Raw genomic sequence first — 138,227 nt, forward strand, 5'->3', positions numbered from 1 at the left:
CACACGCTGGTTACCATGGTACCTTATCAGTACCAACACACCAGGAATGTACCAGGACAGCTGGCCAATATTTGTTACAAACTTATTGTTTTGCCATTGCTGGTAGCGCTATTGGTTCTTCTAGGCTAGGGTTTCTTCAAGATAGTCCTTTTCTTCAAGGGAGGATTGCGTGTGTCAGCATCATTTCAGTTTCATTGCACAAGTGGTAAAGCAGCAGTAGAACATTTTATACAAAAATCTTTCACTACACAAAGCCTAGTTAGAGGCAGGACCATCTTCGAATCCCTGGCCAAACGCATGATAATAACTTTTACCAGTATATTGGGACCACAGCTCATGACTGAAGAATCTCTTTAATGCTGCGTCCGAAACAACATGTGATAAATCAGCCAGAAATGTATAATTAACATTAAGTGTATTCCTTTTCACACAAGGCAAAGGGCCATGCAAGGATAAGAGTCAACTTGCTCTCAGTATTTTCAGACATCTAGACACTGCAACATTAATCACAATTGCTGAAACCATGTGGATACTGAATTTTTATGAAAAGGACAATATAGTTATGCTGTGAATACTTGTTCTGGGAATACGTTCACACAAGTGGTTGAGGGATAGTGTTTCCTCTAACTGTTTTTCCATTCTCTAACAAGGCTGAAGCTCTCCAGTCCTAGCAGAGCAGGCAGTGGTTTGGTCTCCCAATCTGCAGACAGGTTGGTAGATTAAAAATATATAAACAAAATTATAATGGATGCAATTCCCAAAGTGGCGCAGTCGGGCTCCCTTACCCTAAGGATATATACCCTTACAAAAGTTTACTGTGTACATTGTAAAAGCATAGTAATGCATAATAAAGATAGCAGACCACGGAAAATCACACATACAAGTATGCATGATGAAGAACTTAAAAACAGCACAGTAAATATGTGGTAAAAGTAAGGGAAAAGCCAAATGGTATACTTTATAAGGGTAAACATTTTTAATTGCCATAGTAAACTTTATGGGCTGGTTTCACAGACCCAGCCAGAACTTATCTTGGACTACATAATGTTAATTTAGGTAAGGTAGTCCAAGGCTAGTGATATTCGGAGTTTGTGAAACCAGTCGTTGAAGTGTACAGATTATCCAGTGGACATCTGTGTTGAGGAGCTGCTCCTCTCCCTCTTCTCTCGGTCTCTTGTTCCTGTGTTGAGGAGCTGCTCCTCTCCCTCTTCTCTCGGTCTCTTGTTCCTGTGTTGAGGAGCTGCTCCTCTCCCTCTTCTCTCGGTCTCTTGTTCCTGTGTTGAGGAGCTGCTCCTCTCCCCTTCTCTCTGTCTCTTGTTCCTGTGTTGAGGAGCTGCTCCTCTCCCTCTTCTCTCGGTCTCTTGTTCCTGTGTTGAGGAGCTGCTCCTCTCCCTCTTCTCTCGGTCTCTTGTTCCTGTGTTGAGGAGCTGCTCCTCTCCCCCTTCTCTCTCTCTTGTTCCAGTGTTGAGGAGCTGCTCCTCTCCCCCTTCTCTCGGTCTCTTGTTCCTGTGTTGAGGAGCTGCTCCTCTCTCCTTCTCTCTGTCTCTTGTTCCTGTGTTGAGGAGCTGCTCCTCTCACCCTTCTCTCTGTCTCTTGTTCCTGTGCTGTCTTTATTACTGCTTTGACAAAATTTGCTTGCTTTAACCCACAGCAGTCAACTCATTTATCTATCAGGCAATGACTCAGCCAGTGTGGTATGAAAAATAAACCATTTATAAAAGCATCAATTTTCCTTCAACAGCACAGACAGCCTTTCCGCAGAATTTCATCAAGCTTAATTTCTGTCAGAGAGCACGCACCACAGCCATTATGCAATCTCAGTGTCAACTTTCCTCCAGTCATTCAGCTAATATTACATAAATTGTATATTGTATGCTAAAGCATAACAGCAGTAGAAACTGCAAAAAGAACTGTCTGCACATCCTACTACGTCCTACTACATAAGATAACTTGCAACCTCTTTCTACCTCCCTCTGCACAACATTACAGGAATCATGTCTTCCAGTTACTGTATATTTCAAACTCCTCTGTACTGGAGCCTTTGTCATCCTGTTATTTTAACATGGTGTGGACCTTATTCTCATCCTACATGAGAATGGATGAGTTGATCTTGCAGCACACTACCATGCTTTACCATGCTTCTCTGTGCTTTATCGTGATAGGGACATGCAAGGAAATTAGATTCTGCCTCTTAGGGGATCTATCCTTTAAATAATTATTTAAAAATAAGAATAATAAACTGTCACACATGTAGTTTCCAGACTTCATTTCTTTGGAACTTGATGCAGTGGTAGCTGTTTTTCAATAAAAATGTAATACTACAGACTGAATGCAGATGGCTTATCAATTTAAAGAACAGGATGCAGTATACAATTACTGTATGTATAGCAAAGTCTCTAAGCTGAGACTAAGTAAATGTGAAATAACAGTTTCAGTGGGAGCATATGGAATAGCAATACCACCCCCTTAGATTACCAGCACTGGGCTGACACTCCGAACCGTATACAATATTAACATGGGAGGAAGCCCTTCATTTAAACAATGGAGAGACCCACTATTAGCTGTCTCATGCATTTAGTCAAACAGAATGAAAGTGAAGGGGCATTCGCTACAGCTAATAACAATCCAAGGATGAGATATTAACAACATGCACCAGCACTTTGGTCTGAAGTTCCCTGAAGGCAGTGGTGGAAGATGTTAACAAGACTCTGAGGGAGGGATGTTGAAGTTAGTCCTGAAACACTGTAACTCTCTTTTGAAGGTGGCCTTTAACCATCTCTCCTGGCCTTTAAACATGCTTACTCTCTGCAAAATCAACTCGTTCATTTTTAATGAAGTGTTTGCTTTGAGATCATCTTTCTGATCCCTTTTTAGCACTCTCACTGAACCCAGTGAACTTTCTGGTGCTTTGCAATGCCATTGCTGTCCACACAGTACAGCGTGCGCCAGCTTCTTTCACTCCAGGCTACCAGTCTGTGTTAATCCAGCTTTTGTTTTCTATCAGGGCCTTTATTACCATGTGTAAAAACACTGTGAGCAGAGGTCTGCATGTAATAAAGCATGTTGTTGCTTTGTAACGACACAACCATATTTGTAATACTGTTTTCTTAGCTAGTTAGAGACACTCAATGTAAAGTGTAACTGCTTTGTTGTCCTCACTTTTCTCACTAAGACTGTTTTTATGTAACAATCCAGATTCAACGGTCTACCGCTTAAAAGAAAATATTTTAATGACCCAGACAACAAACGGTTTTAGATTTTGATCAACTGTCATTAAGAACTCAGTTATTTAAAAAATGACACATTTTTAGCCTTTCTCTCCCTTTAATTATTTGCTATTAAACAAGAAGGATGTGTTTAATTGTGCACTTGGTCTGAAAGTGCGCTGCTTTTTTAAAACGGCTGCCTGAGTTCTCAACTGCTCAAGGAAGGGAAGGCTCTGGTTGCAGTGTGTGTGTGCTCCTTACTGTACAGAGGGTCCCTACAGTACCTCCGCTCACTCCTGCACAGTGATTAAATGTGCAACTTGAACTGGAACTAAAACACCTAGCACATTTGCTCCAAATCATTTTGTGTGAAAGAGATGAAAGCTTGCATTCCTTCTGACTATGAAACTAAGGACTTCCTTCATGGAGTCCTGCTTTTTCATGAACAAAGGAAGCTTTCTGACCCCATCTGACGAATATACAGCAACTCAAAATGTTAAAATGTTATTTAGATGCCAGGATAACTGACCCTTTTAATATTTTTGTTTATTTTTGGGATGCGAATCGTTGTGACAATCCTGAGGCTTGTGGGAAAGTAATCTCAAGACTCTGGGCTCATTTAATGAAGTGATCCAATCAGCATAATAACAGCTGGTATTTCCAGCAGAGCACATGTGCCCAGGGAATCATCACACTACTTTGAATAACTAGATAACAGCCACATGTATTCTGAAAGCACAACGCGGGCAAAAGCACTTCTACCTCTGGGGGTCTGGATTTCAATCTGGCCAAGTTCAAGTGTGGTGGTTTCATCTTGAAGAGTCTACAAAGTAAATAATAACATTTACATATGCGGTGAGGCTATCCCGCACACCCGTACTTGTCCTTGTAGATGGTGGATCTCAAAACTTTTGGTTTGGGTCTTTACGGGTCCCAGTGATTTACCGCAGCATCAACAATATGGCTGGGTAACCCTCGCCTCTCCCTGGATAAAGCAGTCTCTCCTCACCTCTGTCCTAACTCTGCATCTCCAACTGTGTACTCTGGTCCTGGTTTCTTAGCTCCTCTTACAAGCATTGGCCTGGGTTAACTTTGTCGGCTGCTTTTAAGATATTCAAGATCTCAAGCCGGTCCCCCGTTCTTCTTTGTTCTAAACAGATTCAGTTCCCTCAATCTCTGTTCATAGCTACAGTATGCAGACACTCTGCAGGAGCTAATCCAGCAGTGGTGCTGTCTCCAATTTCTCATCAGACTGATATGCTGGTCTCACAACAGCAGCTTGTGTTTGTCTCCTAAACATAAAAGCAGTTTATGGGTGTATGCTTATTAACAACACGCTTAGTAAAAGCGCTAGACTTCTAAAGCGCTGACCTGTATTCAATCTGCAGTTCGGTGTCATGGCTGCTTCTTCTCAAGTCTTGTTTACACTTCAGGGAGGATCACAACACGGGGCTATTACATTTTCCAGCAGACAAGAACAAAGAAACCCATTTCACAGGTATGTCAGGAATCCAACCACAATTTATCAGCATGCAGAGCAATCACGATAAGTCTCCATAATAATTACAGAAATTCCCAAACTGTGCCGTTTTAAATCCGGAGGCCCTGCTGGAAAGGCTCTTCTGTTCATCAATGTGAGGCGGTGGAGCAGTTCTTGTTATTTCCAAGAGGCAAAGAAAGGCTTAAGAAGATTGCAGGCTGGTGATGCAAAGATTTATTCACTCTCGAATCAATGAGGCTCGTGCTGACGTCTATTAAGGAATCACGTGACATAGCTGATGATCAGTCTTGTTTTAAAAATGTTATTTAGTTTATTTTTTCCTATGGGTTTTATAAAGGCTATAGTTTCTTTGGAATTTGACTCACCGATTTGTACAAAAAGAAAATGCTTGACTTTGCATTCTATGTAAATAGTGAATAGGATGCTGTCTGTTTAAGCTATTGATATCAGTTAAAAGTCTGATGTTTCTTAATCCAAATTCAAGGCATTTAGTTCCTTTTTTAAAAGAGAAACACACCCTTTAATGTTAAAATAATCAATTGACCAATACATAAAAGCCCTTGAATTAATTGCCTGGCTGTTCAATTAAAGGTCTGGAACATCAATGGGTGTTTTTCCCCTTCTAGGATTTTTTTTTTTTTAATTTCCCCAAAAGATTCAAGTGAACGGTTATTTAAAGATGTTGCCAACAGTTTGTTTGTACTACAACCATTCTCAAATGCAATGCTTACATTGTTTTTAAAGGTAATTAGAACAATAAAAAAGATAATAAACTGGCTGATTTCAAACCACTAAATGCCAGGATTCCCCGATGCAATGTTGCCATTAGGTTTATATCCTCAAAGTCTAATTTATCAGCGTGCCTGGCATGTAATCAAGCATTCTCAACTACAATTACTGTTCTACTTCCTGGAACTGACAAAAACAAACTTTTAAATGGCTAGCAAAGTTTGTTATTTTAGGGGAGAAAAATAAAAAAACAACCATCTCTCAACTACTTCTTTGAAAGATACATTACATTTTTCTGTAGATGGGTTTAGCGCAACAGGCATTAGGACCCCACCTGAAACATGAACTTCCCTTTGCTGCACACTAATTAGTGGTGTTAGGTGGGATCCTAATACCTTTTGTTAGTATTGCCCCTTTAAGAGCATATTTAACTCCAGTAATTCAACGCCACATCAAGCATCCTTATTATTGCAATTCCTTTTTTTTTTAGTTTATGGTAGTTTTTTAGTTTTTCTAAAATTGTTAAACAAGTTAACATAACAATGGGCTTCTAAAAAAATGAAAAATAAAGAAACCCACTCTAGGACCATGATGACTCATGACGAGTTTTCCAGATTTCTGGATGGAGTTCCAATCAGAATCCGGGCCAAACCTGGAAGAATGGAAAGCACTTGTCAGAAACAGGAGCCACATTTTAACTTGGATTCGGGAATGATTACCATAACTTTAGCAATGCACTGTACGAGTGAAATAGAACCCTCACTTCAAGCTCCGAGTTTCGGGAATTGTGTTTTCTAAAGGTGTACAACAAGCTGCCAGCAATTTGTTTTATAACTGCAGTGCGTTCAATGAGCAGGCAAGCAGGCATAACACAGTACCATTATCTGTCTATTTATGGAATATAAATAATAAAAACAAAGCTATTGAACAAAACTGGATTTCCTAGAAAAACACCCTTTGAAGCATTGGGGTCCTATTCACAAAATTAATTTTATGAATAAAATACAGTTTGATATTCATGAAACTGTTTTAGGCTGAATGCTTCTTTCACAGCAGCCTCATAGCAATTCCGTGGCTAAAGGCTTTACTTGCAGACCTGGGACCCAGCTTGTAAGCAAGTGCAGTTTAAAGCACATCTCATCATTTTCCAGTCGCTCAAGGTACACTTGAGAGCAGACCAGGCCCTCCGTCTGTCCTGAACTCAGGAGCAGAGATGCCAGTCTGATCTCAGTGTGCTAGCGGGGTAAACATGCCAGTCTGATCTCAGTGTGCTAGCGGGGTAAACATGCCAGTCTGATCTCAGTGTGCTAGCGGGGTCTGGAATGAGTCTAATCCGCTGTGTGATTTGTAAGGATTGCTTTGCAGTGTGTAGAAAAGAAACTCGTGTGGCAGGAAAACCTCATATGCTGTTTTCATTGCAGTGCCAAACGATGAACTTTCTCAATGCTCTTGACTCCAAATTGTCATTAGCAGTTTTTTCAAAAAAAAATACACACCCAATAAAGTTTCCGAAGTACAAGTAAAAGACCCAGGTGTAGGTGCTTGTAAATTGCCTTATAGTGCTTTTCTTATTTGCTTAAGAATTGTGTTTATTGCGGTTGTTCCTCTTAAGAAAAAAATGCTGTAACGACACTTTGGAGTAAATAGCTTTTGAGAATCTGGCCCATATGTGAGTTGATGCAGGTGGATCACGGCCATTGTCAGGCCACTGAAATCACAAAGTCAACTTTTACCACCAATGCTCTTTAAGAATCCCTCATGTCAAGCTGAGGTATTTGATTATTTGTTTGTCTTGTGTGATACAACATCTGGTTTTCAAGAAGGTCACAGAGGCAGCATGGTAATACTAATATACAATAGAGTGAGGGCACTACAAGTCTATCTCAAACTAGTCATAAAACCTTTGCAGGATGTTTCATAAGAGGCTTTGATCTTATTTTTCAAAACACTCTCTAACCTTACACTTCCCTTACAGTCCTATTCAGAAATCTTTAACTCACAGAGTTTAAGAACGCGAATGTTATCAGTCTAGTACAGTTTCGTGACTAGCTTTGAATCCCACAAAACTTTAAACAGCTCAAGAGTTTAAGATTTAAGAACACGATCGACCGTCTTATAAACAATGTTCGATTAAATAAATAATAAAAAACTGGAAAAGTAACCAAAGAATAACATCATTACCTTGCCCCTCGGTGGTAGAACGACTTGCCCACGGATATCAGGACTGCTTAGTCCCTGACCACCTTCTGGCGCCTCCTCAAGACACCCCTGTTCAGACAGCGTCTGTAAACAACTCTCAACTATACTGGACTATATGGCACCTAATTGTACCAGTTCTTGCAAAAGCTTACACCGCACTGAACTGCTCCATACCTTGCCAGATTCAACTACTGCTCCTAACTATAACTGTATCTTGTGTCTGATTTTACTTTTATAGGTAACTATACTCATGTTTTTTTGCATTTCCACTTATTTTAAATAACTCTCATCCATTTATCATACTTACTACACATTATTACTGGACTACTCATATAAGCAAATATTTACTACAAGTTATAACTGCTCCGAGTTATTTTGCTCTTACTTAAATGTAATCTGATTGTGCTTTCAGAACTGCTCTTATCTGTATTATGATATTCTGTAATGTGATATTTTCTAATGCAATACTTTGATATTTTGTAACAATTGTAAGTCACCCTGGATAAGGGTGTCTGCTAAGAAATAAATAAATTAATAAATACATAAATAGTAACTGGCTGATTTAGGGCTTATTTATGCCACACAGCTGCTTGCTGACAAGGTGTAATTCAACGTAAATACATATTATTACTACTACTGCAGATGCTGAAGTGTGATTTACTGTTTGCATCGCATTCCAGACCCGGTTCATGCAATCATGTTTCCTGTGGGTGCAATACCCATCTAAACCGAGCGAGGCTTGCTGGGTAATCCAAGAAGCATTTCTAACGGCTTGGAGAGTTTTGTAACTGTAATGAATCCATCCTCTTACTCTTTCATAATAAAAACGCTTGTAAAAGCCTTTCAAATCCTTCAATGATCCTTCCACTCCTATGAAACCGTTTTCTTTGAAGTCTTACGAGAAAGTGAAAAACATGTGAAATATTCTTAATTCCCCCCTTTGGGATTGCGCACAGGGTTATGAGCACAGTTCATTAAGAAACTCAATTAGCGCGGAGTCTATTTTGCTAAACAGAACACTGCTGTTTTCCAGGCTGTACTGCTGTGCTTGGCGAGCGTGAGGCAGTGTGGTCTCAGGGAGAGTCTGCTGGCAGGGAGTCACGCAGCAGCCCCAGCAGACACCAGGCTGCAGGTCACACATGTCTGCCTGGCTCCATCATCCCATCCCAGCCATGTGTGGGCCCCATCGGCTGCTGTAAAACTGCAACCGCTGGAAAATCTTACCTGTGCTTGTGGGAGTCCCAGGGAGGGATTCTTGGCCTCCTAAGCACCCTTGTCAGAATTTTGCCTCCAGTTTGTACACTCCTATTCCTTTTAAACTTTCCTTTTTACAGCATACCTATTTATTTTGATAACAGTATGGCAGACAACAGTTTGTTCATACAGTAGATATACATTTCTATCTAGTGAAGTTAAAGATGAATGACTGGTAAAAAGTACAGCAATATGTGAACCTCTCATATAGAGGAGAGAGAGCGAGATAGCAATGATCATCTTAAAATTCTGTCTCAGGTAGCTTTTGCTTTAGGCCACTGATAATACCTATTTTCTTACATTAATGGAGTAGTTTTATCATTACTATAAAGGTAACAGAATGCATCAGTACATACCAATAGTAGGAAACCACAAGGGATGTGTGAAATAACAAACTCGCCTGAAATCCGTCCAGATGAACATGGCACAGGGAGACATGCATCACAAACACACACAGACCTTTAAGAAGCCTCTCCATTGAGGGATTATGCTCACACATGTTTCCAATGCTTTAAGTTTTTGTTTTTTTAAGCCTTAGACTATGCTTTTTGAAACAGTCTTTCTTTAGTAAATACAATGTGAGATGGCACTGAAAGCCAGTAAGTGCCAAACACTGGGACTCGCTTCGGAAGAGATGTTGCCTCAAGAACAGAAAGTTGAAGATTCTAAGTGAGCTCCGTAGCTGCTTTCCCCCCCTGAGAAGCTTTAGGGATGACAGACAGTCTGACAGCCTCCCTCCCTAACAGTACGGCAAGCCAGAGAGGTAGACTATCAGAACCAGAATACTGATGAGCCACAATGTGGTGGCAGGAAGACTGATTATACTGTACCTCCTTCATAGCTGAAGCATGAAGACAGTGGGGCAGATTTCCTCCAGAAGAAAAACCTAATGCAGGTGTGTTTCATTTCAGGACTTTTGGAGAATAAATATATATATCCATTCCATAATTTTAAAAAGTGTCACTTTTTTAAATAACTTTTGAAGCTAATTAAAAACATTCCTAGTTATGACTTTTACATGAACGCTTCCATCAAATAATGACAAGAAATCCTTGTCTGTGCCTCGAATGTCTAGGTCTATGACAGCCTCCATGACCGTTTTCCTCCCTCGGACCTCAGCGAGTTAAAACTAAAAAGACACACAATATATGGACATGTACATAGTAATACCTTTTCATTGAAGATGTATTTCCTGAAAGGAGGAAACGTCTGCAAATATTACCAAAACAATTAGTATGTTTATTTCTGTATTTATTAAACAGATAGAAATAAGACAGTGTGTGTGTGTGTGTGTCTATATATATATATATATATATATATATATATATATATATATATATATAGACACACACACACACACAATATATTCAATGTAACACACTAAACCTAACATGAGCAGTTCCATGTGGAATACATTTAAAATTCCAAATTCCCAAAAAAAAACCTGACACGAAGTTGACAGATTTGGCTCTGAAAAACAGGAAAGTATGGAAGGCAATGTTTATGCTTAAGATTTTGGCAGCCTGCGACTAGAGAAGCAGGGGTATGGTGTTGCTCTGCGGTTACTGGGTATTAAGCAAACTAGTCGTGCAAAGTTTCGCAAAATAAATAAAACTGTCAAAGAAATGTTTCAATCCCTGTTTGGCCCTTTTTAAATATATTGAAGCATGTGTAGCGTGTATTGTCAGTGTTTAAATCTTCACTTGAAAGCTACTGCATTCTATCATCAGGGTAAACTGATTCTATTAAAAGGGTTATACTTTGATCCTAGTTTTATCGTAAAATATTTAAAAAGCGACAATTAAGGACACAAAATGCGACAGCTATCTGACAGCTGAATTCTTTCCCTGATGCAAGCACTGTTGCTTCTCTGTGTTCTTGGTTTGGCGAAATGAGAGTCACACTGCTGCATACAGTTCCATATTCCTAATGTACTTTCCAGTCGTCAGGGGCTTTTGTGTGGTTTGGATGTGTGTGTGTGTTTGAAAATACCACAGCCGCTTCAGCTGTTGTGAGACACGCTGGGCCTCACACTAGCGGATCGGTTTTCTTGCAATGTGAAATACAAAATAAGAACTCCGGACTCGATTTCCTCAGGTTTCAGATGTATATAACATTCCCCACTCAACCAGTCACTTTCAATTTGAAATGTAAGCCATCCCCTCTATTAAAATTCCACTGTAGCTGCGATTTCTAGGGCAGATTCTGTGGGGCGTGAGACAGCAGAACGGGCTGAGGTCTGTTTTTCTGAAATTCCAGTTCAAACACAAAGGCAAATGATTTCAGGTTACCAAGAAGACAGAGCAGGAAGAGCAGAAGCAGGGTTTCAGCTCAATTGACCTTTGTGAGGATGACATAGAACTTTCCAATATGAAATATAAACCGTGGCTTAACAAAGGCTTAGCATAATATCTGTTTCTCTTCTCTTCTTCATAAAACAATGTTGCTTTATAACAAACACATGGCCGTGGATCACGTAACCACGAAGCTGTGTGTTCACTTGCATCGCAACACAAGCTCTCTATTAAAATCCTTTACAGCTATAGCCAAACGTTCTGCATCACCCTATAGATGGAACTAATCTTGCTTCATAAAGTCGAATGAAACCTGCTGAATAATGTTACTGTCACATATTGAGTTACATAGTTTTCCGTATACTTAAGAAAAACTGACAAAACTGAAAAATTGTGGCATTTCAAAATCATGAAATACTGTGCTACTATTAAGGCTTCCGGTAGACTTTTGCGATATCGTTTTGTAGTGTCTTTGATTATATGATGTTAAATAAAAGATCACAATTATGTTCATATCGTTTTAAAAATAATAATAATAATAAAATAAACGCATCAGACCACAGTGCTGGGAATTCTGCTTCAGACAGCAAAGCAATAACATTTCATCACTAACAGCATGAACGTCAGGGAAAATTAAACAGAGAAGTGGCGGTATAGAGATAGCTAAACACACACTGTGTTCTGGTGCTTGTGGGAGGCTAGCGCAGATAATATGCACACTGATTTAAATTGTAACCTGCACTGCCACCGAGTGGTCAAAATGATTGCTACCAAATGATTTCACTGAACCTCGTTGAAAGAAAGGTTGTACTGGTTGATAAAACATTAAAAGCACAACAGGGTGTTCAAATGTGGTTCAATATCCGCACGCCTGGGGCTGCTGTCCGACAAGAGGCAAAGCCGAGTTACACAGCACCGCCAACCGTAGATAGCACTTTCCAAAGTGAACTGGTTGTAGTTATAATAATAATATTGCATTGTTACTTTTAGAAATATCTGAGACAATCACAATTTTCCAGTCATATGAACCACAAAAATAAATAAATAAATAAACACTGTAGAGTACCAATGCTTTCTGTCTGAGCTAAGCACTCCTGGTTTATGCAGAAACAGATGCTGCCACAACAGGGCGGTCTGATGTTGGTTTTTCTAAATGTATTTTTCTAGATTTACCAAGGTTGCCAGCATTTACTATACACTTTTTTGGGGGTTGATGTAAGGATACCTGCAAAGTGAATTGCGGCTGCAGACCACCCATATTGCGACCAAATACGTGTTTTAATACGAGCTTGATCAGCCACAGTGTGTAGGTAACAAGCTCAGGTGTGTCTTATTAAACTCTTAGTAAAACCAGGAATGGATCAAATTGCTATGAAATGGGAGCCTTATTTTCATCCCTGGAATTTGACTGCAGCCACAGCAGAGAAAGGGTGACGAAAGATGAGCTAGAGGACAGTACCGGTCACCTCAGAGATACTTGCGGGCCATGGTATTTATTTTCGGATTAGAAACAATGACTGCCACTGTCATTGACACCGAGACAGACTCACCCAAGGCGCAGGCTCTGGAGAGAGGCCGAGGCAGCAGGAGGAGCAGTGAGCGGCTCGGAAAGCTCCGGCTGACGGGAGCAACAAACACCCAGCTGGTGCAGCGGGAGGACAGATGGTGAGACACGGTCGGAAAGCAGATCGGACATCGCCTCGCCACATGCACTGCTATATAATCCCGAGGCCTAAAGCCGTAAAACACCAGAACAGATTTGTGATTAAAATTAAACTGCCACTATAAATTACTAATGATCAATTAGTACTTGGCACAATAATTATATCCAACGTTTTTTTCTTCTTGAAACTAGCATGCCGTTTTGCTTTTAGCCGCATGCAGTACACTTTGAAGACCCCTGGATGGGGCTGTTGCCCACGATTCAATGTCTAATAACTGTATTATTCTAGATCGGAGCGCCAGCTTTCCTCACAGCGAACGTCAATTCCAAACCCACCGTTACGTCGCTGTGAAGATCTGCTGCTTCCTAATATAAAACTCTCACGTGGACAGGTGTGTGCACATGATTGCATAGTATTGTCTGAAAAGTGACTGGAGCCGAGGAAAAGTGGCAGGCAAGTGCCTGGAGGCTGGGGATCAGAGAATACCCAGCTGAGAATATTCATGGCACAGTTTCTGGAGAATATTCATGGCACAGCTTCTGGAGAATATTCATGGCACAGCTTCTGGCTCGTGCTTGCACCTGTTCTGTATTTATCGCAAGCTAGAACAGCATTGCAGAAATATTCTTTTACTTTCAAAGCCGGCAACTTGGGCAGATGTCTTGAAAGATTTTGTGTCTCTGAACTGATTACTCAGTTTTATCATCCAACCACTCCTCCTGGTATATCAGACAAGACGATTCTGCAGCAACAACAGCAAGCCCTTATCCTCAGAGCACAGAACCATGGCCGGTGTCTCCCTCTGTGCCTGCTAGTCCAAGCAGACAGGCATGGGTTAAACCTCTAGTGTCAAGGACAGGACCACTGTCATATTCCAGCTACTGGAATATCACTGATTGTTCACAAGAGTTTTGGGGGGGTACTTTTTTTTTTAGAGCTACCTAGTTTTTTTTAAAGCAAACCCAGTTCTCAAGTCAATGTGTTGATATTTCTAATTCTGTGCATTTAAGTATCATTAGCAATAATATGACTTTTTTTAAGAGAAATATATTGTCTATTTTATGTAATGTCTATCATTGCCTATTAAAAATGGCTAAATGCATTTTCACTTTGAAAGCCAAACTAAGAGAATTGTCTCCCTGGTATAGTATGGAAGCTACAATTCCATGTTTAGACTATTTGAAATTCGAAATTCAGTGGGTGAAGTGTCCTGCTCTAAAGGGTGCATTCAAACGGTCTGTCTGTTTCCTCTGGGGGTGCTGTATGGAGGAATTTAACATTTAGCTTTAAAATCCTTGATGCAGTTACTACGTTTGACCACCGGCTGCACTGTGTACCAAGGAAAGGTAAAATCTCAGTCAAAGACACTGCAGTTACATCATTAACACTAGTGGCACTGTGTGCTATTAAAGCAAAAAGGAAGTCGAAAAGTTAACTTTAATGGCAGTACCAGACTCTGTAAGAAGAACGGAGGGTGGTGCTAGATGCTTTGTGTATTGGTGTGAGATTCAGTGGTGTATAGGCTTTAAAACTCCCGCGCTACTGAACAAGATTGCATTCTTTTAAATACAAGTCTACTTTAAAAATGACTTAAGTAAAACATACTGGGCTAGATTTTCTCTAAGAATTTGCTCCAGTACAAAAACAAAACAGTGCAAAAAAAAAAAAAAAAAAAAAAAAAAAATCAAAGGGCATAGAACAATTGAAAAAATCCTGGATGTGTAAAATCTACAAGCAGAATAAAATAAAACAGCATCTGCTGCAGCAGCACACGTTTTTCCGGGCCAAAGAGAACGTAAGAGATACCAGAGTCATGAGCCAAAATAGCCTTATGAAACAAAGAGGGCCATTGTCCGAAGAACAGGAACGAAAAGTCCCGACTGTGAGCAGAGGTATTATTGTAGAAGAGCAGCCGAGGAGAAGACTGCTCATTTCAACACTCTTCTGCCCTGGTCTGTGTAGAAACTCTCAGTTATACTGGAGGACATATCTCTGCGCAGCCCATCTGTATGGGTTTCTTTGTTCACTGGTATAGTATTGGTTGAGGGAAATCATTCTGCCCAGGTGTTGGCAAGTTCCATGAATAACAGGTGAACCAGCACTAAACTGTTGAATTGAGATTGAATCCACATACAGGACCTGTTCATGAATGTGTCTGCTTCTGTTCACAGCTGCGTTTAAAACAAAGACGCACATGGAAGAGATCCCAAGGATCAGAACATCCAAATGAGTGAGATGAGTGGCATACTGCAATAAAATGCATGCTCCTTTCTTTTCTGTTATAATGATTGACTCGACTTGATAAGAGGCCTCCTGTAATGAATAGTATAGTTTGATATTCATGGTAATGTTCTATATAAATAACAAAAGGTGAGCTGTAAATGTTTACATGAATTGTGTGACTTGCACTGCACTTGCATGGAAGTGCCTTTTAGAAAAACTAGTGGGTTTACATTAGAATACTGTCCTGAGTTCAGACCTTGCTAATTGTTTACGTTTCCCCCAAATAAAACAATGTTCAGGTTTCCAAGTGAAAATAATTCCCTTTGAGAAAGAAACAGGATTAGCGCTGAGTCTTAAGTTTCTCATTTTGATTGCACAGGGATACGGCTTCTTCAGGGACTGGAGCTCTCTGAGGAGGTTCACTGACTGTGTTGTGTGGCATAATGGGTTGTGCAGTGCTTTCCATGGTACGCACGGTTTAAAACACCACAGCCTTTTTTTTTCCATTATTCATTTCTTTCTTTCTTCCTTTCTTTCTTCTGGACAAGAAGGTGAGGGCAGGCCACCCTTCTGAACCCTGCCTCATTTTCCAATTGTAATGAGCTGGCATCTCAGCCCATTGGATTGAATAGAAAGGCAGGGGCTGGGCATGAACTACAAACCTTCAGGCTCAAAGAGGAACGTCTTACCACTCAATTCAAAACCTGCGCAGTTGAGTGGTAAGTACATGTCTTGTACTGATATCAGATTTATATGATGACCAAAAACTTATCTGGGGTGGGGAGTGGTTGTATAATAAAGTATACCAATGAATAACTATAAATGTATAACTGTGACCCTGGAATCTATTTTGTTGTGTACAGGATGCAATACTGGAGGATGCAGGAGGATGTTCGCCACATCGTTTTTTTATTTTTACATTTTCTCATCAGTTTTATCCCTGACTTTCTACCCAATCAGAAATGCCTAATGCAAATGCCGTCACACACACTTACCAGTCAGGAGGACAGAAAATGAACAGGCTGCCTCAGTTCCTGCTCATTTTACCCGTCAAACCTTAGAGCGGATGTACCAAACTGTTGAACCCTGGACTCAGGCAAGGACCCAGCCTGGGAAATCTCTGCCTGGACTCACTGTGACCAGCAGGGGTCACTGAAGAGAGATGAGGTGAACTATCTCAGAATAAATGGCAATTTAGGGTCCCCAGCCAAGAACGGCAAGTTTGAACCACGCTTGTATGGACCCACGCCATTCACCGCATGCAATGTCATGGGTATTCTTTTACATCTTGTAAGGATGTAAGGAGACTGTTTTTTAAAAAGGAGCTAGACTGACAATCCCCACAGCACAGTGTGAATCTGTTTTATAACATTCTGCACCGTTGTGTCTCATCAAAGCAGCCTGAGAGCTGCTATATCTGTGCCTGGGGGGGACCCAAAAAATTCACATGTGGCTTACACTAGCACACTTGAAAAAATCTTCAATATGAGTTTAGTTTCTTTTAGTTTTGCACACCGAATTCCTCAACTTCTCTACTTACCGATTCAGAGGAAAAGTTCTGTCCTGTAAAAGTAAATAGTTTAGACCTTTAAATTGCTGCAGAAGTGTTAGATTAACATTCCAGCCAAGCTTCCTGTTATCTTCCAGACAGTTGCCTCAATGCTGGTGGGCACACGCTGTAATTATGAATGCTTTAATTACTATGAACTGAGTGTGAGACTTGGAGGAATCACAGTCAGGCCACTGAAATGTGCAAATCTTAATCTGCCCCATCAGGACAGCACTAAGCATATAGAAATATAGAGGGAACGGGTGAGCAAGATGAAAACACAAGAGAAAAGGATGGGCTGTTCTTGTAACCCGCTGCAGTGTGCATACTTCGCAAGGTCTTTCTGGCATGCTTTCCTATACTGTTCAAGAACTGGAGTCAAGCAAGTGTACACACACACCTCGATGTGCCCGCCCACTGTGTGCAGATGGAAACACACACGCATACAGATGTACACTGATAAACACACACGCATACACACACACACAGATGTACACACATACACACACTTCCCACTCATACACACTTGATAAACAAAGGAACAGACAGAAATAGAAACACATGCAGCGACCACACAAAAAACCACAGGCAGGACAGCTCACCACTTTCTTCTACTTGACTGGTCAGCTTTGGAAATAAGCCGTTGGACCCCCCCCCCCCCCCTTCATTCTTCCTTTTCTTCTGTCTCTCTCTCCCCTCTTCCTGCCTTCTCCTACCAGAGCCTGCTTTCCTCAGTCCAGGCTTCATCTATTATACATGCATGCTGACATCACTATTTCTGCCATCAGTAAGCTACATTAAGACCAGCGTAATCTGATTGGGAGGGGAGGAGTGTGTGTTTCTGTGTGTGTGTGTGTGGGGGGGGGGGGGGGTGCCCTGGCTTTGGCTCTCTCTCTTCCCGCTGTAGTAACATTGATGCTGATTATTTCACTGCAGCAACTCCTGCAGCAGCAGCCACCCAGCCCAGGCGCTTACTCCTTTGGTTCAGAGGCCCTCGCAAGCCTGCTATAATCGCCTCCGCAACTCGAGTGCTCTGCCCCTGGGAACGCCGGCCTCATCACAGTGTCTCTGCATGACTGTCACAAAGGTAAGCAGCGGCGGCTTCTTGCTTGTTGTTTTTGAATTGTCGGCACTGCATTAGACAGGAAGGATGGGGGGGTGGGGGGGTGGAGTGGTGCATGAGGCAGAGTTGGAGGCAGCTTACAGGTTGTGTTAGGTGTGGTGCTTGCTGCTGGTGATACAGTAGCAAAAGTAGCTTTTGTATTTGTGTGGTGTTTTGATCCTGCTGCAGCTGTTATCTTAACATCTTCTCTGATGCTGCTGGCTCTCTTGCTTTAGAAGGCATGCTATTTCTATGACTCACAAACTTTTATTCCCTGTCATAGAGGGTTTTGCACAGTAGAACTGTGTTATTAGATGCTGGTCAATCTGGGTACCTGTTTTGCGTCAGTGAGAAAATTATTTGATACTGTTTAGCTCATTACAATAATGTTAGCGTGACTTTTTGCGAAAAAAAATGACTTCCTATATTATGCTGTTTTATATTAAAACAATCACTTCCTATATTATGCTGTACTGTAGATTTCCAGCACTAATCAAGCTGTAAACAGTGGACAGTGGGGGTAGTCACTGCAGATCACAAACCCCGGAAGGGGGTCATGTGTTAAGTTTGTCTTTTTAATTAAAAAGGGGAGGGGTCTGGGATTTGAAAAACAAGCTCTTTGTCGAAAACAAAAGTGAATTGCATTAGCATTCAATAGCAGTAATGTAGTTCCATTGCAAAGTGAAGTAGCCACTTAGGCAGGGAGGAATAATGAAGGTTAGAACAGTCAGTGTGCAAACAAGAACAAACCCAATGATCCCCATGATTCCTATCAGATATCAAAACACTGTGTACAGAAACAGAAAATCCTAGAGGCCAGACCCAGGATGTGCCAGCAAGGACTAGGCAAATGCAGACTCTTAACTGTCTTCTGCATTTCAGGCTTTTGTTTTGTCGCGTTCCTCCAGGCCTGTGGTCCTGATTGCTTGGAAGGCATGCAGGTTGGTTCGTGTTTGACCTGCAATTGTCCGGGCAGGTGTTTGAATGCACTTGAAGGCTGCTGGTTTGTGTCCGTCGAGCACAGTCCGGGATTAATAAGAACCATGTGTGTCAGCATGCACTGCCCTGGGCTGGGGCTTCTGTTCCCTGTGAGAGGGAGCTAGCATGCTAATGTGACAGAGATCACAGTGTCACAGACCTTTAGAACCATCCTCACCTCCCGTACAGCCCTGCGCTCCTTTTCATCTGCTGTTTCAAAGTCTCTTATGAAGTGACGTCCTGTGCAGAACAATCAAGTCCATTCCACTGAATATAAAAACCTTACTTGCTAACTGTTGAAACTTAATTTTGTGTGGTTTCACAGGGTTAAGTCAGGATAGAGTTTGTATTTCTTTATGGAAGCGTCATCATCACCATTCTAACAGCAAACACTATTAAAGTCCAGGGAACACAATGGCAGGGCGACAGCACTCATTCTCAGACAAATCACAACACATATGCTTTTCATCTAGAAAACCACAACTGCAATTATATCTGAAGAGTGGGTCTTGTTTTCTTAAGCATTCCATTTCTTTTTATTTTCTTTAGAATGGCAGGTTCTAATCAGTGTCTGTCTGACTTAAAACATTCAGAAAATATACTATATACTGTATACTAATATATGGAACACACATATCTTATATGCAGACACTGTAGCAAGTGTACTGCATATCAAGTGCAGTGTCTGTTTCATATTGAAGATGGGTTAGCTATTGAGGTTGGGCTGAGCTGTGTGGTAATTTGCAGAGTTCTTTTTTAAATAGTTTATATTATTCACATAGCACTAGATTCATGAAGCTATTTATACCACATTGTCATAACTGCATTTTTAAAACAAACAAACTTAAAACTACTTTGCACTGTGTTTTATTTCTGATTTGTATATTTTATTATGCATGTTCTAAAGCGCTAATTATGACATGGAGTAAATAGCTTTGAGAATCTCGCCTATACAGTAAACAGAAGTCATTGTTCAAATATCAGAAATGTGCTCTCCCTATATCTGTTGTATCCAATTAGAATACAGTACTGGGTATCACTTGATAATTAGCAATGAAGGGGTCACGCCTGGACCCTGTAGGTCCAGGACTGGTCCAGCTCTAGTATCCCACAGCAAGAACCAAAGCTGCAGGCAACACACCTCACTAAATCCAAGTGCCTCGTAATTGTTTTAAATGGGATTTGATTTGTGCTCCATGTTTGAGGTGCCATCTGTTTACTATCTCTGTGTGTCCCCCGAGACTCGTTGAAAAAAAAGATGCTTTAATTTCAAAGGAGTTCTCCGGGTGAAATTAGTTCAGAAAATCAATGAATAAAATCTTTGTATTCCTACCTACAATCTGTTTCCCTGTTTAAAAATGACAGTTTTTTTTTTTTAATTATTATAAATTTAAAATGCAAACAGTGTAAAGCCAAACCTGGAGCATTTAAAGCAATGTGACATCTGGCAACACATGTAATTTAGCTTCAAAAACATTTTGAGACCTTCTGGTGCGGTAACGCAATGCAGTTAACTCATGGAAGGAGGGAAGCCAACTCATGCTTTATCAGATAAATGTAATGACAGTCAGAGGCGTCAAGGTCATCCTCATTCACCTTCTAGGCCTGGGGTCAGAGTTCATGTGGATCTTGAAATCGGGTCACACCCATTTAATTCAGAGCTGCTTCGTTACCATGACAATGTTCCATTCAGTCTTTCAATTTGTACTAGTGTTGTTTAGATGCATTTTAAGTGCTTGTTTTTAAAGCTAATTGTAATTCTTTAAGTAAATTTACAGACAGAAAATAAATAAAGTGCGAGCTGCGCTTTTGTGAATAGGATCCGCTGTATACAAAGACAGGCACTGCAGGGCACATAAATACATTGAAATTAACGCATTGGAAATAATAACTGAATTTAATACAAGAGCCGTGCAAGCTGCAGCTTTTACAGGTAAACTCAGACCTCCAGGTGAGCTATACAGTGCATCCTATAGAAAATGGAACATGTCAGTAATTTCTTACTCTACAGGTTCCCGGTTCAAATCCCAGCATGTAAGTGACTCTGCTGCTGATGGATAGTTCACACACCCTAGTCTCGTATCTTGTAAAGCGCTTTGTGATGGTGGTCCACTAAATACAAAAACTTTGGGAGTGTGCATTATAAATATAAATCTCCTGCATACAATACTGCATTAAAACAAGTTTAACATCGGAGAAAAAACGGCGCAGCTTTTCTAGAAATTGTAAGAGTTATAGAAACCCTGCCTTTAAAACAGACGCTGCAGCTTTAAATGATAATGTACCATTCAACGGCTGAAGAACAGTGATTTATTGTTCGCTGAGATTCCAGGGCTATGTATGTAACTGATTTGAAATTCACCCTGTCGAGCAGGCTGGGGCTGGACACTGAGAGAGGGCTGCTGCTTCTTGCGCTGCTGTGTTAAAGTTGCGAGACCTGGCAGCAAGCATGCTCGCTACGTGACCGAGCCAGCTGCCGCAGAGATCACCGCCAGCAACAGCCTGCGAATCAGAGGGATCAGAGGAGCGCTTGGCTCCACGAAGCCTTTATTCTTCTCTTGAAGAGAGCGTCCTTTAACCCCTAACCTCCTTCCATTTACCCTGAGCAGCAACGACGACACAATTCTAAGAATCTGCAAAATTTACGAGTTATGCGGAAGTTAACGACAGCGTGCATCACTTAGTGAGATTTTGAAAGGGAGAAGTGTGTGCTGTATAGAAACAGAGCGTTCCTGAGACAGGTCAACGGGACACACACCACAGGAATTGGAAAGAGACACTTCCAGAGGCTAAAGGGTTAACAGTCCTTCCTTTTAATAAAAAAAAAAAAAAAAAAAAAACATGTTTCAGGCATAGTTTGGAGATTGGTTTATATCCTTATTAATGAGCCTTTCTGTGAAGCAGGAACTTTAAACACAGATCTGAAAAGCTTCAGCACAGTGTTCAAACCCAGCTGGAAAATGCAGAAATATTTCATAGGGTGCCAAGGAAGCTGGTTTTGATGCCATGCTAGTCTTTTATATGATATATGTTGTTCAGCTCCACAATAAAACGGACTGCGATATTTCAGCGGAGAAGCGGGAACTTCATATAGATGTTTTGTGGAAGGTTTGCCTAAATCTGCAATCTTCCCTTAGGCTAGATTTCGGTTGGGAGAAGATACAATACAAGCAGTTTTAAAATGAGAAATAGGGTCCTGTTCACAGAATAGTTAACAGAGCTGTTAATAGACATGTTTTCTTAAGGGGCGTTTTTAAAATTCATTTTGGTTAATTAAGTCAAGCTTTCAAGTTTACAGACCTTTTTGATTGCTTAAGAGATGGTTACAAATGTATTATCAGGTTTCAAAAGAACCTTAAAATAAGTCTTTAAAAAATCTTGTCTTAAAAGAGTCCTTACCATTTTATGCTATTATTTGCACCGTGTATTTTAATGTGAGTGTGTAACTGCGATAATGTTTTAGTGATTAGGTTTGCTCTTAAAGATCAGTGGTTTGATGTCTCGTTTTAAGCTTCGGTATGACAGATCAATATCAACTTACATACTGCCATTGGGAATTGGGAAGGTGGCTTTGACAGCATCATAACCACTTTCAGTCTGAGGTCTATTCCAAGCACTCTCAGTGTCTTTATCCATTAATGCATGTTACATTGTGCCGGATACTGCACATTTAAGGCTATGTTTGCCAAGCTCCTTTGCATTGAGGAAGGCTCGTTTTAGTCCTCTGCTGTGCCACCGTTGCACATCCCAAACCAGTGACCCCTGCTGCCCTGTCCAGAAACAAAGGACCTTAAGCACTTATCATTTGAACCGCTCTCCCTGGAGACCAGGCTGACATGCATCTCTCATACACACTTCTGTTGTCATTGCACACACTGTTCCAGCTAGTCTCTGTAGCAATATCCCAAGAGAATAGAATCTGGAGCTTAACCCAGCGGGCATGTTAAAGACACACAAAGACAGACAAAGAGGGGTCACCTTCCACAAAGATGGGCAGAAGGGTCACTAGCAAGGGGGGCAGGACTGGGGGGGTGGGGGCTCTTGGGAGTGACAGCAGAAGATACGTCACAACTGGCTGCAGCTGTAGATGTGCTTCAGCTTTATTCCAGGCAGTGGGGTCCATTCACTTGGTCCGATGATCTAAACCCTGGCGTCATTTGAATCATTAAAACAGGACCCTGCCTGGGGTATTAGTTGCAGTATTTTTACACAGATAAAATGACACAATTACACATCCAGCAAGTTCTAACCCAGTGTCCTCAGGCCCCTCTGGCATGTCTTTTACATCCTGTCTTGATTGCAGGAAGTGTCCAGCGGTAGACTGGACGGGGTTCTTTTGTACACTCCTCCCTTGTTAAGGCTGGACTGTGTGGTGCTATTCATGAGCGTCATATCTCATGACTGCAAGCACGTTGTAGCCAGGCACAATTAAACCACTAGTATACTGTGCCGTATACAATCTGTTCTTGTGTCCGAGACAGACGCTGGAACAATAGTTGCCTTTGCTTTTGTTTGAAGAAAGAGAAAACAACTCAATTTTAATTTACATTTAGGATATTCTTGTATACAGTACCTGAGTTCCATGCTTCATTGCTGTGCAATACAAGTGAAGGTGTGTCTCCCCTCTCCCGCCGCTTAAAACCTTTGGTTTGTAATTGTGTCTTATGGTAAATGCAAATTATAAGCAGGCAAAAAATATTGATATGCAAAATCGGCATGCAAATTGAACATGGTAAGCTTACAGAAGGGTCAAATTAAATAAGGTGCTGAATATGTTCATGTGTCATTACACACTTAATCATGGTATCTCTAACATGAATTATTCTACATTACCACTGACAACCTGAATACACGTGGGATCTCTCTCTCTCTCTCTCTCTCTCTCTCTCTCTCTCTCTCTCTCTCTCTCTCTCTCTCTCTCTCTCTCTCTCTCTCTATCCCAGATGTCAACTGCTTTTAAAAATGCAAATCCTTATTGATTTTTTGGGCATTTTGGCTACTGTGTGCTACACACTGGGTGAAGGTTGTATTAAGTGTTTTTTTGGGAAGGAAAAAGGAAGTTATCCATTCTGTAGATGAGACGTTTGAAGGCTGTGATGACCTCACACTGTTCCTCCAGCAGAGGGGCCATTGTACTGCAGGGACAGACTGGAACTGAAGCAGATAAAGAGAAGCGCTGTGAGGCACAGATTGTACCCAGAGGCATTACAACACAGATAATGCTGGTACCTCTTTGCAGCCCACACGCTTACAAATCCATTGTGTGCACTATACTCCTCTCCACAATATGAAATACAAATACAAGAGTGTAGAACAGCAGTTTTAGTTTTTTAATTCTCTCCTACAATTTCTATAGCAGCGACTATAAAAAAAAAACTTCGTCTCCAAAGAGGGTTGTTGAAAATATCCAGCCAGAGGTTTGTATTGTTTTTCAGTTTACACTCTCTGTCTGGTCCCCTGCTTGGTTTGTGTGTGAGGTGTTAGAGGTGCGTGTTTCACAACCAGATTGAATTCTATCACCCAGTGTTCATTAGCTCTGATGGACACAAACCTCTCGGCAGCAGCTCATAACATTAATGTCCTGCTTGAGGATAAGTTATTTTATAAACCAAAAATGGGGGGGGGGGGAGTGGGCCAGTTATAAATATCCTCCCAGTAAAAAAAGGGAAAAGAAATCTGTCCCAGTTATCGTTCTTTCACTATTCTTTCCCTGACTTTTCATTCTGTTAGTTAAAATGCTTTTCCTGTTTATGAGGCATGTGCTTTGAATGAATCCAATGAAGTGTGCTGTCTTTCCAGCTGCCTGTGCCATTAACCATGTGTAGGAACGTCCCTCATCAGAGGTCCTTCTGACACTTTATACTGCTTAGTGCTGCTAGGTGCTCTTATTCAGCAAAGTTAGAGAATCAAGGCAAAGGCAAACTTTCACAAGAGGAATACAATTATTGTAAATAACGGCGCTAACAACTAGCGAGAACTGCTTCCTGCAGCTTAGTTTCTTGCTAGTTTCAGATATTCGTCTTTGCCTTAGCACTTGCTCGAATGCCACTTATTTAGTTTTTCATTCCATCTTGTGTTTTTACATCTCTTTGTTCTGAAGAGAAAGCTTCCCATTGATTGTTAGTTTATGTGTTATTAATTCACAGAAAACACATGTCCTCTGAAAATGTAAGTTAGTGTAAGAGTATGTTTTCCCCTCAAACTACACTGGCATCACTTACAAATATTAAGCAGAATGCTCTGAGGACATTTGTAGGAACAGATTAAGACCTTTGAGTGTAGTTCTGCAAAAGTCATTTATGTTATCTATTAAAAGCCATTTGAGAAGGAGATATTTGTTGAAGCAGATGTTTTTGAGAACACATGCCGTCTCCTGACACTTCCGTTTCATACATTATAATGTCCAACGGTCAAAGGTTGCAGTGCAGGAAATATTCCATTAAAACTATATCAACAGTGTCATTCATATTATAGAAAATCAACTTGAACGAGAACATCTGCACCCTGCAGTGCATTCTTAGCTCCCAGGTTGCTCGAAGACATTTCATTTACAGTATGTGTTGCATCTGAGAGTCTTCCTTTCACAAATACTGTAAATTCCAGTGTGGAGGGTGGATTTTGCAGAGGATTTTCACAGTAATAGTTATCTTTTGCACGTCACAACCCTAGCATGTCTACAGCACTAAACATCCAGTTGTGTGCAATGGTTAGAGTCAGAGTTGGTGTCAGAGTTGGGGTTAGGCTTGTGCAATCAGGAGGGATATGCAAAAGATCTGAAAGAGTTACATGTACCATGGTAAAGAGAACAGTAACACAAGCACAGACAGGATGAAGAGCAAGCTGATCATTTACAGCTGAGCGGTGCAAGAGCAGAGAGAGGACGCTCTGGGCCAATCTGATTGCAGCAGCTTGCAGTGAACAGCATAGGATCCTATGAAAAGATAATAGCCATTTCCGCACACAGAGATCTTCTGCGAAAGGTTGTGACTGGATTCTAAACCAGATCAATGTAAAGGTTGTTGCAGCGTGATGCTAACAGCCTGAGGATCCTAACGCTCGGTAAGGGTTCAGCACTGCTGGAAATGCACAGCTTGAATTGTCTGGGTTGTTCTGTGCTAGCAGGGACACCCACTCACACCATTTCTTTCTTTTGTTATTTGAGCCTGATTGCCTCCTTATTGAACACGCCCGCTCTAATAACCCTGCTGATGTGTTTGGTGGGAGTGACAGAGGGAGTGGACTCCCATATGGAGGGGAGCATGGACACTGCTGTGCTTTTGTGCATCTCTGATAATCGGTTCACTCTGCATCAAGCTGTTGTGTGGACAGACATCCCTCTGTCACACACAGAAGGTCTGCCCTTTCCATCGGAAGATGCTGAACTAAAGCATGACTAAGTCTTATAATTTTCTCTTTTTTTTAGTGTTCAGCTGACTTTATAATCAAGATCACGGCTTCTCTGACATCAGGCTAATGAAAAAAAACTAATAGCTGTAGTCAATAATGCCGCATTCATCTTGCCAAACGCAGTTTGTAAACTTGTTGTTGGTTTAAAACAAAGAACAGTTAGGGGTAGTTCCCCAGACTCTTATTTAGCACTGGTCTTGAACCTTAGGTAACATCAGTCCAAGATTAGGTCTGTGAAACCTTAAGCTAAAGCACCACACCGGCAGTTCAGAGGCTTCATTAGTTATACTGATTGATCTCTTTAGGAATATCCCAGGGTATACTGGAGTGAAGGAGCGCCTCTCATTCTCATGGCTCCCTGTCATGTAAGCCAGTGCACTTCTTTTCATCAACTGTCCAGGCATCCTCTCAAGAGAAGGGCCATTGGCAGATATTCCTCCCCACCTGGTTCTGTGCTAAGGTGACACTGACAAAGTATTCCTGCATTCCTAGTTTTAACAGATGACTTGTGCATGTTCTGCAGAGGAGTTTGCACAGCGATCCACTTGCTGCCCTCAATTTCCTCAAGCTGCTGTATCCGCATGTTAATCGTTCTAATTAACCTTTAAGTGTGTTACTCTGTTAATAAGTCTTGTAATTAGCCTATTATTTGATTCTGGAAACATCCAGTTCACTAACAGAGCCCTGGCAAAGTGTGTGTGTTTAACACGTATATAAAACCAATGCACACAGCCTTACTGCTTATATAAACTACTACAGGTTAAGTATTAATAAAAACAAAGAGCCCAATTTATGTTGCTATAACTGGATGAGCTTTTAAAGATGATCTCTGTTTTTTTGGCCCATTCTTGATTCCTACAGCTATTTTCTTTTGCATTGTGCTTCAAACTTGGCTATGCAATGGCGCTTGAACAATGGCCCTGAGAAGAACCGGTCACCATGGAGATGATCGTTTGTTCCATCAAGCTGAACAGTTTGTAAAACTGAGTTCCAGTCTTTGCTTGCAGCATGATGTGAGGTTTTTGTAGCAGACCTCCAGTATGTTTCTCAGTTAAAGGCATTTGAACACTTCATGAATTATAATGCATTTCCACCCATAAAGAGTGCACAGAATGCTGTAACCATTATAACACAGCAGCGTTAGCAAGGGCAAAATCCTTTTAACAGCCCAGCAGCTGACAAATTGCACACAGGACGATATAAACATCAAGAATCACAACCAAGCATTAAGAAAACAGAAGTACAGTAAATGTATGGCAGCTGCAATGTATCTACAATAAGCAAATGCAGTTTAAATCTCAACCCAAAAACACGTTTTGGAGCCACTCCCAACAGACCACAGGGCTAGACAGTCAAACAGCCCATTGCTGTTGATAATCACAGGAGGCAAAGGAAAGGCTTTGAAAATCTCTTTGGTGAAAACAAACAAGTATAATCAATGCAGTGCTCTAGACAATGCAGAAGCAGCTGTAGGTCCGATAGTTTGGGTTCCTGTTTTTGTTTCAGCAGCAACCCCTTAGGAATTCCAGGAATCTCTTCAGCCATTGAGAGGAGCCGACTCACAGGGCTCCTTCACTTTCCGGTTATTCTTTTCCTCACCCCTCTGCTGCAGGACACAGGTGTGGTCCGTCCAGCGACACGTGGAGTCCCGTGGGAGACACGCAGAGAGCCAGAAGGAAGCAACGTGATCAAAAGCACAGGCAATTGCAAACCTCTCACCGTTTTCAAAGCTCAGTGTGGGGTAGAGAGCAATAATCAGGTGCCTCAGACACAGGCTTGTTTTTCAGATCCAGCATGCTGCAAGATCAGGACTAGGGCGTTTAAACTGTGTGTTTCAGATTCATTGTGCTATCTAGGAGGTGATCCTGCTGCCTTTCAAACATCCTTTGTAGTTTTTTGTAATACTTTGTATATTTTTACAGATTAACAGACAAAATGTTATAATGGCCCAATGGATAAACAAAACCATTATCCCAGTAGTTTAAACAAGATGTTTCCTGTACTGCATGTACAGAGGAAGAGTTGCACTGTCGTTTCATTCACGCAGCCGAAATCAATGGGCTCCATCCCTCTGTTTGAAGGCATGACTGGAGTCACACATGCATGACATTCACTTACAACAGGACCTCACATGGACAGTATGCTGTGACACGTCACACACATTATTGACCACGTGTTTTTAATTTCTTTCCTTTTTTTTTTTTTTTTTTTTTTTTTTTTTTTACAAATGCAGTCGTTAGCTTCAAGCATGCCACAAGTATCTATCCTTCCTTCCATTTCCTGCTGTAAACTGCCTGTATGTGATTTGATGACTAACATACTGGTCTTGAGTGCAGAAGTTCTTGAGGAAGTAAAGATATGAAATCATTGTATATTGCTTGCATAGGACAAACTATTTATTTTATTTTAAAGAAATACTGCTCATTGTCAAATACACTGCTGCCCAGTTAGGTACCCTGGATTTAGAGATACGCACCATGACCTGGAACACCAATTAGGGCTCAAAGCTGTTAACATTTGGAAATGTTTATGCACAATGTGTTGTAGATGTGACGTTCCTGTTCTGAAAGATTTGTCCCATGTGTGCTGTGCTTGAACATTGCAAGCTGTAGTTCAAACGGCATTCATGCTTTTGTAGGAAACCATTAAAAAAAAGAAAAAGCAATTAGCAAGTCTAGAAAAAAGGCCAGTGGCAGCTTTAAATGCCCAAGACAAGCTATTTACATTAAAAGCATTGCAAAAATTAGGGTACTTGGAATCAAAACAGACTTTTTTCTAAAATAACAGTTTGTGTAAAAAGCAAATGTAATTCAATAATTAGCATGTAAAAAACAGCAAAAATAACACATTATGAATTCAAGACCAGGATTCAAATTGATTTAGTGTGGGAGCATCTGTCCGCTTCTTTCACTGTGTTTAAAAGCCAACGACTTTGACAGCATGGGAACAAAATCAATGCAGCATGTGACCGAGCTGTAAGCGTGATGTAACCCTGCTAACCATCAATTTAATTAACAGACAGTGTAATGGAGTTAGAAGATGACAGCTTTTGTCCGGTGCAAGTTGCATGATTTAACTGAACTAACAAGACGGCATTGGGACACATGTGCAATGTTTTTGGCTCGATTGATGAGTTACAAGCAACGTATGGTGGCATTTACTGATCGATAACAGCAATCTTGAAATTCTGTGTCACAAAAAATTCTGTTTTAAATCAAGCTATTGTACTAACAAACAAGAAACATCAGATTATCCAGGAAACTCTTCCCTTAGTCAAACAAACTACAATCAAACAAACAATGTGCACATAAATACAACTGAAAAAAGAGAAGCCAGCCTACAGCGCTTATAACATGGATCGGGAACTACAACTGAAAAGAGAAGTATTGAATGTGCTCAGCACTACAGCCACACAGTCACATGCAATCCCTGCACACACTGCACCTTTACAGAGCTAGCCTGACTCAATTCACTTACACCCTGGGCATATCAATAGAGGTGACATGCACCTTTACAGAGCTAGCCTGACTCAATTCACTTACACCTGGGACCTATCAATAGAGGTGACATGTACCTTTACAGAGCTAGCCTGACTCAATTCACTTACACCCAGGACCTATCAATAGAGGTGACATGTACCTTTACAGAGCTAGCCTGACTCAATTCACTTACACCCTGGGCATATCAATAGAGGTGACATGCACCTTTACAGAGCTAGCCTGACTCAATTCACTTACACCCAGGACCTATCAATAGAGGTGACATGTACCTTTACAGAGCTAGCCTGACTCAATTCACTTACACCCAGGGCATATCAATAGAGGTGACATGCACCTTTACAGAGCTAGCCTGACTCAATTCACTTACACCCAGGGCATATCAATAGAGGTGACATGCACCTTTACAGAGCTAGCCTGACTCAATTCACTTACACCTGGGCATATCAATAGAGGTGACATGTACCTTTACAGAGCTAGCCTGACTCAATTCACTTACACCTAGGACTTATCAATAGAGGTGACATGTACCTTTACAGAGCTAGCCTGACTCAATTCACTTACACCTGGGACCTATCAATAGAGGTGACATGTACCTTTACAGAGCTAGCCTGACTCAATTCACTTACACCTAGGACCTATCAATAGAGGTGACATGTACCTTTACAGAGCTAGCCTGACTCAATTCACTTACACCCAGGGCATATCAATAGAGGTGACATGTACCTTTACAGAACTAGCCTGACTCAATTCACTTACACCTGGGACCTATCAATAGAGGTGACATGTACCTTTTGAGAGCAGCTTCACAACACTTTTCCATGATAATAGCATCCTATAAGACAGCCAAAAAGGCTGTAGCAGACTTTCTTTTTTAAAGGCTTACAAATGCACGCATTTGTTTTAAGAAAATCTTGCCGGATATAGAAGTGGGCATCGCAGGAGCTGGGTGGGGTTGGGTGTATGCAGGGCGCTCCCAGCAGATGGTAGGAAACTGAAACAGCCCTGGCCAGGCAGCAGCTTCCCTTTGCTCCTCAGTGGGGTTTAACGATACAAGCAGAGGGGATTAGGCAAGTTAATAATCAAAGGCAATCTGCACTGTTTGGCATAGCTCTTCACACGTGTTAAAAGTGAATGCCTAATCCAAATCAGCTTAAAAATAACTTTTTACATCTCATTAACCACCATGGGCAGAAAACACAAATGTGCAAACGAAAAAGCCCAGTATAATGCACCCACTGCTCCAGACACCGTTAGGTTAGTTCAGTGAGCAGGCATTTCAGATTTGCACATTCCCTTCAGGAAGCCTATTGAAACAAGCAGCTGGCTCCAAGCTGGAATTGAAAGGCAACCTCGTAAAGATTGTATTTTTGATTTTAGCTACAGTGCTATTTTCTCACTTCTCACTACTAATGTTGAAACTGCATGGCAATGCGGTAACATCATATAGTATTACAGCACTGCCACACGCCTACAGAACTCACAGACACAGCAGGGCATGGCTGCATCTGGTGAAGCTGCTGCCCGATGATGATTAGATAAGTAGAGCTGGTAATAAGGAATAAACATTGATGGCATGGAATGTATTTTAGATTCCCCTTCAATATCACATCCTTAGACTGTAATATTGTTAGCAGCTTTTATACAATGAAAGGAGCTGCACGTGCTTGCCTGACACATCCAGCTTACTGCACAGCACTTAACGCCACTTCTCTGTTAATGTGGCCCAGATGGGAACCAGTCTACTCACCTTAATAAGTTCCCATAAAAGTGTGCTCTGCTGGCTTATTTTCAATTAGACAAGCCTGCACATCATTCTTTAAATAAGCACTAATAAGGTTTTTCTTTTTTTTTTTGTTACTTCTAGACTCTCTAGCATTTAACTCCTAGGACACATAAAAGCATCAGCAATGGGCAGCAGGGGCCTTCTTTCACTGATGCGTGCCTCTGATGTGTCTGTCTGCTGAAGCTGTGGTCTGAAAGCAATTACCCAGTACTGTGTGTAGGTCCCTTTGCTTCTCGTTGCAAATGAACTGTTAATAAACCACAGCGACAAGCAGACATGTGTTACAAACAAACACACACGCACATATATAGAATTAGCTGAGTTTTTACAGTTTTGCATGTCATGTTCAATGCATTATATAATTATTATATTTTTTTTTACCATTTTCTGCCAAATTTGATTAACTATATTTAGCTATAAGCATATTGGAAAATACAATGCACAGAGTGACCATGGAGCAAAAAAATAAATAAAATAAATAGCTGCAGAGTCACTTACAATAACGTCTCAATCAAAAGACAGAGCACAAGGAGGTTAAGTGACTTGCTCAAGGTCACACAGTGAGTCAGCGAGTGAGCTGGGATTTGATTAACATGTCCACATCCATAGCATCTCTTTGAATGATCCAGTGGTTTTATTGAGGGAATCTTACATAACTTCCAGATATGGGAATGAGCTTGGATTCTACACTCTAAGTGAGGTTAATCCCTTTTCATTTGGTTTGGACGATTTTGTGAAAATGGAGTTTTCATGGTAATTTCATGCACACATTTCCATAGCAGTACTTAGTTATTTTATTCAAGCTGGTAGTATTTCACCGTCCAGTATATCCTTTCTTTATTCTGTGGTCCATCAGCCCTCCTTTGTCATTACAAGAGAGACACACAGTGTCCATCAAGCACATTGCTTAAATCAGTTCCGCTGCCTCATGGAATACGCTACCACTTTCTTGACATCACAACCCACTAAACGCTTACAGCGGGACAGTACAGCACAGCAAATCATTTAAACATGTAGTAAAGCCTTTACTACAAGCTTGGTAAATAGCAGTACCATGGTACTTTATTGGATTGGTACCTAAGTGAAGTTCCTCCTTGGAGAGTGAGCGGATAAGAGGAATAATTCACCATGAACAAGGCAAGAGCGCGGCAGCTTCAAGCTTCCTGAGGGAAGGCTATTGTTACCGACGGGGCTAGAATACCCAGAGAGGTAACACCCTGGAGGTAACACTATGAGCTGATTGTGCAGTACATCATTAATATATGAATCAGTCAAAAAAATAAGTGAGGCAAGGGTGGATAGTAAATATGACTTTGTATGTTTTGTTTAAATATAGCTGATACAGCATAAGTAAACAACAGAAATAAATAACAGAAAATGTTTTTTAAGTTCATTCCACGTAGTTATCAAAGTCTTTTTGGCCTACAGCTCTCCGTCTGGCTTCCTGACTGCTGTATAATACTCTAGTAGTCGAGTTTGTTTGCATTTCAGAAAGTCAGAAAACAGTGACAATGACGTTTAATCACCATGGTAGTGTTTGAAGCATCTTTCTTTTGTAGTGTGTTTTGTAATTCATTTTCTATTAAGTCACAGAATCGCTGTTCAGCCGGTCTTTTACTTTCATCCATTTTCTCTGTCGTGAGGCGTGCAGGGGAAGGGCGGTGCGTTCCTTTGAAAAGGGGCAGGATTGACAGAGATGTGAACCAATCACATGTTAGAGGGAGACTACTTTTTTCGAGATTTACGATTATACTGTATTTACAGTATAATCCTAAATCTTGAAAACTACTCACTTCTAAATCTTTTGCAGACATTTTTGTATTACTTTAGTATAAATACATGTTAATTTGGATTCATATGTTGTTTTTTTCTGACTTTATGTGAACGAAAAGACACACATTTGCCCGTTTTCCCATTGGAAATAGTGATATTTTGAAATATCACTGTCCTGGTCACAAAAGCAAAGTTTGTGGGGAATAATAGCCATTTTCTATACTTTTGAGGCATAAGCAATTAGGAAATAACACTTACAACCCAGGAACAAAAATTGTGTTACATAGTGTAATGGGGCTTGGTTGGCAGGTGCTTCTGGATCCGAGACTGCATTTACTTGATTTTTCATAAAGAACAGTCTGAAAAAGGTGCTAAAAGCACTGATCAGTGGTGATGTACATCTCAAGAACAATTAAACTACTTTACTGTTTGCTTGCTCAATCCATGTACTTGGTGACTCATATGCCTATTGACAGTGATTTCTAATGTTTTGTCCCAGTGCTGCAGACTTATTGTGCAGCAGTCAGACTCAATCAATACAGAAGATCAATCTCAGTGCATTATTTTTATTTTTATGTCAAGGGCATTTTATTTATTTATTTATTTTGCTTAAATGATTAGAGCCTTGATGAATTCCAGTTACTTGATTTTATGGAAATGATTGATATTTTAAAAATGTTTTAAAGAAGGTCCTGATTGAAAGTGCAGTCTGGCACATTTAATAGAGTTCCACTGCTGCTTTCATTATTACATTTATTAGAGGAAGTCTGCTGGGCTAAGTACTCCTGATTAGACCTGCTGCTGCATCACCTGCTGGTAGGTACCAGTTTATGGACCCTGGCTGTAAGCTGTCCTGTTCCTTTCAACAGTATTACGTTTTTTATGGAACATTATGGGGGTATATTTTCAGAGCATTTATTCCAGTCTTTAAATATTTCCTACTGGGCTCTATTCACAAAGCTTGAAAGCATGAGTTACAATATTTAAATAAATAAATAAAACATTTTGGTTAGTTTTTATAAATAAAATAAAGTTTGATATTACTGAAACTGTTCATTAACAAAAAGTAAAGAACCATTGCATAAATATAAAACTTGTATTTCTTATTTTATTCATTAAAAAGTAAAATAATATTATGAGTTGGAACTTTTTGAGAAGTGCCTAATATTGGAAAGGAGAGACGTGCTCATACTCATCTCATTGAGACAGCTTTACTAAACGCTGGCTTGTTAAATGTGCTCTTTTTTTTTGCACAATTTAAAGACAGGCCCTTTCCATGTTTACAGCTTTTGGTCAAACTACAGCAACTGAACTGTTCCATGCCTCTCTTTTTTCTTGCAAGTTTTTAAACAAAGGGCCAGGACTATTAAAAAAAAAAATCAACTAAACTGAACCCATGAGAGTAAAAAAAATAAAGAAATAAAAATAAAGCACTCTGATTCTTCCCAGCTTTTCTAGTGAGACCAGTGGAATGTTCAGTGTGATCCTCTTGGATGCAACAATATAAATATAGAAAATAAGGAACCTCTGGGGATGTCAGTGTTTCACGTGTGTTGAAACGGAACGGAAACGTGCTGCAGACGCTCTGTAAAGCATGCAGTTTAAAACACGGACTCTGGTACTTACTGTGCTCAGGAATTTGTATGGTTGGTGCACGATCTGTTGTTCTATATTACAGGGTTTGGTTTGCAATACCGTATCCCTGTCTTCAAGGGCCAGCTTGTGTTCTTTGTGTGCTTAGTCTCCTTTCAGTTCTGGCCTGTGAAAGTCGCTGCACAGCCACATATATTACAGCAGATCAGTGCCCACAGACCCCCAGGCTCCCCTGATCTCCTTAATCACATGCTGAACCAGTCCTCAGAGGCTGTTCAGAGGAAGGCTGGTCACATAAGAGATCACTGGACACTTTTACAGCACGGCTGCATTCACACAGAGCCAGCCAGGATGTGTATGGTTTTAGATTCTTCTAGACCCCAATTAAGCACGGCAGTTGAGACTGGATGTATCCCACAGTTTGTACCCTGGAAGCATGCATTATTGGGACAGCTGCAGCGCAGAGAGGCCTTTATGTTTTAATTGGCTGTATTGGATTCTGGATCGTATTCCCACTGCTTTCCCATGTGAACGGGCCTTGGTTAGCAGACCTGCCCGGAATTCTGTTCTTTTAATTTCCAGATGAAATTCCGTTCTGTAACAGCTATAGGCCGTGTTATTAGCATTCATACACACACACACACACACACACACGCACACATATATATATGTTCTGAGATTGTTAGCCTAGAGCTCAAGACCTGAAGAAACCACTCATCCCACAGAGCCTCTAATCCCTGACACCCAGGGTTAGGGATGCATAATTCTGTGCTTGGGGCTTGGTGACCTAGCAGGCTGATTCGACAGTTTCTCATGCCTTTCACCTCTAGAGGACTGGGTCCCAATATGGCTCAGACCCAATGAGTTAGGTGCTCTCAGCCTAGCCCCCAGCTGACATTAATCTGAAAACCAATCAATCGCACAATTTGGTATAATGGACACATTTCCCCTCTGCTTTTTGAGCTATGAAAGAGAGCTGGTATGTTTAAGTGTCAGAACCCTCCTAGCCAGGAAACCTTCCGGGGCAGCTAACCCCTGCTTCAAAATCCAGAGGTAAGAACATTGATTTTAAAGCATTGGTTTGCACTTTAGGATGTCATAAATTAAAAAGCCAGTTAAGCTTAGCTTTCACAGCCTGCCCAGCCAGCAGAACATCTATTTAATGACTGCTGCGAGTTGCAGTTTGTTTTTCTAGGGGGGGGGGGTGCTATGGAAAGAGCACTTAGTTGGCACCGACAGAAAGTGCTGATATTCCTCTGTCCTCGAAGGAAGTGCTTGCTGGACAGTGGTCAGGCGGAGCGGATGGAACGGCCCTCGGAGAAGCTTCCTGCCAGACAATGCCACGCAGCTGGGAAGGACAGAACTGAGTGAAAAGTGGGCTGTGGAAGGTCAGGATACTGGGTAGGGAAAGCAAGGCTGTTCCAGAAACCTCTTGTGAGAGCACAGCTTAGAAAACCAGAGCGATTCACTGCTGCTTGTTGCATTTTAATATTGCACGGGGGCATCAATCAAATACTCAGGGTCTGGAGCCCGTCTGTTTTTCTAGATATCATCAAATAATTAGCTGATTAAGACCTAAAAGGAAAATAAATCACACTGGAATTGTGCCCCCCAGTAATAATCCATCTTGATTAGCTATCTGAATTTAATACAGGCATGTAAAATATGTTTTTTGAACCCAGGGCCCTCAGAGGCAGCGTACTGCATTAACCCTGCTGCTGAGCCGAGCCTCGGCTGTTCATTTCATATCTGGTATCGGTGCTGGGGATGGGTATGTGGGATTTGGTTTCTTTCTCAGAGGGCACCTGACAGCTGTACTAGCATGTATTTCAACACTGTAATGAGCTCTGTAATGCAGAATCACATGCTTTAGTATTTTGATTAATAATTAGTTGACATGACTCCTCATTGTTTTTTAACCTGCTGAAGCTCTCAATATAAACAAAGGACCTTTTCAAGCTTCCATTTAGTGGTTTTACCTCGTGTTTTTGGATATAGCGATGTAGCCACAGTGCAGTAAACAGATAACATCACTGAACAGAGGCTTTTCAGTCTCTGAATTTTACTGGCAAGGTTTAGTACCCACTTAAAGTGCAGACAAGGGTGATTATTTATTACTGCAATGTGAACTCAAAGCTTTGTGTTTGCTTTTCACACAAGCAGATTCTGAGCCAGTGTCATTTTCAGTCCACCTGACCTCAAACAAGATTTCCACTTTTGCTGAGAGCCACAAAAAATGTTGCCAAATAAAAAAGAACAAAATAATATTGAACATGCTTTTTTTTTTTCTCTTTTTGTATCGGCCAGTCTCATTCCTATGAAATCTCAACTGCGAGTATTATAGAAAAATGAAAACGAACCGCTGGCAGCAGTCATATGTTACGGCTTCCTGCTAAACCTTTCCCTCTTAGACATCCAGAAGTGAAAGGCTTGTACATTAATCCACAACGCCAGCTGGTACATCGAAAGTATTGTTGGGAATATAAGCACCTATTTTTTTTATTTCTGCTTGTCGTTGCCAACAGATTTGCTTCTTGTTGGATAATGTTTATTGGTTTGATCTGTCTACTGGTTCAGCTGTCCCGCATGCATATATTCATGAAAATATAAATTAAAGATCTTCTATTCCTCATGATACGGCAGTCTTAAGAAAGAAGTAGAGCACCCTTATCTTGCAGCTTCATTTGAAATGCAGTAAAATACCCCCTCCTGGCAAGTTGATGAACACCAGCTGTGATCTTGCTGCAGCGAGGCAGCAGTGAGGGACGAGTGCTTTTGCATTGATGGTTACCAGACCTGAAGTCTGGCAGAGTATTCTCTGGCTGTGCACTTCAAACAAGTGGAGGGCGTGGGCAGTAAGAGTAGAGAACACTCACAAACATTGAACTGATGAACTTGCACTAGTCTAGTGCACACCCATTTGCGTTTGTGTGATCAATAAGCTATCCTTAGCTAATCTTATAACAGCCAGATTCATACAGATCTACTCTTGTGCGTAATATAACAGAGACATGCTGGGAAGATTTCTAAAAACAGCTCGATTCTTATTTGATTATTGAAACCACGGGTTTGCTCTTTTGCGTGCTCTAAAAAGTGTTTTATTTAGAGAGCTCCAAAAATAGCACTGAGTGCTGCAGTTTACAGAAAGGCCTGGTTCTGCGTGCAAGCTTTTCTGCGGCGCATTGGAAGCAGAGGCACTGGAAACTCAGTGGAGCCACCTGTATAACTAACTGGAATTATGTTATTAATAATAATAATAATAATAATAATAATAATAATAATAATAATAATAATAATAATAATAAATAATGCAGACTGATGTATGCAAAGTAGGATTTTGCTTTGTTGGCATTCCAAGAAAGCCAGCTGACTCAAGGTCTGGTTCTGAGCTCCAGCCAATGAGAGCAGTGGCTGGTCTCTGGCATCAGCAGGCGTTGAGCAGATCGTTTCAGCTGTCAGGAGTGCAGACCAGACGTAGTTGCTGCAGCAGGAACAAAGCTGTATCTGTGCCGGGGGAGGGAGCTATCCGAGTGTCTGGAGGGGAAGGGCTGGTACCACAGGGCTCCAGAGGGAAATGATTTAGTTCCTTGGAAACATCTGTAATGAGAGAGGAGTGCGGCTGCACTCTGCACTGCTGAAAGGTAAGCAGAGAGTTGCTCTGGTAGGGCTTTCAAAAGTAACGCAAAACTCAATCATTGCAAGCAACTTTCCTTCAGGAAGACCTCATTGCTGGTGCAGAAACAAATGGATTTTTTAAAGAATTAGAAGCACTTGATGTGGAATAGAAAATAGTTCTTGAAATTGTTGGGGCTTTAGGGGCAGCTGGTATTTCACAAAACAAGGAAATAATCATTTTATTTAACAAGAAATTCTGCATTGAAAAATATTTTCAGTTTATCATTTGAATTGCACATGGAAAGCGCATCCTTGTGACTGCAATGAAATGTTTTGTGTTGTAAATAACCCAGAGCTATAATGTTTTGTAGCTTTAAATATGCATTTGGCTTTTTAAAATACAAATCCTTTCTACACTTAGTGTTACTGTATGAGAGATTGCATAGACGTAGGATGAGGTGTGTCTGACTGCAGCGCTTCTCCAATGGTTGATACAGTACAGTCAGGGTTTTTAAGTTACAAGTGTGGCTCCTTCAGAGGACACATAACATGCGTGGCTTGATTCATGCTGCAGAATAACCCAGAACAGTTACTTATTCACCCCAAATCTAATCTTCACATTTAAGCACTGTTTAAGCACTGTTTTACTGCTCATGGACTCAGTTAATAAGACAATGCCCCTGCAGCTTAAAAGTTGAATTGGATCCACAGCATGCACCATTTCACACACTCTGGACACATGCTGTTTTATTCAGTGCTGTAACTGTTCTTTGCAGTGTGGATTTAAATTTGCTGTGCTATATTAGAAGGGCAGTTAGAGTCCAGTAAGATTATCTGATATGGGTAACACTGATATCTGTGGTCATTGTCTTCTCGAGGCCCAAGTCAAGGATATGACTCACCACCAGGGGCCCTCTTCCTCCTCCTCCTCTTCCTCCTCCTCCTCCTTCTCCTCCTCCTCCTCCTCCTCCTCCTCCTCCTCCTCCTCCTCCTTCTTCTTCTTCTTCTTCTTCTTCTTCTTCTTCTTCTTCTTCTTCTTCTTCTTCAGGCCCTGTAGTGTTCTGGCTCGCCGGACTGCTGGACTGTGTTGTTGCCAAGCAGTCGTCTGGCTGGGCAGTGAGTAATATTATATGCTGGGGGTTCCTGTGACCTCACCAATCATGGGAGCTGTGTCAACAGCAGAGAGCCAGGCTGGATTCAGGGTAAAATAATAACCTTGGTCTGGTAAGGGCAGGCCAGAACATACAACATTAAGGAAAACATTGGTATTTTTTTTTTTTATTAATTCTTTTGGGTAGGAGTATATGGAATAAACAGGATCTAATCAGGCACGGTTTTGAAAACTTTTGCATTCATTTCTTGTCCTGTGGGGCCATTCCATAACAGGTATTTGAACCGACCAACTCAAAATATTCATTGTCAACCTGCACTGCTTTCCAATGCACACAAAATAGCACTCGCAGCTCCAGACATTTATAATGTCCAAATAATGCTCTATGTCCCCTTTACATCTATATAGAATGCAGTAGGATACTGTCTTTAGCCACACTCAACAGGTAATCCAGGCATGGCTAATAAACAATACATTTAGGGTTGTTATTTCCATCCCTGCCAACAGTAAACCAAGCACCAGGTTGTTTGAGATGTATTGAACTATAAGTGAATTACAAACGTAAATCTTAATATAATCTAAGCCATGTGTTCTTCTCAGTATTTTTTAACTGGGATTGCTGGTTTTGAAGTTGTAAATGAATAACTTTTGACCAGGCACTAGCTGCAGCAACGTCAGTGAGCTACAGCCAGTGAGCATGTGGCTTGTGTGTCCAGCGTTACACACCGGGGGCTAGATGAAATGGATTTCCGGTTGCGGTTTCAAGATTTCTTTCTCATGGCAGAAAGAATGGGAGTTGACCACAAGACTTCAGCCCAGGGAAGTTGAATCAGAGTTTAGTGGACCTGCGCTTTGTCAGGAAACCATGACAGTGGTTCAGATTCCAGATGTGCTCAAGAGGCTGGCCTCTTGAGTGGTGTGTCACTTTGTTGAACTCTGCTGTACATTGAAGAAGGCGCTGCTAACCAAAACATGCGTCTTCTTGACTCCTTTTCTTATAGTTTTGCATTAGAATTCTGATTGAGAATTTTGAAGTTATGGGTGCCTGGCTGTACCAAACACAATCAATGGGCCAATTGCACTTCTCCATCCTCTTCTCCACCATCACAAAGAGAGAGAGAGAGAGAGAGAGAGAGAGAGAGAGAGAGAGAGAGAGAGAGATGGAGAGGGATAGGGAGAGGGAGAGGGAGGGGGAGGGAGAGATTAATAAAGAAATCATAGTTATTGCTGTTGGATTTGAAAAGTCACATTGATACCATCATCAGGGGATAGTTTTTGTAAATGAAAGAAGATGGATTGATTAAGAGCGAGTGACCTTTTCATTGGGGGTATCCTATTTATAAAGTGTTCTATCTTGTGTGTGTGTGTGTGTGTGTGTGTGTGTGTGTTTTCACTGGGGTAGCCTATTTAAAGTGTTTTGTCTCGTCTGTGTTTTGCTTGACAGATGTCTTGGTGTCCGCAGTACCGGAGCTCCAAGTTTCGAAACGTCTATGGGAAAGTGGCCAACAGGGAGCAGTGCTTCGAAGGCATTCCCATCACCAAGAACGTCCACGACAACCACTTCTGCGCTGTCAATGCCAAGTTCCTCGCCATAGTAACGGAGAGCGCTGGCGGAGGCTCCTTTCTAGTCATCCCGGTGGAACAAGTAAGAATTCATCATCCCCTAGCAACCAACCTGCTGCTGCTGCTGCTACTGGCATGAAAGGGCACACAGAGCAGGGCTTGAACAGTAATATTCTTCTAGTCAAAATCCTTGAGAGAACAAAAAGAAAAGAAAAGCAAATAGCCTTTTTTCAGTGAGTTTCTGGGAAAAGACCAACCTCTTGGTAACTATTTCTGGGTCTACTGTGGGGGGCATTATCGTTTACAATGAGAACTGTGGAGAAGCAACTGTGTTGAATTGTGATCTTAGTTTAGATAACTGCTAATCAAGATGGTGCTGGTGGTTTTCTGCAGTGGTGTGGAGACAGTTCAGATCAGACTGTACTCACCAGGTAAGTGGTAAGCTGTAGCACCTTCAAGGGGGGTTAGTCTAGTCACAGTATTACGGCTTCATGCACATCTCTTGATGTTTTTTCTGGGACGGTTCTTGGACTCCGTGACTCAGTTAATTTTGGACAGGAGATAAAAGACATGCTTGCCAAACCAGATGCATGTTTCAGCTCAGAAGAAATAGAAAACAGAATGGAAGCACCAATCGGATACTCAGAACTCCCTTCACTCTCATACTTCAGCAAAGTCCAGCTCGGTCAGTTATCCTGCGAGCTTTTAAACCCCTACTGCACCTTCTTTAAATATGCATGGGGGGAGCTGCTTCACAAGCACTCGTCATGCTAAAAACAGTCATCTTTTATAAACAGGGTCTTAAAAAAACAAGTCGGATCTAGCCAAAATGTAAGGGAATTCGCAGATTTGCACTGCAGTGTTTACCAAGTCTATACATATATAAAGATCTGGTGCATGCATTGGGACCCTTTCATTTGATCTAAACATGAAGATTATTAAAAGAAGGTGACTTTAAGAAAACCAGCCCCTGTTTAGGTCAGTTGAATAGACCCCATTGTGTTGCAATGCATGTGATTTCCAATGGACTTGTACTAATGCAGACTCAGAAAGTCCGAAGGAAGCTGAGCAATGTTCAAAGTGAAGGTTAACCAGCGGTGTCTTTCAGGGAGACCTACAGTATCTGATCGCTTGTAAATTGCTGCTGGCAGTGCATTTTCTTATCCTTGCAGGGCTTTTGAAATGCAGCCCAGGTTTCGCCATTACCAGAGAGCAATGCACATTAATCCAGGGTTTTAATACTGCAAATTGGACCTCTGCTGGTATCAGCTTAAATCCATTGGGCACACTAAAAATAACCAATACCAGTTTCAGGTGTATACAGTGGGATGTATGCAGCTCAGTCAGTGAAGGGGATTGTGCTCTGAGTCCTGTATTATATTCAATATTAAACAATGACATTGAAGGCAGGTCCCGGGGTGAGGCTGTGCACACTGCTGAGCCCTTCCCCTCAATGACACCATGGCCCGTTCTGCTGCTCAATACCCTGCCACTCACAGTCACTGTAGATAGATTCAGCTAGCCCTGCTTCAGAAGCTGGATCATCAGTTAACAAGCGTTGCTTCGTTTTTGAGTCAGTGAGCTTCTGAACTGTATTTTAACAAGTTCAAAATGTATGCTTACTTCCCAACCGTCTTTTAAATGCAAAAAAATAAATGTTATCAACTGTTAGAATGTAGTCTTCTTTGTGGATCAGTAAGACCAAACACCTCCCTTCATTTGTAAACGATTACTCCATGTGTCTCGTCTTTGCACTGTGCTGCTAATAGCTAAATGATTGCATGTAAATAAATGTTTAATTATACATGTTAGTTTCTAACAATAATCCCATTTCATGTCACACTAGCTCTGCCTTTGAGGTACCCTTGTGCTGTTTTGTGACCACATCAGTGAGGGGGATTAATATGAGATAACGACAACTCTGTATTCTCCTGCCACCTATACCAGGGCTTCCCACACTTTCTTGTCTCTAGCCCCCCTGGTGTTAGACATGCTGACAGAGGACCCCCACCCGATGAAATGTGAAATGTTTTTTTCTTCTGTCTTGTTTGTTTTGCTTTGCTTCACCACACACCTGTGCTTTTCCAAGAATACGTCAGTAAATGTTTCTATACCGTTGAAGCCTGACAGGATGAGTGCTGGCAAAGTGGAATAAATAGTGGAGCAAAAACAGGGAGTTGACAGGAGGTTCTTACAGGTGGACTCCTTTACCTTCAAGGAAGAACGCAACCCCATCGTCTGGCGTACAAGCTGTCAAAACTCACCTAACTTGCCCTCTCACGTCTGCTCAATTTAAGATATTAAAACCTGGCCCAGTTAGTCACATTTGTCATATCCAGCTAACGAACTACATTTAGCAGCAAATAGACAACAACGACAAAAAAAAAAAAAAGAAACGCTGTTGTCACAAAGCTGACGCACTTTATTACAGATTTGCTGGCTGCTGAATTGAGTTGAGTAAGCAGCAACTGAGTTAAGTGCTGTTTCCTTTTATTTTACCCTTGGTCTGCAAGTTTTTTTTGTTTTTGTTTTTGTTTTTTTATAAAAACTAAGAATTTTGATGACTAGCAAGCCAAACTAAAATGAAGTGTATATTGTAATTTAAAGACAGTCAAATACAAAATAGTATTTTGAGGGTAGTTGAAGGAATCTGTAAAAACAAGGATTTTGTTTCCCTGAGAAGTTTGTGTTCTTTGACTGTACATTGTTTCCTGGCTTGGTTTGACCTGTGACCCGAGCACAGCTGCATGTGTAAGCATCACTGTATGTACTGACACTAGATTGTGTGCCAGTGAAATAGTATAAAAGATCCTGGGGAAAATAAATAAATAAATAAAGGCAATACTGTTATTATATGTGTTGCAAATCCTTGAATTCAGCAGCTTCTAGTAATTCTTCAGAGTAGTCCCGTGTTAACAGCTCTAGCCTCTGAATGAATGAAGGAATGGTTCTAAGATGCAGTCTGTTAGATTCACGGCTTCTCGTTTTCCGCAGGTCACATGGTCCCTTGAAGAGAGACCAGAAATCGGTCATTTCATGTTGCCAAATAGCATTGCTAGGGAGTGAGATAAGACGGATTCATTTCACAGCCGACCAATGTGAAATAGCAGGACAGAATGTAATGTCTGCTGAGTCTGTTTCACATCGTCACGGTAATTAAAATCCAGCCTGAAACGTATCTGCAGTGGCTGTCATGCTTATAGAGCGATTATCCTACCCTACCCTACCCAACGTTAAGCATTTCTGAAAAACTGTACTTTTTTTAAACATCCTTTTTGTTTCTATGAATGACAAATCCATTTGTAAATAATTATCCCTCACAATAATGATTTCTTTATTTTTTGGGATGGTTATAATTTGCATTATAAGCAGCTGTGGCTCACAGAAGTTCTCACAGAATGAATGTTTGCAGATGCTGTGTAAGCGCTCCTCTGCTTTCGACAGAGGGCCCAGCAGCTTTAAGCTCATGTACTCCAGTGCTTATCCTTGTGCCACAGTGCAGTCCATTTTTACACTCTCTTTCACATTCCTAGGACTGGGCATCTTGGCATTTGCACCAAACTAAACTAATGCAACATCAGCATTTTCTCTCTTCATCCAACTTCCAGCCAGATCCAGAAACTGATAGAAAACCTACCACAATGTCTAGTAGTAAATGCAAGACTTAATTTATTTACAAAAAGGTCATCTTCTTTATTGCTGAAAATTAGGAGAAAGATGGGTCTTTGTGTTGAGTTACAATGGCCCTCGCTGGCTGCCCTTTCACTATAAAACAACTGAATACAAGGCTGACCATTGTCCTGTGGAGTGGACAAAACCCCCAGGTCTTGAAAAGGGATTATGGATTAACGGTGATAGTTACTCACGTCACACACCAAGAAATCATTGGGAAATAAAACCAAGCGCATAAGTATTGACACTATTAAAACAAGCATACATCCACGTAGTTCACCTAGGTAACGCTGGCCGTAGAGTGAGGGGTGAACCGTGCAATCAGGAGCTTGCTAGTTAAAATCCCCAGCAGGTTCTACTACAGGGAAACCATAAGATGATCTACATTGGCATTTGGAATCCAGCGGTCTAGGCTGGGGTAGGTACACTTCACCGCACCACAGTGACCCCTACTGGTCAGATACCAGATGAGGCCTTGCACAAAGTCAACCTCTCTCTCTCTCTCTCTCTCTCTCTCTCTCTCTCTCTATCTCTCTATCTATCTCTCTCTCTATATATATATATATATATATATATATATATATATATATATATATATCAAGCTACAGTAATCAGATTCATACTGTGTAGGCAGGCAATGCCAGTCTCTCCTTTCCACTTCTCTAGCCTAATGTGATTAATCATTGACTGCAATTAATCATTAATAACTGACACAATGCAAGATTACTGAAAGGCTTGCTGGTAATGCTTACTGAGGACACTATTAAGGCTATTATAATATTATAAAAAGGGCATGAGAATTAAAAAAAAAAAAAAAAAAAGCTTCTTGAAGATGGTGTTAGTCAAACACCAGCGTTCATAATTTTAAAATACCCCTCTACATAATACATAATCATATTAATCTAGTCTAGTTTTATCTGTCTGTCTGTCTAATTTGAATAAGTTATTTTAACCAGTAAAAGAAAGACAAACAGACCAAACAAACATTAAATACGACACCCCTGCTCGGTGGAGACCAGAAAATCACAAATTCTATTCTGCAAAAGGCATGACCCCCACTCCCTTCAGTGGCATAGGATTCAACGCTCTCTGTGCATGGACAACAATTCCACCGATACATCCTCCAGCTCCCTGCCTCTGAGCATTGCACCAGGGGCTCACGTGACCACGGTAAGGGCAGTGAGTGACAGGGTGCCAGACACTCTCAGTACTGAATGACTATGGGATTAATAACAGTCATGTCTGTCTCTGCTCACTGCTTCTCCGCTGCCCTTATCCTCTCTGGCAATGTCAGGTTAATGTCTCTGGAGCTGTTGTCAAATGATATTCTTGTCATCCAATTGATTTCACAGCAGCAGATTTGTCATTCCATGTGAATGACTCAAAAATAGCAAGAACACATGTTTCAAGTGTATTGTTGTTCATTTCACGTAAAATACAAAAAATGACACCATTGAGTAAAGGTATCTTGTGGAGAGTAGGTGTCTATTCTGTCATTCAAGAATGGACTCACATGTTAGTTTATCCAAGGTACAAGACTAGATGGTATTGCTTCCAACAAGAAGCGCCTGGTTTTCAAACCAGACAACTTGAAAGGCAGTTTGGTTCCCCTTGGCGTAGGCTATCCTGTACCGCTATTGTCGTCACCCAGAAGCTAGCAGGTCTGTAGAGTCTACCTCCTACTGCTGCAGACTCTTCTAATGGAGTGTAACACAAACCCAGGGCTGCAAATATTGCACAGCAGTCTGATCCATCCCTGGTTTTTACTATGAGTTTAATAAGACACACCTGAGCTTGTTACCTAGACACCCTGCCAGCTAAACAAGCTTGTGGTAAAACCTGGAATGGATGAAGCTGCTATGCAACAGGAGTCTTATTTCCATCCCTGAAAACCTGCTGTATCGATCAAAAACAACCAGTCAACCTAAAAAAATATGCGGCCTTAAAAATATCTATCTAATGAAAATATGATGCATTCTTATTGATCTGTTTTGTTTATACATGCGCTGGACTATTTGTTTTGTTTGTGTTTGTTCATCCCAATCTAAAAGTTGAGTGTTGTGTGTGGCATGTAGCTCCCTCTAGGGGATGTATGTGAAACAGCAAAGAGGACTGCAGGCTGCTAATATATTTAAATGAGCAGGCAGCCAGTGTGTGAGCTCCTGTACCCAACGCACTACCCTAGGCATGATGCAATTGTAATTGTAAGTTCACCGTGCACATAATAATCACCAGAACACAGGCACATACACAAATACAAAAACCATTAAAAAACAAAAACAAACCTTCTTGTTAATGTTTAATATGCAGGCTGCACCAGGATTCAACCCCCAGGACAGGCTGCTCCTCATACAGGCATTGCTAAGAGTCTATTCCTGTCCTCCAGCAAGAAGCTGCGATGCATCCTTGGAGAAAATGAGCTATCGGAGCTGACTGCTTTACCTTGAAGCCATTCCCTATCTGCTTTCTCTAACAGACACAACACTGTGGCTGAATCATTAAGACCAAAAACATACAGGGGCAATGCCTGTAGGAATGTAGGTATCTGACACAACACTACATTGTTTCAAGCAATTACATTTTTTAAATGAAATAAATATTGAAAAAATGCTTGGAATGCACATATACAGTATGATTCGTCATCTAAATGCTTCAATTGTGAAAATATGTTTTTAAAAAACAATGAGGCACGTTCTCAGATTTAGTGAGTCTGAGGAAGAAGCAATGTTGCTGTTTTAGCTCGCATCGTGGTCTTTACTACAGTATTGCTATGCTGTTGCGTGGATGTTAAATGGTGTGAATCCTGCTGTCCCCTGCTGTATCATGAACTTGTAAATGGGGTACGAGCTCAGCGAGTGTGCAGGGGAGCCAGTGGGGTTGGAGCTCAGCGAGTGCGCAGGGGAGCCAGTGGGGTTGGAGCTCAGCGAGTGTGCAGGGGAGCCAGTGGGGTTGGAGCTCAGCGAGTGTGCAGGGGAGCCAGTGGGGTTGGAGCTCAGCGAGTGTGCAGGGGAGCCAGTGGGGTTGGAGCTCAGCGAGTGTGCAGGGGAGCCAGTGGGGTTGGAGCTCAGCGAGTGTGCAGGGGAGCCAGTGGGGTTGGAGCTCAGCGAGTGTGCAGGGGAGCCAGTGGGGTTGGAGCTCAGCGAGTGTGCAGGGGAGCCAGTGGGGTTGGAGCTCAGCGAGTGTGCAGGGGAGCCAGTGGGGTTGGAGCTCAGCGAGTGTGCAGGGGAGCCAGTGGGGTTGGAGCTCAGCGAGTGTGCAGGGGAGCCAGTGGGGTTGGAGCTCAGCGAGTGTGCAGGGGAGCCAGTGGGGTTGGAGCTCAGCGAGTGTGCAGGGGAGCCAGTGGGGTTGGAGCTCAGCGAGTGTGCAGGGGAGCCAGTGGGGTGGAGCTCAGCGAGTGTGCAGGGGAGCCAGTGGGGTTGGAGCTCAGCGAGTGTGCAGGGGAGCCAGTGGGGTTGGAGCTCAGCGAGTGTGCAGGGGAGCCAGTGGGGTTGGAGCTCAGCGAGTGTGCAGGGGAGCCAGTGGGGTTGGAGCTCAGCGAGTGTGCAGGGGAGCCAGTGGGGTTGGAGCTCAGCGAGTGTGCAGGGGAGCCAGTGGGGTTGGAGCTCAGCGAGTGTGCAGGGGAGCCAGTGGGGTGGAGCTCAGCGAGTGTGCAGGGGAGCCAGTGGGGTTGGAGCTCAGCGAGTGTGCAGGGGAGCCAGTGGGGTTGGAGCTCAGCGAGTGTGCAGGGGAGCCAGTGGGGTTGGAGCTCAGCGAGTGTGCAGGGGAGCCAGTGGGGTTGGAGCTCAGCGAGTGTGCAGGGGAGCCAGTGGGGTTGGAGCTCAGCGAGTGTGCAGGGGAGCCAGTGGGGTTGGAGCTCAGCGAGTGTGCAGGGGAGCCAGTGGGGTTGGAGCTCAGTGAGTGTGCAGGGGAACCAGTGGGGTTGGAGCACAGAAGAAAGGCTGAGCAAGGACTCCGCGGGCTCTGTGTGTATTTTTGAAACTAAACTGAAAACTGAAAATCTCTCGTAATTCCCAGACATGAAGGGTATTATTGCTATGAAATTCAGACATGAAGATATGTATGCTTTTCATGCATTGTTTAGGGTAATTAGTTCCTGAAACAGAACCCATTTTTTAGCTTGTGAGTTTTCTGTCTGTTGACTATGTCAGTATCTACCTGCTAAATAGTAATGGTGCTGTATAGTGAGGATTCAAAAGTTCAAAACATTTCCATTTAGTTAGAGAATAACTTCTATGCTGTGCATCCCCATTGTAGCTGCAGATCTTGGCGAGTTCCTGGTGCCACAGGTTTCTGCCTCAATATCTTTGATAACGTTTGTGCCACCCTTCTCCCTAAGCACTTCAGATTGCAATTCAAACCTTCTCTGTAGAGTGGCAGGCTGTTAATGAAGTGGTTGCTAAGGTGATATCCTGTGGCGATGCTGAGAGTCCTCCTGTGGCTCCTCACACCTGCAGTCGATGTGCAGTAATTATTGTTAATCAGAGGTAGAGACAGCACAGACTGGGCCTGGGATCTGGGACTTTACCAGGGAGGAGGCACAGAACAGGTTCCCAAAGTATCTCTCTGTCTACCTATACAGGGTGAGAATTAAAAAACAGAAAACAGATCTATATCCAAGGAGAACCAGGATCCAGCAAGAAACTCGTCAACCACTAGAGATACTTAATGAAGAAGAAAAGGAAATGATAAACTAAAAACTCACTGTTTTAATAACAGCTACAAAGTTCCGGCTTCCCTAGTTATAAAAACACTGGCCCACTGCAGTCTGTCAGTCTAAAATAATTACCACTACATAGTACTATACAGCAATGTAATGCTGCAGCAAGAATCCATGAAACTCACTGACAGAAGCACAGGGGAAGATCCTTGCTGTGCTTGCGCTGACAGCAGTGTGCTCTGGAAGGGTTCTTCCAGACACTTAATGTGAACAGCAGGGCTACACTCGAGGCCAGTGGGCGAATTGCTATCAAATATTCATCATATCATGACCTAGTTTGCGTGACTGACCCATAGAAGATATCACAGCTCCTCACTGTGGTAAGCATGGCTCTGATTCCTAGAGTTCCTTTATTAGCTCAGTGTTTTCTTCCCCAACCTTATTTAACATTTCCAAATTTTTTTCCCCACATTTTGTCTTAATTTTATTTGCAGTGAATGATTCATGGTATACTGGCTGTGGTACAGTATTATTTGTTATAACTGAAGTATGCTACAATTGTAAGAATCTTGGTAATATTTCCCTTTATAAACCCTAGACTATAAGCAGAAGTTTCGACTGAGCTGAGTAGAGCACACATGCTTTTATTAAAGGGCTGATTGAAATCAATATTAACTCAATACCGGAGTATCACGAGCAGGCCACATATTCAGAAGGAACCATTGAGTGCTCACTTAAGTGCAGATTGCATATTGAGAAAGCACACTTAAGTGACCATTTACACTTCACAGTGTTCTTTCTGAATAAGGCTCTTAGTGTCTTTTAACTCCAGAGACATCAGTAATGTTCAGTCTGCTCCTGTGAGCCATGTAAATATAGATTGAAATAGCTGGGTGTCCATGTGCACTATCCACACCCTCTGAGCTGCATGACGCTGAGTGGGTGTCTCTGTGTTTCACTCAGACTGGACGGATTGATCCTCATTACCCGAAAGTGTGCGGCCATCAAGGGAATGTCCTGGACATCAAGTGGAACCCCTTCATGGACAACATCATCGCTTCCTGTTCAGAGGACACTTCGGTGAGTAGCTGCATACTCCTAGTGGTCATTATCCAAACAACCTCACTTCACAAATACAGCTTTCACAAGCAGACCCAGCGGTGGAAAAAAACACATGTTTGAACGTTAGTTAAGTAAGCCTGGTGAATAGTGATCTAAGCAGAAACAAGAGAATAAAACAGCACACAGCCAATAGGATAGTAAACTGGTAGGAGATTTGATATTAAGATGATACTACTGTGTGTAACCCCTCCAGCAATAAGAAATTGGATGAGGAATATTGGCCAATAATGGATGGATATACTGTATCTCTCTCTCTCTCTCTCTCTCTCTCTCTCTCTCTCTCTCTCTCTCTCTCTCTCTCTCTCTCTCTCTCTCTCTCTATATATATATATATATATATATATATATATAAAATGAAATGAAATGCCCATGTTTAGATACTGCAGCATGCACCTCCTCTGCCAGTCTTTAGCAATAGGATGAAGTCTCCATCATGAGTTTACAAGCTCTTAACCCAGATACAGAGAACATGCCTTTGAAAAGAGAACTCACTGTGCTCCAGCTGAAACCAGCGTGCTAAAAATAATTGAAACGGAAACAGGGAAGTTAATCATTTATAGCTTTTGAAAGATCTGAACAGGATATTGACAATAGAGAGGTAAAAAACGATTCCAAACGGAGTCCAGTTACAGACAACAACGACTGTGATCACAATTAACAAAGCTCTTATTTGTGCTGATTTGAATGACCATGCTACAGGTTAGATCTGTACTGAAGAGAGTTGCAGGTGTTGATTCAAACGCAGGGCCAGATGCAGTAATAGTGCTCTGTCTCCTGCACTACAACGCAAACACACGGCCAGCTGTTCCACTGTGTTTCAAGCCCGGTTGTGTCGTATTCACCCCTGATCTTTCCTCTGCTTCAGGGTATGAAAATCAAGTTTGAATATTTTGTGAAGCTTTTGTTTGCACTGTTTTATACGTTGAGAGCATTTGCATTAAGAGACGAGAGTGCAGCAGTGAGTGGGCTGCACAGAGATGCATCTACATATCTCATTGCTGACTGGCTGGATCCAGTTTATGTGCTTTCTTCATGATGTCATTTTCTTGTGCTGCTGCTGCTGCAACTTTCTTTTTATAGCATGGATATTGTATAACCAGCACAGTTGGTCACAAGAGAGCTTTGTTTCCCAGTCAGCCTCAGTGACTCGATTCTTCTTAGGAATGTCTGACCTCACTTTGTGTTGTGTTATTGGAGGGAAACTACAGCTTCATAAAGGGTGGTATTTAAAAACGATAGGCTGCTTAAGAGAAATACAGTCAGGGGAATAGTGAAGCATGAGAAAGGCACTGGAACTAGTGCCCGTCCAGTAGAGCTGATCATTCAGATACATTAAGAACAAGTTTGCCAGTGACGAACTATCACACTTTACCACACTTCATCCACTATATTGTTATACCCCTATTATAAAATATGACCATAACCCCACAATGGCTTCCAACGGCTTCTTTTAACACCAGTCCATTTAGAAGCTTCAGTATGTACAGAACACAGTCAAAATTGGCTCTCCACCGCCCTGGGCGAGCCATGCAGAGGCTTTCCCCAGGCAGGAGGCACTCTGCAGGGCCACAGTTCAAACCTTCACCATCGAGGCATGGTTCCAAAACCCAGCAAGAACACTTCATGAGAGACACAACAAAGCGCTAGCACATATCCCTTCTTTATGAATGGGATCTGTACTACTGGAGCTGTAAAGGGGTGTGAATGCTCTTTGCACCCTCTCTCTGTGTGCTGGCATTGTGAGAGGCAGCGTGGTGCGACAAAACAAAACAAGCTATCTGAAACCTGCTGTGCGTGGGCATGTGTGTGCATGTGTGTGTGCCCTACAACATCAGAGGCGTGACCACAGCTATCCGTTTCAGTTAAAAGCATGTTCTGTTATTCGGCACACCTGCCTGCCTGACTGCTCATACCGGTAAAGTGTGGCTTGGCTGCTCCGTCATGACCGTTAGCAACAGGCCCAGTCTGTGATAATGAGTGAGCAGAATACAGTCCCCGGCTCACTGGGTTCTGGTTGTCTTTTCCGAGGTGAGGATATGGGAGATCCCGGAGGGGGGGCTGAAGCGGAACATGGCAGAGGCGGTTCTTGAGCTGTACGGACACAGCCGGCGCGTGGGCCTCATCGAGTGGCATCCTACCGGCAACAACATCCTGTTCAGCGCCGGGTACGACTACAAGGTAACAGCACTGGCTGGGTGTGCAACTTCATTTTGTCACTGATGCATGTATTTTGAACAGTCCCTGGTCATCCTGGAGGGGCTTGTTAGCCAAAACGGTTGGACAAATTGAGAAAACACTTGGCCCAAACCAACGCAAACAATAATATAGAAATCATGAAGGTTCTGGGCCCGGCGTCCAGCAACAGTACAAAATAGACAGGCGACATTGTAACCACTGTGTATATGATTAATGACTTGGAAAAGTTAACACTGGAAAAGGATGGTGAGGTCATCGTATTCAGTGAGGCAAATGAACAATTTTCTCACGTAATGATTCATAACTTCAAGCACATAAGGACTTGTTGTTGTAATAACCGAGCTCATCAGCACAGGTTTAGTGGAATATATTTTAAAAAGCGACTATGCTACAAACTGTGATCTGAATTTTCTTATGCCACCCTAAACTAACTCCAGAAATTAGGATTGTAGGAAAATGTGCTTCCTGGTATTGATGTTATTTGTCTTTGAGTTTGGAGTAAATGGTCCCTAATCACAAAACAAGACTGTTTAAAGGAGTGTTTTGTTAAGGGCTGTTTTTCTTTTTAAAACTGTTTTTTAAAAGTGTATTCTCGATTTAACCTAAGAGAATGTTTGTAAACACATTTTAAAAAATCACTCCTAAAAAAAACATTCCTTATTAAAACAGTTTTTTAAAGTTTTGCGAATGGGCCTTTTGAGCCAAAAGGTCCAATTGTTTTTTGTTTTCACTACATGCACTCACCCTTTGCTGTCCCCTGTCCAATATATTTTTACATTGAGAAAATATACAATAAATAGGTATGGGAACATTCCCTGGGCAGTAAAGGGTTAAGACCGACTTGCTTCTAAACCGTTTTATTCCTTTTTCTAAAACTGAAATCGGGCAATGACCCGTGCAGCTCACAGAGCTGTGACTGTGTGACCCTGCCCCTCTATAGCACTGCACTGTACTTCTCTTCCTGCATCAGATCCTCATCTGGAACCTGGATATCGGCGAGCCTGTGAAGATGATCGACTGCCACTCTGATGTCATCCTCTGCATGTCTTTCAACACCGACGGCAGCTTAGTGGCCACCAGCTGCAAGGACAAGAAGCTCAGGGTGATAGAGCCCCGCTCTGGGAGAGTGCTGCAGGTACCAGCTTCTCCAACACTGATCTGTGTGTTACACTGCAAAGAAAAAACTGATTCCATTTTCAATGTGTGAGGGATACGATAGTTATCACATTCCTGCATCCAGAGGCTCCTCTACATCAAAACACTTCCATATTCCCATCAAAGTGACCATTGCCGATTTCTGAATGTACATTTAAATAAGGCTTTGTGACGTTAGCCGCAGCCACAGCATCATAAGGGATATGCATAGCGCTATTGCATTCACTCATCAGTCGCGTTCTGTGCTTTGTACTTTTTTTTTCTCGTCAGGAAGCAAACTGCAAGAATCACAGAGTGAACCGTGTGGTGTTCCTGGGGAATATGAAGAGGCTGTTGACCACAGGAGTGTCCAGGTGGAACACCAGGCAGATCGCACTCTGGGACCAGGTGAGCGGACCTTACTGTAAACTGAATATTGTGAACTGTTGTAAAAGTATAGTGTGGAGTGCCATGGTAAATCAGTCACAGATGGTATGGCGTGGGGAATGGTATGGCAAAGCAGGGATGGAAATAAGAATCTCGTTGCCACAGAGAATCTCCATGTCACAGATATTGGACACTGGGCAGCAAAAGGTTAATACAAGCTTGATTAGTGAGTAACAGGCTCAGGTGTGTCTTATTAAACTCATAGTGGATGAAACAGCTATGCAATAGGAGTGTTCCCCTTTATGTTTGAAACTGAGCTCGGCTGGGTGCCTCTGCTTGAGATGAGAGGCCCAGGACTGAATAGCCGGAGGTGTGATCACAGAACTTCAAAGGAATTTAACTGAGCAAACGGCAGGACTGAGAACAAAAGGAACAAAGGGCTCTGTCATCTCTTTGTGTGTCATCTGGAGAGTGAAATCCTGAATTAGGAGGCTCTTTGAGTCTGTGCTGCTCTCTCTGCACTGCTGTGCTCTTCCAATCATCCCTCCTCTCTCTGCCTCTCCCCCTCATGCAGGAGGACCTGTCCATGCCGATGATCGAGGAGGAGATTGACGGGCTGTCAGGGCTGCTCTTCCCCTTTTATGACGCTGACACACACATGCTGTACCTGGCTGGAAAGGTAAAGCCGGGAACCTCATTAAAGACAGATTTTCAACAACAAACTCGACTACAGACCATTGAATATCGCTCTGTGCCAGAGTGGAGGGAGCTCCAGAGTGCTGTCATTACTAGAATCAACCAGTAATGAAAAACACTTCAATATATAGCAAAGCCTTATCACTATATACAAAAATGCATTTTTATATTTACCTCCCAACCATGTCATTTTTATTGATACTAATATATCTACTATGATATGAACTCAGATTTATCTTACTACAACAGAACAAAGTGTTTTTTGAAATACACAATCAAACATTTTAAATGTATACAGGGATGGAACTAGGACTCCCATTGCACAGCAGTATAATCCATTCCTGGTTTTACTTTGAGTTTAATAGAACACACCTGACCTTGTTGCCTGTAACTGTGGCTAATCCAGCTCGCTGTAAAACCTGGAATGGATGAAACTGCTAAGATGTTATAGTGAAAAATTACAGACACTGTTTAGCCCTGCAGTTCAGACTCAGGGCTCTGATGGGGATTCATACAAAAATAAACCTTGAGCTTCACTTTTTTGTTTTTTGAATTTGTTTGTCAGGGTGATGGGAATATCCGCTATTACGAGATGGGCACGGAGAAGCCCTACCTGCAGTACCTGCTGGAGTTCAGGTCGCCTGCGCCACAGAAGGGACTGGGTTTGTTCTCCACTCACCTCTCTATTAGCCCCAAGTACACTTGATGTGCTGCATCTTGGATCTGTGAAAGTCTGTCAGCGGCAGGGCCAGTGGAAAACTATTTCGATTGAGCCCTTGTGGTGTCTGTTAATCAGAACTCTGTGATGAATGGCAGAGAGACTTTGTTCTTGTAACATGTGATAACTGTACAGGACCCCAATACTGATCCTTGACGAGTGCACAATGATATTTTATATTCAATATGTGCTCAAGGAAATGTGTTCAAACCACAGGAGAGTGGTAGAAAGTATGCTAATCATAGCATGGATTATTAGCAATGTGACAGATCTGAGTGCACAGGGCTCTATTTTACAGTATCTAATAAGATAAAAATAAAAACTACTTGGTACAATAAATAAAGTTCTCATCTGCATCTAGATATTTTACATTTAAAGTTCTATTAAGAGTTACATGTGTGATAGCTATGCTGTAATTATATTTTGACAATGGACAGACAGAGAACCTGATTTTGCAGCCAGAGCTCCCTCATAGCAAGCAGGTGCTCACACCCAGGAGAGGGTCATTGGTGCTGATTAGCCAACAATTCAAGAAACAGCATTTGAATTGGTGTTGATTGCTGCAGTCAAATTGAAGCTGCTGTTTCAGCTGGAATGGTGCATTAGCCCAATCAGCACTGATGATCCTGACCTGGGGGTGTCCGCTTGCTGCAGAGGAAGGCTCAATTTGGAAGCTGCTGTAATTGGCCCGGGCAGCTCCACTTGAAGGTTCTTATAGAAGTTTCACCCATACAGGGGTAATGCCGAAGCACGGGCTGGATGTGTCGGCCTGTGAGGTGTTCCGCTTCTACAAACTCTTCACTCTGAAGGGGCTCATCGAGCCCATCTCCATGATCGTGCCAAGAAGGGTGAGTCCACACAGGTGTGCCAGGAATGAGCTTAATGGTCCCTTGTGTTGTGTCTTAAATAAGCATGTACCGGTAATGGGCTGTGTGGTTCTATTCTGTTGGCACTTTCAAAAAGGTTATGAAAGGCTGGTTTCACTGGTTAATCCTGGACTGTCTTCCCTACGCTAACATTGACCCGTGCTAATCGGGGTCTGTGAAACCAGCCATATGCTCCCTATTCACAGGACTGTTTTAATGAATGTTTGTTTTTTGAATACCATTTCATAATGAAAGTGTGTTGAGGAAGAGTGCAAGTTTTAGCAAAGTCCAAATCGCTAGGCAAGTTCAGCAAGGCAGCCCTTTAGAATGGGCTTCCTGTAAGAGTAGCACAGCACACACATTCTACATGTTAATGTAAGTGTGCTCCTAATGAAATGCACCCCATTACCTCTATATCTCATTTGGTGCCTAAGCAAAGAGACTACCCTGTGCAGGAACTGGACTAACGAGGGGTTTCACACTTTGATCAATATTTTGCTCTTGTGCATAGCTTATAAAATGATTTATTCCACTGGGAGTCGGGGCTTTGTTACATATTCAGATCCTGAAGAGCCTGGTTATTGTGAAGATGGAGAGAAAAAAAGAAAAAGCAGTTTTCTTCTTATCAAATCTCCAGAAGCCTCAAGCAACCTTGCAGCTGTCAGTAAACAGACAGAATGTGAGTCTATTATAATAAGCACTCCCAATAAATTACACGCTAACCGCTGATTCAAGGTTGAGAAAGAAAGCTTTCTCCATTGTCTTTGCTCCCACCACTTGCAGTATTGTCACTCCTAGTATTGTTTTCTGTATTATCACTTAAGAATAACAGGGATTTAAAGCAATACTCAACCCTTTTAAGTGTATTGATCTGACAGCTTATTTCAAATGGAAATAGAGGCAAGGTCTGCTACTATCTCCCACTGCTGATATTGGTGTCTGTGGGATCTGAGGATAAACAAGCCAGACTTCATTTTTTTTTTTTTTTTATATGCAATAGAATTTTTTTTTTCTTTTTTCAGAAGTAGGTACGATGGTTTTAAAACATGTTAGGGATCCATTCTCAGTTATTTGTGCAATCCTAAAACAAACACATTTTTAATATATTTAAAAAAAAAAAAAAAAAAATTGAGCCTGTTCAAAACCATAATGAATATGTTTGAATTGTTTATTTCCGGTTTAGTTTTTTGTATTGGGTTTTTAAATTTTTTCTTTCTTCTGGGAAGGAAGAAAAAGCCTTGGAGTAAAGAGCTTTGGTAATCCAGCCCGCATTCTAGAATGTTTGCGAGTTTCAGTCATGATGGGTAAGAGAGCACCAATCACAGCCTTTGATCGAGGGCATTTGTGGGTGTGTCCAAATCGTAGACTGTACAAGGGAATGATCCATCCCTGCAATGCAATTCACTTTTTTGACAACCACTCGACGGACGCTGTGTGATCGTTTGTTTCTGGTTTATTTTTAGTCAGAAACTTACCAAGAGGACATCTATCCAATGACGCCAGGCATGGAGCCAGCCCTCTCAGCTAGTGAATGGTTGAGCGGGATCAACAGAGGTAGACGAGAATATTTCCCTGATTATCAATGTGAATCGTCATTCTGTAACAGCACTCGCAGATCAGAGCAGTGGCGCCTGTACCCTGTATTGCCACTGTCTGTATATATCCGCTGAAAACAAAACCAGGAATTCTTATTAAAAGCCAAAAGTGAGAATTATATCATTAGAATTTGGTTTGCAAGATACTTGTAAACTGGGTATCGAAAGGGTGTTTTTAGCTGTAAATATAAAAGCATATATTCTTAAACAGCAATGTGCTTTTTGACTTGTGCAGATCCTGTATTGGTGTCGCTGAAGGAGGGCTACAAGAAGCCGTCCAACTTGGTTTTCAAAGTGCCTGTTAAAGAAAAGAGGAGCGTGGTGGTGAACGGAATTGACTTGCTGGAAAACGTGCCACCGAGGACAGAGAATGAGGTGAGTATGACCTGCTCAGACTACTCGTCTTCCTGTACACATGCCCAGAGTGAAACAAACTACAGTGCTTTCTACACTTGGCTCTGCCTGACAAAAAGTCCTACTTTTTGTAGAAACAGGAGCTTGTGTTTTGAGGTTGCTGATTGTAATGAAAGTGAACAGGCTCTTGCTCTGACTAGGTTGTACCTTTCCCCTCCAGATTTAACAGGAAAAATGAAATTAATTCCTTCAGGGTCTGGCTGGAGGTTTAATTCACAATGAAACAATTCAGAACAGGGTTGGAACAAAGACCAGGAGTGGAAGGCTCAGCTTTAGCTGCCCCTGACTTGAGGCCTCCTGAACACCCATTTAAAGTGTGCTGCCTGCCCTCCTCTTGAATCCCTTTGGTCTGTGTTTCTTTACTATCTCCCCCCCACCCCACCCCCCTTTAGCTCCTGCGCGTGTTCTTCCGACAGCAGGACGAGCTCCGACGGCTGAAGGACGAGCTCTCGCAAAAGGACATTAAAATCCGACAATTAGAACTGGAGCTGAACAACCTGAAGAACAGTCCCAAAACCATGTGACCTCACTGGACATGGCACAATACGCTGAGCAGCGATCCCGAGCTGGAACTCTCACTGAACACGAGCCAGACCTGCCAACCAGCTTCATGCACACCTGCCTCTCTTTTCACTGGAGCAGTGCTGTCTGAATGAGTCGAGGGTATCTGTTTGCTGCCCAGCAATTCCATTAGCCTCCGATATAGACTCTTCTGCAGTCCACCTCCTACTAAAGCTATGGAAACATGAAGAGCCACTATCATTATATAAGACTATTACAGTTCTCTCTCTTTTCCAAGTGCTGCTCCAGCTCACTATTGGCTGAGTCGCTTTCAAACAAACAAGCTGTGATTTCATTAGACCCGCAGCCTTGGCTCCTAGCTGCAGTATACCCCCTGTCTAAACCTGGGTACCTTGCAGCACATTTCGTTAGATTTGTTACCCTGGTCACTGTTGCTGCTGATTTTTATTATCATCATGATTATTATTACCATAGTATGTTTAAAGTGGCTGTTAAATCTCTCTGAGCTGCTTTGTAAAAACTGTATGAAACAACACAATGTTCCTTTTTCAGAGAGCGAGTCCTGTATTGATACAGGTGTGAGATTAGTCACAGGTGTGTGTGTGTGTGTGTGCACGCCGCGGCTTGACTGTCTCCTGGATGCTCTTTTGGGATTGAAGCACAGTGACAGGGTGGCCAAGTGACCTGTGGCATGGCTCTGTCTTCAAACTGGATTTTAACAAAAGCTCCTTTCAAAAATCTTATACCTTAATTTACATTTCAGTGCAGATGTCCCAGTTCAGTTTCAAGGAGATCTGTAACCCTCCTGCTGCTGTGTTGGGGTGCACTAAACCCCAGAATTCACTTCACAGAGAAACAGTGCCCCCCCTTCCCCCCCCCCATTAGTGGTTCCAAGTGCTATAATCTTTTTTTTAATTCTGTTTTGTACTGTTCAAGTTAATAATGCATTCCTTAAGTATATGAATCCTACTGTTCTAAATGCTTACAGCTGTTGATCAGGGAATGGCAACACCTCTCTGTGGAAATGCGTATTTTAGAATGGAAGCATTTTGTGTAGGCTGGAAGGTTCTCAACACCTACTAACATCATGAACCAGCTGTTCAAATTTATATAAGGGAGGAGAATCCTGGTTCACCTTGTGAATAAATAAATGACTAAAGTGTACATTTTAAACCATTAATAAACCTTTTTCCCATCTGAATTATAGTATGCGGTTCGAGTTATAAACAATTGCACCATTCCTAGATACGTGGTGTAAATTCATAATACTTAGTATATGATGCTTTTACATACACAATCCAAACATGAACTACAAGTAAAAAGGAGATGCAAAGTTAGGGTGCTGCTGGAAGTGAGAAAGAGAAGGATTCTTTTATTTTTTTTAAATAGTATCTCAAAATATGGTAGACAGGCTTGTACCCCCAAAAACCACCCATCTAGGAAGATTGAAACACTGCAGGGGGGAGACCCTAGCTGAGTGAGGCTGAGTCGGTGTGAGCACTGGAGAGATTTTAATGAATTGAGTTCCCCTCCTCTAAACCCTGACACTAAGAAATGAATGCTTGAGGCTGTAGCTACCCCTCGCTTGTAATCGGAGAGGTATTTTGTTGTCATGCCAGAGTTGTGGTAGCCTGTTTGCAGGGAAGCTCGATTTATTGCTTTTAATATTCTTGCTATATACTGGTGTGACACTAGAGGGCGCGACACTATAACAAAACTGGAAGTGTAGCTCACTACAACAAATGCTGGAAGGATAAAGTAAAATATTTCTTTACTTTTTCAAAAAAAATATATATATATATATATTTTGCATTAACCTTAAGGAATTTTCTAATAAACTGTGTACTAGTGACTGTGTAATGTTTTATTTAAATTCTGGTAGGCTGTTATCTAAATTATTTACTATTTTACAATGTGTATTGCTCTTTTGCTATTTTTTTTTTTTTTTAAGAGGCACATCATGCAGACAAGGGTGCTGTAATATACACACAGTCCTGGGATTTAAATGGGTTCCTATTGAGTTACTATGAATTTGTTGTAATTCAGTAAGATGATTCATAGTGTTATGAGAATATTATAGGAATCTTAGCTTTGCTTTCATCTGTTTTTGTCATCAGTGGAAGCATTTGACGTTATTTTTCTGGACTTTGTGATTTTATTACCACTTGGCAACTGATTGTCAACAGTTCGTACTTTTAAAAATGTAATTTTATTGCAATTTTCAAAGTATGAGGGACTGTTCTTAAAGCATTGTTTAATCATCTCAGAAATAACTTCAGAAAAAGAATACTTGCACTGGACAGACATTCTGTTCTGGAGGTTGTTGCGTTGGTTTTGTTAATACATTTGTTCTATTGCTGTCTTGTTACTGCAGAACCCTCCTGCTTATTCTACAACAGCTGTTTGCCATTCATTCAGCAGTACCCTGTTGGTTGTTCCCCTGTGCAACATCACAGGTCTGCTTGTGAAACACACACAAAACATTATTAAATTTTGAAAGCACCAAATACTAAACATGTTTTCCCTGTGCTTTATGCTGCCTTGTTGCAGTTACCTTTGTACATATTTGCAAAAATGACCAGTTAAGAAATCAGTAAACACCATACAAAGCTGGTATGTAAGGTTTCCATCCTTACTTTCAAGATTTCTACTTGGTATTTCATTGTTGTGCTCGGAGAGGATTATATTGCATCATAGTACAACTGCACTGGTACAATTCTGCAATTAGATGACATGACTAGAAGATTGAGTACAATGATTTACACTAGTGGTGTAGACTTAAGGATCCAGTATTTGTTTGAATCAAATGTGCAAAATGTGATGACCACCTCACAGATTTGTATTACTGTGCAGTTGTAAGTTATGATCCATTACTAATGAACTGGCCTGTAGGCATTCTGCTTTTGCAACAGGTCCCTAATCTGCAAACCCTGAAGGAGTTACACTTCCTGTTGAATCACTTTGGGATCATTCCAGACTGCACTATAACTACTGCATGCTTATGTATTCAAACACTGAGAGCAGTTGGCATGCTTGTTTTATATTGAAACATCAGTCTAAGGTTTTGCATTGGTTTTCTTTTAGAGGCACTGTCAATAACACACTACCTTAACATAGTATATTGCAGTACACTACTAACAGACTGAAAGTTTCATCAAATAGGTATTGTAAAGCCATTTCCACCCCTTGGAAAATATTTTCCCTACACAGCTGAGGAGGTGCTGTAGCTGACGCTTGGGTTATGCATGATCTGCTCAACTGACATAACATTAAAAAGGTGCAGTCTGTTATGTCAGGAGAGAAATCATGATAAATGATAAAGAATTGCTAAAATTGGTATATACCTCTAACCACCATGATTTTATATATATTCTAAAAGAAACTTAATAAATCTTCACGATGTACTTGCAGTCTAACTATTGTGCATTTAAGATTGCATTCAAAGACCTTCATAGAATTTTCTAGTTTAAAATGATCTGTCTAAAAATAAAAAGATAATAGGTTAGTGGCCTACTGATGGAAATAAGCCACAAGGTGTATACCCCCCCCCCCCCCCCAAAAAAAATAAAAAATAATAATTGAAATCTTGAAATGACAAAAGAAACCAGACAAAACTAAAAGTTTGGCTCTTCAGAGAATTGTTGCAGTCTTGTCTTTTTACAGGTAATACAAGTCACTCAAACTATTCATATAGAATATGAAAGTAAAACTATACATTCATGAGGCATTTGTCTGTCAGTCGCTGACTACTAGCTAAGAAAATACAATTCTGCATTAGTAATATGCCACTGAATGCATGAAAACAAGCCCAAACACCAGGTCATGCTCAAATCTGCCTCTATACTCTCCATTTATATATGTAAAACAAAATACAACACAAACAAGTTGTAAATACACAGATTCTGTCTACTTCAAATCGTATTTTACAGGCCAAAATAGTACACAGGTATTTTCAAAACAGTTTAACTTAATATTTTATTACATTTCATTATTACACTTGCAAATAAAGTGATGCCTGCCATTTTCAAAAAAATTACAATTTGAGCCTAGAATTGCTAAAAAAATGTTTTGGTCACTATTTACAAAAAACACAAGTATCTAAACTACCCAAGCAGGGAAAATGCATCTGCTGCTTTCTGATAATGGCAGACATTACTTTCACAATATACAAAAAACAATTTGATTTCTGTGCACTTTCCTATGGAGATTTGGAGAATGAGATTCCTTTCCATGCCTAAACTGTACATACAATTTACTGATGATGATGATGAACACAATATGTACTGTTTAAAAAAAAAAAAAAAACTTGTGTGTTGGGTATTTTGAAAACCGGCATTTTACATTAAAATACTGAGACGTGCACTTAGGGTTTTTTTGGTATGGTTATTTACACAAGTCATCAGCAATCTGTATATGTATTTAGGCATAAAATTACAGCAAGGAAAAACTTTACAACGGCTGCACTGACCACTCCAACTTCCAAGAAAATATTACTGCTACGGTCTTCAGCAGATTTTATGCAATATCTGGATTTGGGAAAAATTAACACACGAAGGTAGTGGCAGTATTTCTTTCTTTTTTTCCCTATTTCCCTCTCACCCACCCAATAAACACCTCACATCCCCAGAGCAACATTACAACCAAGATAGATATGGGGGAACGATACAAGGTAAAAAGAGTCGAATCACAGTAGGAACTGCTATCTGGGCACTGATTCAATCATCTTCTTCACCTTCGTCATCTGGGTCTCTTTTTCTCTTCTCACCTTTTTCTTCTTCTAAAAAAAACCCACAAGAATATATTCAGATGATATATTTTCAGTTACATATATAGTATAACCCATCCTATACCAGCTACCTTTAAATAATTAAACAAAGCAAACTGAATATTATTTTACTGTGTAGCACTTTCTGTATCCAGGAGATGATTAAAACGTGCACAATCAATAACTCTTAGCAATAGTTCATGCATTTTGGTATTCCTGCAATACTGGGAATCCGTTAAGAACGGCCTCCTTGTCCTTTTGTTCAACACTAAGAGCAGCATCAGTAGGCAGTAAGCCACAAACACAGTATTTTTGATACGTATAAACTGAGGACATTTCATGTGTTTTACCATCTTCGTCTTCATCGTCTACTTCACCATCTACGAGTTCTTCCTCCTCTTCCTCCTACAAGGAAACAAACAGCCAGAATTTTCATCAGTTCGTTTCGCTAGTCCAACATATGCCACATTTAATTCCAAAGGCTTCCGTGAGCAGTTCGGCCAACCATATGAAATTGTCTTGTGGATATGCAAACCCAAATGAGAATGGTAAGCTTAGTCCTGGAACTCAAAGCTTTTTCAAAATACTCATCTCACAGCCTATATATTATGTCCTGTATTGTATAAAAGTTATTTAAAACTTACTGCTTCAAATATTAAGTCTGAATTTTGTTTTTTCGACAACGAAGCTCAGTGATAACCAGTTAACTGTTTATCTCTTACGTCCATGTGCTCTGCACATGACCAACAGAGAGGCGTGGCCACGGCTGCTAACATACCTACAAATTCCCCCTCAAGGAAACCAGATTACCAGATGTCTACAAACAAACTTGGATGCATTTTTACAAGATTAGGAGAACGACCAAAACATGATGGTTGAAAAAAAACAAACTGCCTCGAGTAACCCTTTTTTTTGGAGTTTCTGTTCACCCAGGCCATATCAGAAATGTTGAAGACACATCTTTCCCCACCATATGTGCCAAAACTAACCACATCAATCAGTATTTTATATTTAATGATACTTAACACTTTATCCTGTTTGTAAAGGGTGATAATGAAGTTAGGTGGCTACTTGGCAAAAAATAAATAAAATCACCACACAGCAAGATAAGCTGGATACAGGCAGATACTTGAGTAAGGAACACCTACTTCTTCCTCACTGATTTCCTCTTCCTCCTCCCCTTCCTCTTCATCCTCTTCCTCCTCATCTTCTCCCGCAACTGCCTCTTCGTCATATTCCTCCTCTTCCTCCTCCTCCTCCTCTACCTCTGCACAACAGGACAAACAAAAGTGAACACAGAACACTCCACCTGATCTACAGCCAGAGCAAGAACCTTCATCTGAAGCTACTCACCATCGTCATCATCATCCTCATCCTTCCATGCTTCTGTATCTGAGTCTGGTGCTTCTTCATCCTCCTTGTCATAGCCATCCAGGTATGTGAGCTGAGGAAGGAGCTTGAAAACATTTTCTCTGTAGTCGTTTAAGTTGGTCACCTCGCAGTTGAAAAGGTCTAAACTCTTAAGGTTTTCTAACTTTTTCTAAAAGTAAAACAGAACAGACAGGTTACGTTAGTAACATATGTACCTCCAAGGACATGCATTACAGTTAACTGCTGCCTCGCCACTCAGCTGGAGGTTTTTTTCTGTAACTTTGTCCCACTTTCATCCAATTGCTTTTCAATTAGGTTCTGGACTTTGGCACCATCCTACTTTCTACAAAGTTTAGTGCAATTGTACACCATAACAAATGCAGGAAAATGCTTTCCAAGATATGACATTCAATAACCAATCGGGTGTCAATTCAAATTAAAAAAAGGAGACAAGTCATCCATAAAATGCGTTTTAGTGCTAGCCAGATGTAGGTCACCATGACCTAGATTCTGATACATGAAATGCTTTTTTTTTTTTTTTTTTTTTTATTTAGCATTTCACATACCCAACTTAAATGTCTGTATTTATACATGTGTGTGAGATTATATACAGATAGATATATATAATATAAAAAAATCTGTATATAACCCAGGATGTGTTCTTAATTTTCACAATGAGACCAAATAACTCCCCACTAGGGGTGCACACAGGTAATTTCTTTCCCCTGAAAGGGCAATATCCAACAGACTCACTGTTTCCAGGTGGAACGGTGCACACCTCAAGTGGTCAATTTCATTCTGCCTCATAACAGTAACTCCACCTTGATCATGTCTGCTCAGAGACTACCTTGAAGGTTAAATATGTTGCTGTGACTTTATTCAACATGCAAAATACCTGTGCGTGCTGAAACAGTAAAAATGTATAATTAAGAACACATATTGTGGGATAATAAACATTAAACACAATAAGAGGGACAAAGAACTCACCAGAGGTTCTATTGTGCTGAGATCTTTTATTTTATTGCCGCTGAGGTTGAGATGTGTGAGATTTGGGCATTTTTCTGCCAATACTTCCAGTCCTCCTGAGATTCTGTTGTCACTGAGCTCAAGCTGCAAAACAAACAGACACGGGATGAATGGTGTACTTGACAGCTAAAAACATTTAGACCAATTATGCCAATTAAAGCACCATCCCATCATACCTTTTTAAGTTTGTTTAACTTCGGCAAGTTTCCCACTGATGTCAGGCCTACGTTGATTGTGCTTAAGAACTCCAGTCCCTCAAACTCATCTGTAAGGCCCTCGATTTTACCTTCATTTGAACGACAGTTGTCCAAAACAAGTTCTTTAACCTGGAAGACAAAACAGGAGATGTTAAAACAAAATGCCCCCTCCCTTGTAGACAGAATTGATCCAGTCTTGCCAATTAATTTCATTCTGCATGGAACAGCAAGAACAATGTCTTTCCAAACCGCACTGCTGTTAATTGTGTGGGCTGTTCTATTGCTAACACGCTGTTCAACATGACAAGAATGATTTTGGACAGTTAAACCGTTTCAAAATACAGCATAAAGGTATTGTGTGAAATATATTTTAAAATATCTTCTAGAAGAGGTTGCACGTGTGATCAGAATTAATTTCATTAACTGAAGGTATAAAACCAACAAATGTGATAATTGGTTCATGCAGCACAAAGCGCCAGCTAGAGATGAATTTGTAACAGTCTGCTCAACAGCAAATCTCAATGAAGAGAGTGCTAGAATAGGTCAGACTGTAGTTTAGTACTTTGGCAAGCTGAAATTGTGCCAAATACTTGTTGTTTCCAACTTCTGACACAGAGTGTTGCTTGCATAGCGTTTTATATAGCTCCTTTAAAACCACTGATATCAAGTACAGACTGATAGCTTCAAATGGAACCATGCCAGAATGATGCATTAACACTCATGCACACCTATCTTACTGACCTCCTATTTCAAGCATGCTTGCATCAGTGCTTACTGTTTCAGTGACCAATAATCTTGCAATATATCGGACAGAAATATCAGTATATGTGTAATAATTTCAACAGCATAAACATTGTACAATAAACTCATTCCAAGGAAACAAAAAATGAATGGGTTGGTGACTCTGTTCCAAGAGGGCCACTCCACTCCAGGTTTGCCTGGTCACATGATTAGCTCAAGTACTTTAAAATGACCTGCCTGCACATTCTATTGGTTCAATGTAATAATTAAGGACAAGGCTGGACCAAAGAACTGGAAAGCAAGTGTTTGACTACTCTTGTATTAGCCTAACCTTATGGAGTCATCCAAACAAAAACGTTTTTCAATATAGCAAAACATAAAATAAACAAACACTTACAGGAGTTCTTTTAATTCTTGATGTTCTGCCTATCTGACTAAAATTACAAAGGCAGCTTTAAAAAAAAATGTTATATGCCTTCAAAATCTATTCCCCTATCAATTGTCTTAAACTCCACAAACACAGATATTTTGTTTTCAGTTATTTTGAAGTGAACAGGGTTAACAATTATTTTTTTATTTGTATGTATTTACTTCTCATGCCAGAATAGTGCGCCTTTATAAAATGGGAACATCCATACTAACATTTACACTAACAAAAACAAAACTCCAGTGAAGCCTGCAGAGAATGCATGTGTACTTGATCACAAAAAAAGTCAACGTGGTTAAAAAAAAGCCTGGCATATAAAAATTGTCACAAAACTTGTTTGTATATCAAATCACTATGTGCGTTGCTTTTAAGCGTTGCATTAATAAGAATTACTTTGGTGTAATCTAATATTCCTTCCAATTCTGCATAAAAAATAGGTTTGATGTAGAGAAAGCAAAACAGCCAATTTAAAACAGGGGGGAAAAAAATAGCAACACCAAGCAGCATGGACCAAAAACTACAAGTCCACAGCTTTAAGTGACTTGAATACATTTTTTTAAACGATCAAAAACCTTGACATCTAACAACACAGACAAACATGTTTTGTTTGCATAATATTTAAACTAGGGCATGACATGTGCGACTATATACATACATATTTTTAAAACAAATAATGTATTACTGCCAAAATAAAAAGTGACTTCCACGTTCTATAGGTGTTCATTCCCTTGGATGGATTACCATGTCATTTCTGTCCTGATAAATCCACAATACAACTGATACATTCTTGGAAAACATGAAGCAACAACGCAAAGGATATGATCCTTGTGCAGCCTCTAGTATCAGTATGGCGTAAGATAATTCCACAGAGCAGGGAATGCGCTCTCTCCTCGTCGGTAAATTACAGTCGTTGTTCAATTACTATTTACAATAACACCCAATACTGCCCACGTACTGTAAATCGCAAAATAATAATAAATAAAATCAGTTTGTACAAGATTTATCCACCCCTAAACTTGCACTGTTAAAAGTACACGAACCAATGCAAGAACGCACTGTCTGGACAACATTCAAATGTGTCGAGACTCCAGTTTTGGCCAGAATATACATAACACAGCGAGTTAAACTTATTTAATAGACGATATTCCGAAACGTATTTTTAAAAGCAAGTCGACCTTGCTTCTGCACTCCATGTCACGCCTGGAACGAAAAATACGACATGTTTAAATAACCCCCACCGGTGTGAAATTAAACTCCAGACTCATAATGATAAATCTGTAGCTCTTTATTCACCCGAATGACAACGCCACACAGACAAAATGGCCGACTACACAGCAGTGTTGCACTGGGTACCCTACAGCAACACCAAACGCAACGCAACCCCGGGGATCCGGGACACCAAAATACTGACACTTTATTAAAGAGCGAACATGCCATTCTTGTAATTTATTACCTAATCAAAAGGCGTTATTGTGGCAATTTAGAAACAATTACAATATCCTCAAGAGGGTTTCAATCGCAATAGACGTCATGACAATAACCTGCACCCAATGTTTTTAATCAGCAATTAATTTATTTAATTCATTTGAATGCAGCCTTCCTTTTTCAGTTTAATAAAATGGCGGCTTGTCCTCCTAAATAGGGCTTGCTCGGATCTGTCCAGCGCGACGCAAACTTACAACAACTTATTTGGTCGATTAAAAAAACTCACGAAATCAGAACGACAAATCTGCGATTTCTTAAGTTTTAGAACATGCCGCTTGAAAACAAGCCTTACATCGACTGCAATTGCAATAACAAAGCGAGGCAACACCAGCGCTACAGTCGCTGCCTCGGATAACACAGCCGAGTCTGAAAATAATTCCATACAAATAAACTAGCAGTACTTATACAATAAAGATTGACTTTGTAAATCAGGTAGCGCTCCATTACTTTCCACACAAATCCCTCACGACTGTATCATATTTATTTAGTTGTTGCATTTAAGATTTTAAAATGATCATATGCTTCCATACATGTTTGCTATGCCCTAAATAAAAGTAATAAAGGAGGTGTGGGATAAACTAACATTCGATTATTATTATTATTTTTTAAATCAAAAAAAGAAATGAGAACGGGTATAGTCCAAATACGAAATTTCTCTTACTGTAATACAAAATAATCGAAACATAGATTTAAGGAGGTTCATAATTTACGTAATTAACGGTTTCCTCGCACTATAATAACGTAAAAAAAAAAAAAAATCCGAACGTTTGCAGACATTAAAACAAAACAAAACAAAAACCATTGCAACATGACTCCTTAAATTATACCGCAGATTCCATGCCACGGTCGGAGACTGGCTCTGTCCCGTCAAGTTCTGGATTTTATACACTGGTGCCACCGCTTTTTTGATTAAACAAATAAATAATTAAAAAAAAAAATAAATAAAGAGCAAGCGGGTTTAATGAAAATGGTATTAATTAAAAAATAAAGGCAGTGAAAATATTACAGCAATCTGCAATATTGTCTGGTTAGAAAAAAGGGCGCGTTCATGAAGACTACAAAGTTACAAATATGGCTCCTGATTCTGTGTGCACAGCTAGCAATGGAGTTCAAGCCTACTATCACGCAGAGAGTGCAACAGTGTGACACAATTAAAGTTTCCAAAGCAGATGCAAATTACAGTGACTCTCCATATTTCTAAAAACTTATTGATCAACTTCTGTATTTATAAACCCATTCAAGATTGGTTCGAGAGGCTCTACGCGTGCGCCTCCTGGCACCCACATTTCGCACCCAGGCTGTAGTCAAACCAAGGGCAGCATTGCTAGCTTACATCACATAATCATACAACTAAACAGCTTCGTTAAATTCTCACGTCTGCCGGTGTTCGATTCCGGAGCTCTAGATGAATCCTTTTCTTCATGTCCATCTTGGTCGCGCAAGCTTGAATTTTAATTTAGCAGCAAAGCAGACCCGTGTTAACACTTGAGGGGCTCTTTAACAACCGCCTCTCCGCCGCTGTGCTGCAGCTCATTCAAACATGACAGCGTCGGGGCGGTCACTACCCATTGGACTGTCGTCACCGTGGACTAACCACAGATACGAGATAAGGTATCAAACCCCATCTCACACGCCCAGACCGTATAGCGGCCTATCCGCTTGCAGGGCGGGACTGCAAAGACTAACGGTTAGGTTGAGCAAGTGAGCGGAGTGCATATTTAAGCGCCATTGCTTTGGCCTGTTTAAAGGTGTGACTATTATAATTATTGTATAAAGAAACATTAAAACAGAACAGAAATGTAATTGTATTACACGACATTTATTTTTCACTACACTTTCATATCCTCGACAGTCGTCGTGAGGAAATATTTTACTTTACAGATGGTACTTGAACGACAGGATGCCTGTGCTTCGACATCAGATTAATCAGAGATCAGAACACTGCAGCACGGTGTTATTATTTTGGTCGGCCTCTCTAATCAATCTCCTCCACAATCTTCTTGTTGGAATATTAAGTAATATAATTAACTTAACAACCTGTATCTAATCTACAAAATAATGATATGACAAGTATCTTACCTAAATTAGGCAAAAGCGTGCAACCAAATACCCTTGCACGCTGCACTATTTAAAATGTTCCCTTCTTATACGAGGTGTGCTGTGTCAGCAATAATGATTCCCAAATGGAAGTACACCCACAGGGATATTTCCCGAAGGAAACTAATAACACACATTATTTATATAGCTGCGTACACGTCATGCCATTGACACACTTCTGCTGTAACATGCTTCTCACACATCAGTTGTAGCGGTTTCATGCTGAAGTAACGCCATGTAAAATCTATAGCACTTTGGAAGGCTGTAAAAAAAACCAGTTCACGCCACGTGGTTGCTTCAGTCGTAGTAAACTTATTGCAAATATACTGAGCAAAATAGGCTTCACAACTACAAAATAATAACAAACATTTAGATAAAAGCAGCCTACGTGTAGTAGAGATGTAGGCTACCGTTTTAAAAATAAAACTGGTTTGTGTTTTTTGCACAACGCATACTGTTCCGCTCTCTTCGGTTATATATGGTAACCAGATTCCCGAAAACTTTGAATTTTAGGGACTACTGCAGGTGTCTAGGACAACCGAAACTCAATACAAAAATGCAGGACTGCACCTGTGCACGCATTTTGGGATGGGATGCAAACCACCAAAAAAATGACATTTAGCGCCCAGTACCTCTTACACAACACACATCAGCCAAGCCCCGTGTCTGTGTGGAAGAGAATCCAATAAAAACAACAAAAAGATTGTGTGTAACAACATTCAAAATGCCTGTAGCTTTACTGAACAACCTTGACCCTGTACTCCAACAAACCAGATCCGTTTCTCCATGAAACCTTACTCCCGTGAAAAAAATAGCAACTTTAACATTTTCAATTTGACGTGGAGTTTCGAGAAACGAACAGTAAGAAGCAGACCTTTTGTGTTAAAAGATCACACTGTAAATGTGCCGCTTTTGAAGAACTCATTTCATTAAATTCAGTGTTGGTACTCCATTTTTTAATTTTTTTAGACGCAGGTAGATTCGTAATTCAGTCGATTTAGTCGGACTGCTATGTTGCATACATACATTTGTACTTGAGCCAAATAATAAACCACTCCAACACAATACTGAAACATCTGCATGCAGTCAAATCATTACTTTGCAATTTGCTACAGTAAAGTATGCCCTTTGGGTGTTTCGTCTTTGCAATAATTTCTTACGCTTTTCCAATTTAGCTGTGTTACTTCGAAAGTTGGTAAACAGAAATATTACAAAAATTGTACACCTTTAATAAATAGTTTAAAAATCTGAAACCGTGTAAATGCCATAACGCATGCATAATTAAAGTTACAATGTAATAATAATTTGGGGGAACTGCTAATTTTCCCTACACTGTTGCTATGTTGCTCACAGGGGTGTCATACTATCCCCTCGTAAACGTCAGCATTTGGCAAAAACAACAACCTACAGCCTCTTTACAAGTCTCAAAAACACTTCACTTTCTTCACGGAAGTATCTTCAAAACTGCATGTGTGACACGAAGCTGTGCCAATCACAAGCCACCACCCTGCCACAAAACACTTAAAAATGAAAACAACCAATAAGAACACGACGCAAAAGATTCCGCTTCCGCTTCTCATTGAAGCTGCATTCCAACTGTTGGCAAAAAAAAACAGGACAAAGAAAAACAAGGTCACCTGACCAAACCAGCGCCATCTTGTCCGCAATAAAGTACAGTTTAAACAGTAAAATATTCATTATTTTAACTTAATGTACGAAAGAAATGAATTGACATTACCTATTACTCGGGTCATTTCTCTGCTGAGCTCCGCTGCCGCTTTTAAAGGCACGGAGAATGTGAAGAAGCGCGAGTGCGTAACAGTTACTGTTTTCAAATGCACTGCACTCGGTTGCTGCCTTGCCTGGCTTGAAAACGCATTGCATGGCGTCTCTTGTTTTAATAACGTCATACAGTTTTTGAATTAACTTCGTGACATTTCAACAAAGTTCCAGCAGATGCTGTGAAATGGAGTCTTCGGTTGTTGATTTCGCGGTGGACTGTGTTTTCAGCCCGCCTTTGAGAGTAAATTGGAGCCATTTTTTGGATCTCCTAGCGTGGTCACGACCATGTTTTTCCGCTGGGTGTGCCACTCTGGCGGCCCTGCACTGCAGCTGCTGAAACACAAAACGGAGCGACTGCGTGCATGGCGTGCGCAACGCTGATACTGCTTACCACTATCACTCAGTAATCGTATGCCCGAAGAGAACGGCAACCCAGTCACCCCATTATATTGCATGCACAACATTTTCTATAACCCAGAGTGACGTACCATATTCATGCCAAATACTGGGAGCCACACTTTTTATTGTATTTTTTGTAAGTGAGTGTTTTGTTTCTCACATTTGGAGTGCTACTGATAATACCGTTATATGGATTTGTACTCCCAAGTAATATTGTAATTGTTTCAAGCATTAAACTAAGTATGAATAAAGGGCGTTTAGAAATAGACTTGAAAGAGTTATACCGGTATCCATTTAGTTTAATTAACGTGAAATGGATGCATACTTTAGTTTGGGATTGGTTATTGTTCCTACCTCGCTTGTACTATAAAGACTACAGCAATTGCATGTTGCCTCGTTGCAAATTTGTAACTTTTTTTTTTAAATGAAAACTTGTAAATACCATTCTCTGCTGTTCAGCTAATATTTCTACACATCTTCTTATCCAATGCACTAATCGCCAATCAAGCATGTTCAACAAACCGTGGCCTACCAAAAAGAAAAATAAAATAAATCTGTCAGTGCACCATTAAGATATCTACAGCATATTGTACAATGATAAGATGCTAGTAATTTAAAGTAATTACTTGTATAAAAGGGTGTATTTATCTATATTGAGAGTTGATAGGCTGTATATTGCTGTGACGAAAGTAGTGCATAACTGAACTTTAGGAAGACAAAAAAAAAAAAAACAACAATTTTTTTTAGCATCCATAGATATCTTGCAAGTGGAACCCCTTCCCTCGTTTTCATTCATGTCTTTATAGCGTTCTAGCGCCTTCTAGTGTTCAATGCAAATACTTCCAGTATAAGATGACTCCCACTAACAACGAATAACAACTGCCAACATGTATTTAATTGTTGTATTAATTATTACAATCCACTAGTTACAATTTAAAGCAACCCACTTTGAACGTTCACCGTTTTGGTCACACTGTTAACTGATGTCTGGACAAATAAGACCAGTCTATCGTGCTCTTAAAACGGCCCAAGTGATCAATCATTTGTTTTTAAGATCAGCCAAGGTATGGCACCTAGAATATATATATATAATATATATATATATATATATATATATATATATATATATATATATATATATATACACACACACTTAAAATGCTGTCATTTTGACGGTCTTCTGTATTTGTACGCCCTAAAAACTTTTTGATTTAACTCCTGTCACATGCTTGTTGTACCGAAGGCTCACAATGCAGTAACTGAAAACGCTTGAGCTGAGGTTCTGTGTTGGTTTTTGATGGCTGAACACAATTCTGCCCAAAGCAGAGGTTTATTATTGCAGATTATTGTGCTGTTCGGGGATCTATACTTAACAAAGGTTGAGTCTAGTCCTGAAGATTTGACCATTTCGTTTGTTAAATGAGAATACTTTATTCTTGTATCAGAAAACTGGTTTGCTAATTTCAAGTCATTTTCCCCATCTGTTTTTCCTTTTTTTAAATGTATTTTATTTATTTATTTATTTTAATTGACGCGAGCGCTGTTTAAACTGTATGATCTGTTAACCAGTGTCACATCTCATAATGTCAAACTACATCAAATAAAGTAGCAACAGACAAGTCCATTTCTGCAAGGAGATATGTACCCCATGGAGAAACCATTTCCATAGTAAATATTTAGTTATCTGTCTCGTAGGCACAGTTCCCACCTTATAGATCGTTGGCCTTTGCTGCTCCATCTACCCATACCCACATACAAATAAATAACCTGGTACTCTATACCGAACACAAGCTCAAGAAAAAAAAAACACTCCCTACATTTGCTAATATTTATACATCCATCTCTTACGCAATTTATCAAGTCATGCCAGCTACATTCGGAATTGTACAGAGGATGAACACAAAGGGAAGAGGAGTAAAAATCCAGTTGAACAGAAATTCCCAGTCAAAGTAGACCAAACTTTGATTGATAAAGAATGGATTGCAAAGGCTTTACAGATGATAAGTGAAACAAACAATGAAAATCTGTATGATACAGAACTGCATTTTCAACAATCTGCAGGAAATAAGTGATACAATTCACAATGCCCCGGATTATATTTGAAACAATTTGAAAAAAAGATGACTTGAAACAATTTGCAGAACAACTAAATCAAAACCATTAACAACAAATAATAATAAGCATAGCAATATAATAAAATCTGCGATCCCACAATTATTAGCATATCGCAGGTAAGGAAGCCAATCAAATACTCTCTCTCCCGCTCCCCAAAGATTTTTATTTTTTTTTAATTACAAAAACTCTTGCTTTAGAAACCTAACTGAAGGTCAATGCAAAATAGCACTTTAACTGTGCTATCGGTTGCAGCATGTCATCAACACATGTTCTGTGATGGCTACAGTCTTAGTGATGCCTTACTAAGCTCATTATTCTGTTGCTAATTGAAGCAGAATGTTCTTTCATAACAACAAGGCAAAAAAATAATTACATTTATAAACCAATAATTACCATGCAGCAGAAAGCAATGGTTTGCAAATTAAGAACTATAAGAAGGTAAAGAATGACAGGTAAGTTGTTCATTAAATTTTTTGTTTTTTTTCTGTTATGTGTTTTCTTTTCTATGGAGACAAGTTTAGATAAACTAAATGAAATGTACACACAGACTAAATACTGAAATGTAAAGATCTGGAAACTGCATTGGATTATCTATCTATCTATCTATCTATCTATCTATCTATCTATCTATCTATCTATCTATCTATCTATCTATATATATATATATATATGATATATATATATATATATATATATATATATATATATATAAGCAAGTAATGCAAGTAATGCAATGCAAGTTGTATCACTGTGTGACTTTTTGCAATTCGTGTTCATCATTTCTCACAGTGTAAGTCAATAATACAGTTTGCAATTAAAGTGTACAGTTACAGGATAATAGGTAATTCCCATTTTTGTAACTGCAACACTTAATTTGACATTTCATTGTATGCAATATATGTGTTCAACCCTTTGGCTTTACTTTCATGCACAGTTGGTTAAAGATAAGATTTCATACTATAGGCAGTAGCAGTGTACAGACATTCCTGCAAAATCTGCATATATATATATATATATTGAAAAGGAAAGCATGAAATAAAAGGTGATCACTGTAATCCGTTTTTAACAAGCCAGGTGGGAACATTGATAATTCATCAGGAAGGTAGAACCTCAGCAAGCAAAGCCAGTTTCAGCTAGAAAAGGAGATCTTGTAGGAACAAAAAAAGGAATACGCCCGGCACCAAAGCCTCAGATAATTTCATGATTTATTTACTCTATTAAACAGAAACTGAGGCCAGTCATGACTGATGACGAATGGCCAATAGAGTACATATCTTTAAACATGGTTTGCATGAGAAAGTTGAGTTTACAAATTACATTCTGGTAATAAAAAGCTGTTTGAGAAATGACTGGTAGGTTTCAGTTTTACACATGTGCAGATATAATCACATTGTTTTTGATTGTTGATTAATAATGTGTACAATATTATTTCTGGAAATATGAAAGTAATTCAATAGAAAACTTTAGGAATATTCTTTACCAATGTCTTAACACCACTTTTAGAAGATGCAATAGGGCACATTTTTTAAAGTATTTACCTTAGTCTGTAATTCATTAATTACATTTTTTTAAAGGAAAAAAAAAAAATGTTAATGATTCAAAATGAGAAGCTAGCAAAAAAAAAACAAAAAAAAAAACAAACAGGATGTTCTTTTCTCCAATTGTATTAAAGCTAGTGGCAAAATCTAACCACTGCTTATTTAGCCCGACAGAGTTACATACAAACCAATAAATACATTGTATTTAGTTGACAAGCGGAGGACATTTAAGCATTTAATTAACTGAGTTAATTAGTGACATTAAATTATTTTACATCATAGTTTCTGGTTTCTGGTCCTGACATCCCCATGGCAACATCGGACAGATGTAATCACAGTTCAAGGCATCTAAAGGCTATTTCTTCTTAGGAGGATGTTTAGAAAAACTGTATGATGATAAAAGATCCCACATGTGTTTCTGATGGTTGCAAATTAAATATATATATATATATATATAGCAATCTCAGCGTGATGAGAAGGTTTTTGTATTGGATGCAGCAGGCCTATTGTAAAGGTTGTCAGTGTTAACATGTGTTGATGGACAAATACAGATGGCAGGTTTGAATGTAGGTCTGGATTCACCACTGCTTTCAAGTAAATCTGGATTAAAAATAACAGTTTAGCAGTGGATATTTCTTACCACAGTATCTCAAAGAGCTTTACATATCAGTTAAAACAGTTCCTTACAACAACATCTCACCCGAAAGATGGAGCACACAGAAGTTAAGTGACTTGCTCTGGGTCACACAGTGAGTCAATGAGTGAGTCTGGATTTGAACCAGGGACCCCCTTTTCTTTAACCATTGGACCACACAGCCTCCTGATCTCCAGGAAATGCAAATAAACAGCCCATTTATTTTTTATTATAACAGCTGAGGTGTGTGTGTGAAGCTTGGACCCTGCTCTCTACAAACTGTCTGATTCTGGGTAACTGAAGCTAACTGTGCAGGTGATTCTGTGTCAATACCTCTAGCACAATGAGTGTGGATGAAGATGCCAGGTGGCTGGAGTGGATCACTAAGCAGTTTGAAAGCATTGCTGGAGAGGATAAAGAAATCGACCTGGAGGAGTTCAAAACAGCACTTAAAGTGAAAGAGGCAAGTTGTAACTTACTTAATCTCCATTCATCTTGTTCAGTAATAATCTCTTTGCACAAAAAAATAGAATAAACATGCATAGAATCAGCTTGGCATTAGCTTCAGTGTTTGTCATTCAGCGTGTGTGTGAATAGCAATACACTGCTGACTATTCACAATAACAAAGAGGGGACAGTTACTCTTTTGCTCTTTAACCAGTATAATTGTTAAGGGTCAGAGGACTTACTCATGGGGGTAGCATGGTACCTCTGATAATGATACAGTCATCTTTACTGGGAGGATCTCATTAGCATAGTCACTTTTACCTGTAGACCTATATGGTCTTTAAAGCATGGATATTTGCAACATTTATATTGGTCCATTAAAAGGTATCAGCTTAAACATTGTTTCTTTTTTTTCTCTGGATCAGTAATGCTTACACTTTTTATAATTCTTTCAGTGCATGAACAGGAGGAGTAAAGTGTAATAGACACCCATACCTATAATATGCACTACTAAAAGAATCTTAGTAAAGTTCTCTGACGAACCTTTTGACAGGATGTCTTTTCTTGGTGTTGTGTTTACATTGTGTTGTCTTTCTGCGGTCCTTCTTTGCAGAAAGGTTTTTTGCATTGTTCGATTCAGATGGGAGTGGGTCGATCAGTCTGGACGAATTACTAAAGGCCCTGAACCTTCTTATCCACGGAAATGAAACAGACAAACTGAGATTTCTCTTCCAGGTCTACGATGTAGATGGTAAGTCTCTTCAAGTTTTAGGGAATGATGAAAGAGCTCATTTCAAAGAGACACTGTAGCAAATGCAGTCTGCACTGTTATCTGGGATAATACTGGTTTAAATTCTCCTTAAAATGAACATTCCAAGCTGTTTGTTACTGTCTCTATAGAATACTATATAGGGGTTTAGTGTGGGTATTGCAGCACCCTGAACATGACAAGAAAAGGACAACTCTATTCTGTATATACTAACTGCAGTAGACCCTCAGTCACTGCCTTTTAGTGTTTGAAAGTGTCCAAGGGAATATCCTTTTAATTATTGCAGATTGCTAGAGCAGGGTCTTCTGTTACAGAGTTGTCTTTCCAGTTGTTTTGTATGCCATTAAAACAAAAGATGAATTGTAAGTGCAACGTCAAATACCGTATGTTAATGGAACACTTGCATTATTTCTAATGACCTCTGGTGGCCAGTGAGTGATTATTGTAAGGAGTTGCTTTTTTTCCCTAGGGTTGTGTATGGGCGCAATTCATTGTTGCAGCTGTTAAAATGCATCTTTGGAATTAAACAAAGAGAGCAAATGTGAAGCATTCTGTATTTGGATTGAGTTAACAGATCATCAGTACTGTGTGAATTGAACTGAAATAAATACGGTTTATTGAAAGAATGTAGCTGTTCACTTTCATAGTAGTGTTGTTAATGTTACTTCAGGCAGTGGCTCGATCGACCCGGATGAGCTGCGCACTGTTCTGAACTGGTCTTGCTGCTGCCCTGTCACATGAACATTAACGTTAATAGAGTCAGTACTGTATATCACCCCTGCAGAAGAGACCAGCAGGATTAATATAGTCTATCCACCACTGTTTAGATCAGTAATCCCCAGTGTTTGCACATGTGTGTGACATGTGTCTTAACCTTTACACACTATAATCACCACAAATATACCATTAGGAATATAGCTGGGGGGGTTGTTTTCCACATTACATTACTGTCTTTAAATTTATTGTGCAGAGTCATGGCTGGGTGCACCATTCTTTCATGTACTGCTAAAACTAAAATTCAGCTAAAGTGTACAATAATTAACACATATCAGGCATTGTATTTAAACAAACAAACAGTACATTCATTTATTATTATTATTATTATTATTATTATTATTATTATTATTATTATTATTATTATTATTATTATTATTATTATTATTTCTTAGCAGATGCCCTTATCCAGGTCGACCTTACAGTTGTTGCAAAATATCACAATACAAAGTATCACATTGCAAAATATCACCTTACACAATATCACATTAGGAGATAATATCACACTACAGATAAGAGAGGTTATAAAGTAGAGTAAAATCAGTAGACAGTAAGATCAAATTCAAATAACAGCAGTTAGAATACAGCAGATAATTACATGTACGAGTGAATTCGACAGAGCAGTAAACTTATAGTAAAAATGTCTGCTTATAAGAGTGCATTCCAATAAGAGCACATAGTCAGTACTATAAATGGATAAGAACAATTTATATATATATATATATATATATATATATATATATATATATATATATATATATATATATATATAGTGGCATTATTTACTTCCTTTGGCACAATGATAATGGCCAGTTCCTTCCCTTTTGATTTCTGCACTGCCCTGCTTTAGAGTGGTTCCCTGATTGCTGCCCATGTATGGCATGGCTTGTGATGATTGCATTACCCTGCTATTTGCACAGATCCTCATGCTGCGGAGATGCTTGACTTGGTTGAGAGCTACGTGGGTTGTGAGAGTTTTTCCCTTGGATCAGTATGTGATTCTGCACCAGCTGGTGGGCTATGCTATGTTTGGGCTGACGGTTGTGCACACAGGAGCTCATATCATTAATTTTGGTAAGGAAACTTCAATCTCTGTAATATACTTCTGTGGTATTTTTTTCTTCATTCAGCTACAAAAAGAAACAAGTTCAACAAGAATCAGAAAAACGTAAGACACAATTAAGGGTTAATGGCATTGTTGTGCTGCGTTACAAGATTACAATGTAGTAGCCGAGTCAATAAAGCCTGAGACCAGAGGTCAGAGGTTGAGTCATTATTTAAGCAAGAGAGTTCCATTATTACTGTAGCGGTCATTGTAATGATTCTACATCCAGCCAAAAAGTTTACAATAAATAACAAATTCATATTACTTAAAGCTTTCTTCAGATGTATTCAATAGGAAATAGTTGGCTCATGTTTAATGTAATTTAATGAGTTGTGTACATATCTGTTTTTATTTTGCTTTTGTTGTTGTTCGTTTTTTTTTAAGCAATGTTCCCCTTTCTTATTAAGTGCTCTTGACTCAGAGTGTGAGCAGCTATCACCTGTGGGAGTACCTGTTTACAACGAGGCCCGGGATAGGCTGGGTGTATGGCACTGCCTCCATCACTAGATTCATCCTGCAGTTTCTCATCTGTATGATGCTAATCTGTTCCAGCACATTTGTCCGCAGGAGTGGACACTTTGAGGTGAATACATAAGCTGGGCTAATCAAGCAAATACATTATAAAAATTGCCAAAGCATTGCAAAGCGTAGTAATATATAAAGCATGAAAGCATGTGAAATCATGGCAAGGCAGAGGCTGGCACGATACATCAGTGGGATCTATGGAAAGCATGGTAAAATAAACAAAAACAAAGCATGGCTAACCAAGTGGTAAATGCATAGTGTAAGCATGAGACAGCACAGTCATACTGCGACATTACCGTGCAAATGTAGAGTAAACTTTTAGAAGGGTGGCACTGATGCCTTCCCTTGTCACTGTGCCTGCAGGCCAGGCTAGGAAATAGTTTGTTTATCCGGTGCATGAGTTAACCTGGACTGCTCTATCACTCCATCGGCTCACTGTGGGGCTCAGTCTGAATGTACAGGATTGGGATGCTAGTGATGTTCTTCTATATTCATGCTTTATATATACTTTGCATTAGATTTTCTACTGGAGCCATCTCTGCTATATTTGGGTGTGGGCGCTGCTTGTTATCCACGGGCCGAACTTCTGGAAGTGGTTTTGTGTCCCAGGGTTCGTGTTTCTGCTGGAGAAGATTGTGGGTATAGCTGTGTCACGCATGGGTGGCCTTTACGTCGTGGAAGTCAACCTGCTGCCATCAAAGGTATGCCAAACAATCTGCACTGTACCTGCTGTTTTATACTTCTGATTAAACTTACAAATATCCTCACCTGAAGGGAGAGAACAGCAATAGAACACCAGGCTCATATTTCTCGTGTATCCAGATAAATGTACATAGAAGCCTGCAGATTGGATGTCCTTTACCATATACAATGTTCCTCATCAGTATTAATGTTGTTTGAAGTATTTGCATTTCCCCCAATTAAAGTATAAAAAGCAGAAGATTTGGAAATGGATTGCTAGTTCTAATAAGAGATGCATTTTGAAAATTGTCATTTTTAACAGGGGGTCGTCGTATGACTGGACATTGGATTCATAAAGCAGTTCATTAAAGAAGGCTGATTCTTTCCCCTCTTATTTTTTAGGTGACTCATCTGGTAATTAGGAGACCGCTGTTTTTTAACTACAAACCTGCTGACTATGTTTATATAAACATTCCAGTTATAGCCAAATATGAATGGCATCCTTTTACCATCAGCAGTGCTCCAGAGCAACACGGTACAGTAAAAATACTCCTTTACAGTGTGCAGATAAATACATACCTTATGGTGCAGCTCACTTTAATAAATACGTTGTTCATTTATTTGAAAGATTCTTTATGGCTTCATATTCGATCAATGGGCCAATGGACCAACAGTCTATACGAGTACTTCAGACAGCCTGAGCCAATGAGCAACGAGCCCAAGAGATTAACCACCAATCTGAGAAACAGGCAACATCAAAAATGCACTCAGGTTAGTGCTGCCTTTTTCAAACCCATACCCTCGTTCACACACAAATGACAACAGACTGAAAGCTACTACTGTTTAATAAAGATTTTACAGATCCCCTTGAAATATCCAGTGCCAGGTTTGTGTTTTCATGTATTTATTTGTTCACTCCACAACAGGAACACCTTTTCAATTCGACTGGCTTCAATGGGTCAGTGGCGACCAATAAGGACGACACGATTGAGCTGACCTCCTACAAGCATGGCAGGCTTCCTCAGAGCGAGGCTGTGGAGGGCATCATTCAGACAGAGCAGGGGGGAGGGTGCTCAGGTGAGAGAGGCAGGGAGTGCAGAGCAGGGGGAGGGTGCTCAGGTGAGAGAGCTGAGAGAGGTGAGGTGTACAGAGCAGGGAGAGGGTACTCAGGTGAGAGGTGAGGAGTGCAGAGCCAGGGGGAGGGTGCTCAGATGAGAGAGGTGAGGTGTGCAGAGCAGGGGGAGGGTGCTCAGGTGAGAGAGGCAGGGAGTGCAGAGCAGGGGGAGGGTGCGCAGGTGAGAGAGGTGGGGAGTGCAGAGCAGGGGGAGGGTGTGCAGGTGAGAGAGGCTGGGAGTGCAGAGCAGGGGGAGGGTGCTCAGGTGAGAGAGGCTGGGAGTGCAGAGCAGGGGGAGGGTGCTCAGGTGAGAGAGGCGGGGAGTGCAGAGCAGGGGGAGCGTGCTCAGGTGAGAGGTGGGGAGTGCAGAGCAGGGGGAGGGTGCTCAGGTGAGAGAGGGGGGGAGTGCAGAGCAGGGGGAGGGGGCGCAGGTGAGAGGTGGGGAGTGCAGAGGAGGGGGAGGGTGCTCAGGTGAGAGAGGTATAAATTAAGCACATGCTGGGCTCACTGGAACATATTATGTTTTTGCAAAAAAAAAGTTTTAAAACTAGAAATGAACGATTTAGTGATTTTGTTCCTGTTTTGTAAGATTAAGAGATGTTCTCACTTTTTATGCTTTCTCTGTGTTCCCCTTGTTCTTGTGTGTAACAGAATCATTGCTATAAAATGACTGAATCTTACAGAAGCAGTCTGACCATTGATCTGAAATATGTTTTTTTTGTCTTAGCTCTCCACCAAATTAAGTGAGAATCACAGATTCTGCAATATAAAGGTAAGATGATTGACTCCTCATACATTGCGTTTATTGTAATTATTATTATCGTTATTGAATGTTTTTCTTTTGCTGTCCAGTGTTATGTCGACGGCCCGTATGGGACACCCACCAGACGCATCTTCACCTCTGAGCATGCTGTGCTTATTGGAGCTGGGATAGGCATTACCCCCTTTGCTTCTATCCTGCAAAGCATCATGTACAGGTAAGAAAACACAATGTGTCCCTTTCATTCATTTACTGCATGCATACGCAGAGCTCCAAAGCTATTCAAACTCAGCTGGTGTATTGTATGCAAAGAAGATGCTACTTGAAAATCACTTTTGCCCCTTTGTTGTGAGTTTTCGAGTTTGGTTTCAAAGTTTGTTTTTCAGATGCGGCATGGTAAGATTAGAGAAACAGAGAAATCTCCCCGTTCACTAGTCTGTGTCTTACTCAGGTATCGAATGAGAAAACTGAACTGCCCAAACTGTAACTATTCCTGGTGTGAGAATCTCAAGGACAATGAAATGAAGCTCAGAAAGGTAAGCAGGCGTAAATCTGTTAATAAACTTGTATGTGAATGTAGAGAAGGTTCCCACCAACCGAAAAACAATCAATAAATGTGAAATGCAGACGAATCACATGCAACGCAATAACAACACACAATGTAAAGACTGCCCTCTTGTAGATGCAGTTGTATTACAATGTCTTCAGTGGGATGGGGAAGGATGTATATTGCTTGAATGTGTTTTGCCGGAATAAAAAAAAAATCTTTAATGCAGGAAAGATTTCTGTGTAACGCAGTTTCACAAATATCAAACTCGAGCAGACTTCTGAATTCTTTAAATGCTGTAACTTCAAAAAAATATCATTCACTTCTAGCAAGGGGGGTCAAGGGTTTATGGAAAACTAGCCAATATGTAATGCATACCTACTCAGGGATGGTAATAGGATTTCCATTGCATAGCAGTTTGATCAGAGTTTATCTGATCTGAAATACACACACCTCAGCTACTCAGATTAATTAAGATTAATTAATTGTTAAAACTGGAAAGAAGTCTCCTATCATCACTGCTTTCCGATTGCTCCAAATTATACTGGCTTCTATGACCGTTTCTAGGTTGACTTCATCTGGATTAACCGGGATCAGAAATCATTTGAGTGGTTTGTGAGTTTGCTGACCAAACTGGAAATGGACCAAGCTGACGAGGAACCTGAAGGTTAGTGACAGTCTCCTAAGAGATACTGGGAACAGAGCAGTTCAGCTGGGTTGGAGAATCTGGCTTGAGTTTCGAAATCCACCTGGTAATAGCCGGACATTCTGTACAACACGTTGGATGCATCTTAATGATCTAAACAATGGCGTATCTAAATACCGCCAGCATCACAAACCTGCTTTTTTGTGTCCCTTTTCCACTGCATTCATAATCGTATTTAGTGATGTCAAAAACGAGGTCAATAAGTCACCCAGGTCGGCCAAAAACACTGGCAGGAATGATAATAAAGGAAGGATAATATTTAAAGAGGATGCGGTGGAGCCCTTCAGCATCTTTGACTGTGTCTGCTTTGCTTGACTTGCTCTGTCTGCTGCTTGTTAACACGGCAGGTCATTTCTTGGAGATGCACATGTACATGACGTCAGCTCTCTGTAAGAATGACATGAAGGCCATTGGCTTACAGATGGCTCGGGACCTGCTGGCAAAGAAAGAGAATCGAGACTCCATCACAGGACTGAGGACCAGAACCCAGCCGGGACGTCCAGACTGGAGCAAGGTAGGGGACCCGAGGGGGTGGGGTTGATCTGGCAAGGGGTCCCTGATTCCCTGATTCAGTAGTCTACAGTATCAATCAAAAAACGGCATTGGTTTGCAGGATATTTCCTCTGGATCAATAACGCATTGGGAACAGCTGCCTCATTCTGGTTAATGCTGTTTCCATTTACAGTCACTTATTCCATAAATCCAATGATGCAATGAAATAGCCAGTGACCATATCTCCAAGTTCAGCACATGTGAAATGTGGCAGTCTGGCACTGGAGGAGGTACAACAGGTATAGAAGTATGTACAGTATTAAATCTCCAAAGTGAGGGAGGAGGGAGGCGTCTGAAATAACAGCTGAAGAGTTTCGTGTTTTAAATCTGTGCTCCTTGTTTCCACGGCAGGTTTTTCAGAAAGTTGCTGAGGAAAGGAAGGGGAAGGTTCACGTGTTTTTCTGTTGCTCTCCTGTTCTTGCAAAGATGATCAAGGCTCACTGCGAGCAAGCCGGCTTCAAATTCTACAAGGAAAATTTCTAAAGGCAACCGTTCATCTCCGACATCCGCACAGGGTCACTCGCTGCGAGTGCAGTGGTTACCGAACTGTATGAACTGTAATGTTTATTCACCTTGCATATCACATGTGTGACTGATGAATGCACTGAGGTGCTTTTGAAACATCTTTCAACTAAATAAAATAATAAAAATAAAAAAATCAGTGGAACCCTGTATAGCTGAACATGTAAAGACGAAAGGAAGCAATAATGAATAGACTTACTGAATCCAGCCGGCACCTTTGCTTCCTCATTAGAAGCATGCTAGTGAGCCCTGGCCTTAATGTTAGTTCCCTGTTCCTGTTTCCATAACCCTTGCTATAATCATTTAACCATTTAAATAATGCATTCACTTTCTGACATGATTAGATTGGTATCTAGTAAAAGGATTGTTATGTTAATCTACAGTACTAGTGCATTTTGTGGATATAATTTCTTACACAGTAGTACATTTACTGAATGTGTGTATGTATGTATGTATATATATATATATATATATATATATATATATATATATATATATATATATAATCATATAACATATCTATATAATATAATATATATATATATTCTAATAATTGTATCTGAAAATAAAGATGTTGCAATAGTCATGCCACTAAATCATATTCAGCATTTGTGAAGCAATGTGAATTATAAGCACCCTTTTTCCTTATATAAGTATAAATGTATCCTGTGTTGTAGGCAAGAAATGATTTTAAATTAGTACAATTAATAAACTATAATGCCTTCGACCTTGCTTTATCTTCATGGTGACACTTAATTTGCAATGGCGCAGTTTAATCCCATGAGGGTGCTCATGCCTTGCTGAATTCAAGCTAGATGGAGCTTTTCAATTCCTATGGAAGACAACAATGTTGCTTGAATAATAATCTGTAATAAGAAATTTAAAAAAAAAATTTTTTATTTTTACAATCTGTAACATTTTGTCTAGCATAATTACACCAAACAGTATGGATAATATATTTCATGTGACCAAAATAGCTCTTGTTGTTAAATCATTAATTCATTACTGCAGTGGAGTCCTGCTTGTAGTGCCTTTGCATTCACAACCTGATGGAACAGTTCTTTCCAAAAATAATCAGCTGTGTGACAGCCAAGGGAAACACGCTGGTAGCACTTGAACACTGCATACAAAGCGTTAACAGTGTTTAGGAAGGCTTCTTCTTCTTCTTCTTCTTCTTCTTCTTCTTCTTCTTCTTCTTCTTCTTCTTCTTCTTCTTCTTCTTCTTCTTGTTTTTCTATCCCCTTACATAAGTCTTTGTTTAGGTGCATTTAGCGGATTTCAGGAGCTGTCAGTTTTAGATGTTTCTAACCAAGGCTAGATCAGCCAATGTCTCTTTATAGAAGTAAGACCCGGTGCCATCTAGCAATATGCTACTTTGCAAACAAGGTTCCTTTAGTTTTGCAGACAACACCCTGCTGTGCACTAGATGGTGCTGGCACTCACTAATATAAAAACACTTTGGCTCATCTAGCCTACATTAAATGTCTCTGGCAGGCAGCTAGAACCACAGAGACGTCAAAGCACCTGAACACAAAATTATCAAAAAACTAAAAAGAACACAGTATTGTAATAGGAACTGCAAACATCATAAGAATGTGAGGGAATGACAGTGAATACATGTAAGAACATTTCATTTGAAACTGCTTACTCTAAGTTATGATGTCCCCTTTTAAAATAACAGGAAAGCAATGTGTAAGAGACTGTGCTTGACATATATAGCACATGCCCTAAACTGAAGATAACTAGCCATTGGCAACAAGGCGACTGCTGTTTCCTCTCACTATGGAGAGCTAGCTCCTGCAGGGTTTTAACTGTTAGCTTTGGGAAAGGCATCAAATAAATACCCAGTTATTGTTTTCCCACAGCGATATCTTACTGCCTTTTCTTGAAATAAAGGTTATAGATCTCAATTAAGCTCATTAAAGTGTGCTATGTTGAGGACAACAATGATTGATCAGCTGATATTCACCTCTGACCACTGATGGAAAAAACAATACAAAACAAACATTCTCCTTCTCCTGTGACCTTTCAATCATCTCTGAAAGAGATTGCTAATCAAGCTGCAAGGGAGGTAATGTGACGTGCACTTTATTTCCTATTAGCGATTAAACTACATCCCGTTGCCTGTCCTTTTAAAGACATCCACGTCAATTGTTTTGATGAAACTGGAGTTACTATTTAAAACTGTGAGGTTTACTCTCTAACTGTGAAATTACCCTAAAACATATTTCCTGCAGTAGGGTAGCTGCAATGTAATTACTAGTGTATGTAAAGTACCTCAAGCCTCCTCAACCTTGCTTTATAGAAGCCAGTCACGCTGCCCAAGTTAGAAAGATTAAAAATCTTGTGAAGCAAGGTGCCTCTATATCTATGCACACACTTGCTATGCACACACTGCTACATGCTTAAATGATAATAATTACAGTAAAGAGACAAAGTGCAATAAATCATAAAAAGAGCACACTGGTTGCCAGTGGCAGTGAGCTAGTGGGAAACTGCATGAAACGTATGCAAGTGGAGAGACAGCTGACAATGAGCTTAGCAGCAATGCATAATTAATGTTAATTGATTTTGGCAGCCTTTAGGATTGAAACATGTAATACAATATCCAAACCGCAAATTAGAGAGAAATTGGAGGGGGGTTTGGGGTGGATAGGAGTCCAGTGCAGACCACACACTGCAGTTAATCACTCTAATTCACAGGCACAAGGTAACTTACAGTGAATTAACCGTCAGTCAAAAATAGGATTTAGCTTTTTCAGAGATTTATTATTTGATTTAGTCAATGTGAGTTACAAAGGTTTGAAAACTGGGACCATAGTACATCCACATTCATTGGGAAGGAGTAAGCACTCTTGAAATCCTACAGCTGAGAGCAGGCAGACCAGGTTAGCAGTAAACTTTGTTAACGTTTCTGCAGCCCGCATTCCCACTGGCATTTCTACTTTGTTCTTTGTCTCTTTGCCATTACTCACTGAACACCAAGTATATTAGTAACCAGATATTGTAATGGAGACCTAAATAAATAAACAGAATGCCTTGTGGAAACACACTGCTTGACGTTTTCAGTGCTAGTAATACAAGTCAATGTTTGCTCCATTACCTGCATTGTTATTTTTTTGCTCTGTGAGGTGACTGTTCAGAGGAGCAGACTGGCCACACATGAGCACCACTGCCACTCCTTAATCACAGCTCAGAATTAACCTTATCGCTTCGACCAGCTAGAACACCCTATTTGTAGTGATTTGTTATTTCCTTAAGGCGAGAGGAGAAGGTTGTTGTTTCATCCTTCTGGCACCGCTTCACAGAACTGCTTTTTTAACCTCATTATAAACCCGTCAACGTGATTCAGGGGAACATGCTTGTTTTTTTTCTCCTGTGGGGGAAACTATCTTTGTGATTCATCATTGTCTTTCAAAGCTTGCACATACAGCGGTGTTATCAAAATGATATCATATCTGGATACAGACTATTGGGTAAAACTAGCCCTTAATACAGCAAAAGCAGACATTTAAGTAGACTTGGATTCCCTCAACCTGTGCACAATTAACAAGCTTATATTGTCACAGAAAATCGGTTCTTTCGTTGCTGTGGTTACAAGATTATTTCTCATGTGTTTTAAACCCCAGCAAAACTGATCATGTTGAGACAGAAATGTGTCATCAATGGGACTATGCACAAAGCTTTTTTAATTAAATGAGGTTCCAAAATGTCATTAAAGAACTCACCAGCGAAGGCTAATAGGGTCCTACAGTAAATACTACAGTGCTACATGTAACTGTGTTTGGTTTTTTTTGCACTGTCGTCCAAGATTTCCACAGGCCCATCGACCAGACTATGGAAAGTTGGAGAATAAAGAAGATTACTAACTTTATCCATACACTCTGCACCTGCTTCCAGTACACCACACGTGCATTTGACCTTGAACTGTTGTATCAAGATAGCAAAGCCCTGCAGAGATGCCCTGGGTTCATTTCGCTCCAATCTACAGCTTTGTTTTCATTCTGACAAAGCGGGTAAATGCTGCAAATAATAACAAACAGATGGCAAAATAGAGCTGTCAGAAGAGTAGCCCGAATAGCAGCAAGGTCACTGCAAACATGATGAATCTGGAGCCTTGCACATCCCAGCCTTGCAGATGAAAGATCAATGAGCTTCTTCCTTTCAATCTACCAGAGCCCCCCGTCACATGACGTTTCCTTTCCTCTCTGCTCATCAGACGTTTTCAACAGACGAACTTTCAATAAATAATTCAGGCATCTGGGCTATTTCAATCAAATACCATTCTTAATCTTATGAAGATACAATTGCTGGAGCTTACAGTGCCCTGGTTTATTAAAGTTGCAAACTTTGTATTAGCGTACAAGTGTCAGTAAATGCGAATTCAGTCATTTACATGGTATTCCAATTGACTCAGCATAATGCTGTTTAAATGGAAGGGAGAGCACCAGTAACAGAGCTAAATAGAAGTTTCCTCAGGCAGTGAGCGCTGGTTAGTGGCAGAGTCGTTCACTCACCACTTTCATTAGGTTTACCCCAAAGCCTGCATTTTCAGAACAGCCAACAGGTAGCGATCCATGTCTTCCTCATTTCACAGTACACATTTAATATGAAGTTTAGGGTACTTAGTGGACTTTCTTCTTCAATGGAATGGTCTAGATCTGGGGTCTCCAGTCCTGGTCGTGGAGAGCCCCTATCCTGCAGCATTTATAGGTGTCTAATAATTGGTGCAATAAAGTAACTGAGAACTCGATTGAAACGGAAACCAGCAGACCCAGTAGCTCTCCAGGACCGGGGCTGGATTACATATGGTGCTCGGGATCAATTACATAACATAGGCGTACCTGGACAGGAACAGCGCTCTCAAAGAACCGGAGTTTAACACCACTGCAAATGCATCCTGAGCAGGCACACAATGCCAGAGTTTAACACCACTGCAAATGCATCCTGAGCAGGCACACAATGCCAGAGTTTAACACCACTGCAAATGCATCCTGAGCAGGCACACAATGCCAGAGTTTAACACCACTGCAAATGCATCCTGAGCAGGCACACAAATGCCAGAGTTTAACACCACTGCAAATGCATCCTGAGCAGGCACACAATGCCAGAGTTTAACACCACTGCAAATGCATCCTGAGCAGGCACACAAATGCCAGAGTTTAACACCACTGCAAATGCATCCTGAGCAGGCACACAATGCCAGAGTTTAACACCACTGCAAATGCATCCTGAGCAGGCACACAATGCCAGAGTTTAACACCACTGCAAATGCATCCTGAGCAGGCACACAATGCCAGAGTTTAACACCACTGCAAATGCATCCTGAGCAGGCACACAATGCCAGAGTTTAACACCACTGCAAATGCATCCTGAGCAGGCACACAATGCCAGAGTTTAACACCACTGCAAATGCATCCTGAGCAGGCACACAATGCCAGAGTCCCACTTATTTTGTTTGAACCTAAACAGCACATGATGCGTTGTGGCTTAATGCATTGTAATTCCAGGGCTTGCATTTCAAATCAACAACGGAAGTGACTCTGAATAAATGATTTTTAAATCTGCATAATATTGACTTCTCTGCTGCATAATTGCTGCTGACAAGACTATAGGAAAACATAAGCAATCTGCATTGTTCCAGAGATAAGCCTTTTCTTATAAAAGCAGAATGAATGCGGAAGAATCCCACGGTGAACACGACTGTTTTCAACGCAGGACAGGGGGAGGCATTTTAAGTATAACTGATTTATAGCAGAAATGAAAAATGTTCATAATAAGCAGCACTGAAAACCCCTAGGCAAGCACTAATTACTTCTTCAGACACAAGATCCCACAACTCAAAAGAAATATTGTTACAAAACACTAGGTCGTATTAATATACCATTTTAACTATATGTATCATATGCATGAAATAAAGGGCCACCTCTTTTACTGTGGGAGTCACAGAGAAGAAAAAACATGACTTCAACAGCAAAAGGTTTGATACCCTGAAAACCCTTAACGTTTAGGCAGAAGACAAGCATTAAATAACTGTTATAACTCATTTATTATTATTATTATTATTATTATTATTATTATTATTATTATTATTATTATTATTATTATTGTTGTTGTTGTTGTTGTTGTTGTTGTTGTTGTTGTTAGCACAATTAAACAGGATTTTATTTTTTAGATACGTATTTAGACACTGCTTATATTTTGCTGTACATTGTGAACTCAAAGACCTGTCAGAAGCGTCTTTGGTTTTTACACACAGCTGGGAGATTGCTTTGTATTAACGTTGAGAGGTAAGTGTATAAAATCCTGCTCCCTTTCTTACAGCGGGAGGGATTTAAAGAGTAAGCTGATGTTGATTAGACAACGCCTGGAGCAGAGTTCCTACTAGTTTGGGGGGGGGGGGGATACTTTTTGCTTTCAAAAAGCCTCATTTGCTTGTGTATAATACCACTTTGCATTTGAAAGAACAACATGACAGTAAGCTTGCTTTATCCTCCCTGTATAATACACCTAGAGTACATTTAAAAGGATGGGACTGAGGCCAGAGCAGCTCCTCATCTGAAGCTAAGTCTGAAATCCCCTTGGCGTCTGAACATGGAGTCTGTGTTCAGTCTTGTTGCATTGCAATGATTGTGAGAAGTGGGGGGGGGGGTTTATCCTATAAACACAGGAAGGGAATTAGAGCTGAAACAGTTCTCACTAACACTTGCCCTACCACATCTCATTAAAGCCCTGTAGCTGAGCGTGCTTTACCATCACTGCCACAAAAGATGCATTTAAAGATCAACCTGTATTCACGTAACTCAGGAGTCCTTCATGCCGTTGTTGGCTCGTGTGTTAATGTTCTCCCTAACCAGTGGCTGTATCACAGTGGATGTGAACTGACAGGCTCCCTGCATTGATAAGGCACAGACAGACCACTTTGTGGTGCAGCGTTAATAATTTACGACTTGCCTTCTCGATTTCTCCTTGCTTCTTCCGACGCTCGTTTCTTGTAGTGTTGGCAGAAACAGGAAGGGCATTTTAAGGAGTAAATGTTGCCACATTCTTTTGTTGATGATGTGGTGCCATGTTGAGTGGACACCTGTTTTGTTGCTGGACACCATAGACATTGCATTTGTGATGTGACTCCTTGTGTTAACTGCTCACTGGTGTTGTGAATGGGAATGAGTCTTGTGAATTAACCCAGAGTGATTCGCTCAACAAAACAACTAGTCAGTTTAATACTAATACTTTAATAGACTTCCAGAACAGCATGCAATATGAAAAAGGCATGATTACCAATACGAAAGCCACACAGTGCAGTAGTCTTATCTTCTTCCTCTGGTCTAGCAGTAGAGCTCTAAACAAGCCTGTTATACCTAACCTGTGGTGACAGCGTTCCTCAACAATTCTTTCTTTTAGTTACTCTTCTCCAGTATGGCTTGGTAACTTCCTGTACCTTTTCTCATGTGGTCCTTCTAATTTCCTAAGATAAACACACTCACAATCCTGTATCAGACACACACACACACATCCTGCTAATAAGATATATTGCTACAAAAGATTACAAGACACAGACACCCTCCATATATATAATACATGTGTTCTTATCAATAACTTTCTACAAGCTTGCCATTACACTGAGTTAAAGCTAATATTACACAAAGCACAGAAACATATAAAATAGAAAAACAACACAGCAACACCACCTCATCTTGCAGCACTTGTGCACAGCGGTTAGGGTGTTTGCTTGGGAGCTGGTGGGTCAAGCATGTCTTCCTCTTACATGGTCCAGCAGTACTATTCTGTTAAGGCTTGCATTCAATGTTTGTTAATATGATAAATAGAAAAAAAAAAAAATAGATACTTTGCTGTCTTAATAAAACTCAACGAATGCTGGCCAAAACATTTCTAAAGCTTTCATACAATCTAACTGTTACTTTTACTTCATGAAGGACAGATAAGTTCATGACACACATTTTAATGTTTCAGTTTTTTTTTCAGAAAGCTTTAATCTTAAGGCATTCCCTGTTTATTGGAAAGAGCAATCAGAATGCTAGACTCTTTGTCCTTTTGAGATCCATGTGTTGCCAGTTTTGTAATATGCCTCTCTGTCTTTGTGTTATCAGACCCCAATTCATTCAGTTTGAATCTCACATTGTGTTTGTGTGACCACTAGTAAAGCTCCCTGGACGGAGTTTCTATAAAAATGTATTTCGGTTCTTGAAAATAAATGTAAAAAAAAAAAAAAGTTATGAAAGTACACTCAGTTCTCAGTCCTTCAGTACTAATGCCAGGAAATACATTTTTTTTAAAGGATCTTGAGATAAAGCACACAGGAATTCTGTTAGTCAAGATTGAAAGATAGAAGTGTGGTGACTGAAATGAATTCATTAGAAAAGAAACACGGAGAAAACACTGCAAGGCTTGCTGGCGCCAATTAGAATCCCTGACTGCAGGTGCGAGGGAAGGGGTGGGCTACTTGAAGGGGCTTCAATGGGACCTCAATACATCAGCCCCAACAACGATGAGAGGGATCGCGGCATCATCTTTTTGAAGTAAACTTGCGTTTCCTTGTTCGTGTCTTGCCTGATAACTGTGTTGTTCTTCAGCGTCAATCCACTTTAGGACTGATTGGATAAACAGAGCTATTAGTCTTGTCGTGGGTGTATAGGGAGACACAGTAAATATTTATAAGGCTAAGCCCAGCTTTCTAAGCACTGCTGTTACAGAGAAATCCTATGTTTATTGTACATTAACAAATACCATAAGCATGCTGCATGAATATGGTATGATCTCTGAAGTAAAAACCAGCTGAAGTATGTTTCCGTGGATACTGCCTAAACTGGCGAACAAGAGCCTTTGCAAACTGAAATCTGTTAATTCAATCTAATGGAAAGTTACTGTGATGTTTAGCGTCATTTGTTTCTGTTGAAAGCAGAGCTGCAAAAGGCAAATGCAAAATGCTTTAAGCAAACGACTGTGACAGGACTTGCTGTTGCTTCACACTGGACAAGGACGGTGCAAGGCAGGGTCACACTGGAAAGAGAGGGAGAAGATGACATTCATCTGCACCTGCATTGCTTAAGTTGAACGGGTAACACAAGTTAGTTGTTCTGCCATAAACCAGCAGGTCATGACAGAAGTAGATCAGGATTAAAGTGCTAATCTGTAGAACTCTGAATCTGGTTTTGCAGAAGATGCTACAACTTTGCATGCCAGTACTGGTAGAGTGACAGTTTACATTTACCAGAGAAAAATGTTGTTTGCAGAGATAGGTACTGCACTCAGGGCACGACTCCTTCCAGGGTGAAGCTCTAACACTTACCAGGACTCAGGAGCGCCCTGGAGTGCTTACAATACAAGGTCCTTGGAGTGCGTTGCTGAGGGATTAGACATAATCACCCTGAGTGACTCATGAATCCTGGCTAATGATAGCATGACAGGGTATTCCCAGCTGTGAACCCATCCAATTCAAATCCATCAACATTACTTTACAAATGCACTAGAAAATTTCAGCTTTTTTTCTTTTAAAGAATTATTTGTGACCTTCATCCCTGAATGGTGATCCTGCTGCCTGTTACTTCCCTGCAGGGGATTCCAGACCTTGAGCATTGACGGGCATCTGTTCCTCCCTCACAGGAAGGACTGGCAGAATTACCACATCCTCGGAAAGTTCCCACTGAATGTTGCCAGCACATGTTTGTGCATGGCCAGGCTGATTACTTTTGACTTTCAGGACAAAACATTGAAGAGGCTACACTCCACTTTGTGCGGCATGCATAAAATGCATTCAAATTATTTTCTGTGTCAGAAGTGGACAGCAAGAATTTAAGATATACAGATGAACAAATGTAAGGACAGACACCCCTATACCTCCTCAGAAATGCATGTGCTACAAAATGGTAATAGCAAGCTTCCTCCCAATCGGACAAGTTTTGCAGAATAACGTGTGACACACGTATGAGCCGTCTCCTGTAATATCCCTGCTGCTGAGATTTCATCCCCTGCGTGGAATAATAATACATTTAAAAACTTCGTTTTGCAGAGCTCAATGCATTTTCTTTCAGCCCCCACAGAAAACACCTCACATTCTGTCTGATCTCAGCAGGACTAAATCTAGTGTCCTTGGCAATCATTAACTGACACTCCAGCAATTACAGGAGACGGCTCATGCGTGTGTCACACGTTACATTGTATTCTTGATCACAGTATTTACAAGAGTCCTTTGGAATAGGATCATCAACCGCTGTATGGGACCAGACAGTGCAACAGAGACCTGTAACTCAGAGGATTACAACCTTTCTTCTGCGATAAACCACTGCAAGAAACAACTTTGTTGCAGAGAAGAACAGACATTTTCTCCAAGTATTATACAGTTAAGTTGGTATATATTGCTTTTGCCTTTGCACTGGCTTCAGAATGTCCCCAGACGTCTTCAGTAAAGATTTCTCTAGTGACTCAAGTCTTTAATGGCTGCATGGCAAATTTCAGGACCGGTTTATTTCAAAAGAAATTCCCCTGCCCACCCTTCTTGCTCCATCTCTAAAGGCTAGTGTCTCGCGTTGTTTATTGTGACAGTGATTAGTAGCTAGCTTGTGTAGGGATGTACACATATGCATACAGCTGTTTGTAATTATAGTGCTCAGCGTATGCATGCTATTACAAAGGTGGCTCTTAATTAAGAGAAGCAAAACAAACTCTGATTGATGTTTTCCTACACTTATAAAAACTGCAAGATTATATTCCCCTGATTTTACTGTACTATCGCTCTATAAATGCATGGCAAAGTAAAGCATAGGAAATGCACTCAAAAAAGTAGCCACCTCACTTGATTTTATGGAAACTGGACTGTTATGACTCCATTTACAGTGAGGGAAAAGGCACTTTCCTCTTTTCTACACATTGTGTGGGTTAGTACCCCCCCCCCCCCCCCCCCATCTCAAGGGGAGGTAATCAAGAATCATAGTCCTGGGGTTGAACAAACTGCATGAATAATGCAGAGCCATTACCAAAACACAATCTTCCAATGATTACTGAGCATCCTGACAAACACAGGTAGCAGGACTGCACACTTGGGCAACTCCTGTAAAATATCCAGTCTCTTTTTTGTAAAGTGTCACTGAAAACCAGCATAAAGATTAAAAAATGAATCCCGGTTGCATGGGGAACATTCGTTTAGGAGAAGGAAAGGCTGCACCTTCAATGGTGTGGTGTTTGGAGGCACATTTCCCTGCTGCTGATGTTACTCTTTGTGACACCTTGTAGTAATGTATTCAATGAATAGCACTTAAAGCTTTAATGGGGAGGGTGCAGTGCACTTGTCGTTTTGTCAGAGGCAGTATATGAGATTGTCATATTTTTCCCAGATTGCTTTTATTAAAACGTGTCTGAAGCAGCAGAGACACACTCTGTGTCCCTTAGGGCCTCCAACAGATTGAATGAAAAATAAATATAATTTAGCGAGAGTCTATCTTTCAATTCAGAACTGCTTGCACAGAGAACCGTCAATTATTGATAGCTATTTTTAAAAGATTCAACACAAACGGACGAAACTAGAGCTGTGGGTGGTTTTTAAAACAAGTTATGTAGACTAGGTTAAGAAAACAACCAGATTCGCCTTTCAATGTTATTTTGGCACAATGAGGGTAGAAAATACACTCAGTGTGTCAGACCTAAAAGACTTTCAAAGACTGTGAAATAAAAAATAAAGCAATCCCAAACATCTTTTTACTCGGCAGGACTTTGCCTACACCGCTATATATAAACGTCCCTTACAGTGCGGCACACAAATATTTCTGAGTGTTTTTTTCTACATGAGAAAGTCTAATAAGCATTCCTTAAGAGGCTGCATTATCATCTTCTTTGTTGAAGGCCATGCTGATTCCATCTGTGATTTGTGGAACCTTAAAACCTCCAGGCCTGGTTTTACTGTACTCATTGAAGTCTGATAAAGGACAATACCTACAGTGCATAGCTTCTAGCATTCCCATGCTATTGGAACACAGCAAGCTCAAGTTGAAACGCACAAACTGCTCAATTACAGAAGTTACTGACTCATCCCTGCAAACCTGTTTAACCCGAACCACTGATCCACTCTTTTTCTACCAAACACCCAGATCAGCTTGTTGTCAGCTTGGGTCTGTGTGCAAACTGTACTGTGTGTGCTTTTCACATAATGCTGAGCTCCAAAGAACACAGCCTGGGTATTAATTAACAACAGGTCTTTCAGAACCACAGGTGAAACCTGGTTTCAGATTCAGCACGTTTATCATCAGCTGTAACAGGCGCCAGGAATCGGGGTGTCCTAATGGATGATAATGACGGTGGGATTTTTCTGAATAGATGTGCCCTGTGGGAGAGTCTTACAGTGTGTACTGTGTGGTACAGCAGAGAGTTTTATGACTGATAAGAGTAATGTAGAGTAATGTTTTTTTTTTCCTCAGGACACAGCAGACTGGTTGATGATGCAATTTTATCAAAAGGTCATGGAACAACATCCCAATTTGGAACTGCACTGGGGGGGGGGGGGGGGCGAACACCCTCAATCAGAGCTCCAGCATCCCAGACATCATGTTTTGTTTTACACAAAAGTATCATTCATTAATCTCTGTGCAATACACTATTCTGTCCGCTGCACTCTTTTTAGGAAGCAAGCTGACAGACAGGCCACTTTGCCAGCATTCTCTTCTGTATGGACATTAGCTAATGAACCTGATTAATAATGACCTGAGAAGGACACAGCAACAGAGATGACACTCTTGGGTATTAAACAGCTAGGGGATTACATTCTCTGAAAATTACGGATGGACGGTGACCCCCACAAAGCAACTAACCCCCTCGTACTTGTTTGTGAGGCTGGTTTAGACAAGGTACCAGCAGTGGCTCCAGCCCTAACACAAATATAAAGAGCCTGTAGGACAGGCGCTGGCGAGAAGGCATTAGGAGTTCTATGGCGTGAGGCACCGCAGTCAGTACCTGGCTTCCCTGCTCTCTTTGATGAATGTTTCCTCTACAGTTTCCTGCCTGAAATGTGCAAATGATTGCACTATGGATTTGTAGTGAATATTACTAATTGAAAACCCACAGCATGGTGTTCATTCACAACAGAACGATGAACTTGTAAGGCAGCGGTGATTCATGGAGGTGTGACCCAAAACGGCCAACCTGGCGGCTTGTGTGGCTGATTGCAATCTCGCTAATGCTTCTCATCATTAGAGCAGTTTTGCAATTTTGTCGTGATCATCAGTCGGATTCAGCACTAGCGGGCTAAGAAGACTGCAGCATGGGATGGGCTGGTCCCCCATGCTAGAGACATTTTTCAGTGTAGCGGTGTGGTGGCTACAGAATTATAAACAAGACCCTTATCTCAGACAAGCAATTGCCAAACCCTTTGTGTTTCCACATGCTCATGTCTCCTTACTGTGAAGGAATGCTAGAAATGATCTACTAGAGAGATGCACAATTACCCAGCTATGATACCCTGAAATGATCCACAACAAAGCCCTTGCTTCAGACTCAGTGTGTAAGTGTGGGTAATGTTTAATTTTTATATAAAGTGAGGGGTCAGTATGTTCTTAACCAAATAAATAATCGCAGGGTTTTCTGTAGAAAGGGGGGTGGGGGTGGGAGGGGGCAATGGCTGAAAGTGGGATGGTATGTCACGTGCTATGTAAAGGAGCCCCTGGCACTTCAAGGAACTGATTTGGGAAGCCCTAACATTAAATGCAACATGTGATTGGCCGGGGGTCTTGCAGAGCTCCAGTGCAAAATAAAACTCCACTGCAGCAATACTGTGCTGGTAAAAAACAGTACTAATACTGCAGACATTTTGCTATAGATGTGTTTACTTTAGCACTGATAATAACTTCTCTCCCAAATGTTATTAGTTTTCTGCAGTACGTGGTAAAATGGTGAGCTGGCTGGAAAAAAAAAAAAAAAATCAGAAGCTTGCGCGTAAAATCGAAAGTATGACGCTAACACTTTAAAATGTATCTTAGCTTCAGCTTTTTCAACAAATCTACCAAATAACTCTTTCAGATTGCACACGCCCGTCCTTACCTAACACTTTTACTACACTCCATTATTTCATAGTTTAACAGCGTTCCGCCCCACCCATCCGTACCGCTTTGTGATTGGCCGTTTTTTTTTCGATCCCGTGTCTATCATGGGCAGTAATCGAGTCGGTATACAAATTGTGATCTCCGCGCTGTGATTGGCCCCCACTGCTTCCCCTTCTCTCTGTGATTGGCCTGCCTCGCCTCTCTTAGCCCCTCCCCCTTGCTCGGGGTTTCTCGCTTTGTGTCGCGGTAGTGCAGCTCAAGCTGGAGTCGTGGTCTTGTGCTGAGCATGTTGGATCTGTGGAGACCGAGTCGCCGCTGCAGTCTGGCTTAGGGGATTGCGAGAGCTGAGGAAAGCACCGAGTCCAAGGCCTGCGGAGACTGGAGTGTTTTTATAATCAAACCTGCGACTTGCTGGAGGACACCTTTCTGTGCCTCTGCACACACGGTGAGTTTGTAGCTGAGTACTGTAAATGCCAAATCGTCTATGTCTTCCGTTCCGTACTGTACAGTTGTATTCTCGGTAATAGTACATTGATAAGAATATAATGCAAATACAGGTATAGGAATGCAAGATTGTGATACTTCATCTCAGCTTATATACGTGTAGAAACCTGGCACATTTTCATTCTGCATTGCACAGACAGAACATGCGTGGCATTTACTTGCAGGATTTAATTATACTTATTACTGCGATTTGAAAGAATAAGCTACGTCTTTTTAAGGATATGCTAGTAACAGTAATATAGCGTTGTTTACAGAAGCATACCTTGGACCGGAGACCTGTGGTTCTGCAGGTAATACACGAGGAAACCAAACAACAACGATCCATTGCAGAAAAAAAGCTTCTAAAAAAACATTTTGACCTATTCGTTTGCACGGTGTTGTACCTCCCTCGTGGTGAATAATGCGTGTATTTACACAAAAACAGCGTGCAGTTTGCCTAGCAGTAGAACGCATTGGGTTTGATTAGTTATTTTTCTTCTTTTCTGTCTTTCCGTAGTTTGTTATCGGTGTGTGCAACAGCACCCAGGGAAATCCCAGCCTGCAAACTGATCTCTGCCCGGCAGGTAAATCATCTTGCTACGTGTCGTTCTGGTTTGAATGTTAAAGCGGAGGTTTAGTCCTCTGTATAGTATGAAGTAGTTTATTTATGCTGTTGTTTATCCCTGAGGACTTTCTTCGCAAATGACTCGCGTGTCACTCCGAATATAGCAGTTTGGATGGTGGCTGTCTACAAAGATGATTACAGTGTGCCGATTTAAATATCACATAGGTAGGGATTTGCCATCCAACCCCATTCATAATCACGCGCTGCCTAAGATAGTCTCGTCAGTCCTCACTGGGCTAATCAAATAAGTAGGAGGTTAAGGTCCCGGATCATTTTCCCCCTCCATCTGATTTGCAGTCAGTAGGATGTATTTGTGTTGGGAACGATCTTGATTCCTTCTCCCGCCCTTCCCAGTGTACAGCTGCTGCATGGGTACCCTCTGAAGGGAAAGGAGAGATCAGGTAAACATTAGAAAGCTGTTGACCTACTTTCCCCATCCATTAATTTTAAGCTCTCACTACTGTACACACATGCAAAGGACATTTAATCTGAAATAATACCGGCAATACCAGATTCCCCTAGAAATAGATATTCTTGACTTGTCGGTTGACACACATACTGTGTAATAATAATACATTTTACAATTATCCTTGCTTTTAAACCAGGCTAACTGAGAGATCGCATTGTCCTGTGTTTTTCTTGTTGTTCACTTAAATAAACAATAAAAGCCGTGCTGCTGGTGAAATCGAATTTGGGGATTTCTATACCACCCACCCTTTTCCTTTTATCTGATAATGCTACTGTAAATTATGGGCATTTTAAGGGGAACCAACAGAACACTTTTGACTCGAACCATGAGCTACTCTCCAGTTCTCCCTGTTGGGTGTGTGGAGGTCTTCAGTTGCTGCTTGATCCTGTCTTTAGAAATGTGCTCTAAACTGAAGCGATGGGATACACACCATCACTAATGTGTGAGATTAGCTGTTGCAGTACACAAGATCTGAGAAGAATAATTACAGAGTCCTGGCAGGGAAACTGTCCTAGCAGAGTTGAAGTGATATTGAATCCATGTTCTAAGTAACTGACAGTGAGACTGCTGATCCTTTGTCTGGTCCTCTATGAGGAGCACTGCCAGTGCCCTATCAATTTGTGGCTGTACTGCAAAAATTCAGCAAAGATCCTCTTGTGCAGCTGTGTTTCTGCATTGTCCGTTTTCATTGGTCTGCCGATTTGGCTTTTTGTTACACAATCGGACTGTGGGGCTGGGGGTAATCCTATGAAGAAACCTCAGAAGCCTGTTATTGCAAGAACTTCTGGAATCCACTTTATACATCATTGGGGAGGGGGTTGAGGAATTTAAAAACCTCTTCTGTTGATAGACGGATCGTGTTTGATCTCTGTTCATTCACATGTGATGTGAAACCTACAAAGTGACAGGAAGAGGTCAGATATTTGGAGCACTGCTTCATGTGATGTTACCAGGAGCTTCAGTGACAGTGGGTGCGATGTCTGAATTTGAAACATCCAGCACTATAATAAATGTGCATGCAAAACCAGTGAGAAAACACAATTCATTTTATGTAGAGTAAGTTGTGCAAAGTAATTGTTACAATCACCTGTTAAAACTAGAGCCCTTTTTAAAGTGTTGTGTTTGCTTGCTTTTATCTTCCTTCCAAAAATAAATAATCCTGTAGCAAGGGCACTTCAACAGTAAACAGGTAAGCCAGGAGGAAAAAAAGTGCAGTACAGCAATGAAACTTGGCAGCCAGATTGTACCACAGGATATGTTGATAGGTTGCTTAATACAGCATGCTTCTGTCATCTTTCTGAGAATCTAGGCTATAGGCATTTTTGAGCCATCCTGTTTTTTATTAGAAGCTGGTTTTAACCAAGGATGAGCACATTTTACAGGGGCTTAAGAACTATTAAAACAGTGCAATTATTTAAAAACTAAATTCATGCAGATACACAATGTATTGTAGAATCTTACAGTAATCTACCAGGCCATAAGGTATAGCATGATTTCAGTCAGTCAGGTCTCATTAAAATGAGATGGCTACATATTTTCATTAAAGGAGTAACTTAATTCTGTTATTACTTTCTTTATTTCTGTGCTCTTGTGTTGGTATTTGCCAGAGTTTCTATACCTGTTCTTCAGAGAGCTCCCAGGCTCGGCTCGATCGTTGCTCCTGGTTTGACAGAGAAGGTAAGTACACACTCTGCAGAGACAGCAGCAGCTCTCTCAGCATCGGCAGCTCTCAGGAGTTGTCGTGCAGTGTGACAGTGTGTATTAACAGTTAATGTGGAGAACGAGAGCGGATGGGACTAGTTCAGTTGGTAAGGTTGAGTCAAGATGAACTGAGTGCTACAGTAAACACACAGAACAATGTGAGGCAGTTCTGAAAAGGAGGTAGCAGAGAACAGCGTTTCCCAGGAATATTCTCTGTGTATCGTGCTCTGCTAATCATTCTGAAGTCCAGTGTTATGTCAGTGTAGTGTATCAGCTGGATTTATGACGCTGGTTGTTGTAAGCAGGCGAGGGCCCTGTGACATGACGTTATGCACAGTTGTGTTTTTGTTGTAAATTTCTATCCAGTTATCAGGAACAGCTGTTGGTACAGTTAATGAATTTGCTCAAGTGCAACATAAGTCAGAAAGGACTGTTTAGCAGTGTTCTCATTAGTTCCATTTCACTGTTTTTTTTTTTTTTATATATATATACAGTAGCATAATATTCAGGTTCTTACACAAGCCTCTAAGTAATGGGCAATGTCTTCAGATACCGTTATAGATTTCAAGAATGTAATGGTCAAAGGGCATAAAACCTATGCTAGATTTTGACTGGGTGTGAATGTTGTGTTTTTTTTTTTTTTTAAGCTGTTGTCCATCTTTGCATTCAGTAATGCTTGCATAGCAATCAAGTCCTGCAGTTTGGAGACTAGCTTGTTTGTATTACTGTATAGTGAAGTAATGACTGAATTACCTTATCTTCAGTCTGTTAAGAACGGTACCTCATAGATTATCATTAAATATACACACCGCTGTGGCACCAGGACATCCATTACCAGCTGTTATCATTGTAGCCAGTGTACCATAGCAGTGTTTTATAAAAAGCTACTGTATCTAGTGAAGGGGGGGGTGATAGCATCAGAATGCTGAACACCGACAAGTCCCTGCATGCTGGTTTTGAAACACAGCCCTGGTATTCTGTCCCTAGCTGAGCCCCAGGCAGGGCTGCTGAGGTGTGCAGGCTGCTGCTTGTTCCTCGCTGTTTAATTGTAGGCTGATCTGGACAAAAGCAATAAATGTAATAGAGAATTACCTACCTCACAGTACCAGTGTTTGGAGGAGAAAATATCATTTTAAATTAATAACATTTTGAAAGATCATCAGTAAAATAATCATTGGTTTATTTAATCGTTTTTGTGTTAGTCTGCTAGGTTAACTTAATGTGTGGTGTATTTTACTATAAGTTAGGTTTGGGACGAGGCATTCATGTTTATTTGGTAGGACTGCTCTTTCCTTGGTATGTGAAGAAGTCCTTTGCCAGCTGACTAGAGATTCCAATTCCTGCAGCTATTGGAAACAAATTGTTAAAGGAACAAACACTGTGTCGTAGAAAATAGTTTCAGTTTCTGTGTGACTGATTTCTGAACCACGTGACAGCATTTTAAATATTTAAACAGCACTGCGAGAAACACTGTTATTTCCAATCTTGCATCGCAAAAAAATATTTACCAGTAGAGTGCTTGATTATTTTCTTGTCTCTCAGTATCCATTTATTTGTGTTCGGTCTTTTCTTGTGAGTGGCTAATTTATGCTGTCCTGCTTTTTGATTTTTATGCACTGGGCCTTATTCCAAAAAAAAATGTTGTTTGTTTAAAAGTGTTTGTAAATGTTCTCTAAGGTTACAGATAGTTTTGAAACACGAGCAAACAATAAAATGTCCAACCCGTAGTTCACTGAGAAATGTTACTTCACAGTTCTGAATTGAGGAACAATGCAATACTGAGCTTGTGAGTATTTCTTCTGTGTTCGAATCCAAAACCTTCGTTAAAGACTCGTACTGGGTTGATGCCAGTAATTGTTTTGTCGGAAGTCAGAATGTTTATTGTTGTACCATCCCAATTTCTATTTGTGACGCATGAATATTTGGAGGCGCTGTAGCTCAATAATAATCCATTTATCTTCCATTCTGTGAAGTAGGTACTTCCTCAAAGTCCTTAACTGCTGCAAAATACAATTACCAGATCTGTTCTGTGCTAAAGTACTGAAGATACTTTGCATAAAGCTGCAACATCCAGTGGCAGGCTTTCTTTTTTTATATATATATATATATATATATATATATATATATATATATATATATATATATATATATATATATATTTTATATATATACCAGGGATATATATATATATATACCCATAATTCCTTTTTAATTATGTCTTTTTTTTTTTTTAAGGATACCAGGTTGTAAGGTGGGTTTTAGATGAATTTTGATTAAGCTGCATAAGATTTCTTTTCTCTTGACTAATTACTAAAACACATGCCAAGATGCTACTGAGTTAGCTGCTAAAGATGGCTCTGTCTTGGTTAGCTTGCTCATATATACAGTACTGCAAGCAAAATGATTACTGTTAACCGAGCAATATACAAAACACAGCTGCTTACAGTAACAGTGCTAGAGCAGTAGGTGCATGGACTTATACCTGAATGTACACAATTTTCTGAGTACACACTTATTGCTCCAATGTGATTTAACAAAAAAAAAAAAAAAAAAAAATATAATATATATATATATAATATATATATATATATATATATATATATATCTATTATATATAGATATATATATAATATATATATATTATATATAGCGTGCACAATGTATAACTGACAGCATGATGGGTTGTGATAGTAACAGTAATAAAGACCACGCAAGCCTTGGAATTGGATTTCCTAATCTTCCTTGAATTTATTTATTTATTTATGTTTGCTTTTTTTCACCCGCCAACCCTTTCTAAAGTAGTCCTCCCCTCTTATAGAGTTGATAACCCCACATGCCCACTTTCAGGAGCTGGCCTTATCTGTTGTTGTAACCCATATTCAAAAATGGAATTGCACAAGCTTTCTTCTACAGTTTGTATTGATTACACGTGATGCATGAATGCATAGTCTAGCTAACATGCATCTTTTGGCTGTGGGGATTTGGGATCTATAATACAGCAACAAAAGAATGCATATTTCCAGTAACAGGAGCCTTGTGAATTATTATTTTTTTCTCTCCTTGAGATCAGGCCAAGTAAAAAGTGCATAATGCTTTTACATGCGACTCCTGGGGAAATTGCAAGGCAGCATGATTAGCTTTTATGATGTGTCTTTCTTCAGGCTAAAGTGACTTTGCTAAACTGATGCTGAAAATAACGTAAATTTGAGGGCAGCAGAGTGAAATGCACTCTTCATTTAGAGAGGTGGAGAGACACTCAGAAATTGGCATTTTGCGCAATTGTAAATTTTACAGCCACACAGTATTTCTTTTGAAGTGCTTGTGTTGCACTTTTTTTTTTTTTTTTAAATGCGTTACAAACTCCATGTGTTTACCCATTACCCTCCCTGAAGAAACTCGCAAGGCAAAAGATTAGGCAGTTTTTTGGCGTTTTCCTTCTTTCCAAGAAAAACACACAAAAGGTTGAAGATAAAAAGCTGCACGGCAGGCTGTTGTGGAGCTTGAGGTTCTGTAGCTAGAACTACGTCGAGTGGAATGTAAGCAAATTGAAAATGTCTGTCTGCTTTGTGACGAAGCACAGACGGAGAAGGGAAGCACGTGGCACACTGGCACCGGCTCGGAGTGATGGTTTGTGTTTAAGATTGATCAGGATTGTGGCGCTTGGCTCCTGTTAAGAAGCTTTCTACCGTATTGACCGCAGAAATTCAGGTGGTTCAGTAAAGCTTTGTCCTTGCACAACAAATGCACAACTGACCCAAAAGTGTTTTATCAGTCTGGGTATCCTGAATAGCACAAAAGCTGTTGAACAAGCAGTACCATTATGAAGTGTAAAACCACTGAAGCTCATTCTGTTTGTAAAGGAGCTGGATAATGGGCCACGAGCCATCTCCTGCAGCTCAGTCTGCATTAAGGATCCCAGACAGGGCATGAAGGGTAACTTTTAGAACCAAGGCTGCTGTGGGTTCTGTACATTCTGTACAGTGTATAGGAGCTGCCGTGCTGCAGTCAGCCCCTATAGAGAGGAGTTCATTCTGTACAGTGTATAGGAGCTGCAGTCAGCCCCTATAGAGAGGAGTTCATTCTGTACAGTGTATAGGAGCTGCAGTCAGCCCCTATAGAGAGGAGTTCATTCTGTACAGTGTATAGGAGCTGCAGTCAGTCTCTGTAGAGAGGAGTTCGTTCTGTACAGTGTATAGGAGCTGCAGTCAGTCTCTATAGAGAGGAGTTCATTCTGTTCAGTGTATAGGAGTTATTGCACTGCATGTTCAAGTTGTTCTCACACAGGTTGATTTCCAACCCCATATAATCTCCTCCACACATGAACTTAGATAAAAGCCCTCCTGCAGTCTTAACCATTAAATGACAGACTGTGCAATCTGTAGATATTGAAGGTCAGTGAATTGGTTCAGCCGTGTTTTTATTGAGAAGGCTGCTCTCTGTTTTGATGCATATAGAACTGTAAATAGTTTGTCCTGCTTTTCGAAGTACGGATGCATGAAGTAGATGTAAATTTCATGCTTTCTGCTTGGGGGGGGGGGGGGGGGGGTAGTTATTTTGAAGGCTGTTTCTTGAATATATGAAAAGACACAATGCAAGCCAGCCAATCTATTAATATTAGAGTACGCTGTTTAATATAAAAAAAACTGAAAAGTTGAAATGCTCAGTGTACTAGAATGACATTCAGCTCAAGTTTCTTGGTTTCAATTAAAGAGCTTGAATGAATACACAAATGATTGCTTAGCCAGTTCAAAAATGCAGTTTATGGACCACAGTGCTGTACTGTATACCCCAGTTCCACATGATAACCACTTTTTTTTTTTTTTTTGGTTCCTGGGTAGTAAGTGTTATTTCCTAATTGCTTATGCCTCAAAAGTATAGAACATGGCTATTATTCCCCACAAACTTTGCTTTTGTGACCAGGACAGTGATATTTCAAAATATCACTATTTCCAATGGGAAAATGGGCAAATGTGTGTCTTTTTGTTTACATAAAGTCAGAAAAAAACAACATATGAATCCAAATTAACATGTATTTATACTAAAGTAATACAAAGATGACTACAAAAGAAGTGAGTAGTTTTTCAAGATTTATGAGATACTTTTACAATTATACTGTAAATACACATTTTCCCATTTTCCCATTGGAAATAGTGATATTTTGAAATATCACTGTCCTGGTCACAAAAGCAACGTTTGTGGGGAATAATCGCCATTTTCTATACTTTTGAGGCAAAAGCAATTAGGATAAAACACTTACTACCCAGGAACAAAAATTGGGTTACATAGTGTTGTCAAAACAAGTTTGCTTGCATTGCTTGAAGGTTCTGTTCAGTCTCAGTTTAACACCTGTTTAAGAAGATGGTGTCTAATGATTCTTATGTGGAACATTTTCTTTAAAAAAAAAAAAAAAAAAAAAAAAAAAAGTGTACTCTTATTGCAGCTACTCTATAGAGGGATGGCACTAACACCCCTATTGCATAGCAGTCTGACCCATTCCTGGTTTTACAATGATTTTAATAACACATCTGGGCTTGTTAAATACACACTGTGGCTAACAAGTGTGGGAATGGATGAAACTGCTATACAGTAGGGATCTTATGTAGATCTCTATTTGTATTTACAGTTTATTTGTAATTCAAAAGCAAAAATATTGTATAAAGTGACTTGCTAAAAATGAATGCATTTTGAAACCAGCTTGATTTGGATATACTGTATTTAACTGTATTTAAGGAAGAAAATATTAACAAACAAGGCAGATCTGGAGTGCATTTGCAAATTAAGCTAGTTTTAAAAAAAAAAAAAAAAGACTTAATTGATAATAGTCCTGTATCTCAACATCAGCTTTTGTGTAACCTGGCAACTGGCACTTTTTTTAAAACATCAACTTTTCAAGTGTATTTCACTGAGTTTGAATTTACTCAGAAGTGAAGTTGTCATCTGTAATTACACTTTCATAAATTATCAATGTAATCATTAACACAGGAAGAAGCCCACCTGATTCGATTGCTCTTTCAAAAGGTAAGATGTGATGGCATGGGGTTTTCAATCATTTCATCGTCGCCTGTCACAGTAGTCAGAATGATTGAGAGTCATGTTTGAACTTTCTTCCTGGGTCGTAGTTCATTCTGTTACACGCTTTGGGTTTTTAAATCAAGCCGATCCACATGCCCCTCCCAGTTGAAACCTGTGGAACGTGGCTCTTCAGATCTGTGTTGCTCTGGGAGCCTTGCTGTTCATACCTCTGTACAGTATTGTTCAAATGGAAACTGAACTCTCATAAATGCTATTGGCTTCAGGTATAATGTAATGACATGCAAGAAGCCTAGGACATTTCATATGTGAACAGGCATGAATATTATTCCTTCCGGGGAGACGGATTAAAAGTTGAATTGTTTCCCTTTGTTACAGCAAGCTAGGCTTTTGAATCTTTAAAGCAGACCGATTTTGGGGTATGCATGCACAAGGCTGAGGTATGGAAGAGGCATACGTTTTTAATGAAGAGGAGAGGGAGGAGAGCCCAGCTGCTCGGCTGCCTCTCGCTTCTCCTGTCTGGAGAGCACAGCACACACCCTCTCACGTGTTCAGCAACGGAAGGAGCTGCTCTCTTAATTCTTACAGTCAATACATTAGGAATGCCTGAGATATACAATAGGGCACTTGTTTTGTTACAGTTAGGCTCCTGTTAACAGGACTCCTCCCTGAAAGAGATGTGGCATCGCAGTGTACCCTGAATGACTGTTAATTAAAATGTAATGCTGTTGGTATTGTGCACGTGTAGTGGATATACGTAATGCATAATGGCTGCTGCAGCCAGTCAGTTTCAGTGATGATGGGGAAGATCTTCCTGTATATCCAAGAGTCTTTTGACAGGTGATGCTTCTTTATCCGAGACTGCAAGAAGCAGTCTTTAAAGGCTACGGCTCTCTGGGGCCCTCCAGAGAACAGGCTTCAATCAGTAGTTCCAGCCACAAATATCAAAGCAGCAGCTGAGGCAGCAGTCCTTGAGGGTGTTCTAGTCCAGTATGTGTTGAGATCATGTTAAACTTCTGGCAGGCCGGGCTCGTCCTGTCTGCACATGGTGGCCCTACAAGCCCCTGTGTACTGTATGATGGCGATCACCATTAGGGTGAATAATGTGTAAGGTAGGGTTTATTATTGCATGATTATGATGCGATCACCCGTGGGGGGCAGGCTTGTGACTAACTTGAAAGCCAGGTAGGGTTTCTTGTCGTATGATTAAGATGCAGTCTGGTAATGAGATTGAATTATCTTCCTGACGGGACTGCATTGGAGCAGCTTTGCTGGAAATGGTTTTTGGCAGTCGTTGACTTCATTAAATTTTCTCTTATTTATTTTTTTTCTTTGCATGATAATTTATAAAATGCAATGCATACTTTATATACAGTTGCTAATTTAGATGTAATACACAGCCCTGATGCAGACTGCTGGAGGAGAGATGTATGAATGAAAGAGAAATGCATTTCAAGCAAACTAATCCAGCCGCGCCTGCTAATCGTCTATAAATCGTTATGCATTGTATATTTGTTTCTTCAGGGCTAAAGCTGAAATCCTGCTGTTGCTCATTTTTCAATCCATTGCATGTTTTAAAGCCATTAAGGGTTGCAGGATCATTTGTTGGATTCACACCATTACCTTCCAATGCCTTTCAGTAGACAACAAAAATGGAACAAACATGCATTCATATGCGGCTGGCTTCTTTTTTTTTTTGTTTAAGTAAAACATACGCGTTCTGTTAATAGATTTTGCACCGTATATTACTGGGTGAAAATATGTATGACAAATTTGTTTTTAAAGAAAAATTAATGAAGGTTCATGTGCAAAGCAGTAGGGGTATTTCTGTTCAACATGCGTTTTTTTTTAAATGTGTTTTTTATTGTAGGCTGTGATCTCCTCTAACACACCTGAGAATAATACTGCTAGCTGAAGAGACTCCTCGACCAGTCTGTCTGCAAAGAAAATGACAGCAGGTACAGCAGGAATGTCACCCTTACTGCTTGGGCACGTCACAAGCTGGAGATGCAGAGTGGGGCCATTTGTTTGGGCTTGCCGTTAGTATGGTATCCTTGACTTATCTGTGCAACAAATTGAGTATTTGCATGAAGGCTGCAGGAAGAGGAAGGACTGACCACGCGTTTTGTTAAATGAGACGGCTGTTGCTGACAGGCAAGGATATGTTTGAAATTCTTTTAACGGTTTGGAGAAGAGAAATATTTTTTTGAAGTTTTATCTGTTCCAGCAAATTCCATTTCAGTGGAAACTGACGTCTTCTCTTGACCTAATTTAAGCGGTTTGGAGATGATCGTTGTGGGGGATGGAGTGGGCTGGAATGTTCTGCAGGAGTTTTTTTGTCTTCACGTTTAAAAGTGCTGCAGTCGGCTTAGCTTTCATAATCGGACAGTAATCAAAGGGAGTGACTGACTCAGAATTAGCAGGTATGGCAATTTGTAATATGATTTGATTTGATGAAACCTCTTGTTCTTCCCTGCATTCATAACTTTTGGGAGAGATCCAACGTTGAAAACTGCACATCAGCAAGTTGTGCCCGAGCAGACCAGAATATATAAAATGATTTGTTACCAGCTCTAGTGAATGGGAATCTGTCTTTTTAACTCCAGTGTTTTTATAGGGCACCTTTTCTGTGTCCCATATTGAGTGCTCTGAGAGACAGAGCTGTCAGAAGCCAGATTTCTTATCAGCCGCATGCCATGCGGGCTCTGATTGTCTGCCCGACTCGCTGTCTGTCTGCAGAGTCCCAACCCCTGGGTTGCTTCCACCAAGCCAAGCGTGCTTCAGTAACGTCTTGTATTGTACCAGCATGGATTCTAGTGAGACACAAGAAAGGCCCTGCTGTGCTGTCACTGTAGCTGTGTTTCTGGAAGGAATTGCAGGAATAATTGGGTCCCTCCAGCAGATCAGTCCCTGTTGCGTGATAATGCTGTTGTTGTTTTCAAATGTAGATCTATCTCTGCTTTCGTACCTGTAGATTTTAATGTTTTGGTTGAGCTATTTCTGATACAATTCTGTGTTTTTGCTACCTTTCGCACACTATTTGTGGATTTAGGGGAGTGATGAAATTGTAATTTATTTTTTATTTTTTCATGCCCCCCACTATTTGACAGATATTTCAGTATGCTGGACTGCATCTTGTCCATTTCTCGGTCTGGCAGACAAAGCAACCAGTTCCTGCGTAGCTGCCCCAACACGCCCGACGTTAACATTTCATTTGTGTTTATATTTATAATGGATTTTATTGATAGTCTGCAATCCATCTCCTTCCTCTCAGTGATGGGAAGATGAGTCGTCTTCTGTTGTATAATATGAAACTTTCACAGATTGGGGAAATCTGTCAAGTTTTTACATTTGTGTACTGAAGATACAGTATTGAAGAAAATAATTTTAGGTTTTTTTTTTTTTTTTCACGCATGTACTGTGTTTAAAATTCTTTCCCTGCACACCCTTCAGTTTGAGTCATGCAGTCAGATATCTGAGGCAGTCTTTGATTAGCAAGTAATATCTTATTCACATCTCTGGATCAAATAGATTTCAAGAGGTTTTTATTTTTTATTTCCGTTGTCATACTGTATTGCCATCATTGAAAAGATTCTTTGATATGTTACTGGTTTGAGGCTCTTTTACTTTTTAAATCCTTGTACATTTTTATTTTTATTTTCTGGGGCTGTTTATCATTCCATTTCTGTTTATCTGTGTCTTTGCTGGCAATTTACCACAGCTTCTCTCTGGCATGCCATTTTCTTATTTGCAGATCCATGCAAGTTCTGATGTTTTGTCTTCAAAGTTTATTCTTTTAGCTATGAAGGCAGTTTGATAGACAGCTACCAAAAACTATATTTTTAGGATCTCTCCACTCAGCTAATCAGGGAAGCATAATGGCAATGCGGGCAGAGCCCCGAGCCAACGAGAATGCTTGGAAGTCTGGGGGAAGAATTTTGTTCAGTTGACAGCGTGGCATTGTTCAAACAGTGTGTCTGTATTTGAATGCAAACAAACTTTAAACTAATTAAGAAATCTGGTGCACGGTGGTCAGATATTGGCTGCTTCATTTGTAGCCATTCGGCAGTTCTCCTGTCTTTTGGGTTTTTAATTTTTTTTTTTTTTACAGGGAGCATTTTTTAAAAATTTGATTTAAATACTTATTTTGAGTTTCTAAACAGATTTTTTTTATTTTTTTTATTGTAAGCTAGTGAAAGTTGGAGCCTGTCTGTTATCTTGCTGTGGATGTAAAAATATATTTCAGTGCGTCAAACAGCAAAGCTTCAAATCCTATACCAATCCAGAAGTGTACGAGATCCAGGGAAGACAGATTTGTGCTTTTTTTTTTTTTTTTTTTTTTTTTAATATCTTCCCAATTCCCAAAATTACCTTTTGCTTTGAGTCAGCAGTTGCAATGGGTGGGGGAGGGGGGGGGGGGCTAAATCCTGTTAGTTTGGATGCTGCATATTGTCAAGGTTTCTTTTATTTACATTTCCGTAGGCTCACGTATTCTACAGCAACCCCATTTTAGGTGTGATTCACAAATGCCAGCGATTTTGTATTTCACGGAAGAGATGTCAGATCCTTGATTACAGGTTTGAAAAAACATAGCATATTTTAAAATTGCAAAAGAAATTCTCTAAAGGGTTGTTTAAAAATAAATAGAAGAAACACACACACACCACTGACACACGGATCAGCCTGTACAAAGTCCTGTGAAGTAGCTGAGAAAAAGGGTAGCAGTCTGCATTCAGGGAACAGGGCTGGGGATCAGTGTATGCAAAGCCGCAGAGGCTGATGGAGTTTACTCACTCTATTGCTGAAAGCGTCTCACAGCCCCATCGTATCTTTTGAAAGTACCGTCTGAATTATTAAAGGCGTCTTTGTTCATTAAACTGAGCTTCCAGTGAGCAGATTATATAAAGGGGTGTGGAAGGACTGGAGTGCCATCGGGCAGCACTGAGAAGCATTCATCTCCAGCAGGCTCCAGGGCTGGTGTTGACCCAAGTGAAGTACTTTACTGTACAGCCTCTAGAGATTTGCAAGGAAGTGTTTTGTTGTTGTTGGGTTTTTTTTTTTTTTACTGAAGCTTTCTGTGTGGTGCTGTTCAAGCACATTAGGACTCTTTTATACTGTATTTACATTCATGCCTTTTAAAAGGTTCGGTTATAACACTTTTTCAGATACTGTGCTGTAAATCACCAACACTTATTTTACATTGCAAATTTAGTTATTGATGTGAGAATTATTTGTCAAACACTGGAGCATTTAAAAGTCAACATTACTCAATACCACTGCTGTATGAGGATTCGTGTTAGCAGGTACTGGAAAGTTTTATTGATTTTTATTTCAGTCGTCATGAAATATTGGCACAAATTTGTGTATTGAATTATTTCATCATTCAGAATTCTAAGAAGCCTCGATTATGTTGCCTGTTGTACTACTGTACGTGAGTTTAGTTTAATATACAAAATTTGTATTTATAAAATTGATTAGAAAAAACAATGTTTAAGACTTTTTTTTTTTTAAATATTGAAAACCTAAAGAAACCTTTTTCTGAAAACATCTGCATTTATAATACTGTCTGTGCTGCAGATGTTGACAGCATGATTCTGGCTGATGTAACTAAACAGTAAAACAAAAGTAGACCATAACACACGCACAGAGTTTATTACAGAATTGGATAACTGCAAAGGAGTGTTAGTGTACTTGTACCTTGAGCTGAGGGAGCACAAAGCCACTCTTTCAGAAACGGGGGGCTGAAACCTTGTTCCAGGAGACCGGGAGACCTAGTCTTGAGACAACTTTGCTTTTATCAAACCCCAAATCTCTCCTGGTGTTCCATGCAGTGGCCTGAAACCTAGTCTCCTTAAACCAAGTTCCAATCTTTGTGTTCCCCCAGCTTTATGGAGGTGTTACACATTTGTTTGTTTTTATCTAGGACTGAACGCCAGAGTTTGTCATCGGCTGGGTCTGACTTGGGTTCTGAATTAGAGGAGGAGGCATTATAAAAACTATCATGATGACAGTTAGAAAGAGAAAGGGTAAAATATACTTTGGTTTGGAAACCAGTTACAGTACAATAATTCTCAGAACAGTATAACTGCGCTCTCGCTCCAGCAAAGTTCTCATTAAGTTGGGCCCTGTGAAGTTATGGAATTGTGCCAGTGTCTTTGCTGGTCACATGAATGTATTCGGAACACAGCTGTTTAATTATCATTCCCTCTAATTGCTCAGCTGCAAAGGGCAGGCAGGCAGGTCTGTGCCTGTGTTTGCGTTGGGTGTCTATGCTGATAACAATCTACTGTTCCCAGGAAGCTGGAGCCACTGATGCGGCTTGGCGAGATATGAAACGATCCCCAATGATTTATAGGGCTGTCTTCAGGAGTTAAAGTCTGATTGTGAAGAGTAAATTGAGTTTTGTGAAGCATGAAATCCCCCTAAAGGAATGGTTACCTAGCACAGTAACTGCAGCAGAGGAAGCTTTTTTTTTTTTTTTTCTAAGATGCTGCTGCGAGGTGCATTGGATTCTGTAAGTAAGCTAACATCCGCGAGAAGCACATTAATAGTGTAAGTAGCTCCGGATCGGGGAGTGTAATCTAACCTTAAATACAGCTTAGAGAAGGTACAAGCTTTGATGCTGCATCAGCTCACATTCTTTAACATTCATTTCACTGGACCTTTACATTGTCTATTGCTTTCCTATTCATCTTTGTTTAACAGAAGACCTGTGACTCTGCTAGGTAACTGTGCAGGCAAATGCTGCATGGAATCCAAGATTAGGACCACATGTGTGTGTAATGAGGGAGCACACAGAGTACAGAATACACCCATGTGTTTTGAAACTCGTTCGTTAACCAAAATGTAACGTTTACTTCTAATGCTTATGTATTTTTTCTGGATATCGCTAACGGACAGTTTTGTTTCTAACTTGAAATCTACTTCTGAAGCAGTGCGCATTCCTCCCTGTACTGCCACGGTTGATGCGGATTTGACTTGTACAGTACTTGATTTGTAACAAGCATATGTGCATTTAAATAGGGGTGAAATTGTATGTTTCCTGTCGTGGAAATCGGAGCATGTGTTTGGCGTTGGTGTGTTTTCCAATGGCTGGGCTGTTAAAATGCTGGAAGGCATTCAGGGAACGTATCCAGACATGTAGTCTTGTGGAATCCACATTTTGTAAAGTTTGCCACATCACCAGTAAGCATAGAGTACATTCACAGGGTCTGTTTTTAATTAAGGAATAACCACATTCGGCTGTTTTAAAACCTACAGGACAAATGTTTAGTGCGTTCATTACTTTCTGCATCACTTTCTGCTTTACTGGGTTTCAATTTAATTTTTTTTGCTTCACAATGTAGCTGATGTTGCAGCAGTCTGTCAGTCAGCAGCACATTATCACATATTAAGGTACTGTAGGTACTGAACAACATGGGAGTGATGTAAGGCACTAAGGGCCAGGTCTGTCAAGGGTTTTACACCAAAATGCAATTCGAAGTGGCTGTATTCTGAACCATTTCTCGTTAGGGAAAATATATGGAGCCTATAAAGTATTGCGTCATATTGAGACATATTCAATAAATGGCGTTATAAATCTTGGCTCGTTTTGAAATATTGCAGTGTTTTAAAGGCAGTAGTATATACTGTAGTCTACCTAATGGTTCATTGTACCCCTTCACTTTTTGCCCCGTTTCCAAGCACAGTTTAGCTTGTAGCAGTTTTTTGTTTTCTGCTGCCTGCATGAAGTGTATTCAGGATGTTGTCACACAGCTGTCTGCCTGTGCTTTTTATTTTATTATTTTTAGGGTTCCTAAAGTTTTTTTTTTTTTTGCTCCTCCCAGTAATTGAACTTTCCCAGTAGCATGTGTTTCTCCTAGTACTGTGCTCATTAGGCTGGGGGGGGTGGATATATAAACAAACCTGACTGTCAACACTGAATGTAATGCAACAGTAGTCTTTCAGGACCAGCTCCAGCGAGGTGAGCTCCTCCCTGCAGGATGCCTGATCATGTGTGAAACCACAGGGACCCCGCAGGCTTCATACATGACAGGGTCATTGACACACTCGCACTTGTGCTTGATGTGTGAACGAGTGTAGCACTTCATGTTGCAATAGGTAGCACACAACCTTGGGCAGATACTGTAGCCTGGATGACTCGTGTTGGCAACTATATTTGTTTAGATCGTGTGGGTGTTTTTTAATTTAATTTTTTTTAAACTTCTGCATTTCATAGTTCATCATTTAAAAATGATCTGTGCCACGGTGATTTTGGATACTAGATATTAAGTGCTTTACAAGCTTCTACTTTAAGTACTTAATGGAGCATTGCTTACAGTCGGCGCAAGACATTTTTGTGGAAACTATTTACAGCACGCTGGAAAACCAACCGCCCTTCGCTCAAAGTATGTATCTTAAAGTGGCAGTGCCTGCCAAGAGAATGAAACAGTGAAGCAGGCCGGCTTCTCTCTCCATTCCCAAAGTGGCGTCACTACTCTCTGTGTTTGTCGATGTAAGCACCACCCTGTTTTTAGGTTTTATTACAGTCTTTTAATTAAACCTGTAAAAATGACATAACCGATAACATGCATGATCTATGCAGTGCTATAAAGTTTCAGCTACCCCATTTAACTGCTTTGTCAATAAACCCATTTAATGAAAGATCAATAGGTTTCATTTGGAGCGTGATTTAACGTCTTTTCTGACAAGGGTTTTTTTTTTCTTTCTCTAGTCATGTTAAATGAGTTGGATTAATGGCTGGGTGAAGTTTCAACACATTTTTCTTGATGTGTTGTCGTTAGATTAATCATCCTCTTGTGGAATGCATTTTCATTTATCTTTGTTGTAATTATAAGTGTATTTCCTTCCATGCAGTTATTGATAAGCTATTTAAAGCCTGCAAATCAATATGTATTGATGTAAATGGTATAATTTACCCTTGGTCAAAATAAATATTGTACAAAACAAAAAAGAAATGGTGAAGTGGATCTCTTGTTTCTCTGAAGAGCTGCACAGAAAAGTAACACAGCTGCACTGTGCTGGTGGTCATTAATCTTCTATGGTTAATAATAAAAATTCTGCTTTTATTAGGCTTTCGTACTTTTTAAATGATCTGGTCAAAAATAAAAGAAACTGCTATTCCCTCTCTGAAAATCATACCGTTCCCTTGTGTCAGTGATATATTAGCTTGTTTCCTAGTTTTATGGTAGATTCAGTAAAGGCATGACTTTATTGCAGGTAATTGTTTATTATCTAACATTTACGTAATTTGTATACTAATAACTACATGCATGATAATTACGGTAAATATTAATTTTAATAATAAACAACCTCAATGGGTAAAAGTTAAGTTGAAAGGAATGGAGACACACAGCTGACAGTGTGGATCTCCTTTCATCTATTTGTATTCCACTCTGAACAGAGTGGTGTTTTGAACCCTGTTTGAACAGAATGCTCTGTGTGCACAGCGTGCCTGTGTTAGGAGTTGGCCACGTGTGCTTGGTCACTGGATCAGTAGACTTTGTACTTCAGTCATACAGTGTTTGTATTTGCAGCCATTGTATTAAAAGTGCCATGCTGTACAGAGTATTGCTGTGCGAAGTGGTGGTGTAGTCTTCCACACCATTCTAACATTGGTGCAGATGTATGTACAAAATTGCATGCAATCACTCGCTGACAAACTTCAAAATATTCTTTACTTGGTTGCACAAAAAAGTGGGACCTATCAAGTTTGTTTTTATGGCTTTAAGGAAGCAGTCTGTAAAAGACACTGGGGTTTCAGAGGTACTGTCCCGCGGGTGGACTGCAGTCTGTAACAGACACTGGGGTTTCAGAGGTACTGTCCCGCGGGTGGACTGCAGTCTGTAACAGACACTGGGGTTTCAGAAGTACTGTCCCGCAGGTGGACTGCAGTCTGTAACAGACACTGGGGTTTCAGAGGTACTGTCCCGCAGGTGGACTGCAGTCTGTAACAGACACTGGGGTTTCAGAGGTACTGTCCCGCAGGTGGACTGCAGTCTGTAACAGACACTGGGGTTTCAGAGGTACTGTCCTGCAGATGGTGCCTGGTTACATGCTTCTCGTATTTCTTCTCTGTTGCAGGTTACCAGTGAGGAATGGTGGATCAGACAGCAGGATGAATTAGAGATATTATAAACGTACCATTCCAGATTGGGGTAAGTACTGTAAGAGCGCAGTTGTTGTTGTGATGTGTGTGTGTGTGTTGTTTGTGTGTTTTTTTTTTTTTTTTGTTTTTTTTTTTAAAGAAACCTATTATCTGTTTGTGGGCTAGGTTGTACAGACAGCTAATTCACCCCCACTGCCTCCCTACAGTAAATATTCTTCCCCATCCTGAAACCACCACAACGTAATTCGACAAGGCAGTGTCTGTTTGAGAGGGATCCAGGACTGCATGAATTCGGTTGTGCCTGCAGAGGGAGGTTCTGCTGGCTTCAGCTGGAGCGAGTCTGCCTGTAGCGAGTGCGATTTTGACATTCCCCTTTTTACTACGACTGCGGATATATCTGCTGTTTGCCAGGGTGTGGTCTCCTAAAACAAAACCTGTATGGGATCGTCCTGAGTGTAGACGCCCAGGGCAGTCCATGTAGCCTGTTGTGTGGCTATTCCAGCAGTATAAACAGTCATGGTAAATTGTAGACTTCATACCACACTGTAGCCTGAGCAAATAAGTACAGATGTTGTGGTTGGATTGTGTTCCAGGAGGATTTAACCTTCCAGTGCTGACTCCAGTCCAGAAGTCTGTGTTCCGTTCCAATTAAAAATGCTTTGTTTTGTACGTGACTGTCCTGTGGGAGTAGAATATTTATGATGTAGTGTGGTTCTGCAGGAACAGAGAATCTTCTCATGATTGTGTTGTGTTGGTGGTGTTCAAACTGTATTGTTCTTGTGTTTTAATTGTTTTGTGTTTGTGTTTTTTTTTTTAATCATAATTTATACAGTGCCTTATTAAAAATATGCTTTTATTTGTTTAGTATTGACATGTAAAGGTCATAATTGCAATAAGAAGCAGAATTTGTCGTGGTTGATTATTGCAGAGTGTAATCCCCCTCAAGTCTTGTAATATTGGAAGCTTGCTAAAAGTCTTTTTCATAATAACGTACCTAATCCCTCAGGACCAGTGATGGATTGGATGAGAGTATTAACTTGGAAGCAATTTCCTGCATTCTCTTGTTCTCAAATTGCTTCATATAACATTTGTGCTGTAAGTGTGAATCCTTTTTTTGGTTGAGTTATGAGTAAAAGACTCTACTTGATTCTGAAAGAGCACCTATCCTGCTAGTGCCTGTACTGGTACCACTAGCTGCCTTCAGTGGGTGTGTGTCCTCGCTCACTGCCATTGTGCACACAGGTCCAATGCAGTCCATCCAAGTTTAATTATCTTTTTGATGAGAGTGACACTAATTTTTAATTAAGTCTTTTCATTAGGTTTTATATTCTGTAATGTCTGCTTTCCAAATGTATTCCAGTAGTTTACTTTGGTGAAACACAAGTAAAAACAGATGGCGAGATGGAATTCAGACCTTTTGAGGAATCCTGATGATGTTTAATTGATTTATGGCAAACCATCGGTTGTGAATTTTATTTCTGCTTTTTCCAAAAATTCACAAGAGCAGTTCTGTTTGCTGTGATTTGTGCAGTGGGGGTTGGGGGGACTCCATCTGAGCTGGCCCTTTTATGTCCCTCCCCCCACCCCCATTCAGATATTTCTGGTGTCTTGCCTGTCCTACAGTCTCAAGCTATTCCTGTGTGTTCGGTGTATATGCCCATCAATAATTAACTTCAGCCTCCGACAACACTGAAGCTGTCATGGAAACGGGGGGGCGAAGGGGGAGAGAAGAGCCCTAAGGGCCTGACTGGAAAATAGAGGGTCCTGAAAGGGGAGCGAAAGCAAAAGGAAGAAAGCTAGATGAGTCCAATGCGATGGGATGCAGAATAAGTTGGGGAAAGGGAAGAAAAGCACTACCATATAAATGATATGGGGAGATAAGGATGCCCAGAGGGAGTAAAACCTCTCGATTTTAGTTTTTATTATCGTGTCAGTCCTACAGGAGTGGTGTTTCTGTGCTGGGTGATCGTATGCTCACACAAGTACAGCATTTCCATCACCCTTCCTTAACGTCATACAGCAGCGTCTCACAAACAGTTTTGATCCTGAAATTATAAGCCATTTTACATGCTTCCATAATTCTCTACCTGAATGGATAAACGTTCATTTCTTCCAGGTGCATTTGGGTAAGGCCGCATGGGTTGTGATTGAGATTGAGAATTCAGTTTTGATACTTTAATGAATTCGTTCTCAACCAAGCATAAGCATGTACTGCAGTCAGTCTTTTCCAGTACGGTCAAACAAGAGAACATCTGATAGTGTATTCATAATAAATACAGCACAGACAGGTTTGAATGGGTTAGTGATGGTCAAATGTGGGCTCAGGAGGCTTACGGTTAAACATGAGTTTCCATGCAAATTCCTGTTATGCGCTCTGCTCTGCACGCTGTGGGGTCAGCGAGGGGAGATAACTGAAGGATCTCAAGGATGCTCAAGTTAATTGCATGTACGTAGGTAACGTTTTTCTCTCAAAAAAAATGTGAAGAATTGTATTCCAACGGCAGGCTGTCTGGAGTTATTTTAAATGTTTGTTCCCAGCAGAGATCAGCAAGTTGCTCCTGGCTGGCAATCTTGCTCTGCAAAGATGCTGCGATTTTTGTTTTTTGTTTTTCAAGTGTATGGATCAGGTTTTTAAAAATGAAAACATGAACCTGGACAAACAAAGCAGACAAACCAAGGCATTGGCGTAACCGATTGGAGGGGGGGGCAACATTTAAAAAAATTAAATAAAAAGCCTGTCCAGTTGTCTTCAGTGTCCCGTCCCGTCCCCCTTTTTTGTTTTTTTCCTAAAGACCTGAAATGTCTTGCACGCTATTGAAAGGTTACCATGGTTGATCTTTCTATCTTCATTGCTCTGGATTCTGCTCCAGCAAGCATGTACAATAACAATCACTCAAGTGTGCAATAGTGAAGGGAAAATGTTATTAAGCATTTGTCAGCAGCTGCCATCGGTTTGAAGTTATTGTTTGTGCCATTAGCGAGGATTTTAATAACTGAACCCATCTGGAGATTGAGCACATTTATTGGACCATACTCTAAATGAGCTTGTAATTATGACAGCAATTTTCACCAAGGCTGCTTCCTCCCACTGTAGCGTGCCAGTGCAGTTGGTAAGTGTGGTAGCCAAAAGGAGTCTAAAAGGAAAATCAGCTGTTTTACAGGAGGTGGTGCATTAAACTGTTCACAAAGCCATGTGTAATTGTGCCTGCTGAAAGTCAGTAAACTATTTAGTGGTATGCTCGCAGTTCCTCGGTGTAGGATTTATGGTTTTCCTGTTCCAAAAGAGCTACCTATATATATATGTTCCTGACGGTGTGCATGCAGGGCTGAGGTGCTTCAATCAATCACAGCTGTTGCTACTGGTGTGTGGGTGTTTAAGTACATTGTCAGAAAAGTCACACAAGGCTTATTATATGAGCTTGTGTCAAGCTGTGAGTACTTGACGCGCATTGCAACATTTTCTTGTTTTGTTACCAAATCATTAGCTGTTTCAGAGAAAAAAGCAGGCCTATTTCCTGGCTCCGAAATCTTCAAAACCAGAACAATCCAGTGGGTTTTACCCATTGACAACCAGATTGACATTAGTGTCTGTTTGCATCTTTTACCAGACCGACACAAGGGAAACTATGATATCACTGCAGCTTTTTTCATTGCCAGCATATCATATATATTTATTACTGTTTTTTGCATTTCAGCATCTGTGTTTTAGTGGCTAAATAGTTTGTACAGATCCAGTGCTACACTATTCCAACAGTGCATTTGTTTTAAATTTTATAAATCAAACTCCTGCAATAATCTTGTCTTGGTTGGTGTTTGAAAAAAATTAAAAACATTTATTTAAACTTCAGATTTGTTTGAACACGACCCTGCTTGTTTGAACATTTATAAACTGGTGGAAATCATTCCTTGTAGAAAGTGTGAACTGTTTGTGTCACTGTTCAGAAAAGCTGAGTTGATGGTTTGAATTAACCCAGCATGCCTGGTTAGACACAGGGGTTAAGTCACCACTACAATAAATCACTCGCTCCACCAACCACTAAATCACACTAATCTCATAATGGCAGGATTACAGCATGGACTGTAATGACACAGATGTGAAGTCAGACAGTGCCTGGCATATTCATATTAATAATATTAACTAAACTGACATAAATGGCTTTATCCATGTGTGACCAAACCGTGGTTTTATTTAAAATCAATGTATTATAAAACAGCACTGTACTGGGTGAGATGGAAGAGAGCCAGCAGCAATATCAATAGTTTTTTGTTACTTTGGACACTTACTACAGCTCTATTTATATATAATGTGTGCGTGTGTGTATTGGTGCCTTTCAAAGCTAAGTTTTGCCAAGGTGCCTCAACATGTGAATTTTCTGAAATAGTAGGATTTATTAAACTGAAGTTTTTAACAATGGTTTAATAGGAGCATACTTCTTTTAGGTAATGGAATGATTCTATGGGGGGGCCAGGAATGCAGGACGTTTAATGTTTTTGCAAGAGCAGAGAGTGGGTTGGTTGGGTTGAGGGTGGGGAGAGATGTAGGAGCCAGGTCTGTGAAAGGAGGCGATGGGAACAGCAAATACCACAAGCGTGATACTGTGGGAGGACAAGAACCAATCGGGCAATAGTCCTGCTGGGGGGGATGACTAAGGGCTCACTTGTGTTGCCTTCCCCCCAAAAAGTTCTGTCTAATTCTTACACATTTTTTTAATATTGTATTTTTTTTTTTGCCTCCTAAAGCACTTCAGCTGTTAGACACACACACACACACACACAGTCATTTTGAACTTGTAAGAATTCAGTTTTCTTATTCACTGGCTGAAGGGAAGTGGGGAGCTGTGGAGAGAACAGGCAGTGAGTTACTGTATATTTGCCGGATACCCTTTTCAGTAAGCATTGTGCTTTTAAAATCTGTTCTGGATTTCTATTAAACGCAGTAATCTACTTTAATATACTGTTGCCTGGGGTGACCGGATTTCTTTTCCTAGTAAACCTACTGTACTGGTAGTAGATGTGTTTTTCAACAAAGCTGGCACACTGCATTCATGCTGTCAGCAAAACCGTGTCCTCCAGACAAAGAATTGTTTTTCTAGGACGCTCTAAATATGTGTTCCCGTTAGAGATGAAACTTGGATTCAGCTTAATGGGTAAGCAGGTCGCCATGTGAGGAATGGAAAATAAGAAATGTGCCCTTTTGAGGAAGTGGTCCTCCACATTCTCTACAGATGTAGAAGTCTCAGTGATAAATTGCTACTTTTTTAATCCCCTGTAAAGACAGGTTTTGTGTTTGCTGTGCCCTGTGTTCGTTATGTAGCTGCAGTTTATCTCTCTAGAAGTCTGTGATCAGACTATTGGCATGGATACTACTTCTTATTGTGTAGTATCCAAAAAGGAGAATGACTAGAGACTTGTAAATGACTTTACAGAAATAATCAGACTCCCCTTGCAGTGTGTGTGTGTGTGACCAGAGACTTTCTTTGCTATGTTAAAATACACAAAGTCTCAGCAAAGGGCTACAATAGGTGCCACTTGATCTCTTTTCATGGAAGAACCCAAATGACCGCGCAGAACTCTCGTGCTGACCCAAGATTTGCAGAGTTTGTTTTGTTTTTATTTGTTTGCCTTGAGCTTCGGTGTTGGTTTATTCTGATGGTGCCGTTGACTTTGTCTTCCACTGTCATCAACACTCAGAAACAGGTCTTTGTACACATTCTCAAGCCAAGGAGTTTCATGCAATCCAGTGGCAGTACCTCCAGAGATATCTAGACCCAGCTTTTCTATTAACCTTTACATGTGAGGTTCGCTGCTCCGGCTTACTCCATTCTGACAGGTCTGTCTGCGGGGATCGTTTTAAAAATCTGATCCAGACCCTGCTCCCAGCGTCTGTGCATCAAACTCTACAGTGGAGTTCATTTTGACACAGTGTCACATCCAATATGTTTGAAATGCGGTTTTAAATGGATAGGGGAAGTGTGCGCATTAGGGGTGCATAAAGTGATTTCCTATTCAGTGGTGCCAGCATGGCGTTGCTATCCGGCTTTTATGTTTCCTAATTCCAGAACTTTGTTAGCAGCCTTATTCAGAGTTCAGTCAGAACTTTAATAAAGCTTTTATTTTGTTCTACAGTTTGTGTGTGTGTTTTTTATTAGCAGTCTGTGCCAGTGAGTTTGAGATCAGTAATGCTGCATTCTAATTAGCTCAGGCAGTGTTCCATCTGGATTTGAATGCTGTTTATTACAGCATTGTCTTGAGCAAACTATGTAATGAGGGGATCTGACACTGCAGAAGATTGTAATGTTCCAATTATTTGTACTCTGACCCAATCAACCAGGTCCTGCATCTTACCTGTCACTGTGTAATGTCAGTCAGTCTGCAGTGCAAAGCAGACTATATACAGTACTTCATAATATGCAGAATAAATGCACAGAATTTAAAAGTTATTTTTATTACATTTCTTGGGGGGGAATGTATTTCAGTCCTGAAATAAGCATGATCTGCTTTTGCACTTTAAACTCTCCAGTTGTTTTGCTGTAGCTGTCAGCAGGGTATTGTGTTTTATGAAGCAGGTAAACAGTCAGTCAATCTCCTCATATTAGACACTCTCTCAAAGCCAGCTCTGTTTCTCAAATAATCGTCTAACGTTTTCTCATTAGGCTGTTTTAGTGGATGGCGTTCATAAAGTTGAGAGTGGCCTTGCCGATCTGGGTGCTAAAGGGTTGTTTTTCTTTTTTTTTTTTGGAGAGTGAAGTGACCCTTTATACCACAGCCTTCAGACATGAGCTGGAACTCTATTTTATGGCATTGATTCTTCCTCCTGAAGTGTGGCTTACTGCTGTGTCATTGCGCTTTCTCAACACACAAGCATAATTAGCCAGGCAGGGGCAGCATAGGTGTTTGCGCATTGATTTTTTTCAGTCAGATAAAAGGCCACAGAACAATGTTTTAAAGACACCTAACACTGCTGTGTGACAGCAGTACCTGATTTGAATGGTATTGTCTGCACAGCGGTGGCAGGACTCGGTCTAGACTATTGGCAGCATCTTGTCTCAAAGGCAGAAGATTGATCCTTTTTTTTATATTTGTACATGCCGTGGTTTCTCAGATTCATTAATATATTGTTCTTTCTGTGTGGAGTCTCTACTTCTGAATTGGACTTTTTGTCATTTAGCAGTCGGACCTGCATGGAAGTTTGTAAATTTAATATGAAAATGTTGTACTGTGTTCTGTTGTCCGTTTTATCTAGGTTCCTATACAGGTACTATCTGTTTGCCATTTAATTTCACAACTACACAAAGTCTTAGCCAAGACTTACTCAAGTGGGGACTTCTACTTTTTCAATTTCATACAGATTGTTGTGGGTGTTTGTAAGAGTATTCCCAGAAATGCAAGCTTCGTTTTCAGTCTTCTCCAAGTTTGTGAATATGATGGCTAATTTGAAAACTGCACACTCCGTGAAGTTCGGGACTAAGAATATCTAAAGTCCTCATTTGCAAACACTTCCCACAGCAGTGCTACATGTTACAAGTGTATTGGATTAACTGCTTTTAGTTTGACTATAACACAACGTGTTGTGTGTTTTTTTTTTTTTTTTTCCTTTTTGCAGGTAAACTGTGAATATGCGTTGTTTGGCAGCTCGCGTGAACTATAAGACTCTGATCATCATCTGCGCCATCTTCACCCTCGTGACTGTGCTGTTGTGGAACAAGTGCTCCAGTGACTCACCCAGCCGCTTCCCACGAGACCAGAGCCTGCTGGATAACAGGCTGTGGAGGGAGAGCTTAGAGAAGCGGCCAGCTGCCTCGGAGAGCAACAGCCATGCACACAATGTCCCTGCGCCAAAGCAGCAGCAGCAGCAGCAGCAGCAGCAGCAGCAGCAGTCGGAGGAAGCGTCGCCCCAAGAGCAGCAGAAGGCTCCCCCGGTGGTGGGAGTGGGGAACAGCAACGTTAACAAAGTGCTGGGAATCAAATACGAAGAGATAGACTGCCTAATTAATGATGAGAACACAATCAAGGGCAGAAGGGAGGGGAACGAGGTCTATCTTCCCTTCAGCTGGGTCGAGAAGTATTTCGAAGTGTATGGGAAGATCGCACAGTACGATGGCTACGAGAGGTTTGAGTTCTCGCACAGCTACTCCAGAGTCTACGCCCAGCGGGAGCCCTACCACCGGGATGGGGTGTTCATGTCCTTCGAGGGGTACAACGTGGAGGTTCGGGACAGAGTGAAGTGCATCAGTGGAGTGGAAGGTTTGTACAACGTGTGGGTGTGTGTTTGCTTACCCCAAGCTAGCTTCTCCCTCTCCTCCCAATATTTTGCTTGACTACACACTTGAAATAGTTTTGTGTAATGTTTTGATTTGTTTTCCAGTAAATCCCACGTGCTGAATATTTAGTTAATACAAAGCAAGTTGCACGCAGTGAGTTACTATAGTTATTAGTCACTGTCGTCTTGTAAATCACTTCCACCTACACGGAGCATACATGTACTATAAAAGGGTTCATTTTAACGAGAGCACTGCCAGTTCCCATTAGCAGCAATTTGGCTGCAAGAAGATTTTTTTCAAGGAAATCAAAGCAGAAGTAATCTGCTGCACCTTGTGAATGACACGCTAGCGACTGACTAGTATTAAGCTAATGAAAACTGGAATCGCGGTGACCTAAAACCTAATCAAGACCGTTTTTGCACATGTACCTAAATGCAACTTCTTTTCCAGAGGGTGAAGGGAGGGTGGGGCGGCTTATTGCTGGTAGATGTAAATCAAAGTGTAGGGAGCCATTTATTGCCTTGGAGAAATACAGTTCTTAACCCATTTCCGCATACAGATTCTTGGAAAGCCTTATTAAAGCTTCATTGCCGTACTCTTGTCTTTCTTTCTTCTGCGCATTTCTTACGGTTTGTTACTGTTGTCCAAGGATTGCTCGCATGCTGAGATTTCAAGGGATGTAGAACTTTGACCCACATTTTGATCTTAAGTTAAAATATTCATAATTGATGACAGTATGCCAAAACAAAATGTAAGTGCAAATATTTTGGGGATCCCCTTAGGAGAAGTAAATTACTGAATCCTTAATTAGATGTTTTACCTCTGCTTAATCCTGTTAAATTCTGCCTATTGCATTGCAGTGAAAGGGTATTTCTCATGGATTTTGAGTGAAAATCAATTGTATAATAACCATGGTAATTTCGCTGTTTAGGTCATTGCTGAAAAGCGGGAAATCTCTGCTTTATTTTATAGTGGTGTATTGTAGTTTACAAGAATACTTGATTCATTTAAATGCATCCTAGTTGCATACTGTGCTGTGGGATTTAAAAACCCATTTGATCTTTTTAAGAATAAAAAAAATTCAATAATCACATTTAAAAGTTTAACTTGTTTTGGAACCAATCCTGTATTTGTGACATCAGTTTAAAGATATTTAGCAGATATTTATTATGTAATATTCTATTACTCTATTCAGTACACTTCTGTAATATAGTAATCATTATTATGTTATACTAGGAAAACTAATTGATATTTAATTAAATTGTAATCTGCAACAGTCATTTATATAATAATAATAATAATAATAATAATAATAATAATAATAATAATAATAATAATAATAAAATAACCGGGACTGAACCTAGATAACAGATGTAGGAGTACCATGTCATTGCTGGAGTCCTTCCCTACAAGGTTAATCCACTGCAGTCCAGCCTCCATGTTTCTTCTTTCTCAAGTCATTAATCAAGGACTGCATTTAAAGCTTCATGGGATTCCTTACACCCTGTCTCTTGAACTTAAGGCATGAATATGTTTTAAAGGCGGTAGCTCTGCATTAATCAGTGAGCCAGTTTTAAAGCCACTGGGTTTCATTGCTTTAGGAACATTTCTCTTGACAGTTTCCAGCGCAGTTGAAAACTGTTCTCTCCGGTGTGCTGCTGATGTGTTTTAAGAAAGCCTTGATTTCACTGGTTCTGTCGTTGTTGCAAGTGGCGTGCAGTACTGTGCAACACATTTCACAAATGAAGCCTTAATTTGTTAAGATTCAGAACAGCCTCATTATCTTTTTAAATGATTATTTGTTTTATTTTTTTTAGGACTCGCGGTCACCGCTTCCACGAAATCCAGACATCAGTGTTTCCACTTGCCTCACAATCGCTTGACATCAAGTGCAGTTAGACAGAGTAACATCTCTGAAGGGATATAGTGGGCACAATTGAAGAGTGTGCACTGGAATGTCAGAACGGCAGATCAGCGCTGAATGTTGAATTTTATAGTTTAAGGGTTTCATTGAAATGCATGAAGCGTGTTTTCTGATGAGGTGCAGTAAAGAGTTGGCGGTATCCTTCGGCAGTGTAAAGATTCATCAGTTCTGCCCTTGCGTTCAACACACTAAGTGCAATGAAGCAAGTGGATGTTAATTGAAGAACGGGAGTGGTTTTTATAGCAAATCACTCAAAGCTGTTTAGAAACAGGCAGCCATTCACTTTAACACAGGAAGGTCATGAGAGAGTGCTGTAAATACTTGTAGAATCTGGGAAGTGAACTGAAGACGAGTCATTTCAAAATTAAACTGTTTTAAATGTAACCGCTTCCAGCAGGAGATGCCCAAGCTGCCTTCAGCCTCCCAGCCCTACACTGTGTTCAAAATGGTTTCTAATCCCTAACCCTGTTGGACCTTCTTCAGGAGTTCCTCTGTCCACGCAGTGGGGGCCTCAAGGCTACTTCTACCCAATCCAGATCGCACAGTATGGGCTGAGTCACTACAGCAAGAACCTGACGGAGAAGCCCCCGCACATCGAAGTGTACGAGAGCGCCGAGGACAGAGACAGCAGGCAACAGAGTGGCTGGACCGCTCCCAGGGGATGCACCATCTCTTCAGTGCATGACAAAACCAGGTCCAGCACAGTCAAGCAGTTCAGTGCACCAGGTACTGTATTGCAATTAAGCTGGTACATGTGACGAAACAATGATCTGTGGTTTGACTGATATAGCTCAGGATAATGGAGTAGGTAATGGGTGACACTGAAGGTGTATGAAGTTGCAATCAGACCTACTCCAAAATGCTGCTGAGTTCATTTGTTTTTCACTTATTTACAATTATTTTCTATCGGTTTAAATTCTCTAGTTGCATAAAAAAGGCAATCAATTAAAATGGTGACCTTTACATTTGTAGCACTTCTTATTTTTATTTAATTTTTTTTATTATTGAAACCCTGCTGTTTTAAAAATCAATGCCCTTTACGAGAGTTGTAAATGTTTTATTTTTAAACCATCGCTATTTTTTTTATTTAGTTTTATTTTATAACAACCTGCAATCTGTTTCGTGTTCCCATGCAATATAATTCATACAAGGATATCTTTTTAAGGATTCTTTACACCAGGCAGAGAGGTATTGTTGTTCCTAACACTAATTGATTTCCCCCTAACTAATCAATAGCCATTAGCATGAACAAGCCTGTTACCGACTATGGCAGTGGAGTAATTGCTATCAGCACCTAAGCCTCAGGTCCCTGAAGGGAAAGCTGTGAACGATTCCCCTGTGGCTTTACAGCAGATAAGTAGTGGAGCAGCACAGGGCTTGGGATCTCTTATGCATTCCCTACTGGTACGTTACGTGATTGATGGCAAAGTAATCATGAGGCCACAGAACAAATCCACTTACTTTAAGATTGCAGTAACTAATGGATTTGAGTGCATTATACAGCACTAGCAATGGCGGCAATCCTTGCTCGAACTGGCTCGCCATAACCTTAAGGAGCCCCTCCCGTCTGAGGGAGAGAGAAAGCATCTTGGATGGATGCAATGAACTAAAGAAACCGAGGAAGAGAAGAGGGAGTTGGAAAGAACAAGCAGTTCTATCTCAAGTCTTATTAATTAAGTTTTCAGTTCTGCTAATTTGTGTCAGTGTCAAGAAGGCTGCTAGCTTGAAAGCTTTAGTTTCACATCTTGGTACTGAAAGCTGCGTGAACGTCGTGTACTGTCATACCACCCAGAGACAGATGCGAGGATACAAGGGAGAATGTGATTGCTTCTAGACAGTTAATGTATTCACACTTCTGAGTTTCAGCCAAGAGGTTGAGTGAGCATTTCTTCCCAATTAAGTAAGACATGAGCTTATATGAGCTCCCTAGGAACGCTGTTGCTTGAAACCGCAAGACTTGAACATGTCGTGGGTGAGAAGAGCTGTCCTGTTTCTTAAGCGATCACAGAGCAGTACAAACAAGCGAAAACAAACGCATGTTATTTATTTACTGTTGACTTATGTTTTGCAGAAGCTTCAGATGGAGTCTGGCTGCCCCTTGGGAACACAAAAGATTTCATCATCTCGTTTGATCTCCGATTCGTGACAAACGGAAGCGTTTCAGTGGTCCTCGAGACGACTGAGAAGAACCAGCAGTTTGTTATCCACTACGTCTCCAACATGCAGCTTATAGCTTTCAAAGACAGGGACATCTACTATGGCATCGGGGCCAGGACTAGCTGGAGTACTGTCACGAGAGACCTGGTGACCGACCTAAAGAAAGGAGTTGGGCTTTCCAACACCAAGGCTGTCAAGCAGACTAAAATCATGCCCAAGCAGGTGGTTAAGATCGTGCTGAAAGGGAAAGGCTTCATCGATAACATCACCATATCCACGACCGCCCACATGGCAGCCTTCTTCGCCGCCAGTGATTGGCTGGTGAGGAACCAGGACGAGCGAGGGGGCTGGCCCATCATGGTGACACGGAAACTCGGGGAGGGCTTCAAGTCGCTGGACCCTGGCTGGTATTCCGCCATGGCGCAGGGACAGGCCATGTCCACGCTGGTTAGAGCCTATCTTCTTACTAAAGATCCGGTGTACCTCAGTGCCGCTCTCAAGGCAACAGCACCCTACAAACGGCCATCGGGGCAGCATGGCGTCAAGGCCGTGTTCATGAACAAGTACGACTGGTACGAAGAGTACCCCACCACCCCGAGCTCTTTCGTTTTAAATGGCTTCATTTACTCTTTGATTGGCCTCTACGACCTGAAAGAGACTGCAGGGGAGCCCCTGGGGCGGGAGGCTCAAGTGCTGTACAGCCGGGGCTTGGAGTCCCTCAAAGCCATGCTGCCGCTGTACGACACGGGCTCCGGCACCATCTACGACCTTCGGCACTTCATGCTGGGGACGGCGCCCAACCTGGCACGCTGGGACTATCACACCACGCACATCAACCAGCTGCAGCTGCTGGGCACTGTGGAGGACTCGCCTGTCTTCAAAGACTTTGTCAAGCGCTGGAAGAGCTACCTGAAAGGAGGCAGGGCAAAGCACAACTAGAGCTTTCAACCAAAACCCAAGGCGTTTCACTTATTCAGGCTGTACTGTATCGGCTGTTCGTTTTTGTATCAAATGAACACGCAAAGCCATTTGAAACTTGTATACAGAGTTGCTATTGTTGCTGTGTTTTTTTTCTTTCAACTTTTTTTTGAAAAGCAGATACTGTGTTGATACCTGTCAGTGTAAGGTTATTTAATAACACGTACAGACATACTTCATTTGTTTGTGTATTCCACGTTTCAAAATAATAATGTTTTACTGTTTTCTTGAGTCTCAGTGCTGCGTGTGCAGGCTGTGGTAGATCTCCACTTCCCTTGATTGTGAATGGAGCTGTGCTGTTTAGCTACACCTGTCCTTCTACCCTTGTTTGAGTGGGTGTTTCCTGTTTTAACAGCTGCTCCAGCTTGGGGTCAGATCTGACCCTCTACGTGTCAATCACAATCGAGCAGGCTTTTCCAGTGACCCTCCATTTCATTTTAACACCTGCCTCAAAAAAATAGTTAAAGGGATGTACGCTAGAGCAAATACGTGTGTTGATATTCACTCTGCAAGAGCGTAAAAAAAAATAATAAATCGACCAAAACTGTTGGTGAGAGACGGATAGAGGGATTTACCAATTTGTATCCCCGAGAGAATTGAAAAATCCTTTTTTTAAATTTTAATAGTTTTTAGGTTTAAAACATGTATTAAAATTAAAAGGGAATATATATTTTGTTAGAGGGGAAACCCGGTTTAACCCCCCCGGAAAATTGATCAAAACTGAAAATCAGAACCCCTAAATAATGCATGCTAATGCTCCCATGTACCATGCAGCATTTCTTAACCCTGAATCCCCTACTCTGTCTTGCTCGTGGTTCTATGGTTACGTGCCTGTTAAATTGGAAGGCTGGATAATGCTTCATGCCTTGTGCACCTCCAAGGTGATGTATGTGCAAGTTTAACTATGCATGATATGCAGCTGGAGAGTGCCATGCAAATTCAAATAAAATCCTGCCCTAGACACTAATCACAGCCTTTATTCCCATAAAGTGCTTTGTGTATTGTCACCAAGGGTGAGCTGGGTGCAATTGCAAGCGTTACATTATTTATTTAATTTTTTTTAAACACACCGGGATCTGCATTGTGATTTGATGTACAGGTTTAAAATACAACGGAAAATACCTTTTCAGACACGTTCGCTTTGGTACCTGCAATTTGGCGGAGTTGTGTATGAGTTGTCAAAACGTTTAGTTTTTATTTCAATTGCAGATTGTGCTGTTGCAAACCAGAAAACCATGACCCAATTTCATGCCTTATAATGTGGGGTTTCTAAAGGGACTATAAACATGTACTAGAGCCTTATCGGGTTATTCTGAACTTCTTTGAAATCTACGAAACTTGAAATCAGCACATGGGTTAATCACAATTTCTTTTTGGAAATGCAGTGCTTGTACAGCCCTTCGCTGGCTGTGCACTAGAAATTAGTTTGTTACAGAAGCACAAAGTTACCTCTTCAACAAGAGCATAATAAGAGGCAGTGATGTTGAAGTTTGGTCCTAAATATAAGTTTCCATGCAGTTTAGTTCCTAATAACCTGCAATTAATGTGTAATTTTATATCGTTATTTACAGTCAAATACAGAAAGGATCATTCTCCATATGTCCCGGTGCTGCTGCTGCTTATTTAACACAAATTAGCATACAATCATAAGTGAGGTAGAAGGATCCATGTGTCTTCACAGTATTACAGCCTGTGTATCGTAAGGTGCACTTAGTGAACAAACTTAACACAACACATTGTATGTTGTATTGTAATTGTATGTTGTAGAAACACAATCCTTCACAAATTTCACTTTCTTGTATTGTGACTATAAACTATTTCAGGACAAGTCAAATGAAAAAGCAACAAAAGCATTTTTAGAATGTTACCAGAAGTTTCTTTTTTTGTGTTTTAAGTTGCAGGTTTGCATTGCTGGTTTCATTACAATGCTACTAACAGCCGAGTGACCTCCTGTTTTAAAATGCAACCCTAAAGCTGGCAATGGGTCTACATCACAACCACTGGGGACATTTTAGTTTGTTTGTGTGGCATGTATCTGTGCTACTTTGTCATGCAAAAGGCTAAATGAAAAATAACTTGCTGCTTTTTTCTTTTCTTTTCTTCCACGCTGTTGCATGCAAAGCCAGCAAGAAGCAACTTCATTTTCTTTTTTTAAATGTAACTTTTTTTTTTTTTCCATTTGCAAAAATGGAGCCGGCGGAGAAAAAACATGTCGAGTCAAGTACACAAAACCTGGCAAACTTGCTTTTCAGAGCTTGTTGCACGCATGGGATTTCTGAACAATAATCTTCTGATGTCCTGTGGGGCAACCTTTAACGGCAAGACCCCGTGGCTAGTTACAGATCTGTTTCTGGAGGGCTTGAAATGGTTGGGGCCAGTGCAGCCCTAAAAAGCCTTGTTGCATAAAAATGTTTGTTTTGCTTTTGGCCTAATGTGTTGTCCATTTGATAGCACAATATTGTGGTGTGTATAATATATAATAAATTTGTTTCTGATGAAACGTTGAAATTGGGTTTCACTAGGTTAACATTCATTAATGTACTACAGACCTTTCTCAGGGTTAATGTACGCGAGTAGTAGGTAACCTTTCAAAAAGCAGGCTACTTTTATCGATTTCGGGTTGTGTGTCTTCACACCACTTATAAAGTCAGCGTGGGTTTGGTTCACATGGAAACCTGACTGTCTATAAACAAAATAAACTAACTGCCTACACTTGGCTCCACATGTTTGGGAGACATCTGTCAATAAAAAATGCTTTTCTCAAATACAGCTCTGCATAAAGTCACATTTTATTTTATTATTTCTTGCTTCATTGATCTACACAACAATAGTTACATACAGGAAAAGTGTGTGTACAGAGCTTGTGTGCTGTTATACCAAAGTCTTCAAAGCCCAGATTTCTGTTTATTTTAAATAGATGCTGTTAAGTGATTGCATACTGTTTACTATACTGTTACAGTTACTGTCTGTGCTGACATAGTTCCAGTGGCCTCATTGTGTGTTCAGTGTACTAGGCAACTTTAATGCAGTTTTAATCATGTGGCTGCAGATGTACTCATGAGGAATAACTTGAAAAATTTTTACCAACCGCCTGCCACATAAAAATCACCTGCCTTTGCAAAGAAATACATGTATAAAGTGAATAGGACAGTGCCACTGACTTTTGGGAATCTTGTTAAAAAAAAAAAGCAATACTTTAATGTGCACAGCTAATACAACACAATTATTTCATTAATGAACGTCTGCAGCAATCTCAAGCGCTATTGAAATTTTGTGCATCGTTCCACGTTATGAACACATTTGCTTTCCGCAAGCTGTCTGTAGGTTTAGGCAGCACTAAAGCACAATGCTAGAGCCTTGTGTCAGTGTTCTTTATGTTCTGGACAATGTGCAAGACTTTCCCTATAAGCTGCTATTCTCATTGAAATTGTAATTGTCGTCCAACATGTACATGTGGAGCTTCAGATCACATGTCATGTAATGCAATAAAATGTTTACTGGATTCCTCCCTATAGAGGTGTCCTGTAAGGTTGTACAGACTTTGCAATTTAAGCACAATGTGCACACTTAACCTTTTTTTGTTTGTTTGTTTTATGCAGAAAGTGTTTATATAAAAAAAAGTTAAAGTAAATCTTTGTGGTTTTAAATTGCTTTCTAAAAGTTGTAAAATAAAATAAAAATTCTTTACGTTTTGTGCTTTTTTTTTTTTTTTTTCCCCCCCAATTTAGGGGAGGGCAAATTGAAAATGACCTATATTCACACTGTGATAGGTATAAAGTGTGTGTGTATATATGTGTGTGTGTGTGTGTGTGTGTATGTATGTATGTATGTGTGTGTATATATATATATATAATGTCTTAAGGCTTGACAGTTTTGCTTAAAGCCCTTCTATTGTTAAGAACTACTTAAGCTATGATGAATCATCAAACAAAAAATAGCCTCTACAAAAGATGTAGACTTAATTTAAAGAGGAATATACACATACGGCTACATCTGTGTAGCCACGCGGGCAGTATTTCAAGTTTGGGGTAGTTGTAATGTTGTCCAGCAGGCACTGTTCCTGCAGGACCAGGTGCCTTTGCACTTCACTGACTCCCACGCTCACCCACTGGGAGGGTCGCTGATCCAGCTGAAGGTACATTGATATTTACGGGTGCTGTGAGGAAAATAAGAAATCCGTTCCGTTGCTGCCTGATCTGTGCAGTGCACTACAAACAGTGCATTGACCTTAAAATGCCTTGCTCAGTTTTCTGAAGACTTTGTTAGATTTAATTTAAAAGCTTTTTGCCAGGAGTTTTGTGCAATAGAAAGGTCAGGATCAATTGTGTGGTATAAACTTGACTCCCCAAAGTGGGAATAAGCAATAACCTAGCGGTGCCAAGAGATCTAATAAAGCATTCTTCTGACATGGTCAGGAGAAGCTGCACAGACCAATGTTCATAGCGTTTTGATGAAGTCTGTCTATAAGACTTCAGTTTATTCAACAATTCTGGATGATGTACAGTATGCTTGTTTTATTTTGTATTCTTTTTTCAGTGCAACTAAGGGGAATCCTCTATTCTTGCTTAATAGTGTTGGCTATTTGGCAAATCCCAGGCAACTCCATTAAACATTGATGGCCATTTCTATGTTTACAGTAGGTGTGTGAGCAATGTAGCACAAATTATTGTGACACATGCAGGGGTGCCTCCGTGTTAAAACTGTCACTTGTCCCAAATGAGCAGATTTGCAATGCCTGACCTGGTTTCTGCCTAATCACAGAGCTGAGCTGCTTAATGTGCATTCATTACTGATCACCCAGCCAGTCTATTTAAACAGGCACAGAATAAGCTTGACAAATCGGACCGACCCTGGGAATCTGTGCTGCTCTCTACAGCATGGCGTGTCACTGTGTGCTAGCTTGTGATTACGTCTCTGCTCTACCTGTGCGTTGCCTGTGTTTATTTGTTTTTCTTCTCCCCTTGCTTTTATCTTTGGAAATACCTTTTTTTTCCCACTGCAGACATATTTAATTAAAACATGGCCTATAAATGAGTACCTCAGAGTTAACAAGCATAAGCATCTTAATAATAATAAATATTATTAGTGTGTTTTTTTTTTTTTAAACACATACTTCTATAGTTTGTGCTAGCAGGAGCGACCTCCAATTATAATTTAAAACATTAAAAAAAAAAAAACTGATTGGGTTGACACAGAGGGTGGTATCCAAATAGCAAATGTTTCTCAGTTCATTTTCAATTTGTTTGCAAGTCAACTTTGCATGAACACTTGAACGTGCCAGTTGATGGTATGTGATCCAGTCATGTGAATGATACGTCTAGACTAAACTCCCAAAGCGAGGCAT

The 138,227-nt window shown here is 40.5% G+C and overlaps 3 protein-coding genes, 1 non-coding gene and 1 pseudogene across 7 annotated transcripts; 3 read left to right on the top strand and 2 right to left on the bottom strand.

Annotated features, from left to right (window-relative positions):
• The first annotated feature begins 17,317 nt into the window (after positions 1-17,317).
• On the top strand, positions 17,318-62,574 carry LOC121295070 (coronin-2B). Of its 2 annotated transcripts, XM_041219382.1 has the most exons (13): positions 17,318-17,406; positions 17,556-17,706; positions 40,926-41,126; positions 50,337-50,453; positions 52,524-52,673; positions 53,662-53,826; positions 54,117-54,233; positions 54,787-54,891; positions 55,474-55,570; positions 56,362-56,474; positions 57,956-58,046; positions 58,323-58,462; positions 58,894-62,574. In XM_041219382.1, the coding sequence occupies exons 2-13, from the start codon at positions 17,692-17,694 to the stop codon at positions 59,023-59,025; spliced, it is 1,443 nt and encodes a 480-aa protein (XP_041075316.1). In that variant the 5' UTR covers positions 17,318-17,406; positions 17,556-17,691; the 3' UTR covers positions 59,026-62,574. The 2 variants fall into 2 exon arrangements, with proteins under 2 accessions (XP_041075316.1, XP_041075317.1); XM_041219383.1 differs by lacking the exons at positions 17,318-17,406; positions 17,556-17,706 and adding an exon at positions 38,232-38,396.
• A 70-nt stretch (positions 62,575-62,644) lies between these two features.
• On the bottom strand, positions 62,645-70,605 carry LOC121295071 (acidic leucine-rich nuclear phosphoprotein 32 family member A-like). Its single transcript, XM_041219384.1, has 7 exons — positions 70,411-70,605; positions 66,362-66,511; positions 66,147-66,269; positions 65,142-65,328; positions 64,937-65,055; positions 64,139-64,193; positions 62,645-63,800 (listed from the first exon to the last, which is right to left on the bottom strand). Exons 1-7 carry the CDS (start codon positions 70,462-70,464, stop codon positions 63,739-63,741), a joined length of 750 nt encoding a protein of 249 aa, XP_041075318.1. The 5' UTR covers positions 70,465-70,605; the 3' UTR covers positions 62,645-63,738.
• On the bottom strand, positions 66,873-67,007 carry LOC121295149. Its single transcript, XR_005946869.1, has one exon. It is a non-coding gene; the product is annotated as a small nucleolar RNA SNORA28 (small nucleolar RNA).
• A 7,338-nt stretch (positions 70,606-77,943) lies between the features above and the next one.
• On the top strand, positions 77,944-86,509 carry LOC121294559 (annotated as a pseudogene).
• A 13,883-nt stretch (positions 86,510-100,392) lies between these two features.
• On the top strand, positions 100,393-135,027 carry LOC121294489 (D-glucuronyl C5-epimerase-like). Of its 3 annotated transcripts, XM_041218233.1 has the most exons (6): positions 100,393-100,592; positions 101,148-101,214; positions 119,539-119,612; positions 127,167-127,807; positions 130,232-130,474; positions 131,820-135,027. In XM_041218233.1, the coding sequence occupies exons 4-6, from the start codon at positions 127,180-127,182 to the stop codon at positions 132,842-132,844; spliced, it is 1,896 nt and encodes a 631-aa protein (XP_041074167.1). In that variant the 5' UTR covers positions 100,393-100,592; positions 101,148-101,214; positions 119,539-119,612; positions 127,167-127,179; the 3' UTR covers positions 132,845-135,027. The 3 variants fall into 3 exon arrangements, with proteins under 3 accessions (XP_041074167.1, XP_041074168.1, XP_041074169.1); XM_041218234.1 differs by lacking the exon at positions 101,148-101,214; XM_041218235.1 differs by lacking the exons at positions 100,393-100,592; positions 101,148-101,214 and adding an exon at positions 111,675-111,878.
• The last annotated feature ends 3,200 nt before the right edge of the window (positions 135,028-138,227 follow it).

Source organism: Polyodon spathula, chromosome 19 (genome assembly GCF_017654505.1).
Source record: "Polyodon spathula isolate WHYD16114869_AA chromosome 19, ASM1765450v1, whole genome shotgun sequence".
NCBI classification, from domain to species: domain Eukaryota; kingdom Metazoa; phylum Chordata; class Actinopteri; order Acipenseriformes; family Polyodontidae; genus Polyodon; species Polyodon spathula.

What these genes read in the sequence shown, in the direction of transcription:
- LOC121295071 (XM_041219384.1), bottom strand. Translation starts at nt 70,464, where the DNA reads ATGGACATGAAGAAAAGGATTCATCTAGAGCTCCGGAATCGAACACCG. An exon ending in TCAGCACAATAGAACCTCTG is followed by an intron (nt 65,329 to 66,146) that starts GTGAGTTCTTTG and finishes TTTTACTTTTAG; the next exon opens with AAAAAGTTAGAAAACCTTAA. An exon ending in AGGAAATCAGTGAGGAAGAA is followed by an intron (nt 64,194 to 64,936) that starts GTAGGTGTTCCT and finishes GTTTCCTTGTAG; the next exon opens with GAGGAAGAGGAGGAAGAACT.
- LOC121294489 (XM_041218233.1), top strand. Translation starts at nt 127,180, where the DNA reads ATGCGTTGTTTGGCAGCTCGCGTGAACTATAAGACTCTGATCATCATC. An exon ending in GTGCATCAGTGGAGTGGAAG is followed by an intron (nt 127,808 to 130,231) that starts GTTTGTACAACG and finishes GACCTTCTTCAG; the next exon opens with GAGTTCCTCTGTCCACGCAG. An exon ending in CAAGCAGTTCAGTGCACCAG is followed by an intron (nt 130,475 to 131,819) that starts GTACTGTATTGC and finishes TATGTTTTGCAG; the next exon opens with AAGCTTCAGATGGAGTCTGG.
- LOC121295070 (XM_041219382.1), top strand. An exon ending in CCTGTTCAGAGGACACTTCG is followed by an intron (nt 50,454 to 52,523) that starts GTGAGTAGCTGC and finishes GTCTTTTCCGAG; the next exon opens with GTGAGGATATGGGAGATCCC. An exon ending in GCGCCGGGTACGACTACAAG is followed by an intron (nt 52,674 to 53,661) that starts GTAACAGCACTG and finishes TTCCTGCATCAG; the next exon opens with ATCCTCATCTGGAACCTGGA.